The sequence below is a fragment of the Ictalurus furcatus genome, chromosome 23 (genome assembly GCF_023375685.1).
Source record: "Ictalurus furcatus strain D&B chromosome 23, Billie_1.0, whole genome shotgun sequence".
Taxonomy (NCBI): Eukaryota; Metazoa; Chordata; class Actinopteri; order Siluriformes; family Ictaluridae; genus Ictalurus; species Ictalurus furcatus.
The window spans coordinates 10,726,465-10,870,643 of NC_071277.1; the positions used below are offsets into that span (position 1 = coordinate 10,726,465).

The 144,179-nt window shown below is 39.3% G+C and overlaps 4 protein-coding genes across 14 annotated transcripts in view; 3 read left to right on the plus strand and 1 right to left on the minus strand.

Moving 5' to 3' along the window:
• Window positions 1-751: 751 nt before the first annotated feature.
• elovl2 (ELOVL fatty acid elongase 2) lies at window positions 752-54,730 on the plus strand. 3 transcript variants are annotated; one of them, XM_053610966.1, is made up of 8 exons: window positions 753-892; window positions 4,737-4,800; window positions 6,154-6,341; window positions 6,991-7,068; window positions 8,262-8,433; window positions 8,729-8,853; window positions 52,319-52,453; window positions 52,637-54,730. In XM_053610966.1, exons 1-8 carry the CDS (start codon window positions 875-877, stop codon window positions 52,742-52,744), a joined length of 888 nt encoding a protein of 295 aa, XP_053466941.1. In that variant the 5' UTR covers window positions 753-874; the 3' UTR covers window positions 52,745-54,730. The 3 variants fall into 3 exon arrangements, with proteins under 3 accessions (XP_053466940.1, XP_053466941.1, XP_053466942.1); XM_053610965.1 differs by lacking the exons at window positions 52,319-52,453; window positions 52,637-54,730 and adding an exon at window positions 23,595-24,708 and having other exon boundaries at window positions 752-892; XM_053610967.1 differs by lacking the exons at window positions 52,319-52,453; window positions 52,637-54,730 and adding an exon at window positions 38,278-40,925.
• An 805-nt stretch (window positions 54,731-55,535) lies between these two features.
• sycp2l (synaptonemal complex protein 2-like) lies at window positions 55,536-101,885 on the minus strand. Its single transcript, XM_053610962.1, has 32 exons — window positions 101,828-101,885; window positions 101,488-101,607; window positions 98,990-99,508; window positions 98,808-98,832; window positions 98,642-98,727; window positions 98,427-98,512; window positions 98,062-98,096; window positions 97,782-97,924; window positions 97,606-97,658; window positions 97,450-97,495; window positions 97,212-97,304; window positions 96,831-96,891; window positions 96,492-96,661; window positions 93,945-93,972; window positions 93,801-93,843; window positions 93,117-93,150; window positions 92,996-93,042; window positions 92,853-92,910; window positions 80,556-80,605; window positions 80,320-80,395; window positions 80,109-80,235; window positions 79,924-79,970; window positions 79,556-79,661; window positions 71,612-71,679; window positions 71,187-71,247; window positions 70,979-71,080; window positions 70,565-70,674; window positions 70,374-70,468; window positions 68,185-68,284; window positions 56,075-56,133; window positions 55,907-55,988; window positions 55,536-55,613 (listed from the first exon to the last, which is right to left on the minus strand). The coding sequence occupies exons 3-32, from the start codon at window positions 99,089-99,091 to the stop codon at window positions 55,566-55,568; spliced, it is 2,241 nt and encodes a 746-aa protein (XP_053466937.1). The 5' UTR covers window positions 99,092-99,508; window positions 101,488-101,607; window positions 101,828-101,885; the 3' UTR covers window positions 55,536-55,565.
• A 525-nt stretch (window positions 101,886-102,410) lies between these two features.
• On the plus strand, window positions 102,411-107,720 carry gcm2 (glial cells missing transcription factor 2). 2 transcript variants are annotated; one of them, XM_053610964.1, is made up of 6 exons: window positions 102,411-102,798; window positions 103,263-103,401; window positions 103,839-104,091; window positions 104,719-104,831; window positions 105,310-105,435; window positions 106,592-107,720. In XM_053610964.1, the coding sequence occupies exons 2-6, from the start codon at window positions 103,306-103,308 to the stop codon at window positions 107,492-107,494; spliced, it is 1,491 nt and encodes a 496-aa protein (XP_053466939.1). In that variant the 5' UTR covers window positions 102,411-102,798; window positions 103,263-103,305; the 3' UTR covers window positions 107,495-107,720. The 2 variants fall into 2 exon arrangements, with proteins under 2 accessions (XP_053466939.1, XP_053466938.1); XM_053610963.1 differs by having other exon boundaries at window positions 102,412-103,401.
• Window positions 107,721-137,362: 29,642 nt separating this feature from the next.
• Window positions 137,363-144,179, plus strand: part of mak (male germ cell-associated kinase) — a 33,659-nt gene continuing 26,842 nt past the window's right edge. For all 8 annotated transcript variants that reach the window (XM_053611413.1, XM_053611410.1, XM_053611414.1 and 5 more), the window contains exon 1: window positions 137,363-137,961. The gene's annotated coding sequence lies outside the window, so the exon portion shown is untranslated. The remainder of the gene's footprint in view (window positions 137,962-144,179) is intronic.

Here is a 144,179-nt window from a genome sequence, read left to right on the forward strand (position 1 = left end):
GCGCCGCGTTGGACCTATGCCAATAAGCGCGACCTTGCTTGTGCGCATGCACGCGCTGGAGGCCCCCTTCAAACTGAACCGGGCACGCGCTTTGATACTGGTATATAGTAATTTAGTTAGTTGAGAACTTAATAGCCTATTTTGATTAAATGTTCTCTTAGTTATCGTTAACGAATAAAGTACTTATTTCCCTTGCTGACTGATAAATACACCGTGCAGTGTTTTTGCCCTTAATTATTCTTACAATAAAAAGAGAGATATTAAACCCAAGTCTATGATTAAAAAATGTCAACTTAGCTCAGGCTTGTAATCTTCATGATTACATTAATCATAACAGCAGAATGTGTGGCCAGTGTGATTGTATTGGCCAGTTTAACATTTGAGCCTCTTATATTCTTAGAATAAAGAGTTCTTCAAAGGTTTTCTAAGGATTCATTGGACAATTAAGGGATAACGTCCAAAAAAGGTTCTACTCGTAACCTTTTCTGGGAAATACTCTGTTGTAGTGTTCCACAGAACCTTTGAATGTTCCCATTGAGAAGAATTCTCAAGGAATGCTGCATTGTACACAGGAGTTTTCTGCACCAAAATAAAAACGAACTATAGAGATCGATGAAGCATGGGTGCCTGTTTCGCATCCAATATTTCCATGAACCTGTCAGGACGCAAAATGTGTCAGTACCCAGTATCGCGCAGACGTTTGGCTCAGTCGCCCCGCCCACCACATCTAATACCCCGCAGAGCAAGTCACAACCGTGGAGACGAGTTAGGCGCGGCGTCTGGAACGACGTGTAATCACAGACAGCACAAGGTCTGTTCATTCACCAAGCGGCATCATTCCGTAGTCTAAAAAACGACAGAAAGAAGCCTAGCCATGGATTTCCTTGGAAAGGTAAGAAACAATGTGTGATGTATGCTGTTTAAGGTCTGTCCAGTGGGCGTGGTGGATCGACGTTGCTGCTTCTACAGTTATCCATTCTGATTATCTTGAGCCTGGGGCGATGCTTTTTGTCTAGAAAGTGGATTATTAAGATTTATTTACTTCTTGCAGCATAATAATATATTAGGTGTGGTATTATTCAGGCACGACTCTAGGACTGAATAAAGATACATATTTAATGATTTACTTGAGGGGTTTCCTAACCTAATGGTCTGCTCATATGGGACAGTTTTAAATATTTCAATTTTAAAATATTTAAACTTAATTTGAAAGCCCACCTTTATGCAGACAGGAATATCAGTCAACCTAAAATTAATAATCTTGATACATTAAAGTGTCTCATTTACATGGCTAAGCTTTGGTACCAGATAAAAGCAAATATGAAGATTTACAGTTGTGCCTATAGAACCAGAGATTTCACTTAATCTACAAGTTTGCTTCTGCCTTCAAAATGAGTCATTAGAAACCACAACCCGAAGAGAAAAAAAAGTGCGCAAACTATTTAATTAGTAAAAGCTAGTGGTTGGCTTAGTTATAAACCCTCCATAAGTCCATATTTTCATCTAAACATTATTGATCATGAAGACTTATTGAACGTGTCATGTCTAATCACTGGCTGTGTGTGATATTATATTTAATACTTAGTGTCTGTAATATAAGCTTAATCGTTTATGGTACACTTGAAAAACCTTTGATTTGTGGGTAGGATCATGTGCTTTGATACTTTGATACAGTTTTAATTTCATCAGCATAGTGCTATAAAAACAAATGTATGTACTGATGGCTCACTTGTCCAAGATACAGTCCCCTCTGAAACTACTGGCATGGTCAATTCATATTTTTTTGCTGTAGACTGAAGACATTTGGTTTTGAGATCAAAACATGAATATGGGAAGATAGTTTAGTATTTCAGCTTTTATTTCCTGGTATTTATATGTAGATGTGTTAAACAACATAGATCATAGCACATTCTGTATCAACCCAATTTGTAGGCGAGGAAAAATATGGGTACATGTGACTGACAAGTGTTTCTTGTTACCCAGGTGTGTCCTGTTAGATTGACTGTTTAAACAATAAATAGCACTGAACAGCTACTCTAGATTTTGGCCTGCAGTTTCACCTGTGAAGCATTGCTGCCTCCAGAGTCAGCATTTCACATGGCCTCTCTGTGTCCATGTATGTTTTGTTGGTTTCCTCCCCCCTCCCAAAAACATGACCTTAGGAGTGTAGCTACTTGAAATTGCCACTTAGTGTGAATGAGTGTGTACATAGTGTCCTATGACGGACTGGTGTCCCATCCAGTGTGTATTCCTGACTTGTGCCCGTGATCCTGGGATAAGCTCTTGATCCATGTGACCCCGACCAAGATAAAGCAGTTGCTGAAGATGAAAGAATGAATGAAGGAATGAATGAATGAGGGTTTAAATGTTTTCTTTTTTCCATTCTTTCTTTACAGTCGATAAAAAGTGTACACACCCCTGTTAAAATGGCAGGTTTTTGTGATGTAAAAAAATTAAACCAAGATAAAATGTCAGAACATTTTCCACCCTCAATGTGAAATTATATTATATAAAAATTAAGTGAAAAACATTCATAAACATTTTAGGGAAAATTAAAAAAGTTACAATAACCTGGCTGCATAAGTGGTCACACCCCTAAACTAATACTTTGTTGAAGCACCTTTTGATTTTATTACACGACTCACTCATTTTGGGTAAGAGTCTATCTTCTCCAATCTTGACTTGGCAATATTGACTTTACTATTTCTTGCAAAAACATTCTAGATCCATCAAATTATAAGGGCATCTCCTGTGCACAGCCCACTTCAGGTCACCCACAGATTTTTAGTTGGATTCAGGTCTGGGTTCTGGCTAGATCATTCAAAAACATTGAGTTTCTTTTGGTTAATCAATTTCTTTGTTGATTTGCATGTATGCTTTGGGTCATTGTCATGCTGATAGGTGGAATTCCTCTTCTGCTAACTAGCAGACATCTGAAGGTTTTGCACTAAAGTTGACTGGTATTTGTAGCTATTCATGATTCCTTCCAACTTGATAAACACCCCAGTTCTGGCTGAAGAAAAGCAGCTCTAAAGCATGATGCTGCCACCACCATGCTTCATCATGGGTATGGTGTTCTTTTGCTGATGTGCTTTTTTTTTTTGCACCAAACATACCTTTTGGAATTATGGAATTATTATACCTTTTGGAATTGGTCTCATCAGACCATAACACATTTTGCCACATGGTTTGCGGTGAGTTAGTTGGGCTTGGATGTTTTTTGTAAGAAAGGGCTTCCCTCTAGCCACCCTACCCCACAGCCCAGACATGTGAGCTCCTTTAATGTTGCCATAGGTTTTTTGGCAGCATCCCTGGTAAGTTTTTGTCTTGTACTTTTAGAAATTTTGGAGGGACATCCTGCTCTTGGTGATGTCACTGTGGTGCCCCATTTTCTCTATTTGTTGATGATGGTCTTCAGTGTTCCGTGGTACATGTAATATTTTGGAAATTCTTTTATGCCTCTCTGCTGCTTGATTATATTCAACAAGTGAGATACCATGCATACTTTGTAAACTCTTTGCAGACCATGGCTTCAGCAGTCATTTGAAACCAAGAAGATGTGAAGTCAAATCTACAGAAACAGCTGGTCTTTATTTGGGGTTAATCAGAATAATTTCATTGATGATTACTTTTGAACATGAGATTGAAAGGTTAATTCTGAACACAGCCATGTCCTTAATTATAAAAGCTTTATTTTAACTTAGTTATTGTAACTTTTTTATTTTTCCTATTTTTCCCTAAATGTTTCTAATTGTTTTTTCACTTAATTTTTATATTATAATTTTACATTGAGGGTGGAAAAAGTTGACATGATTTATTTTGGCTTCTTTCTTTCTTTTCTTTTCTTTCTTTTTTTTTTTTTACATCACAAAAACCTGCCATTTTAACAGGGGTGTGTAGGCTTTTTATATCCATTTATATGTATATATTTTTCCATGCATCAGATAATAAGACAAATTGGAGCATATATATACATACACAAAACAGTTTAAAAAAATTCTGAAATATACAAAAAAAAAAATAATTGCAAATATTCCAAGGGTTCTGGAATTTGTCAGCTCTCCCCTTGGACAGTGGGATTTACTACCACCTCCTTTCTGTCTGATCCAACCAGGTCACTCTACCCTCTTTTTGTCACCAAATACCTTGTATTGTGCTCAATCAATGAACTGTAAGGTTCTTAGGAGGACAATGTGGCACTGTTTTAAAATGGCCACTCACAGGAAAATTGAGTCTCTCTCTCTCTCTCTCTCTCTCTCTCTCTCTCTCTCTCTATCTCACACACACACACACACAGAGAAAGAGACAGAAAGAAGCAGGCAGTGACCTGTAAAATGAGAAAGGACTTATCATTTTCTTTTTTGCTGATTAAGTGTGAACATAATAAATTTAGGAAGTTCATTAGAAATAATAGATTGAACAGAAAAAGAAACTTTGAGCCTTAAAAGTGGTCATGACAACAGTAGTTCTGCCGTACTATTCGAGTACTTCATTGGGCAATTTTACATCCAATTTGTTTTATTTTCCTCATCTAAACATTTGCAACTGAAAACCACCCTATACATCACTGACACTGAATTATATTGACTTAAAGATCAGTGTTGCTTATACACAACAGATCTTCAATTAAGTCTGTGAGTTTTTCTGGAAAATTTTTCAATTTGGAAGATCAGATAGATTCAAGACAGCTTACCAGCAATTCCCACATATTTCTTTTAACTTTTTGTGCATTTCAGAACCATTTCTATGCCATTGACACATGGTTAAACTCTGCAGTGGATAAACTATTTGGAGAGAGAGGTTTGTGATTTTTTTTTTTTAAATCTCTTTTCATTAGCCTCTACATTCATAGTTATTAAAATACCTTTTACCCCTGACTTCTAGTGACTGTTTCTTACCTTTTCTCATTTTTACATCCTTAAATGGTTATATGAACTTTAACACACTTAGCTTTGGCTGGGCATTCCAAATAATAATACCATCTCTGATTTAGCAGAGCTTTTTTACTGCAGCCAAAATTGCATGAAAAATATCTACCTCTGTTTTGGATGTATAATGGTATTGCAGTGGATATTAATTTGTTGATATTAATTATATGATACAAATTAATATCCACTGCAATACCATTATACATGCAAAACAGAGGTAGATATTTTTCATGCAATTTTGGCAGCAGTAAAAAAGCTCTGCTAAATCAGAGATGGTACTATAATTTGGAATGCCCAGCCAAAGTTAAGTGTGTTAAAGTTCATATAACCATTTAAGTCATATTAATGATACAAATGCAGATGGAATGCCACTTCTGATTCTTGGGGAAAATTGAGTGCCAAGCTTATTGAATGGGTGCTAAAGTAATTTTCCATTTGAGTTCATGCTTGTAGAGTAATTAATATTCATACTCACTAAAAGTGTCCCCTTCCTTCTCAAGTGCTGACTAGGACAAGACCACAGAGGAATACAAATGTCTCAGATCAGTCTAGTGCTTTCAGTTAACCCCAGGATCTCTGGCCATTAATTAACATAGCCCCTGGAAATAAAAATGAGCTAATGAAAGACAGACAATGATGTATCCCTATATTATCATCCATATTACTACTACTGAGTAAAAGCTCTCCTCTGTGTTTCCCAAAAACCATGACTGCTTATGAAACATTATGAGTTGTGATTCTCAAGTATATATGATATTTATTGTTGCACAAAAGCATATGATATCAGTGTAAAGAACAGAGGATGGGACCACATACTTGGTCTGACCTTGCAAACTATCTGACTTCCTCCGGATATAGGCCTCTAAGGTCTTAGAGTACTGGAGAATTCTGTTAATTCATAGTATAAGACAAGAAGCTATTGTTTGCCAGTGTGAAAATACAACAGAACCGTAGGATCTTGGCAAATCCAAATGAGCTTATGTAAAGCAGAACAAACACTGTAATAATGAATAAAAAACTATTTTTTGTCTTACTTTCTCAGAAAAAAAGAATGTAAAATCTGTTATTTTATAATTCTGATTTAGTTATTGAATATGCATAATTCATTGTAGGCCTACATAGCATTGTGTTTATACATAACAATGGCTAGATGAATGTGTCTTGTTCTAATAATAATGGTGTAATTATTTGGACTATGATCTTATTAATATGTGTTTGATGGTAGATCCAAGAGTACGAGGTTGGCTGCTACTGGACTCCTGCACACCCACTCTGGTCCTCACCTTCATCTACCTCCTGATAGTCTACTTGGGACCAAAGTACATGAAAAACAAGACAGCTTACTCTCTGAAGAATGTATTGCTATTGTACAACTTCGGTGTCACTATGCTGTCCTTCTACATGCTAGTGGAGGTAAGAGCAAGGGATAGAGCAAAGAATTTAAAAGAAATAAAGAATGAGAATGCAACTAGCAGCAAGGGAAGTAATAAAAGAATAAATCCAGAAAGCAAGAGAGAGTGGAAAGGCTGACAATGAGAGTGAAAATGTGTGTTTTATATCTTGACCCCACAAGGATAGGAATATCTGACAGTTTTAAGATTTTGTGGACATTTTTTGCAGCTTCTATTTAAATAACTATAATAGCCAAAATGCTTTTTGGTTACAGAAGTTAAGGTTCTGGTTTGAATTAGGTGTAAGCACAGCATTAATTGGCTGCACTGATAATTATGCCAATGGAAGGTCCTCACACAAGGATAGTAAGACAAACATGTAATTATGTCTGAAAAGTGATTTTCTACTTAGAGGATAGAATGACGGCATCGCACGAAGTATACACAGATGAGCCAAAACATTATGCTACATAGCACATGTAAAGAAGAGAGGAGTGAGACACTGTATAACAGAAGAAAAACAAAGTGGGGCTTTCCCTCTTTCTCACATCCTTTTTTTTTTTACTCTGCACTTTCACATGTTCAATGGTTTTTATCATTTCCAGAGAAAGCTTCAATCTCTCTCTCTCTCTCTCTCTCTCTCTCTCTCTCTCTGTCTCTGAATTTGGTAGCTTATCTCAGCAACCTGGTCAGCAGACTACAAACTGAAATGTCAAGGGCTGTTTGATGCAGGGGAGGGTGACATCAGGGTAAGTTAGAAACACTACACCTCGCATCAGTTTCTAATGCAAATCAGCTAATCAATTGTTAATGTTTTTGGGCATCACTGTTTCATGACATTTCTTTAGGAGAAGGTCCTCTCATCAGAATAAATTATCTGATTTTGTAAACTTGTTCTTAAAGCTGCTCTACATATCTTTTGGGAATTTGGAGACCTCTCTGTCAGAAATATGATATTGCAAGCAACTTTAACAGAAAACTAACATTCAAGTACAGAATTAAGACTTGTTCAATACATGTTCTGAGAATGTAGACACCATCACAGAAGTGTTACAAACCTAAACAGTTTGTTATGCACGTAATTGTGACTATCACAGTTACGGATTACTAGGTGAAAGATTTAGTTTGACACCAGCTATAAGAAATGCAGAGTCAATTCAACAGCTGATGGTGTACATCGCCATCTGAGCAATTAGCTATGGGAAGATATAAGCATATAACTTCAGCAATTTAGAAAGAAGTAAGGACAATAGTTAAGTGGCTAGTTTTGGCTAGTAATCCAGCTTCGTACAGACAGGAGCTCGCAAAGGGAACCATTATTTTCAGAGCATGCGAAACAATATCTAAGTACTGTTTTGCATTGTACCAAAAACACAAAGCATTTTGGTTTCATGTTGTTCTTTACCATTATGCTTGTAAATCCATATTCAATAAATGTTTGAGTCACTCAATGGTGTTAAGGTAGAGGGATGGGGAAATGTGTACATTTTTATTGCTGAATTCCTATGCTAGTACAGTGCATCAGGATTCGGGGAAAAAACTAAAACAGCAAATAAACTCTTAATTTAAATGTGGCTTAATGTGATTCCCAGTAACATTTTAAATTAGACCCCACATGGGGTGGTGAGAAGACCTGAAACAAATCCTTATATGTACAATAATTCCTAGTTTGGTAGCCCCTGCTCTATAACTGTTCATAGCTGTTTTTGTATAATGCATCAGTGTAACAGCTAAAACATAGTCAGCCAAGCAGAACATTGATGTAAGAGTAGGATGTTCCATCATAGTAAATGTCTAATCTAATGTTTCATATATTAAATTGACAATGTACACAATAAAGGAATGTTTTATATTTTTTTTTTTATATTTTATTAAGGCCTCATGTAATTATATTTGAGCAATTCACTACTGTTGTTCCTCTTTCTCTTTCTTGTCTGGGCAGGTAGCGAAAGTGTTGTGGTGGTACTACTTTTCTAAGCTGATTGAGTTTCTTGACACCATCTTCTTTATACTAAGAAAGAAGAACAATCAGATCACCTTCTTGCATGTGTATCACCACGCCTCCATGTTTAACATCTGGTGGTGTGTTCTCAACTGGATCCCTTGTGGACAGAGTAAGTATACACAGTTATGTTCTAAGACAGACACGCGAGTTGCTGCCATATGTTTGGCTGATTGGATAATTGCAAGAATGACCAGGTAAGTCGTAAGCCAAGGAATCAGAGGAGAAAAGAGGTGGGGGTTGTAATCCCCTACAGACTCAATGTACATGCAGTTTAAAATGTGTTTCTCAAATACCAGACACAGTAGTGTACCATTTAGCTTTATCTAATTTATTATTTATAAGACCGAAGATATGTCTTCAAAATGGGATTGACTTGGCTGATGTGCGGCATGATTTGTGTGCAGGTTTCTTTGGACCCACACTGAACAGCTTCATCCATGTGCTGATGTATTCATACTACAGCTTGTCCACCATTCCCTCCATGCACAACTACTTGTGGTGGAAACGCTATCTCACACAGGCGCAGCTGGTCAGTACAATAATGCAAGCTAATGTTTTTTTTCACAAATACTTTATATACAATTAGTCTAATGAATATGAAAAATAATATTAATATAATGTCAGTCCATATTGCTCTGAGAGTAACAAGGCATTTTGAAATGTTCAGAAACAGGAATGTGAACCATAATGCAAAGTTTAATTTCCAAAATGACAAATCCAGGACACAAAAATAATGCCTTCCATTTACTGTATAAAGCACTTTTGTAACACTCTTTGTAACATCGCTTATTTGTCGCTGTACAAAAAAACACATCGGAAATCGAAGGGAAAAGTGTTGGCAGAAAGGGTACATTTTAAGTTGTCTCTTAAAATTAGATAAGGAAGTGCAGCCATCAAGGTCCTGGGGAGTGGCTGGCATGGTGACACCATGTATTATAAGTTGGAATTCATTCATGACTTTAGATCATTCAATTAATGAGCTAGGAGAAAGTGCTGTGCTGGACCATGTAGTATGGTATAGTGTGGATACTGTGTAGTATGGATTTATGTTATAAATTGGTATCTATCAGAAAGGTAAAATACAAACCAATCATGAGCCAGGCTGGAAATACAGATAGAGATTATGCGAGAGCAGAATGTCATGGTTAAAAGCTGTACTGAAATCTAACAGAGTAAGAAAGTTGATGGCACCAGCATCAGCAGAAATGAATAGATCATTTGTGACTCTAAGAAGGGTACTTGCAATACTATATAGAGTACAGAAACCTGATTGGAAAGTATTGATCATTGACCTTCACTCTTTGGTATTTGGACAGAAATCGAATATTAGAAATTGGTCTATAATTAGAATGCTCATTAGGGTCTGTATATTTGGGAACAAGTATTACAGAAGCAGTTTTGGGATTTGACAGAAAAAAATGTGTATCAAGACCTGTTAAAAAAGTAGGATATGTGGCAATAGATAGCATAGAAGACCAAACTTTAAGAATGGAAGATGAAGTGGGATCAAACTGACAAGTGGAGGGGTTGGATTTTGACATGAGTACAGCGACAAAGTCGGGGTAAAGTATTGGTAAAGTGGGTTCAGCTAAGAGTTGGGATGTGGTTCTGAGTTGAGTTGATAGTTAAGAAACATTAGGTAAATGTTGATAGTTTGTACCGATTTTATCCTTGAAAGAACTTCATATTGGACCGAAGAGCTAAGTGTGTCTAAAGAACTTCATATTGGACTGGAGAGATAGGTGTGTCTGCTTAGATGGCTTAAGGAATTTGTAAAAAAAAAAAAAAAAGATTCAGAAACATGTTGGGTCTTGACCTTTTGTGATTCAATGATTCACTCCAAATAACAAAATGTATCACCTAGTGCAGAGCCTTATATGTTGAAAAAAGAAAAGTTGATGGAACACACGGACAAGAGAGATGGGATACTAAGAACATGTATATTCAGAGATAAGCCCATATATATATATATATATATATATATATATATATATATATATATATATATATATATATATATATATATATATATATACATAATATGTGTATATGTATCTCACAAAAGTGAGTACACCCCTCACATTTTTGTAAATATTTAATTATAACATTTAATGTGACAACACTGAAGAAATGACACTTTGCTACAATGTAAAGTATTGAGTGTACAGCTTGTGTAACAGTGTAAATTTGCTGTCCCCTCAAAATAACTCAACACACAGCCATTAATGTCTAAACCGCTGGCAACAAAAGTGAGTACACCCCTAAGTGAAAATGTCCAAATTGGGCGCAAATTGTCAATATTTTGTGTGGCCACCATTATTTTCCAGCACTGCCTTAACCCTCTTGGGCATGGAGTTCACCAGAGCTTCATAGGTTGCCACTGGAATCCTCTTCCACTCCTCCATGATGACATCACGGAGCTGGTGGATGTTAGAGACCTTGTGCTCCTCCACCTTCCGTTTGAGGATGCCCCACAGATGGTCAATAGGGTTTAGGTCTGGAGACATGCTTGGCTAGTCCTTTAGCAAGCCAGTGGTCGTCTTGGAGGTGTGTTTGGGGTAGTTATCATGCTGGAATACTGCCCAGCGGCCCGGTCTCCAAAGAGAGGGGATCATGCTCTGCTTCAGTATGTCACAGTACATGTTGGCATTAATGGTTCCCTCAATGAACTGTAGCTCCCCAGTGCCAGCAGCACTCATGCAGCCCCAGACCATGACACTCCCACCACTATGCTTGACTGTAGGAAAGACACACTTGTTTTTGTACTCCTCACCTGGTTGCCGCCACACACACTTGACACCATCTGAACCAAATAAGTTTATCTTGGTCTCATCAGACTACAGGGAATGGTTCTAGTAATCCATGTCCTTAGTCTGTTTGTCTTCAGCAAACTGTTTGCGGGCTTTCTTGTGCATCATCTTTAGAAGAGGCTTCCTTCTGGGACGATAGCCATGCAGACCAATTTGATGCAGTGTGCGGCATATGGTCTGAGCACTGACAGGCTGACCCCCCACCCCTTCAACCTCTGCAGCAATGCTGGCAGCACACATACTAAATACTGAACTAGGGAGCTGGTTGAAACATACCCTGGCTGTTGTCATTTTTGACATTTTATCTGCCTTTCCTGCTTTAGTCTGTTTGCCTGATCGTTTGATCATTGCCTGTCTTCATTGTTGATTTTGCCTTGCCCTTTGGCTTATATTCTCTTAAATAAAAACTCTTAACTGCACTTCCATCTGTCCTAAAGCTCATTACATGACAGATTACTATACCTACACCATGGATGCAGCAGGAGAGCAAGGAGAGCATCATGCCTGCTTAACAAGGAATGTCTGACCAGCATTTAACTCAGTCCAGTTTCCCCAGTGGACTGCCATAGACCTCCTGAATCCATATGATGGATTTTTAGACTAGCTGAAGCTGTTCCTGTGCCACTGCCAATTATATTTTTCGAGCTGGCAAACCCAAGCTTGCCAAGAGGCAGTGGCTCAGGTTCACCCTAACCCTAACCCATCAGTGGGCGGAGCATCTGGCCAGTACAGGGTCCAGTGGACTCAACAATATCACTCAGTTTGTGGAACTATTTATAAAGGAGTTTGGGAATCCAGGGCAGAACCATAACCTGCATGAGCTTTTGAAGGGGATCAGCATGATGAGAAAGCCTGATCCTCTGTTCCACACTTTTTATGAGTGGATTGACAGGGCAGCCTCAACAGCTCAGCTCCAGCCCCAGGCAGACAGGGCTGCAGTGGGGGTGCCACAGGCGTGCAAGACCGAGGGCTGCCATAAAGAAGCCGAACTACAGTGTCCAACGTGTATTAAACTCAGGATACATGGATCATATTTCTGCTCACAAGAATGTTTCAAAGGCAGCTGGCATGCCCACAAACAGTTCCACAAGACAGCAAGAGCAGTGCTCCAGCCAGAGGTCAATGTGGCGACCTCGGCTCCAGAGCTCCAGCCTGAGACCTACAAGGTTATCTCCCCTGCCGAGCTCCAGTCGGAGGTCAATGTGGTGATCTCATCTCCAGAGCTCCAGCATGAGACCCATGAGGTCTCCTCTGCAGAGCTCCAGCCAGAGGTCAGCATGGTAACCTCAACTCCAAAGCTCAAGCCAGAGACCCATGAGGTGGTCTCATCTGCAAAGCTCCTGCCAGAGGTCAATGTGGCGACCTTGTACTCCAGAGCTCCAGCCAGCAACCCATGAGGTGGTCTCATCTGCAAAGCTCCTACTGGATGTCAACGTGGTGACCTCCTCTCCAAAGCTCCAGCCTGAGACCCATGAGGAGGTCTCACCTGCTGAGCTCCAGATGGAGGTCAATGTGGCAACCTCAGCTCCAGAGCTCCTGTCTGAGATCCACAAGGTAGTCTCCTGCTTAGCTCCAGTTGGAGATCAACGTAGTAACCGCCTCCCCAAGGAGGAGATCAATGCCCCTGAGATCAATGAGGTAGTCTCACCTGACACGCTTCAGCCAGAGGTCAACGTGGTGACCTCAACTCCAGTGCTCCTACCTGAAATCCACAAACGGGTCTCATCTGCCGAGCCCCAGCATGAGGTCAATGAGGTAACATTCCATGCCAAGTTCCAATCAGAGGTTGATGAGACGGCCTCCCAAGTCATGTTCCAGCAGAAAGCCAACAAGGCAAGCTCCCATGCCAAGTTCCAGTCTGAGGTCGATGAGACGGCCTCCCAAGTGATGTTCCTGCTAGAGGTCGATGAGACGGCCTCCCAAACCCTGTTCCTGTCTGAGGGCGATGAAACGAAACCTAAACCTCATTACATGACACAAATTATTGAACTATTATTTGTTATGATCTGACCCCAGATAAATGTTATTTAAGCAAATTAGACACATACTGCAATTATAAACTAATGCCAAGGTCTCTGGAAAGAGGTTTGGTAAGCTTAAATTTAGGTTCCAGTCAGGGGATCAGTGCGGTGGCAAAGACGTCTTCCACTGGTGAAGTGGATTGCGTGCAGTCACGTTCCAGTAAGGATTCCAAAAAGCTTACCCTTAATCATACTGTTGCCTCTCTTCTTGTCAGGTCAGAGATTCAGGACGGTTGTTTCTGTTAATGTCTTCTACCTCACAGGCCAAAGACTCAAAACATGGTGTTTCTGTTAATGTCTTTCTTTGTAAGGTTAGAACCTCAGCATGAGGAGGTGCCGATCGGGGAGGTACCTTTATCCCTTTCTGATAAGGAGGAGATTGTAATCTGGTGCCTTTCCATTCAGGCAATGTGATTAGCTATTGATGCCAGATGTGTCCACAGTGTAGCCCACCCTAGTGTGGAACTCATTTGCATAGTTTAAAGTACACAGTTGGAGAAGTGTCTATAAGTTTGCCTATACATTATTTCTTTTCAAAATCTCTTTCAAAATATTATAGGCATTGTGCTGGACACAGAGTCCAAAACATGGAAACAAGAAATGGTTGAACTATCACCCATGCATTCATTTATGCATTAATAAGTCAGCTCATATAAACTGTTGTGTCGACAATCATTATCCATTAACATAAACTGATCTTTACATGAATGTGAAGTGGATGTGTCACACTTTGTCAAATTTAAGGATTCAAAACATATGTATGAATGGATTGCATTGATCTTTGTGGCCTTTCTTTGTTTCATCCACTGCTGCTGCATCCAGATACCCTAAGGAATTTTTATGGCAGTGTTGGCCTAAACCTTAGGAATGAGTTTGGTGGTTAGGGTCAACTTGTGGTCCAATGAGAAGTTCTTCTTCATGCGGATGTGGGTGATGGGGGGGGGGTTTGAAAACATCAGGGTTTTCAAACATCAGGGGCTGAGCCCAAAACGTCAGGGGCATATATGTGTATATTAAAATCAGGCTGTATTAAATCTGTTTAATATACATACAACAGTCTATGATAAACTAAATCTTCTGAAAAGAGTGTTTGTTGATCCTGTTGTATGCTGCATCTGTCAATTCACTCATGTGGTAACTTGCAGATCTTGACCGTTCAATATGGCAAATGGCGATGAATCGTGGTTATTAAGAAAACATTGCCAATGAGGCATCTACGTATATACAATGGTGCTTGAAAGTTTGTGAACCCTTTAGAGTTTTCTATATATCTGCTTAAATATGACCTAAAACACAGACTTCACATAAGTCCGAAAAGTAGACAAAGAAAACCCAATTAAACAAATCAGACAAAAATATTATACTTGCTCATTTATTTCTTGAGGAAAATGATCCACTATTGCATATCTGTGAGTGGCAAAAGTATGTGAAACTCTAGGATTAGCAGGTAATTTGAAAGTGAAATTAGATCAGTGGGATAATGATCAGGTGTGAGTGAGCACACTGTTTTATTTAAAAAACGGGGATCTATCAAAGTCTTATCTTCACAACACATGTTTGTGGAAGTGTATCATGGCACAAAGATAAGGGATTGCTGCCTCTCTGCAGTTTGCTAAAGATCAGGTAGACTAGCCAGAAGGCTATTGGAAAAATGTTTTGTGGACGGATGAGACCAAAATAGAATTTTTCCTTTAAATGAGAAGCGTTATGTTTGAAGAAAGGAAAACACTGAATTCAGCATAAGAACCTTATCCAATCTGTGAAACATAGTGATGGTAGTTTCATGGTTTGGGCCTATTTTGCTGTATCTGAGCTGGAAAGACTTGCCATCATTGATGAAACAATGAATTCTCAATTATACCTGCGAATTCTAAAGGAAAATGTCTGGACAACTGTTCATGAATTGAATCCAAAGAGAAAGTGAGTCATGAAGCAAGACAATGACCCTAAGCACACAAGTCGTTCTAGAATGGTTAAAGAAGAATAAAGTTAATGTTTTGGAATGGCCAAATCAAAGTCCTAACCTTAATCCAATATAACTGTTGTGAAAGGACCTGAAGCAAGCAATTCATGTGAGGAAACCCACCAACATCCCAGAGTTGAAGCTGTTCTGTACTGAGGAATGGACAAAATTCCCCAAAGTCGATGTGCAGGACTGAACAGGACTATTACCGGAAACATTACATTTGCAGTTATTGCTGCACAACGGGGTCACACCAGATACTGAAAGCAAAGGTTCACATATTTTTGCCACTCACAGATATGTAATATTGGATCATTTGCTCAATCAATAAATGACCAAGTATAATATTTTTGTCTCATTTGTTTAATTGGGTTCTTTTTTATCTACTTTTAGGACTTTTGTGAAAATCTGATATTTTAAGTCATATTTATGCAGAAATGTAGAAAATTCTAAAGGGTTCACAAACTTTCAAGCACCTCTGTGTGTGTGTGTGTGTGTGTGTGTGTGTGTGTTCTCGCTCACTGTAATCATGGTGAGAGAGACTTTAGAAGTCAGCATCCCATACTGTAATCAGAGACAGTGCTGTACTAAGTTTAAACAAATAACGTTTACTTAATTCCTATCACATTTCCACTAAACTCCTGGGCAGTGCCAGGCAAAAAAAAAATAATTCAGGGCTAGACTAAAATCATTACTCATCATTAGTAATCATCAATGTTTATCCCTAGCGAGGACCTGATGCCAGGCAGTTGTTTGTTCATTCACTAAGATCCAATCACAATGTGGCAAACCTTTCTCCATCCTGGTTGTTAGAGAGGGGCCCTGTTATAAACTGGGCCCTGGAATGCCATCTTAACAGCTGTTCACTACATCTACCCCTTGCTCAGACTAACCGAGGACCTGAAGTTGTTGATCTGAGCAATGTACTGAAAAATGAACAGCAGACATAAAACACAAACCTCATCCTTTGACCATTTCCATTTCAGTAAACTTATAATTCAATTGTATATCAGCAATACTAAACAAGTTACATAGGAACTTGCATGTAAACAGAAAGGAAATCATGGATAGTCTAAAGGGGAAAATTATGAAGACTATTCCGTAATGTATATAGAATAAAGCAATGTATCCTTCTAATGATGTCTAATCATCGTTGCTTGTTATTACAAGCAACGATGATTAGACATCAGTAGCAGGACACATTGCTTTATCCTGCTATTGTAGGGGAAAGCTCAGGAAGTGATCTGCATGTGGAAGATTTGAGCTCAAGGGCTTCAGTGGGTCTTACACTGTCCTGCCCTGACAGGCTATCCTGCAGTTTGTGTATTTGCCAGTACAGTACCCATCCCAGGAGGCCCATGGTAATCCAACCACTTAGGAATATGCTGTCACTGATATCCCATCCCCAGGTTAATGACAACTTCTTAAGTATTGGCTCAACAGGTATAACCTGGCAGCTACCTGACTGGTCCCCTGAAAGATAATTTGATTCAGGAGTGATTTATCCACTTCAAGAGTGTGTTTCTTAAAGGCATCAATCATTTCAATCTCCATATCATGCCTGTCAATGTCAAGATGGTATAGAGCTAAATGTTCAATGTGAAGAATTGCGCCTACTGGGCCCTGATTTAGCATAGATTCATTAGGGAGGTGTATTGGAGTAGTTGTATCATGGTAGTCATAAGTGATCACAGGTGTATTAACCAGCCACTTGTTTACTATTTCAATTTGGGTGATGGTGACCTCCTCCCTGTTTCTCACAACAGCATTGCATTTATCATTTGTGGTTAATTTTCTGTGCAGTCCCTTATAAAAGGTTTACTGGGGCACAACCAGTTAATGCCTGACAACTGTACATGTCTGCTGATTGGGTGTCAGAGACATGTTAAGATTTTCATCCTGGTAAGCTATTACATTGAGGATTGTGCCCTTAAGTGTTCTGCCCAACTTCTGCAGCTGTTTCTTTTGAGCAAAGTGAGAGACAAAGCTGTGTCTGGCATAGATTGACTCAGAACAGATTATGAAGTCACTGATACTATACTTTGTTGCAAGATTGTGAGTGCAGCAGCGATTTCTGCATAATGGCTAGATTTAGAACCTAAACAGAACTGCTGAGCATTACAGGGGGTGTCACCCTGCCAGACTAATCCTACTCCAGCCTGTATGTGTTCATGGTGGTAAGAGCACTTGTCATTGTAGTCCTTAGGAAGACCTTCACAAATGTTTTCATTATAATAATGATGGCTAGATGTCAGGGAGGTTGTGGTGGTTGCTGTGCTAGCATCTGGAGCATACTCTCCCTCATATTATTATTCTGGGCATACCATACCTCCACCTCATAGCCTTGTAGGGCCATCATCCATGCAGCAATGCGACTATTTGAAACTCTACCTTTCCTGAGTTCTTGGCTGTTTAGGAACTGTACAAGTTGATGACATGTCTCGATTATGACTTTTGTCCACCAACATAGCTACAAAAGTGTTCAAAAAGTGCGCTCTACTAGCATAGGCAACAACATACTTGTCTTGGTAATACTTTGGGGATAGTGCTACATTGAGGTAATGTTCAGAAATAACAGCCTCAAGCAAAACTCTTTGTCTTTGTCAGGGTAGGTGAGGCATGGGGCAGTACACAACCTTTCCTTCAATTATTTCATGGCCTGTGTCTGTCTTCCCTCCAGCTAAATTATCTACCTTTCTGGAGTAGGTCATGCAGCAGTCTAGCTACTGTATGTATGCATAATCTTCTTTGAACTGATGGGAGTAGTTGCTTACACTCTACACTCTAAATGTGGTTCCCCGCTACTGTCGGGGAACCACACGTTGGTGCAATGACAGTATCCTTCTTATGGGAGGCTTCTTGTGACATGTTACAGTCTTTCCTTTATGTGATATATTAACAGGGGCGCACGGTGGCTTAGTGGTTAGCATGTTCGCCTCACGCCTCCAGGGTCCGGGGTTCGAGTCCCGCCGGGGCCATGTGTGCGCGGAGTTTGCATGTTCTCCCCCGTGCTGTGGGGTTTCCTCCGGGTACTCTGGTTTCCCCCCAAGACATGCATGGTAGGCTGATTTGCATGTCTAAAGTGTCCATAGTGTATGAACGGGTGTGTGAGTGTGTATGTGATTGTACCCTGTCCAGGGTGTAACCCGCCTTGTGCCTGATGCCTGAGGTTTCCCCGTGACCCTGCGATAGAAGATCGCGATAGAAGATGGATGGATAGAAGCGATAGAAGATGGATGGATATATTAACATTTGATTTTTGAATTATGAACGATTCTAAGAGATATTAGAATTCCATTCTCTATCATTAAATTTGTCTTGACATTTGATTACCCTATTAAACCCTTTACTTAGATAGTGCTCATTGATTCAGATTCCAATGTCACTTTGAGTCTCATGGTTACAAACTCACCAGTCTTGGTCATTAGACAGAGGTAATTGACTAATACTATCATGTCATGGCTTCCCATGTACACTTAACTAGAATAATATTACAGTAATCATAGGTTAAGTCTCACCCTTTTTAGATTGGTCAATCAACACTATCTTGTTCTAAACAGAAATTCCTTTTAGACTTTACAGTCTACGTACACTTACCTAAAGCCAAGTTGTTAGCCTGGACTCTAAAATCTCAGTTGGCGTGCCCCACTGCTCCACCTAAACCTGGATTTTAGCCTGTACTAACCTGGCTGCAGATTTGCGGTACCATGGACTTAACATAATCTACTAGAGCCAATAATTTCAGGGTAGGTCAGAATAAATTCAAACATAACAATTTATTAACCAAGTAATTCCAATAATAATTCTTACTCCAATTTAAAAAATAAAACAGTGATAAATAATATAAAAATATCAGATAAAACACAAACGAATATTAGAGATGTTTACCTGGCAATGAAACTATGTCTGTTGAAGATGTACCTTATTTACATACAGGAGGTGATTTGTGTGAGGGATCTGAGGAGATTTGTCTCCACCTGTGCTTGGGAAAGGTGGTATTCTGTGTGTAGGATGATTCTCTGTGCCAAGTTCATCATGTTGACCAGGGCCTTGTTCATAGAATGCGTCATCCCACCATGGTGAAACTTCTGTGTCCAGTGGCATCCTTCCAAAGATGTTGATCTGACCCATTTAAAAGTCCTCTGTTACCTACAAATAAAGGAGTGATTAGCAGGGCAGATCAGTCCTCCATGTGTGAAGGAATTAATTTCACTGATAACACACCATTGTGTGTGAAACAATTGAACAGCATCTGAATGGTCATGTAGCGACTGAACATTTATGAGCTTACTGTTATTGGGAGAAAAAGGTTGTTGAGTGTTACAGGTACAAACAACATAATTATTCATAGTTTCATATAACATAGTTTCGTGACCTTTTGTGAGATCTTGCTAAATCTAGATCTTGCTAGATCTTGGTAAACAAGATCTCAGTACCCTTTAAGGTCATGTATCCAGTAAAGTGGTCCCATTTGATTACCTGATCCTTCACTACCATGCTGATAGACCAAATAGTAATTAGTGCTACTGTAGGGCCTCCCCTAGCCAAGTTTTCAGTGGACTCTGGTCAGCGAGCTGTCACAGGGCAACAAAAATCTGATGCTTTCCCTAAAATTGAATGTGGAAAAATTAACGTCACTAAAAGACCATCTGACCGCATGGAAACTACTGCCAAATGTGTCTCCATGGGTTCTGCCTACCATAGAAAAGGGTTACCGGGTCCAGTTCAGAGTTCTATCCCCCCACCCCCGGTTCAGAGGTGTGCTCACCACAGTAGTCAGCACAGACCAGAGCCTGACGTTGGCGCAGGAAGTAAGATCCCTCTTGGACAGAGGGGCCATAGAACATGTACCCTGTTCCCTGAGGGAGTGAGGTTTTTACAGCCATTGTTTTCTGGTCTGCAAAAAATAGAGGAGTATGTGGCCAATTTTAGATCTGCGTCATCTGAACTGTACTCTTCGGACATGCAGGTTCAAGATGCTGACGCCCAAACTTATCGTTCCAAAGATTCAGTTTAAGGACTGGTTTGTGATGATAGACCTAAAAGGTGCATATTTCCACATAGAAATATCACCCAGTCACAGGAAGTTCCTGGGGTTTGCGTTGGAGGCAACACATACCAATATCGGGTTCTTCCTTTTAGGCTAGCTTTATCCCCTCGCACCTTCACAAAGTGCATGGATTTCATTCTGGCTCCATTGTGACTCCAGGGCCTTTGTGTACTAAACTACCTGGATGACTAGTTAATTCTAGCACAATCCAGGGAACTGGCGGTTCAACATCGATGTTGTTTTCGCCCACATGAAGAGCTTGGGGCTCAGGTTGAACCTCAGAAAAGTATGCTTTCTCCAGTGCAGTGGATAACTTTTCTAGGGGTTATAAGGATTCTACTACAATGAGGGCATTTCTATCCCCAACATACGTAGGGTCAATCCTATCAACATTGTGTAAGATTAAGCTGGATCTTGGCATCCCCTCCAGTCTCTATGAGAGACTGTTGGAGCTTATGGTAACAGCAACCAACATCATACCGTTGGGCCTATTGCACAGGAGACCATTTCAGTGGTGGCTGAGAAGTTGGGGGTTTCCTCCGCGGACGAAACCTCTTAGAGTAATCAGTGTCACGTGGCGATGCCTACGTGCTCTGAGAATTTGGAAGTGGAAATTCCTTTTAGCATTTACAGTCTAAGTACACTTCACTAAAGCCAAGTTGTTAGCCTGGACTCTAAAATCTCAGTTCCCCAATGCTCCACGTAAACCTGGATTTTAATCTGCTCACAGATTTGGGGTAACATGGATTTATCTACTAGATAATAGCCAATAATTTCAGATTAGGTCAGAATAAATTCACACCTAACAATTTATTAACCAGGTAATTCCAACAATAATTCTTAATCCAATTCAAAACATAACAAGCAGTGATCAATAATATAAGAACATCACATAAAATGCAAATAAGAAAATTATAGATTTTTACCTGACAATGAATCTAAACACAATAATTGTGCGGGAGATTTGTCTACAGATTCCCCAAATCTTTGGCCAGCTCTCCCTAAATATCCAGTTCCCTTCCAAATGGAACTTAACTTTGTGTGAGCTTCACGCTGTGGGAAACGCCCTTGTGCATGACCAGTATCTGCAGTCTGTATAAAATCACGCTTATTTATAGGCCTGCCGTGGTCAGGTGATGTGGCATTTCATGCGTTATGTGACTATAAAGGTTAGAGAGGTATTGAGGTTGTAGAGACCGTGTAGAATTCTAGAACGCCATTCACAATGAAATTGTATGCGCTCAAGGGGCAACTTTTTGTCTCCTGGTGTGAGAAACACCAGTGAGACCAAGTAAACTGCGCAATAGCTACAGTCCTGGAGTTCATACAGGAACGTTTCTCAGCAGGGTTGGCTCCTCCTACAGTCACGGTCTATGTGGCTACTATTTTGGCCAGCCATGCCCCTATTGATGGAGCCTCTGTGGGGCAACATCCTCTAACGTAGAGGTTTATGCATGGTGTCAGACCACACATACACATCTGCAGACCACACATACATTCCTGGGACCTTCTTTGGTCCAGGAGGGTCTGTAAGGTGCCCCATTTGAGCTCTTAGAGTCAGCTTCAGAGAAGCTTCTGACTGTAATTTTTTTTGACTGGCCCTGACATCTCTGTTGCCCCTTCCTGCCTTGACTTTGTCCTGGATTAGCAAAGGCCTCCCAATATCCTAGGCCGGATTATTCCTAAGTGCTTTTGTCTGCTGCCCAGCTGATAGTGTTGCAGGCTTTCTCTCCTCCTCTGTTCCTTGCACCAGAATGAGGAAGATTGCACCTACTGTGTCCAGTGAGGGCTCTTTGTAGTTATATCCACCACGCCGACCAGTGGCATAAGTCGGAGCAGTTGCTGGTCTGCTTGGCAGTGACAGTAGAGGTGATGCTGCGTCAAAGCAGAACATATCTATTTGAATAGTGGAAGGAATCTCTATTGCTTATGAGGTGTGTGGTCTCACTACACCTCTGGGCATAGGGGCTCATTCCACTAGGGGGGGTTACCTCCTCAAAGGCTTTATCTAAGTGGTACCCCTACAGGATGTGTGTGCTGCAGCGAGGTGGTCTACACCGCACACATCCAGTCGGTATTATAGTTTGGCATTATTGGTCAGCTCGTATGTGGTTCTTGGAGATATCTCTCTGCTGGATGGCATTGCCTGGGAGAACACATCAGAACCAATGTATACTGGATATGTCAGGTCAGGTACCACAAGCATGTAGTGTGTGAACTGTTTACAGCCAAGCCTAAGGGAGACAGAGCAAACACTCTTAACTGTTGTCCAGGGGTGACTGGCTAGCCACAATCTCTGTTTCTTCTCTACCATTTCTCAAGCAGCAGTCGATACAGTTCTTGACTGATTGCTGACTTCTTTGACCAAAGTACAACCATAGCATCTCTGACAGGTAGTTCATTAGCTTGTATGCCACCTACTATGTGTGGATAATACACTTCGGTGCTAAAAGGTTCCAGAGCACACAGAAACGCATCTCTCCTCTCTAACAGTTGTATGTTAGGCCTGTTTTCCTGGGACACATCTGCTAACTGCAGTCTCAAAAGTTGCATTTCCATCACATCAGGGCCCTCCTCAGTGAGGTGGGAAGCTTTCATTACTGGCTGTCTAGTGTCACGTGTCCTTTCTATTTCCAGTGCCTTACATAGCTTCTGACTTGAGCTAATCTCTTTGATGGGGTGTGGGGTTCTGACCTGTGCTCACAACTGACAGCTGTAATAGTTAATCAAAGCCTATTTAGCAAATCCTGACCAATGAGGAGCTACTCTGTATCAAACCGAACAACATAAAGGGAGTGGACTATTTTAATCTCACAAAAGGTTAATTCCACCCACACCTGCTGGTTAACAGGAGCTTGGTCCCGTGTGTAGCTGTTTACCTTGATCAGACAACTCTCTATCTTGAGCCATTTCCCTAGCAAGTTGGTCATTTTGTTGAGTTCTTTAAGCAACCCAGCTGACAGCAAAGAAATTTCTGACCCAGTGTCTAGCAGAGCATCACATGTCAATACACCATTGATTGAGACAGTGCTGTAAATCCTTCTTGCCATACCCTTCTTTGTCAAGTCACCAAGGAACTGGCAGAAGCTGGGTTTAGGTATGTTGACATCTGATTGGGTGGACCTTCTGTTGATGGGGTTCTCCTCCCCTTGGCTCTTCCCCCCTACCTTATGAAGTACACACTAGGTGGGGGAGGAGATGGGTCCCAGCCTAATCATGCCTTACAAGATGGGTTATTATCCTTCTTGTATGTGTGCTCATCTGACTTAATGTCTTTGAGAGCTCTAGAGGGTATTTGCTTTTACTTAATCTGGCACTTACACCTCTACTCTGCACACTTTGCTTTTCTAGAACTCAATTAAAAAATCTTGTTTGGTAGCACTACTTGTATTGTCCATCCATCTTCTACCGCTTACTTCTTCTCAGGGTCACGGGGAACCTGGAGCCTATCCCAGGGAGCATCGGGCACAAGGCGGGGTGCCAGTCCATCGCAGGGCACAATCATACACATTCACACACTACAGACACTTTGGACATGCCAATCAGCCTACCATGCATACCATGCATGCATGTCTTTGGACTGGGGGAGGAAACCCCCGCAGCACAGGGAGAACCTGCAAACTCCGCGCACACACAGAGGGACTCAAACCCCAGACCCTGGGGGTGTGTGGTGAACGTGCTAACCACTAAGCCACCGTGCGCCCTACTTGTATTGTCCGCTTGATATATCGCTTTGCTTGTATTTCCTCATTTGTAAGTCACTTTGGATAAAAGCGTCTGCTAAATTAATAAATGTAAATGTAAATTTGCTAGATTTGATGGATTGTGAAGTTCACACGATCCTTTACTTCACTCCCTTTGGCCTTCTTTTTTCTTCAGACCAGTCTATGATTGTCCTTAGATCTATCTCTAACCCTTGTATGCCTTTCCTACCTGTATGTATGCTTGTCAATCTCGTATTCTCTATCACCCAAGGGCTTAGCACCCTGGGGGTTATGTGGGACCTCACAAGGCTTTGACTGGTAGGAGATATTTATGCGGGCAGGTCCATTTTGGGGAATCTCTGACCCTTCTAGTATAAGGGGAGGCTCACGGTCATGTCTGTGGTGGAAATTTAGACAAACACCAGTAGACTTGTCCTCTTGGATGCAAAAGTTTTATTACAGAGAGATGAATACAGGATAGAAGATGAGAGCGCTCTGAAGCACTCGTCTCTCACATGCACTATATAAGATTAAGATAAGGAGTGCTGGACATCTGCGAGTCTCGAAAAAGGGAGTTCTAGGTGGTTTCAAGGTCTTAGCCGATGTGCAGACACTCAAAGACAAAAACATGTTTGTCTTCCACAGAGGAGAGATGAGAAACCTTCTGTGCAAATCTACATGGCATGACCTTACATAGTATCTATCTGCTACTGCAAGTACACATAAAACAAAAGAAGGAATAACATTCTCTCACATTTCCCTTCTTTTATAATATTTAAATTATGACAAAATAAGGAAAGTAATTATCATGCTGCATAAACATCAGAAGTTCAGAATCCTTTTATGGTTCAACTGAAATCATAATACACATAATAGAAAAAGCTAAGGCTCTTTATTGGGTTTAAAGTACCCTGGGTCTGAGAAAACGATTCAAGGGTGAAAAGTAGTTGACATAGTCAAAAAATACAAAAATATTTACAACAGTCGCGAAATAGATGTCAGTGGGTCGTCATCGTCAGTGTGTGGATCTGGAACCCAGTCAGGTTGGTCACCATAGGGGTCATAGTCATGACTGATGGACGTTTTAACAAGCATCAGCATTTGGTCATCAGTCACTGCTCTTACCAATTGGGCAAGACAGTGTCGGAGCAGAAAAAGAACACATGGGAAACACATGAACAGAAGTAATAAGACTACTATCACCACCATGGTCACGTACGGGGCCAGCTACCCAAACAGGTTATATAGTGGGCCCCATGACCGTCTTCCAAGCTCATCGGTGTATAGCGGATGGGTAACCTGTTTCATTTGGTCTAGAGCCGTAGAGATATTACCAAAAGCATCATCAATCGCGGGCATTTGGGTGCAACACTGATCTCCTACCATAGCGCAAACACCTCCTTATTTAGCTAGAAGTATATCTAGAGCCATACGGTTCTGTACAGTGGTAAGATGAATGGCTGTTAGTTCTTGCTTGATGCCGCTGATAGCCAATGTAGTGGCATTCCAAAGTTGAGTGATGCCATATTGAGGAAAGAACGCATCCCAGAACTTAGCCCTTTTGTCTTTTAGCTGATGTTCTGGGGGTGGGAAACTTTCCTCAGATTTCAATGAGCACCTGCTTCGCATCACCTGTGTGGCATGCACCAAGGTGAGGGGATTGCGTAACTGAACAAAAGTGCAAATGCCACTCCAATTAGAAGGAAGGTAGAAATAGGCCTGTGACCCACATATCCAATAACAGTCGGGCATAAATAATGTCCCCAGCCTTCTGGGGTGGAGGAGGGAGCAGGGTGGTGAATAGCATGAGGGGTTACGGTTATATTCATTAAATATGGTTTGGCACGATGAGTAAGGCAGAGCTCCCAAGAATGTTATCCTTGTGCAGTTGAGACAGATTGGGAAAGGTTTTTGTGGCTTGCTTACTGTAATATAGGCTAAAGGGGGTCCAAAGTAATGGGAACGCAATTCTACGGTATCATTAGTATATTCCAGTGACATGAAGAAGAACAATGAGTAGTCAGCTGGCTGATAAGCCACAGTTATTTTCAAAATGCCCTGGTCTCCACCTATTGAGGTTGACATGTGCCAACATGAGACATGTGTTGACAAAGCTCTTCGCCTTCTGGGACATCATAAACCATTCCCTCTCAAAATCAAAGTCTCCTCCTTCATGCACATGTACCGTGCAATGGAGGTCAGAGAATAGCATAAAATCAGCAGTTGTATTCATCATTTTATCCTGAGCTGATGTTAACAACTATAGACAGATACTAGCTTCATTACACATGCACCATTGGTAAGCACAGAATTCTTCATTCTTAAGAAACTGAGTTCCCACTAATGATTCATCACTCACTATCACACCTTGGGGAGAGGAGAACAAACTTAGGTGTAAGGCATACATTAAGTCTCGGCCCAGTAGATTGACTGGGCACAAAGACGAGTTTAAAATTGATGGTCTACATTTTTTCCATATTCACTTTCGCAAGCTAGCAGCTCAGAGAACCACTCTAGTACTGAATGCCCCATTACACCCATGGAGCGCAGTGACTGTGAACTAATTTTTGGGGATTCTTTTAGTTCACCGTGCTTTATTACTGAATATGTTGCCCCCGAGTCCACCAAAAACGTGATACTCTGCCCATTAATTACAAGAGGTATGCATGGTAACTGTCCAAAGGGAGAGGCATTGTATTTAAAAAGGTTAAGGGCTATAACTAGTTTAGGCATTTGGGAATTATTAGTCTGACCAGTGTTGGATGTACATGTATGTGTATATGCCTGCTCTTTATGAGCTAACTCACAGTTTGGGTGTCTGATGTCCCCTCTTCTGTTCCCAGGTGCCTCACCCTTCCTTTCCTTCTCCCCTCAGTTGGCCTCCTCTTGGTTCTGCTCTGGACAGTCTCTTGCAAAATGTCCAACTTTTCCACAGATAAAACATGCAAAGTTGTATCTCTGGGGGTTGCCACCTAGCCTTCCTCATTCTTTTGGTTTTCCTCTCTACCCTAGGCCTCTTCCTCTGCCTTCCATTTGCTGTGGTTGTGTGCTGATGGCTTGCATCATGGTGAGAGAGGCTGTGTGAAGGTCTCTTCCTCTCTTCTCCATCTTTCTTTCCTTTGCATCTCGTAGGAGCTTCTCCACATAGATTGTATATCGTTCTACCTGAGTCAGTTTTCCAGTGTCCCAGGTGATGTGTTGACGTTTTACGAGAGCAGCAATCTCTGGTTTCATACCATTCATGAAGCTGTTTCTGAGATGTGCTTCCCATGCCATGACTTCAGCTGCTTGTCCATCTGCCAGTGCTACTGGCCTTTCCAATTCCCAATTTTCATCATGGACTTAAGTGAGATGAGATACATACTGGGACACAGTCTCTGAATCTTGCTGCTTGCACATATTTTTCATGTCCATTCGCACAGGAAAGGCTTCAATTAGTAATTGTTGGAGAGCTGCAATCGCTCCTGACCCATCCTGGGTCCAGTCTGGCATTGCGCTGTCAGGCCCTGCCACCTCCACCATAGGGGCTGTTATTGCCTCATGTACAGATCCCTGTGCGTTTGGGGAGGTGTGGGCATGTGCTTCAGACAGTTGTTTTGTCCCCCTGAACTTGGGTCCTGATCTTGTGCCCAGTGGTGAGAAGTCCTGCGTTTCATTTTCTGAGTAATCAGGTGGAGCTTCCAGTGCAGTGAGGGCTGGATAGAAATGTGGACCTGATGATGGTGCTGAGGGACCCGCTTCTGCTGCTGGTTGTGTTCGCTATGGAGGGGTGGAGTCCAGGTCAGGATCAGCTTTCTGTAACTTAGCACACTGAGAAACATATGAGGGCCCTGCTTGACATTTTTTGTCTCTTTTATGTACCTCACACTGACATTCACCAAATGCCTTCCAGTCCAGCAGTGTGGATCTTTTTTACTTTTAGGAACATCTCTCTCCTTTGCTTCCAAATTGACTTTTAACTGTTCTAACTGCAAAAGACTAAACCTCCCTTTTTCTGGGAGTGCACATTCTTTTACCCAAACATCATATTGATTCAAGCATCCCTCTCCATAATTTACATGCATAAACATGATATTATGTCCAACATATGTGGGTCCACCATATCATGCACCACAGGCCACTCTTTGCTACTTGCTTTACCCATTATTCAACTTTCACAATGACTTTAATCAGTACAATGTACTGTTGTAATTAAATGAATACGTGCTCTCATGCATACATTCCCTTTCATATTCAAAATGTTCAATTCCCCAAAAATGACTAACAGATTGATGACCATTAAAATAAAACTTTAAACGGCATATATATGTGTGTGTGTGTGTATATATATATATATATATATATTTTTCTTCCCCTGTCTGAATTGCTTGTCTTAACACTCGGGTTGTAAAAGGATAAAAACTCAGGCATACAAGGGCTGTCTGTAGTATATAACAACCTTATCTGATTAAACCCAAATGGTACAAGAGAATGAAAATCTCAGTAATGATGTCATGAAATTTACGGAATGGAGAATAGGATGGATACAATTGCAGATAAGAGCTTTTAATAAAGAGAGGCATGCAGACAAATCCAAATCATGAGACAATAGCATGGTCAAAAACAGGGAATGGGTCAGGCGATTGGCAAACAGGCATAAATTAGGCAAGGCAATACACTCAATACTTCGCAAAGTCATTGTCTTCAAACAGTCTCTTTATACTATGGTTGTGAGTGCTTTGAATTTGATGCAGGTGTGCATGATTAGAATGAATGTGAGTGTTCTGGGAATTGCAGTCCATGGTGGCAATGTTTGTAGGCCACAGTGCAGGTAGGGAATTGTAGTCAGTGGTCTGCTGTGGTATAACAGAATACCCCCCCCCAAACCCTCGCCCAACCGGGCACTTCTCCTGAAGCGCCAAAATACACTCCCTCCCACGGCGGTCCTGGCCCTCTGTGCAAAATGTCTTCACAGCCCCTCAGGTTCCAATGCAGAGGTTGTCCGACAAGTAACAGGTTCCTCGAGGAGCCGAGGAGCAGACATGAGGCTGGGGCTGGTTCGCCGGGGTCATTAGGCAAGACCCAGGCTTGGGAAGTTGGGTCATCAGCTTTAGACAGGTGCTTGACTTGGTGGGCTGTCTCGTCGGTCTTTCTTGAATGTGGAGTGACGTTCTCAGTGGAGCAGGAAGGCAGAGCAACGTCCTCAGCGGAGCAGGAAGGCAGAGCATCGTCTTCAGTGGGCAGAGCATCGTCCTCCTTCGACTCTGCAAGCTGAACTTGGTGGTCCATGTCAACAGACTCAGGCATGAGTATAATGTGGTTGGTTGTGTCAACAGACTCGGGCGTGAACAGAGCTTGGTTGTCAATGTCAGCAGACTCTGGCGTGATCAGAACTTGCTTGTCCATGTCAGCAGACTCGGGCGTGAGCAGATCTTGGTTGGTCATGACGTCGGCTTCAGGCGTGAGCAGAACCTGGTTGGTCGTGACATCGGCTTCAGGCATTAGGAGAACCTGGTTCGTCGTGACGTCGGCTTCAGGTGTGAGCAGAACCTGGTTGGTCGTGATGTCTGCTTCAGGCGTGAGCAGAACCTGGTTGGTTGTGATGTCGGCTTCAGGCATGAGCAGAACCTGGTTGGTCTTGACGTTGGTTACAGGCATGAGCAGAACCTAGTTGGTTGTGATGTCGGTTTCAGGCATGAGGAGAACTTGGTTGGTCATGTCAACAGACTCTGGCGTCAGGATAACTTTGTTGGTCGTAACGTCGGCTTCAGGCATGAGCAGATCCTGGTTGCTTGTGACGTTTGTTTCAGGCGTGAGCAGAACCTGGTTGGTCGTGACGTCAGTTTCAGGCATGAGCAGAACCTGGTTGGTCATGACGTTGGTTTCGGCGTGAGCATAACTTGGTTGTCCGTGTTAGTGACCTTGGACTGGAACTTGGCGTGGAAGGTCACTTCGTCAATCTCAGACTGGAACTTGGCGTGTAAGGTCACTTTGTCGATCTCAGACTGGAACTTGGCGTAGGAGGTCACCTCATTGATCACAGACTGGAAAGTGTCTTAGGAGGTGACCTCATTGACCTTTAGCTGGAACTTGGCTTGAGAGGCCGTCTCTTCGACCTCGGACGGGAACTTGGCTTGAGAGGTTGTCTCCTTGACCTCAGACAGGAACTTGACTTTATGCTGGAGCTCTGGAGATGAGACTACCTCATGGGTCTCAGATTGGAGCTCTGGAGATAAGGTCACTACGTTGACCTCCGGCTGGAGCTCGGCAGGTGAGATCACCTAGTGGGTCTCGGGTTAGAGCTCTGGGGAGTAGGTCATCCTGTTGACCTCCAACTGGTACTCTGGAGCTGAGGTCGCCACATTGACCTCAGATGAGTGTTCAGCTAGTGAGACCACCTCATAGGTTTCATGCTGGAACTCTTTGGAGGAGGCCACCTCCAGCTGGAGCTTGGCAGGCGAGACCACCTCTTGGTTGTCGAGTTGGAGCACTGGAGCCGAGGTCGCCAAGTTGAAATCCGGCTGGAGCTCAGCAGGTGAGACCACCTTATGGATCTCAGGCGGGAGCTCTGCTCTTGCTTTCTTGTGGAGCCATTTGTGGGCATGCCAGCTGCCCTTGAAACATTCCTGAGAGCAGAAATGTGAGCCAGGTATCCCAAGTTTACTACAGGTAGGACATTGTAGCTGGGCTTCTTTACAGAAGCCCTCGGTCTTGCAGGTCTGCCTCATCTCCACCACTGCCCTGTCGGCCAGGGGCTGAAGCTGAGCTATGGAGGCCGCCCTGTGGATCCACTCATAGTAAGTGTGGAAAGGCAGATCAGGCTGGCCCACTACACTTACTCCTCTCAAGAGTTCATCCAGGTTGCAGTTCTACCCTGGATTCCCAAACTCCTTTAAAAATAGTTCTTCTTAAACTAAGTTACTTGGGTGAGGGCACTGGACCCTGTACCCTGTACTGGCCAGATGCTGTGCCCCTTGGTAGGCCGGGCCAATCCATAATTCAGATCTGGGAGGTCACACAATCCATAATTCAGATCTGGGAGGTCTATGTCAGTCCAACTGGACTGACATGAAGGGTGGCCAGTCATCTCCATGTACTCTGGCATGACACTCCCCTTGCTCTCCTGCTGCGTCCATGTTGAGGTGAATTATTCTGTCACGAAATGGACGTAATGGAGGCTAGGATGGATAGAATTGCAGATAAGAGCTTTTAATAAAGAGAGGCAGGCAGACAAACCCAAATCATGAGACAATAGCATGGTCAAAAACAGGCAATGGGTCAGGCGATTGGCAAACAGGCATAAACTAGGCAAGGCAAGAATCAAGAATGAGAAACAAGAAACAATATCAAAAACCATGAAACACAACAAAGGCTTGGCACTGTGAATACACTCAATACTTCGCAAAGTCATTATGTTCAAACAGTCTGTTTATACTGTGGTGTGCAGGTGTGCGTGATTAGAATGAATGTGAGTGTTCTGGGAATTGCAGTCCATGGCGGCCATGTTCGTAGGCCGCAGTGCATGATGGGAAATGTAGTCACTGGTCTGCTGTGATATGACAAATGAGGTACAGAGAAATACGAAATATGTGTTAAATCTCCAGACATTCAGTTAATCATATGAAATATAGGCTAAATTCAAGAGACTAAATCTTAAGAATGTGAAAGGAATTTGCCTGTGAGGGCAAGTACACATACAGCAATTTGTTTACAGTTACTTACAGTTTCTCTTCCCTTTTTCAATTTATCTAGCAAAATTTACTTGTGCGTTGAATTTGCCAAATTTATCATGTTTGTGTGATGGAATGGGTCAGTGGGGCATGCCACTCTCTTTACTTATTGATTGCTTGAAAAGGACTTTTTCCAAATATATATATATATATATATATATATATATATATATATATATATATATATATATATATATAGATTACTTAAAATATATATATATATCCGGTATATATTTTAGTTTGCCATCACAGAGGGCGAAGTTCCTGGAACTTCTTATAAGAAATCGCTCCATGTAATACATGCATTTCTTATTTCATTAACTCACTTCCATACAGACTGCAATACACAATGATTTTATAAAATTCTAATTTACCTTTTGCCTCTTTTCTGATGATTCCTACCCGTAATGGTGAGGCTCAGTGGTCCCCCAGCTCTGAATAAGAAGACAAATCGGCCGTCAATCAACTAGGATTTCGGGATGAAAACAAATTCATGAGTGTCCTCTGGTTTGCCTTGATAATTCTGAAAATGCGAGGAGACACGTGAGCCCACCCAGGCATGCCAAATTGTGGTGGAAATTTAGACAAAAACCAGTAGACTCGTCCTCTCAGGTGCAAAAGTTTTATTACAGAGAGATGAATACAGGATAGAAGATGAGAGAGCTCTGAAGCACTCGTCTCTCACATGCACTATATAAGATTAAAATAAGGAGTGCTGAACGTCTGCGAGTCTCGAAAAAGGGAGTTCTAGGTGGTTTCAAGGTCTTAGCCGATGTGCAGACACTCAAAGACAAAAACATGTTTGTCTCCCAGAGAGGAGAAATGAGAAACATTCTGTGCTAATCTACATGGCATGACCTTACATAGTATCTATCTGCTACTGCAAGCACACATAAAACAAAAGAAAGAATAACAAATTCTGGCAGCAGTCAGCTGTCCCTAGATGGTGCTACTTTTTTCCCCATGCTGTGGAGTCAGGGTCTGGTCCATAACAATAGCTGGGGCTAGCAATGGTGGTTATGCCAACAGCAGCTACATCATCACTATGTGTTTGGTAGCACTGTCTCTGTGCTGGGCTATCTGATCGGGGATCCCTGTCTGCTGAGCTGAATGAACTGATGCATCTGCTTATTGGTTCAGGTTGCTAATGGGGGATGCCCTTGCCTATGTCCAATTCTTCCATCCTCATCCCTCTTTCCTGCAGCCTTTGCTCTGCAACAACGGCTTTATCGGCCCACTCCCGGGCTTTGGTGGCAAATCTGTCATGCCTGTTTTGTAGCTCCATTAACTGATCATCTGCTTTAGCCAAATCCTCTCTCAGTTGAATTTGGACCTGTTTTGATCTGTACAGCTGTCGCTTAAATATTTCTGACTGCTCACGGGCATCACAGGCTTTTGATCCATTTCTAGGTCCATTTTCAGTGTAGAGATTTCAAACAAGACTGACTTTAACTAAGCCTTGGCCTGTTTCTCACAAGTGCTCACTATACTTAACTGTATATCAGCACTGACAGTTCATTTTGAGCCTGAGCCAGCTCTGTTTGCAGATTACCACAGCTGAACTTAAGTGCTCATTCTCAAGCTTTTAAAGCTGTGTTTCTAGGCCTAGATTCTCATCTTTCAACCTTTTAATTTTTGCTGCCTGGTTGTCTGTAATGCATTGCAAGTCTTCTCTCTCTGCAGACAACCTACCAGGTTCACATTTTCATGATGCAGATCAGCCAGTTCACTCTTTAGGTCTTGGGTCCTCATATCATTATCCCTGATCTGTTCATTGGCCAGAGATATCCTGTCTATAACTTGGCTTAACTGAGCAACCCAATTTACTGCTAGGCTAGAGAGAAGTTTGACTTGCGGGGTACCCTGCTGCTTCAGCTATTAGCTGCTTCATCATAGTCTAAGCCCTTGATTGTTTCTATGTAGCCTGGATTAACAGCACTGGTTAGGTCTACAACCAGCTGTTCACGTACAGTTCAATCAGCCATCCTTTACAGATATTTTAGCAATTAATCTGTCTCTTATGTTTACCACAAAAAGATTGATATTTTGATGTTGTAGTTGTAGTTTGAAGATTGATAGTTTTGACTGGGACAACGGAGGTCACACACAGAGTAGTGGTGACAAGTTTCATACAGAAACTCTAAATCAATTTGATAGACTTCCAAGGTATAAAAGCCCTTCACTATACTTTGGTGGCAAGTAGTTATAATTAACAACTACAATGTCTGCTAATACTACAGTTTACTAAGACAGGAAACTTTACCAGACCTATGCCACTGTAAAATGGTCCAAAGCTTTTACCACAACACTATTTACCATAAACAAATAAACTGCAATAAATCCTGTTTACAAATAGTACCATAGAGCTAAACAAGAAATCTATGAATCAGGCCTGGAAGGAACCATCTGGTATGCAACTAGTACAGTGAGGGAAAAAAGTATTTGATCCCCTGCTGATTTTGTATGTTTACCAACTGACAAAGAAATGATCAGTCTATAACTTTAATGGTAGATTTATTTGAACAGTGAGAGACAGAATAACAACAAAAAAATCCAGAAAAACGCACATCAAAAATGTTATAAATTGATTTGCATTTTAATGAGGGAAATAAGTATTTGACCCCTCTGCAAAACATGACTTAGTACTTGGTTTAAAAACCCTTGTTGGCAATCACAGAGGTCAGACGTTTCTTGTAGTTGGCCACCAGGTTTGCACACATCTCAGGAGGGATTTTGTCCCACTCCTCTTTGCAGATCTTCTCCAAATCATTAAGGTTTCGAGGCTGACGTTTGGCAACTCGAACCTTCAGCTCTCTCCACAGATTTTCTATGGGATTAAGGTCTGGAGACTGGCTAGGTCACTCCAGGACCTTAATGTGCTTCTTCTTGAGCCACTCCTTTGTTGCCTTGGCCATGTGTTTTGGGTCATTGTCATGCTGGAATATCCATCCACGACCCATTTTCAATGCCCTGTCTGAGGGAAGGAGGTTTTCACCCAAGATTTGACGGTACATGGCCCCGTCCATCGTCCCTTTGATGCGGTGAAGTTGTCCTGTCCCCTTAGCAGAAAAAAAACCCCAAAGCATAATGTTTCCACCTCCATGTTTGACGGTGGGGATGGTGTTCCAGGGGTCATAGGCAGCATTCCTCCTCCTCCAAACACGGCGAGTGGAGTTGATGCCAAAGAGCTCAATTTTGGTCTCATCTGACCTCAACGCTTTCACCCAGTTGTCCTCAGAATCATTCAGATGTTCATTGGCAAACTTCAGACGGGCATGTATATGTGTTTTCTTGAGCAGCAGACCTTGCGCGCGCTGCAGGATTTCAGTCCTTCACGGCGTAGTGTGTTACCAATTGTTTTCTTGGTGACTATGGTCCCAGCTGCCTTGAGATCATTGACAAGATCCTCCCGTGTAGTTCTGGGCTGATTCCTCACTGTTCTCATGATCAATGCAACTCCACGAGGTGAGATCTTGCATGGAGCCCCAGGCCGAGGGAGATTGACAGTTCTTTTGTGCTTCTTCCATTTGCGAATAATCGCACCAACTGTTGTCCCCTTCTCACCAAGCTGCTTGGCAATGGTCTTGTAGCCCATTCCAGACTTGTGTAGGTCTACAGTCTTGTCCCTGACATCCTTGGAGAGCTCTTTGGTCTTGGCCATGGTGGAGAGTTTGGAATATGACTGATTGATTGCTTCTGTGGACAGGTGTCTTTTATACAGGTAACAAACTGATATTAGGAGCACTCCCTTTAAGAGTGTGCTCCTAATCTCAGCTCGTTACCTGTATAAAAGACACCTGGGAGCCAGAAATCTTTCTGATTGAGAGGGGGTCAAATACTTTTTTCCCTCATTAAAATGCAAATTAATTTATAAAATTTTTGACATGCGTTTTTCTGGATTTTTTTGTTGTTATTCTGTCTCTCACTGTTCAAATACAACTACCATTAAAATTATAGACTGATCATTTCTTTGTCAGTGGGCAAACGTACAAAATCAGCAGGGGATCAAATACTTTTTTCCCTCACTGTAACTGACCAAACTGAGATTTTTGGTTTCCTGCTAAAGCTATTATGCTTGCAATCTATTGGTGCATTCCTTTGTGTTGATAAACAGAAGGCTCATTTCAAGCTTAGTTAAGCCTCACCAATTATGTAGTGATTTTTACTCAAGGCACAGTGACGTACTGAGTTTTGGTCACACATCACTTAAGGTGGGTGTATAAGCTAATTTCACCTTAACAGTGAGAGAATACTCCAAACGGACTGTTCAATAAATTAGAATTTATGTGAATTAGAGGGTGGTTGCCAACTAACTTATCCGAAGGATTTGTGAGATTCTGGATAATTAGTAGAGCCTCTGACCATCAACACAAGGAAGACACAGTTGTAATAAAATTAATTTAATTAATTTTAACACTAGACATGCAAGAATAAATATCATAACTAATAAATGAATATGCACTGCTAATGAATAATAAACTAATGACTAAACAAAAGATGCCAAATTAACACATGAAAAATAATACATGAGGTGAACACAGAATGGATAAATGCAATGCTGTTGGGTTGAATGTAGTAATGGAAGAGATTTACAGTATATGGTAGCAAACATCTTAGGGGGAAACTACTTAAAGGCTCTGGCAAATGGCCGAAAAAAAAAAATGCTTATTTTTTAAATTCAATTATTTGTTATGGGCTGACCCCAGATAAATGTTATCTAAGTAAATTAGACAAACACATACTGCAATTATAAACAAATGCCAAGGTCTGGTAAGCTTATATTTACGTTCTAAACAGTCGGGTGATCAGTCTGGTGGAAGAGACGTCTTCCACAAGTGATGCAGATTGTGTGCAGTGGGAAAGGCACAGAATCACGTTCCAATAGTCCTTGCCATGCTGTGCTGGAGAATTCTGAACTCCTCTTGTGCCAGGAAGGTCCTTAAAGTCTGGACTATGCAGTTGAGTCAGATGAAGAATTCATCACAGGGTTTTTTTGAAGGCTGGGCTGCATCACTGAGGAGCCGTGTGGGTTAGGCAATATCTGCCAATGCGGGGATCCTTACAGTCTGGAACACGCAGCTGAAGGAGCCTTGAAGGGAAGGTTTCACTTGCAAAAGCTTAACGTTAATAATACCGGTGCCACTCTCCTTGTCAGGTCACAGATTCAGGACAGTTGTTTCTGTTAACCCTCTGGGCCCTGAGGGTGTTTTTGGGCTCTGGAGAAGTTTTGACATGCCTTGACATTTGTGGGTTTTTTTCAGTTGCTTATAAACATATTAATGGCTAAAGTCTAATTACACTGTATTCAACACAAACAAGGCTACAGTAATATGTGAGCAGCATGTATGTACGTACATATTTGTATTTTTGAGAAAATAACATTTATGCATGGATTTTGAAAAAACTAAAATTTTAAGTCACTGAAATAAGGACATATATCACATACTAAACATTTGTCCACAAGATTTTGATCTTTTAGCCTAGAACTGGATCTGTAGCCAAGAGTTTTTGCTACATGATGTGAAAACCATCCTGATCACTCATTCATACAAAACAATATAGTCATTTCACTTTTGTAAGTCACTTTTAATGACAGAAAGACTGCATGCAAGGTGGCATGAATCATCATGAATATTGATGTGATTCACACCTGAGGAGACAAAGACCCCTCCCCTGAGCCTATCAATGACGAATGTGAATGTGGGAACTAGAAGTGTGAATGTGAGGAGACTTTGTGATTGATGTATTGTTTGTAGCTTATTTCACAAAATCAAATTTAAGTTAAAAGAAGTTATCTCACTATACATTTTTTTAACATAAAGACTTTACTTAAAAAACTTTAGACCTAAACTACCTTTCAGAAGTTTTAGATCCGTAAGATTTTCAAATATTTTTAAAAGAAGTCTCTTCTGCTCACCAAGGCTGCATTTATTTGATCTAAAATACAGCAAAACAGTGATATTGTGAAATATGTTTACAATTTAAAATAACTGTTTTCTATTTGGATATATTGTAAAATGCAATTTATACTCTGTGATCAAAGTTAAAGTTTCAGCATCATTACTCCATTCTTCAGTGTCACATGATCCTTCAGAAATCATTCTAATATGCTGATTTGCTTCTCAAGAAACATTTATTTTTATTATTATTATTATCAATGTTGAAAACAATTGCCAAATGAAAGAAAAATAATTGAAGTGTCCAGTGCACATAGGGAGAGATGAACGTATTACAGAAAGTGGATGGTTTGTATGAGCCCACTCATCCACCTATGCGTAGCCTACTCGCTCAATACACTTGAAAAATGATGGAGTATTTTAAGTTTTTTCCGCTGTCATGAGGAAAAAATGCAGCAGAATGCACTGCAGCAACCAGTGAATAAATCTGATGATGAAACTTGATGCTTTTTAAGGCAGTGTTGGGGCATTTACCATTTTGCATAGATCGCCTAATCACATGACCATATGAATAGCGCGCTCTGCGCGTGGGTGTGATCGCATTAACGATAATTAGCTGAGCCAGGAGAAACTGTGCATCTCTTTAGTTTCATACAGATTACACTGCAGGACAATATTTGTTTTAAATGTGAATTGTTTTATTTAAAAGTAGACATTTCAGGTGTTCGTTATACATATGTTTCATGTTTGTGTGATAAATATTCGCTGAGTTTCAGTTAATTGTTGTGATGTGTTCCAGAAAGCTTCTTGCGGAGATAGAGACAGCTGAAAGCGCACCCTGTTTATTTTCTTTATTTTACAAAAGCACAAGGTTTTGTTGTTGTTGTGAGTGGACACAAATAAAAGTAGACACATTATAGTTTCTAATGATGTGTAACACTTATCTGTATGGCCAAAAATGATGGAGTATTTTAAGTTTTTTCCGCTGTCATGAGGAAAACATCCAGCAGTATGCACCGCAGCATTCGTCAGGAGCTAAGGGTTAAGGTCTTCTACCTCACAGGCCAAAGACTCAGAACGTGGTGTTTCTGTTAATGTTCTTTCCTTGTGAGGTAGAAACTCAGAATGATTAGGGAGCAACCTTTGTTCCCTTCTGATAAGGGGGAGATTGTAATCTGGTGCCTTTCCAGCAACGTGATTGGCTATTGATGTCAGAAGTGGCCACAGTATAGTCCACTTTGAGTGTTGCATAGTGTAAAGTACACAGTTGGAGAAGTGTCTTTAAAGTGCCTATGCATTATTTCTTTCAATACCTCTTTCAAATATGGTAGGCATTGTGCCGAACACACAGAGTCCAAAACATGATAAGAAGTGGTTGAACTATCACCCATGTTTTAATTTGTGTTAATTGTTCAGCTCATATAAACTGTCAACAATCATTATCCATTAACATAAACTGTTCTTTACATGAATGTGAAGTGGATGTGTCACACTATATCTCAAATTTAAGGATTCAAAACATATGTATGAATGGATTTGGATGAGTCTTTGTTGCCTTTCTTTGTTTCAGCCACTGCTGCTGCATCTGCTGCATATTTCTTTTCTAAATCTCTTTCAAAATATTATAGGTATTGCGCTGGACACAGAGTCCAAAACATGAACACAAGAAATGGTTGAACTATCACCCATGCATTCATTTATGCATTAATAAGTCAGCTCATATAAACTGTTGTGTCAACAATCATTATCCATTAACATAAACTGATCTTTACATGAATGTGAAGTGGATGTGTCACACTTTGTCAAATTTAAGGATTCAAAACATATGTATGAATGGATTGCATTGGTCTTTGTGGCCTTTCTTTGTTTCAGCCACTGCTGCTGCATCCAGATGTCCTAAGGAATTTTTATGGCAGTGCTGGCCTAAATCTTAAGAATGAGTTTAGTGGTTAGGGTCAATTTGTGGACCAATGAGAAGTCCTTCTTCATGTGGATGTGGGTGATGGGGGGTCTCCTTCCCTGCCCTGTAAGAGGTGTCTGGCAGTTGTTTTAGCAGCTTATCTGATGATGCCAGGCATTTGTTTACATTCATTCACTAAGATCCAATCACAATGTGGCAAACCTTTCTCCAGAACCAACTCTAAAGAGTTTGATCTCCACAAATCCACAGACAGACTGTGTACAAATTGAGGAAATTCAAGACCATTGTTACCCTCATCAGGAGTGGTAGACCAACAAAAATCACTCCAAGAGCAGGATGTGTAATAGTCCACGAGGTCACAAAGGAACCTAGGGTAATGTTTAAGCAACTAAAGGCCTCTCTCACATTGGCTAATGTTAATGTTCATGAGTCCACCATCAGGAGAACACTGAACAACAATGGTGTGAATGGCAGGGTTGCAAGGAATAAAATCATTGCTCAGAACATTGCCACCCTTCTGCAGTTTGCTAAAGATTACATGTACAATCCAGAAGGCTAGTAGGAAAATGTTTTGTGGATGGATGAGACCAAAGTGGAACTTTTTGGTTTAAATGAGAAGTGTTATGTTTGGAGAAAGGAAAACACTGAATTCCAGCATAAGAACCTTATCACATCTTTGAAACATGGTAGTGGTAGTATCATGGTTTGGGCCTGTTTTGTGGCATCTGGGCCTGGATGGAACAATGAATTCTGAATTATACCAGCAAATTCTAAATGAAAATGTCAAGAGAAATGACCCTAAGCACACAAGTTATTCTACTAAAGAATGGTTAAAGAAGAATAAAGTTAATGTTTTGGAATGGCCAAGTCAAAGTCCTGACATTAATTCAATAGCAATGTTGTGGAAGGACCTGAAGCAAGCAGTTCATGTGAGGAAATGCACAAATATCCCAGAGTTTAAGCTGTTCTGTACTGAGTAATGGGCTAAAATTCCTCCAAGCGGATGTGCAGGACTGATCAATAGTTAATAGAAACATTTAACACCAGTTATTGCTGCACTAGGGGGTCACACCTGATACAGAAAGCAAAGGTTCACATACTTTTGCCACTCACAGATATGTAATATTGGATTATTTTCCTCAATAAAAAATGACCAAGTATAATATTTTTGTCTTGTTTGTTTAATTGAGTTCTCTTTATCTACTTTTAGGATGTGTGAAACTCTGATTGTTTTAGATCATATTTCAATCAATCAAGCAATCAACATTTATTTCTATAGCACATTTAAAAACAACACAAGTTGACCAAAGTGCTTTACACTCCCAAAATTAGAAAACACCAATACACACATACAATAAAACACACAAAACTCCACTATTCAATCTCCATGCATCTAAGGACAATTATATGCAACAGAGTAGAGATGCATCTTCAACATAGATTTAAAACTTTCAATTAAGTCACAGGATCTAATATGCAGGGGGAGGCTATTCCAGAGGCATGGCGCTGCCACCAAGAAGGCACAATCTCCCTCAGTTTTCAATCGAGATTTTGTGACATTTAAAAAGACACTGTGAGACGATATTAGAGGTCTAGCAGCACAATGATGCTGTAACAGGCTGTAAATATATTCTGGAGCAAGTCTGTGTAAACCTTTAAAAACTATAAGCAAGACCTTGTATTGCACTGTAAAATCAACAGGAAGCCAGTGTAGAGAAGTCAGCAGTGGAGAGATACTGGAGCATTTCCTCATGCCAGTTAACAGTCTGGCCACTGCATTTTGCACCAACTGCATACGTGAAATCAACCCCAGATATAAAGAATTATAGTAATCAAGTCTGGATGAAATAAGCATGAATCACAGTTTCCATATCATTGAAAGACGAGATGCTTTTCAATTTGGCAATGCCCCTCAACTGAAAGAAACTACCTTTTACCACACCATTAATTTGTTTATCAAATTTCAGCTCAGAATCAAAAATAGCTAAATGGACAGAGGTGAGTCTTTCGATTTTACCTGTTTAAATGGAGCTATACAATCCAAACATTCAATCATTACACATGGTGTTAAAGGTGACCACCAACTCATCTAAACTGGATGGAGCACAATCAATGGCTAGTGCCTGCCAATGGGAATTATACACCTCTAAAAACCTAGCGGCCGACCAAACATTTATGGACAGAGTAAGCGCAGCAAGAGTCACATTAAACATAATTGAAAAATTATCTGAGCGCCCAATATTTTCTATAGCCAGCTCACACACTGGGACACCCCAGGACAGTACCAAATCACTACTTGTGCGCAGAGCCCACTACAAATTGAGTAAGGTTAAAAGAATCCAACAATGTTAAAAAAATCGTGTACCAGAGGCTTATCAGGACAGCAAATATGAATAATAAAATCACCCAATATGACAATGCTATCCCAACAAGGAATCATAAAAGATAAAAATTCAGGGAATTCCCCAGTGAACTCCTTGTTATAGTTAGGAGGTCTGTATATAAGTGCACAAGTAACCAGCCTAGTCAAGTCCACTTTAAATACTTGCACCTCAAAACTAACAAACTTAATAACCGATACAAGCCTACATTTAAAGCAGCTCTTAAAAATTGTAGCAACCCTCCACCACGAACCACAGTCCTTGGAGAGTTCAGAAAATTATAGTCACCAGGAGAGGCTTCATCAAGGGAGACCCAATCACATACACTAAGCCAAGTCTCGGTCATAAAAAGAAAATCCAGGTCATGTGAACAAATAAGATCATTAATTAAAATGTCTTATTAACCATAGACCTAATATTTTATAGGGCCATCTTCACAGTAATAAAAGTAAATGCCTCAGTCCATTTAGGTAAAGATGGCACATACTCCAGAGGATGAAGATTATCAGGGCTGACCCCCTCTTCTTAAAATGCCGTCACATTACTTTATAATCAGATGACACATCCCGGAGCTGGGGAACAACCGCAAGCAGGTAAGAGTACCTTACATCACAATGGCCCAGTGAGACACCCTGGAGAGATGGGCCAAAAACATCCACTGCAAAGCCCACATGCCGGCCTGACTGGCAGCAAAGGCACATGCTCTTCTCTGTTTCACTAACACACCACCTCACTTGCCCTGTCTCCTGTTATGTTTCCTTCAGACTGAATGCCAACTGGACACTACCACCACTACCGACTTTCGGAGACTTAAAAGGAAATCGTGTTCATGAGCACAAAGAGAACTGACTTGCTGAGCAAACAAAGATAAAAATGGGACAAAACAAATAAAACATAGAACACAAACAGCTGACAATAACATGCCAAATGACTCACAGGCGCCATCTTGTCCATACACATATATTTTATGCATAGATGTAGAAAATTCTAAATCCTGAATTTATATATTTGCTTTGGGACAATGTCCATTGTTAAAAGCACTATACAAATAAAACAGAATTGAATAAAGGTTAACAAACTTTCAAGCACCATGTAAATTTAGTACATACATTTTAAATGTATGAATCTATCCCTAATGATCAAGCCAGAGATGACAGTGGCAAAGAAAATCTCCATGAGACTACATGAGGAAGAAACCTTGAGAGGAACCCCACTCACATGAATGCAAAACTGTTCCTGGCAATTCCAGTCCTAAAGCTATCATAGCAATTGTAGTCCTAAGCCATCATAGCATAACTGATCATGAATATGAACATGAATTGTGGGCCAAAGCCATCTTCGTGGTTTGTAAGTGGTACCATCTTCAATAATCTCAATGATCTTCAGGCTGTCCATGTGGGGCCAACCTCAGCAGCAGTGAGTGATTTCCATCCAAACATCCCAGTTCAGCACAACACCCATGTGCCAATGAGCCCTCCAGATCTGCTCCTTTACCTAAGAAAAAACTATTCACAAAAGGCTTGACTAAACAAACATGTTTTCAACCTAGATTTAAACACTGTCCTGAACCTTAATTGGAAGCCTGTTCCATAAATCAGTGCGTTTACATGGACAAAAATAATCCAATATTAACCCGATTAAGACAATACTCTGATTAAGAAACTACCATGTAAACAGCAATTTTTAATTACCTTAATCCGATTAAGATCATACTCGAAGTAAACACAAATCGAATTAAGACATGTGGAGTACTCCTGTTTTAGTCGCATTATCGACGTTGTAGGGAAATAGCCCGAGAGGGGTGGAGCACAGACACACAGGAGGCCGTTTGTCAGGTGATAAGGGAAGTTTGCTTTTATTTTCTTTGTTTTTTTTTTGTTTTAGGGGTGAGGAGGTGTGTGTGTGTGGGTGTGTGTGGGTTTACGTGCGGCTGGCATTGCAGAGTTCGTCCGGGGGCCTGTCGGTGCTTCCCGGAAGCGTGAGGGCTTTCTCGTGTCATCAGGCAATGCCGTGTGTGTGTTCAGCGAGCAGCGGCCTCGTCTGGGTTCGAGTCGTCTGTAAGAGTGAACACACACACATGCACAGAGAGAGAGAGAGACAGAGAGAGAGAGAGAGAGAGATTAGAAAATGCCAAGAGTCGAACAAATGACGGGTATTGGGGAGAAACGACGCGCACATGTCATACAAGATACTTCTCTCTGGGCGAGTGGGAGAGTGGCCTCATACTCTTCCCTCGTCTGCTGGATGGTGGATTTTTTCCGGTCGGCGTAACAATCACTGGCTGGAGGTGTGTCGGCGGCTCCGCACTACCGTCACGTGTTTTCTGGTCGCCGTTGGTTTTGACGTGGGGCTGTCCCTTCCGTGCCTGCGTGGTAGTTGGGGAAGAAGCGATTTTAATACCTTGCGCGCCGGCTGTCGGTCCGTGACAATGTGTATTACAGACATGTAAGCACCTTAATCACATTATTAACGTCGGTCACACACGGCAGTGATCAACCATTTTACAGCAAATAAGAGAGCACGGCTACGTCCCAAACCTCGTACTTGCCTACTATAGGCCGGTAGTAGACGTGTATCTCAGCTACTATATAGTAGGTAAGTACGCGATTTGGGACGTAGCCCACGGTTTCAAGCAGTCGTCTATTTGCATGTACAGCATGACAAATAATTAACCGCACTTGAAGCGTTCGTAAAATTTTTTAATAAAAACACCAAAACTGTATACGCTACCATAACGAAGACATACTGTGTGTTGATATGTGAAATTCTGGAGGGACGTCGGACGGTGTGGCGCAGTGACGTAATGACGTGTGCTATTAATCGAACTATGTTCTATAACATGTAAAACAGGTACATGAAAGGAGTATTCTAAAAGCGACTCATGTAAACATCTTAATCACAATATTGTCTTACTCAGGGTAAGTTCAATAATTAGATTACTGCAGGGTGGAGAAATATATTGATGTTACATCCCACGTAACAAATAAGTTGTTATGTCCCGTGTAAATCTAGGGGAATAGGCGGACGCAAAAAAATCTAAAAAGGTTTAAAGAGCATTGGTCTGAGCCCTGCCACAGCACCACAAGCAAATAAATTTTTACGATTTTTATTTCCAGCTCATGGAACAAAGATAAGGTATTGAAAAAAAAAAACATTAAAGGGATGCAATGAGTTCAGGAGAGGGCAAAGCCAAAATAACAAAAACAAAACAATCTTAATGGGGAATTTAAACCTCTAACTAAACTACCAAAGAAAAGAAGAATAACAGAATTGTACCCAGCTCCCTTAGTGGACCCAAAACAGGAGAAAGGGTTAAACATAAATGTTTAACCCACCTCCCTACGACTTCCAAATAAACAATTAAAGTAATTAATAAGCTTGGTATTAACATCTGCAGCAATAAAACAAACAACAAAAAATAGAAAGGACTAATAAAGGTAAATTATAACGTTAACCTCCACACTTAAACTACAAGTTTTAAATGTTGGAGACACTCACAACAATCACTAAAAATTACTACAATACCACAGAGAAGAAAGTTAAGCAGTTATCATGTTTAACAACAAGCAGTTACCATGTTCAACAACATGTTCAAACTTCTCTGGCAGTTTCTTCTCTGCTTTTATGCTGGCTCACTCTTGACTGGTAAGCAGGTAGAGCTGGGGGCAATCAGCTACCCGCCAGACACATTGAGTAGGAGGAGCCAAAGAGGAAACAGAGAGAGAAACAGAAAAAACCCCACAAAAACACCATTAAAGCAAACGTCTGGGTTACGCATGTAACCCTGTTCACTGAGAAGGGAACGAGACGTTGCGTTTAGCATAACACTATGGGAGCGCCCCTCGCGTGCGACTGGCATCTGAAGCTTCTGTAAAATCATGCCTATTTATAGGCCTGCCATGATCAGGTGACTTGGCAATTAAGCGCGCCGCGTGATATGTATACGGCTTCTGTGAACCGCGCCGTCAGCCTCTATTATCTGAAGTGAAGACGCAATTAACAGGCTTACCCCGGTATGACAAAGCTACACAAGGTCTCGTTCCCTTCTCAGGGAACAGGGTTACATGTGTAACCCCAACGTTCCCTTTCAAAGGGAACTTCATGTTGTGTTTAGTATAACACTATGGGAATGAGAATACCCACTCCGTCATACCGAGGGTACGGCCTGTTCAAAAAGACCCTAGCCCGAGGGTCACTGCAAGACACTCGAGCCTGGGATGGATTGCATATCCAGGCTGTAATATCGAATGAATGTGTGTGGCGTAGACCACCCTGCAGCAGCACACACATCCTGTAAGGATACCCCGTTGGACAAAGCCTTCGAGGAGGCGACCCCCCTAGTGGAATGAGTCCTTATGCCCAGAGGCGAGACCGCATGCCTCATAAGCGATAGAGATTGCTTCCACTATCCAATTAGAGATGCGCTGCTTTGACACAGCATCACCTTTACTGTCGCCGCCAAGCAGACCAGCAGCTGCTCTTGACTTACGCCACTGGTCAGAGCGGTGGACGTAAGTACAGAGAACCCTTACTGGACACAACAGGTGCATTCTCTCTTGTTTCGGTGTGAGAAACAGAAGAGGGCAGAAAGCCTGCAACACCACAGGCTGTTCAGCAGATGTAGGCACCTTAAGAATATAATCCGGCCTAGGATACAGGAAGGCCTTGGCTAATCTAGGGGTAAAGGCAAGGCAGGAAGGGGCAACTGAGAGAGCTTGTAGATATACTACTCGCTTGAGAGATGTCAGGGCCAGCAGAAGAGCTACCTTTAGAGTCAGAAGCTTCTCAGAGGCTGAGGCTCAGGGCTCAAATGGGGCACCTGAGAGACCTTCCAGGACCACAGAAGGTCCCAGGAAAGTATGCGTGGCCTGCAGATGGGCCTCAGCCACCTGACACCACGCATAAACCACGAAGTTAGAGGATGTTGCACCATAGAGGCACCATCAACAGGGGTGTGGCTGCCCGAAATGGCAGCCACGTAAGCCCTGATTGTAGAAGGAGCCCACCCCACTGAGAAATGTTCTTGTAAGAACTCCAGGACTGTAGCTATTGCACAGTTCACTTGGTCCACAGTGGATCCTGTGAATGGGAATCTCCCAAGGAGTGCCATCTAGCAGGGATATTATCTCTGAGAACCATATTCGAGCTGGCCAATAAGGTGCTACTAGTGGCAGACATAGACTGTCTTGGCGAACTCTCGCTAGAACTTGTGGGAGCAGAGCGATAGGGGGAAAAGCGTACAGATGTGACCTCTGCCACATGTGCACCATAGTGTCCAGCCCTAATTGTGCTGGAGGAGTGAGGGCGAACCACCATGTATTGTCTTCTTGGAGGCCAAACCTCCGTCATATGGACTCCACCACTTGTGGATGGAGCCACCAATCCCTGGGCCTCAGCCCCTGCCTCAACAGGATGTCTGCCCCCACATTCCAGTTGCCCAGAATGTACATTGCACTCACTGACAACTTTCCCTCTGCCCAGAGAAGAATTAGTTGCACCTGCCTGAACAGGGGGCGTGGACATAATCCTCCCTGTTGGTCAATATATGAGACCGCCGCTGTGTTTTCTGTAAACACATGGTGACCTCTCAATTGAGGAAGAAGGAATTTCAGTGCTAGAAAATGGCCCACATTTCTAGGCAATTTATATGCCACTCCAGATGAGGGCCACTCCAGAGACCGTGAGCTAGACAGCTGTTTAAGACTGCGCTAAAGCCCGTGAGGGAGGTATCTGTCATTGCCGCATTGCGCTTTGCGCCTTGCATAAGGAGACACCCCTAGAGTGTAACCCAAGGCTAGAAACTGGGGACGCTCAAATTCTCAGAGCACGTAGGCATTGCCACGTGACACTGATTACTCTGAGGTTTCGTCCTTGGACATCCTTGGACGAAACCCCCAACTTCTCAGCCACCACTGAAACAGTCTCCTGTGCAATAGGCCCAATGGTATGATGTTGGCTGCCCATAAGCTCCAATAGTCTCCCATAGAGACTGGAGGGGATGCCAAGATCCAGCTTTATCTTGCTCAATGATGATAGGATTGACCCTACGTATGTTGGGGATAGAAACGTCCTCATCATAGTAGAATCCTTATAACCCCTAGAAAAGTTGTCCACTGCACTGGAGAAAGCATACTTTTCTGAGGTTCAACCTGAGCCCCAAGCTCTTCACGTGGGCGAGAACAACATCTCGATGTTGAACCGCCAGTTCCCTGGATCGTGCTAGAATTAACCAGTCGTCCAGGTAGTTTAGTACACGGATGCCCTGGAGTCACAATGGAGCCATAATGACATCCATGCACTTTGTGAAGGTGCGAGGGGATAAAGCTAGCGATATTTCTATGCGGAAATATGCCCCTTTTCTATCTAAAACCAGTCCTCAAACTGAATCTGTGGAACAATAAGTTTGGGTGTCAACATCTTGAACCTGCATGTCCGAAGAGTACAGTTCAGATGACGCAGATCTAAAATTGGCCTCATACTCCTATTTTTTGCGGAGAAGGAAATAATTACTGTAAAACCCTCCCTCCCTCAGGGAATGGGGTACATGTTCTATGGCCACTTTGTTCAAGAGGGATCTTACTTCCTGCACTAATGTTGGGCTCTGGTCTGTGCTGACTACTGTGGTGAGCACACCTCTGAACCGGGGGGGTTGAGCTATAAACTGGACCCGGTAACCCTTTTCTACTGTAGACAGAACCCATGGAGACACATTTGGCAGTAGTTTCCACGTAGCCAGATGGTCTTTTAGTGACGTTAACTATTCCACATTCTATTGGAGGGAAAGCATCACATTTTTGTTGCCCTGTGACAGCTATTATTTTTGTGTGTGTCCCCCCGCCTTGGCTTTCCATAGCGGAAGGAGGAGTTGTGACACGAGCTCCAAAATCCAGCAGAGAGCTGGACCCAGAGGACAGAGCACGAGATAGAGCAGCTCTTGTCTCCGGCTCCTCTTCCGGATCCATAAGAGATCCCCTGGACCTGAGACGGCTAGCTGCCTCAACAGCGGCCAGCCCAGATACATGAGGCTCTGAAACCCAACTCGCTTTGGTTTCCGAGAAGAGAGCGAGTCGCGAGCGGAGCTGCCTGATGTAGGCATTACAATGCGCAGCCTGTCGAGGCTGCCATCACATGCTCAAACCCTAGACACTTCACACAGAAAGTGTGCCCTACTCCCTGTGATGAAACAGGAGCACGTAACCCACTTCCTGAATTCTCTCACTCATATTTTTCTCGCTCGCTCATTCCTTTTTTTTCTTCTCTTTTTTTAAAGGGATAGAAAAGTTCTGAGATTTTGAGAAAAGATAGAGAGGAAATGAAGAGTATTTTTGTTTCTTTACACAAACAACCAACATGCAGTCTTGCTGAAGATAATAAGGCTGACGGTGCGGTTCACAGGTGCCATATATATATCACACGATGCGCTTAATTGCCACGTCACCTGATCATGGCAGGCCTATAAATAGGCGTTATTTTACACAAGCTTCAGATGCCGGTCGCACGTGAGGGGCGCTCCCATAGTGTTATGCTAAACGCAATGTGAAGTTCCCTTTGAAAGGGAACACAATTGTTCTGATGGACCAATCGAATAACAATTGATCTAGCAGCACTAAGAGATTTTCTATAGTCCAGGAGGTTCTCCTTCCATGTTGTTTGAAATACTGCAATTTAGTTTTATGCCATTTATGCTATAATTTTCAAGTGGTCTGTTTTAAGGTGTGCGTGTGTTCGTGCATTAGACGTGGTAGTGTGGCAAGGTGCATATTTTATGATTAAGAGACATTTTAAATGAGATGAGATAATGATCTGATATAGCTTCAGACTGCAGAAATGTTACTATATTTTCTATATTTAATCCTAATTATGAGTATGCCTATTACATTCTGATTGACCCCTACTGAATTTAGAATGAACACAACTGCTGTTCTCAGAGTGTCTTCCATTTTAAAAAAATGAATATTAAGTATTCACAAAAATTAAGAAACAACCAGGTCAAAAATTAAATCTGCAAATTCACAAATTTGTGGCCCTGGGGATCTATAAATAATAATTAGTGGAATTGACTATGTAGACTTATTTTTTGTGGCTAAATATGTTATTTTAGTATGTAGGACTTCAAACATGTTGAATTTATGAATAGGTTTTTGTGTGACATCTAGATTATCATTATAAATGAGTGCTACACCTCCTCTGCCAGTTAGATGGGGCTGATGTATATAACTGTATCCAGGAGGACAAGCTTCATTTAATGCTACATACTCATTTGGTTTAATCCACGTTTCTGTTAAACGTGTAAATTAAACTGAGTAATGATCAGTAATGGTTTCAATAACAATAAGCGCTTTCGACGTAATAGATCTAATATTTAACAGTTCTAGCTTCAGATCAAAGGTGCTGGCTGTACATTCAGTATGATCAAATTTTAGGTTACTAAAACAAACTTTCTGAGTATTTCTTAATTTCTGTTTAGCTCGGGAAATAGTCTTGATATTTTGGAAGTGACGACTCAGTGCAGCTAGCAGCTTGTCAGTTTAGCCTGCTTGTCTGATCCCTGACCTTGGCTCTGGATTGCCACCTATTAACTAGGCCTGTTCTGAGACTATGTGCTAGGCTGCAAGAAATGAGAGCAACACCTTCCCGAGTGGGATCCCACCCTAATAGGCCAGTCTTGCCTCAAAACAACTCCTATTAACTATAAAGCCCACATTGTTTTCACAGCATCACCCGGACATCCAGCAGTTAAGTGACCATAACCTGCTGTAATCTACATTGCTATGCCACCTTGGGATGGGGCCAAAGCATATTACTGCATCAGAATTAGGGACCAATGAACCCTAAAGGGCAGCAGCAGGCATGTACTGGGGTGAAAAGGATGAATGGTGATCCCCAGCTGATATCCCTTGAACTTACTAAAATTACTGTTAGGGGTGCTACACGCAGAAAATGCCCAGCAGGTTCAACACCTACCTGTTCACTACACTCCTGATAACATACAGTGATGCTTGAAAGTTTGTGAACCCTTTAAAATTTTCTATATATCTGCAAAAATATTACCTAAAACATTATCAAATTTTCACACAAATCATAAAAGCAGACAACAATCCTTGTTCTTAAAATAAATAGATCCTTGCTCTTGAAATAAATGAGGGTGCTCACTCACACCTGATCATTATTGCATTGATTGAAAACACCTGACCCTAATTTCACCTTCAAATGCACTGTTAATCCTAGAGGGTCACATACTTTTTACCAATCACAGATATGTAATATTTGATCATTTTCCTCAATAAATAAATGACCAAGTGTAATATATTTTATCTCATTTGTTTAAATGGGTTCTCTTTATCTACTTTTAGGATTGTGTGAAAATTTAATGATGTCATTATGCAGATATATAGAACAATCTACAGGGTTCACAAACTTTCAAGTGCCACTGTAAGCTATCAAATACCTTTTAATATTATGTGGGTGGTATGTACTGAAAGTTCACCTATGAAGGCTCTGTACATGGATGCCATAAAGGAATTTGACAGGGCTGAGTGTCAGTACTTGTTTCTTACATTGGAGGGATTACGAGTGAGGCTGTGGGTCTGGTCTGATGGCCTAGTCTGTCTGAGTATAGCTGTAAACAACTCCTTCATCTGATGGAATATTTAAAGGATGGATTTTTTTCCCAGCGCATAACTGGCTTGTAAATCGGTTTTATTTGCCAAGGCATCTCCTTTTATTGCTGTGTACCACTTCCAGCATGTCAGCTGAGACACTTAAACTATTTTAAAATAGCAGTTTCCCTTTGTAACATGCTTGGGATAAATAATCACCTGGGTACAGTGTAGATCTTTTTTTTCTTCTCTATTTTCAAGGCACACCATTTTCTTTTCATCTCACTTAATTTGCACCTAATTAACCTTTTCTGTAATTTCTCTCTAGAGTTTAACCTTTTCAGGTGCTGTTATGCTGCTAAATATTTTTTTAGTGGCATAGGAGTCAAAATAACTTCCACTTTGCCTTTCTGCCTATTCTTTTATCGTTTACCAGTCATTCCATGTTTCCAACCCCCTGTGCACTTGAGCTTTTATGGAATTTTGTGGGCATCACTAAATGCAAATGAGCTGTCTTGGGAATACGCTTTGCACTTTATGGGTCATCAATATATAAAGGCGAGTATGGATAAAATCAGCGTTTCAGAATCATTTACTTTGGTTTATGGAAACATTTACACAGAACTTTAAAATGATTGATAAATGAGAACCAATATCAATATTTTTCCACCACAAATGTTAATATATTATTCATATGTTGATATTGTTTGGACTGCTGGTTTATATAGATTTTAGCCATTTTTAGTCAGAAGAAAAAATAGTGTGTTTTAAGTGTGTTGCATTTTTTTGTAGCTGATGGTCTATGGGAGTTAAACAATTCAAGTTTTACTTCCTCTCTTCTTCTTTTTCATTTAATTCTATAGCTCATAGAAAACAGTTAAATATTACTGAATATACGATCTAAATATTCCTTGTTGTTTCTCCTGGTTTTCATTTCAGATTCAGTTTATATTAACTATAACACACACATTAAGTGCAGTGGTTTTCCCCTGTGGTTTTCCTCTGGGCTGCCTGTTCTTTCAGTCCAGCTACATGGTTACACTTGTTATCTTGTTCATCAACTTTTACATGCAGGTAAGAAACAACAACAATTAATAAAATAAGTACTATTTCTATAATAAAAGCTGCTATAACTCCATTGGTTTCTAATAATTGCATTATTTATTGCTTTCACCATTTATCTGTCAAAACTGTACAAAATACAAATAAAGGATGGAAAATAATTCCATTCAAACATTCCATTTCAATTCATTGCAGACATACAGAAAAAAGACAGCCAGAGATGACAAAGCAAGAGAAATGATGAGAAACCACAAAAACGGCATCCCATCCTGTGTTAATGGAGCCAAACATAAGCTGCAGTGATGATGAATCATTACTCTTCAAAATTAAACGTTTATGTTGATTAATCTAATAGCAGGGATAATCCACTTTAATTGTAATACTGTACTTGTACTTTTTATATAGAGTACTGTTTTTAACTTTTTGCATTATGTTTTTGTTTGTTCCTCTCAAGACTTGACAATGTTAATGATTTTAGTGCTGTACTGTACCGCTGTATATTAGTGATACACTCAATATCTTGGGCATTTGGAAATAATCTCAGTGATATTTTGAGTCAGGGGAATTCCTTAATCCACACTTTCACATTTCATCACATTATCAATTGCCACTCAAAAGTCCAGTCCAGACTGCTTTCATTCATGCTTTGTCCCTCTTTGATGATCATATACACAGACCAATTTACAGACACACTGGCATCATAAGACCTGATTGATCACCGCAATAATACGGCGAATTCAATCAGTGGACAAAAGTCCTATCCGGATGGGATTAAATTTACATGGGGTCCTGGGTTTGCAGGGTTTCTGGTTTGCAGGTGCTCCTCTGTGACTTTACCACCATCCAGATTGGCCATGTTGAGATTTTGTATATCTTTGTCTTACTCTGAGAAAATTACAGGCCTAATTACGTACTGTTTTTCACCAAACTCAGCAGTTTTCGGATAATTTTAGTCTCATCAGGATGCACGTCCATGATTTTCTATGTAGATGTTGCCTGTCGTTGGAAAAATATGTTTGACTGCTGCTACTTGCTATATTTAGTCTCATAGTGCATGTATCAGTGACCCTCTCCCACATTTTAAACACTTAATGGGTCATGGAACGAAAATTGTATGCTTATCATATACTTTGTGGTTGTTTTATTATATTTTCAAATTGTTGCTGGAACTTAGTGGTTCGTCCCAAAGTGATACAAGAGCCAGCATCTTTTCTCTACTCCAGTGCCTCTACAACTGCTTGGAAGTCACTTTGTGAATGGAGTATGATCATATGACCATGAGGCGCAAACATACGGGTTCATAAAAAACACAACTCCCTAGAAATCTACTGCTACTGTGGTAATTTTATTGCTGTCTGGATGCGAGATCATCACTGAGGAGACTGATTGAAAAATTGATTACTGACATCTCCCTAAACTAATTCAATCTGAATAGAGCTAAAGAGTTCTTCTGGACTACTGCAACATGAATGGTTGAATGTATGGCCATGCTGACTTCAGAGTGTTTCAAAAACACAGTGCCTTGCAGAAGTAATCAAAATGTCTGATATGGATTTTAATTAATTTGCTCCCAGCATAATCCTACATATTCAAAACTCATTTATGAAACAATTACATTAAATCACAACTTTATTTATTTTGCCTTTTTGTAAAGCAAGCCCAGAGTATGTACAGCTACCTTTATTTTGCCTGAACATTGCCCTGATTGACCCATGTCCTGGTGAAATGTTTTTTTGTTTGTTTGTTTTAACTCCGATATAATTATTCATTGTCTTTCAGGAACTGAAGCAAGGTTTCATGTTGTACATACACAGTTATACCTACATAACTTACTTCCATTTTAGTACTTTGCAAACAGAACTGATTATTAGCAGCTGTTAGAGGACATTAAATGACAATTATTTAATTATTTGTAGAATACTGAGAATATAAAAGTTATAAGATTTCAATAACACGGTAGAACACAATATGAATATATCATCACACCCCTAATGTCAATGTTTTTAAAACATACATTATCTAGTGTGCTCCCTTCATACAGACCTGAGCTCTCCTACTTGTATTTAGGGCAAACAGTGTACTGTCTATAAAAATATATATAAAATTGCCCTAAAATGCATCATCTTACACATAATTATTGGGCACTACTTTTCATAAAGAATGCTGGACTAATTCTGTGTTGTAGCAAATTTTATTTTCTCTTGATCTTTAGATTTAATAAATTCTATTCAAATCTGAGATTCTCTAATCTATTCTCAAAAAATAAACTAGTATTTGTCAAATCAATAATTTCTTGTATTTTTTAATGGGTAAAGTGCAGTCCTTCAGGATTTTGGGTTCACGCCTAATACAAATTCTTCTAAAAGAATTCTTCATATTTCACCACAGGACAGGCTCTGAGACAAGAGCAGTACCATACCAGATCTGAAGCAAAGTCACAAATCACAAATCAGTGTTCTCTTTGGGTTTAAGTTTGTTTTCTTCAAAGCTTATTGTGCTACGATGTTTGGAGAGTTTATAGACTTTTCTCCATTCAGAAGAAAAACATAGTTGTGATGTTTTAAATAGTGGTATTTATGATGGATATATTCTGTGGTAGAAATATTTTAATGAGGCATTTCTGTCCTGCAATCACTCAAACAAATTTTAAGTTGGTAAAGCAAAATAAAAAGAACAAACAAATGCAATGCACAAATGTATATCCCTATTTCTATCTTAACTGCTTGCATAATCCTCAATTCAATTTTGTTAGATGACCCTCTGGAGGCTTGTGGAATCAAGACATCACTATATATCAGAAGTTGAACTTTCTCAGATTATGTTCACATATACTGTTGTTCCTTTTTTAGTAGAAGAAATTATATAGTCAGCACTATTTACAAATGTACAGGAGCAATGAATAATGAAAATGGTGCATGATTGTCTTTAGCTTTTTGCATACATTCTGTAATTGTAATAATTCTGTAAAGATTTAAACAAATTGTATTTGCATAAACAGATAAAGAAACAATACACTTGAAAAGAAGTCATACGATTCACAAATATTCACTTATGCAATGCTCATAATGGATTTAATATTCTTGTGCAATTTCTAGCAGGAATCTGTGGTTGCTGGATAAAATTTTCACTTTCTTAGGCTGTCTTCAGTCTCTGCAACTGGAACGACTGTGGACTGAAATAAGTGCATTTCAAGAACCAGGTGTTATTTTCACTATTAATATGTTTATACTATTTTATTCATTATTAAGGTCTATAATTTAATTCATGGATAAGCATTAGTTAGGTAGCTAGTACATTGATGTATGCACTTAGATGAAATGAAATATTCCATACATAGACAAATAAATTGCTTCCATGTTCTTCCTATAATGGGCATGTTGGTTATGTGCTCAACATGATATGCACATCTTAGAAATGCAGGAGCAAAACCTTGTGTGACAGTTGTAGACTGTAGGTGATGCCTACCACACTAGGCATTGCTTCTGTTCCCTCTGCTTGCCTATGGTGGACTTGGACCCCCTCTCTGAGTAACTCTAGAGAATCCAATCTAGAAGGAATAGAAACAAACCAAAACAAATATGAAAATATTTAGGCTTAAGATTTTGCTCACATGCATGCAATATTTTATACTACCTCTTTTGCTGTTTATTACAGAATGCTCTCACTTTATCAGACACCGACTGCCAAAAACCCTGGAAGGAGGACAAGGACAGCAAAACTGAAACTTAATTGTCATACTATTTGCATCCCACATGTGTAAATCAATGACTTACTTTGTTAAATGATTCCTAAAAAATTGTCAGCTACTTAAGACACCAAGGAACACAGTATATGTTGTAAGATGTCCTCTATTAATTGTTTTAAAAGTGAAGAAATTGCCAAGTTCAAATCTTTATGAAAATTATTCATATAATTTATTATACACTGAAATGTACAGAAATATATTAACATCTCTCATTTATTAAGGTAATTTATAAAGAAAGTTCTCTGTGCTATGGTCCATCAGCAACTACTATAACCACCAGTCCAAGAGCATGATCCTTGCGCTTTCAAATTATACAGACATAATGCACAAGATGTACTGTATGGTGCAGCCTAATATAATGTATAGGTACTAGACTTGTGCAATATGATGATATTATTTCCACAATATCAAGGGACATTTGTAGCAACTACTTGCACTAGCTGGTAATATAACTTGCACTACTACTCCTGGCCTAGAGTCAGTACAGAGAAGTTAAGCAGGTCTTTTGTTGTGAAGGACGACAATGAAGAAGAATCACAACAACACGAAAAACAATGCTTGGACAATCTCTTGCCACGATTAGCACCCATCTACAAGTCTTTATACTCTTTAAGGCTAGAATTATACAAATGTGGGTACTTTCTAACCTGCACTCGTTTCCGTCTCTTAAATTTTTTCTTCAACTACCTTGACAATCAATGGCCCTGGGTCACTGCCACCTTGTGGAACAACTAAATAATTGAATGCAAAATAATTAAATACGCATGTGCGACCTGTAAGCCTGGTTAGAAAAATCGAGGGACATTTAGTGAGGACTATATTACCAGCTAGTACACATATTGCATAGGAGCTCCATAAAAACATTAGAATACACTAGTAAGAGTCACTCAAAAACACCAAAAGAGCAGTCTTTTTCTCTCCAGTATAATGAGAGATTAGCCATGTAATTCTAGAATGATCTGAGCAGGTGCCTGAATTTTCCAATATTAAGAGAAACTTTCTGGACACCCTGCCCCCTTTCCCCTCATATCACATGCTCTCAATTCATGTGGAAATACTTGGGCTCCCTCACTTTCTGTCAAGATAAATGGAGAATGTTTTTTGGCTCATTAATGTGAAATAACATCTATTAGTGTATATTTGACTTAGCTAACAAATTTTGTTAAACTTGTTAACTTGTTAGCTTGACTTAGCTAACAAATTTGTTGACTTAGCTAACATATATTAAATAGTTGCATCACTATATTTCTTATGAATGCCACCAAAAAAACGGGGGAAAAAGGACAATGATTTTAACACCAAAAAAGTAAGTAGGCCTACAATGTGTCAACTCCAACACTACAAATAATGTAATATTAAGTATAATTAGAAAGTGATTAAATATGCCGTTTTGTTTTTCTTTTTGACCAACTCTCTCCTGCACGCTCTTGTAATATGTAGGCCATGTGAACAATGGACCGATTTGTAAAAGGATTTAAAAAAAAAAAAAACCATAACAGCACATTTCAATATAAACATTTTACTTAATATTACTGTAAGAACCAGTGTAGCTGCAGTTTTTTTCAAGGGCTGGACCAGGGGACAAGTTAGGGGTTAGTTAAGTGTTCACAGAAGAGTCTTTAACCGTTTTTTGGAGGATAGTGACGGATTCTGCTGTCTGGTTTGAGGTTGGAAGCTCATTCCACCACTGACGGACAGTCAGTTTGAAGGTGGGTGGCAGCAACAGTCTGACTATAATTGGGATAAAGTGCAGATATGTGCAATATAATGCTGTGCAAAATTAAGCTGAGGTAGTTGTATCATATACAGTGCTGTGAAAAAATTACTGATCTCTTCTGTTTTTGTGTTTGTCATACTAAATTGTTTCAGAAATTAAAACAAATCTAAGATAAAACAAAGGCTGCCTGATGGAGTATTTGTAAATACAACAGACAGTTTTTAAATGATATTTATTGAAGCAAAAAAATTATCCGGTACCAACTGGGCCTGTGTGAAATGTATTTGCCCCAGTAGTTACTAATTCCCCAAATATATGAAACTGCATTCAAAATGGGGTTCAGCTGGACTAGATGCAACCAGGCCTGATTACTGCAAACCCTGTTCAATTAAATCAACACTTAAATATAACTTTTCAGCAGCATGAAGTTGGTTAAATGGTTTTAGACCCAGTAACACAATATGCCAAAATTGAAAGGCATAGCCTTTCAAAGTATACACCATTTGACATGTATGCGTGCACAGGCAGTTGATGCACGCGCATTACGATAACTTGCACTACCCCTCCTGGCCTAGAGTCAGTACAGAGCAGTAAAGCGGGTCTTTTGTTGTGAAGGACAACAACTAAGAAGAATCACAACATGAAAAACAATGCTTGGGCAATCTCGCCACGATTAGCACCCATATACAAATCATTATACTCTAAGGTTAGAATTATACAAATGTGGGTACTTTCAACACTGCACTCATTTTGGTCTCTTCCGTTTATTAAATTTTTTCTTCAACTACCTTGACAATCAACTGTATGCCCTACAGTTGACAATCAACTGTATGTGTAGTGCACATACAGTACGAGGGTACTGATAATGAAATTTGTGTCATGCGTACTGTTCCTAGCGTACGTGTAAAAAGTGAAGCATACTTTCTACTTACTTCTAATTTTTGCCAAAACACACCTTGATGATCCTCAAACCTTTTGGGAGAATGTTCTGTGGATTGATAAGGCAGGGGTCCTGCTACATCTGATGTAAACCAAACACAGAATACCACAAAAAGAACATCATACCTATAGTCAGGCATGGTGATGGAAGTGTGATGGTATGGGGATGCTTTGCTTCTTCAGGGCCTGGGCAAATTGCAATAATAGAGGGAAACATGAATTCTGCTGTCTACTGAAAATCCTAAAGGAGAATGTCCGGTCTTAAGTCCGTGAATTGAAACTCAAGTGCAACTGGATTATGCAGCAAGACAATGATACAAAGCATAGGAGTAAGTCCTAGAAGTAAGTGAAAAACTAATCTCCAGTTATCAGTAGCATTTGGTTGCAGTTATTGCTGCTAAAGGTGGCACAAACAGATTTTAAGTTGAAGGGGGCAATTCATTTTTCACATTGGTGATAGGTGTTGGATAACTTTTTGATTCTGTTGTGTCTTTGTGTTAGACTACAACTTAGAAAAACAAAGGAGACACTCGGAGGCAAAGCTAACTCGTGTATTAACCAGCAAGAGCAAAACATCATATCAATGCGCATGGCTAATTACCAATCAGAAGTCAATGCTAAGGGGAGTGATTCCACTTAAAGAAATAGGTCCACTCTATACACTACAGCTTCAATAAAAAAATAATAAATAGAAATATTGTGTATTTACTCAGGCTGTCTTTATGTTGCATTTCGTGTTAAAATCTAAAACTATTTATTATGAGACATACACAAAAACAGAAGAAATCAGATACTTTTTCACAGCACTGTATGATAAACATCTATAAATAAAGGGTAATACAAGATAAAGTGAATATAAACTGAAGATGAATGAATAGATGATGTATTAAAGGAATGTAGTTGGTGTGGGTGTTGTGTAAGGATGTCCAAGCTGTTATTCGTGGTGTTTGCCTGGTTGGAGGCCTGAATGGACTATGGGAAGAAGCTCTTCCTCATTCTCTCTGTGTTAACCTTCAGAAAGAAGTTGCTGATCACACCACCTCTGCTGTGATGCTGGTCATCAGAATGCCCTTGATGGTGCACCTGTAAAAATTCTTTAGTACCTTAGAGGGCAGTTTAAAGTCTCTTAAACATCTATGGTGGTAAAGATGCTGCTGGGCCTTATTCGCCAGGGTGTTGATGTGACAGAACCATGACAGGTCCTGGGTGATGTGAACACCAAGGTACTGAAAACTGTGCACCGTCTCCACTGGAGTCCAGTTGATTTTAAGAGGATGGTAGCTCCTCTCCTGCTTTGTGCTGAAGTCCACCATCAACCCCTTTGTCTTGCTTATGTTCAGGAGAAGGTTGTTATCCTGTCACCAGCTCTCCAGGCTTTTAATCTCCTCAAGGTAAGTGTTCTCATCATTATCAGAGATCAGGCCCACCACTATAGTGTCATCAGCAAACTTGACAATGGTGGTAGTGAGTGAGGGTGAAACATGTCTGCCCACCCATACTGCTTGTGGTCTGTCTCTAAGGAAGTTTGAGATCCACTGACACAAGGACAGGCTAACTTCCAGGTCCTTCAATGTGGTGGTGAGTTTGGAGGGAATTATAGTGTTAAATGCTGAACTGTTGACAAACAACATTAACATTTCCCTTCCTTTGTTCAGGGTTGCGTGTAGGAGGTCTGAGATGGCATCCTCAGTAGAGTGATTCGGACGGTATGCAAACTAATTGGGTCCAGGGTTTCAGGTAATGAAGAGGCGATTAATTCTTCGACCAGCCTTTCAAAGCACTTCATCACATCTGGGGTCAGGGCTACTAGTTGATAGTCGTTGAGGCAGGCAGGCTGGGGTTTCTTTGGGACAGGAACAATAATGGACTGTTTTGAAGCATGTAGGGTTTTCCAACTGTGCCAGGGAGAGGTTGAATATTTCTGTGAACACTGGTGCTAGCTGGTCAGCAAATGCTCTAAGGACCCAACGTGAGATGCCGTCTGATCCTGCTGCCTTCTTGGTGTTCACTCTCCTGATAGATTTCCTCACATTATGCTCAGAGGTGATGACAGCATTTACTGCACTGATACTCTCTGCATACATGCTGCCATTAGTGCTTTTAGTGATGTTAGGAAACTTTCTGATGATGGTTATGTGGATTGTATCATCTGCTAGTTTCCCGATAAATCCCCCCAAAACTTCTGTAAACATGTGGATTTCATCAGAGCTACACCTGAACATGTCCCAGTCTGCGCCATCTAGAGCATCCTGCAAAGCGGCCAGCATCTGACCTCCCTCTGAAGCGGAGCTCTCCGTTTCAGCTTTTGTTTATATCTAGGCATGAGAAAGATGGTGGCATGGTCTGATTTTCCAAATGGTGGTTGAGACTGTGCCTTGTAGCTGTCTTTGAATGAAGTTTAGCAATGGTCCAGGATCATTTCGCCCCTGGTGGGGCAGTTGTTGTGTTGGTGGAAGTTTGGCACTGCGTGTTTGAGCTTGGCACTTTTAAAGTATCCCACCACAATCAACGTGGCATCCTGGGGATGAGTCTGATGTTGAATGAGAGCCTCATCTAGTTCACATAAGGCAGTGTCCATGTCCGCCTGAGGTGGAATATAACTGGTACTGAGTATGACTGAGGTAAATTCAGTAAGGTAAAAAGGGCAACATTTAATGGTCAGTAGCTCCTGGTTTGGTGTACAGAAACTTCTGAGAGGAACAATGCTTGCACTGTAGCACCAGCTGCTGTTTACTATTAGACACATTCCACTTCGCCTTGACTTCCCTGACTACATTGTTCTGGCCATGCGATAAACAGAAGAACTCAGCTGGCTGGATGGCGTGGTTGGTACCACTGGGGTCAGCCAAGTCTTGGTGAAGCACAGGAGGTTGCAGTCCCGAATGTCCCTCTGGAACTTAACCCTGGCCCTGAGGTCATCGTTCTCCAGAGACTGGATATTGGTTAATAGGATGCTAGGCAGTGGAGCAGGGTGTGAGCCACTGGTCTATTCTTGATGCCAGCTCGTTTCTCTCATGGCCTTTGTTTCTCCTCAGGATCTCACTTGACTAACATGGATCCGATGTTAAAAACAGTGGATTGCAAATAGAAATAAGAGTATTTCTGTTGTAACCAATAGTAGCTTTGGTGAGGAGAAAAAGAGGTTAAAGTAAGGGAAAGTACAAAAAAAAAAACCCCACGGCATTCCAACATAAGAACCACATCCAACCTTAAAGCATGGGGCTGGCAGTATCATGGCTTGGGGCTGCTTTGCTGCCTCAGGTCCAGGGCAGATTGCCATTATTTTTGGACCTTAAGTGGGTCATGCAGCAGAGACAAAGACCCTAAGCACACAAGTAAATCTACAGAGAAATAGAACATTTTGGAATTGCCAGAACAAAGGTCCAGACCATAACCAAGTAATGTTATGGAAAGACCTAACAAGAGCAGTTCATGCAAGGAAGCCCATCAATATCACTGAGATGAGACAGTTTTGTATGGAGGAATGGGCCAAAATTATAATTTTATTTTTTTGCAGGATTGAACACCAGTTACCAGAAATGTGTGGTAAAAGTTATTGCTGCTCAAGGGGGTCACAACAGTTACTGAAAGCAAAGGTTCACATACTTTTTCTGATCAAGATTTAAACATTGGATAATTTTGATAAACCTGAAAGCAGTCAGAACAACATTTACACAGAGAACAAAAAGCAAATGAACTGCACTGCTACCATCTCCGTTCCTACACCTCATGCCAAACACCTTTGCTAAAAGACAAATCAGAACTCTTTTGGAACAATATACTCTGATCAGATGAAAAATATAGAACTCTTTATAAATAATTCAGCTCGTCATGTTTGCAGAAAGAAGGGTTGCACGTATGAGCCCCAAAACACCACATCCACAGATGTGCAAAACGGTACTGGGGCATTACATGCCACTGAAACAAACATGAATAGAGTGGTTTATGGGTACATACTAGAGGAGAATGTAATCTCATTGGCCAAGATGACTTTAACTTTAGCCAATCTCCTGACTTGAATTGAGAGTCCAGAGAAGCCCTCAAACTTTGTGGAATTGAAGATGATTTGCCAAAAGGAATGGGACAACATTGAACCACAATTATGCAAAAAGTTAAATACTTGATGTCTTGAAGTTGTAATTGTCAACAACAGCTTTGCAACAAAGTACTAAAGTTGATCATCTTTGGGGTCCAAATACATTTCCCCCTATGAGATTTTTTTTTTATACATCTTTTTATCCTCATGAATACATGCTTTTTTGTTTCATATTTAGAAGTACAAAGTCAAAAGACATTGTGCATGTAAATTTGAACTGAATATACAATGTCCTTTTAAAGTATTGGAACAGCAAGGCCAATTGTATGGTTTTTGCTATAAGCTGAAGACATTTACGTTGGGGATCAAAAGATGAACATGAGATGATAGATCAGAATTTCACCTTTCATTTCTTTATATTTGCATCTAGATTTATTACACATGAAACATGACACCCATTTGTCAAGTGATCAAAAATATTGGAATGTGACTGACATATCTGTTATTGCCCTGATGTGCCCTGTTAGATTGTGTAAACAAAAAGATATTCAGAGCTTTTTATTGTCTTTTTAATGTCTATGCTATTGCAAGCAAAACATATGCAACCAAAGATTAAGTGTTATGTACTTTAACACTACGTGTTCCTATACATTTGCTCACCTAAAAATTGAGTGGTCTGCCACCAAAGGTACCATGTTCTACATGCCACTAAAGGTGCCACGTTTACATTTAGTTGTTCAACACATCTAGATTTAAATATCAGGAAATAAAAGCTGAAATTCTGATCAATCATTGCGTAATCATTTTTTGATCTCAAACCTAAAATGTCTTCAGTGTACAGCAAAAACGTCAGGGTTATGCATGTAACCCTGTTCCCTGAGAAGGGAATGAGACGTTGCATTTAGCATAACAGTATGGGAGCGCCTTTCGTGCGTGACCGGTATCTGAAGCTTGTGTAAAATCATGCCTCTACTTACAGGCCTGCCATGATCAGGTGACGTGGCAATTAAGCACGTCGCATGAGATATATATATATATATATATATATATATATATATATATATATATATATATATATATATATATATATATATAGCGCGCTATATAGCACCTGTGAACCACGCCACCTGCCTCTATTATTTGAAGAGGAGACGCAATTCACAGGCCTGCCCTGGTATGACAGTGCTATGCAACGTCTCGTTCCCTTCTCAGGGAAGGGGGTTACATGCGTAACCCCGACGTTCCCTTTCAAAGGGAACTACGACGTTGCATTTAGCATAACAATATGGGAACGGGAATACCCACTCCGTCATACCGAGGGTACGGCCTGTTCAAAAATACCCAAGCCCGAGGGTCACTGCAAGACACTCGAGCCCGGGGTGGAATGAATATCCAGGCTGTAATAATGAATGGATGTGTGTGGCATAGACCACCCTGCAGCCGCACACACATCCTGCAAGGATACCCCTTTGGAGAAAGCCTTTGAGGAGGCGACCACCCTAGTGGAATGAACTCTTATGCCCAGAGGCGTGGCGAGACCGCGCGCCTCGTAAGCCATAGAGATTGCTTCCACTATCCAATTCGAGATGCGCTGCTCTGACACAGCATCACCTTTACTGTCGCCACCAAAGCAGACCAGCAGCTGCTCCGACTTATGCCACTGGCCGGAGTGGTGGACGTAAGTACAGAGAACCCTTACTGGACACAGCAGGTGCATCCTCTCTTGTTCCAGTGTGAGGAACGGAGGAGGGCAGAAAGCCTGCAACACCACAGGGTGGGCAGCAGATGTAGGCACTTTAGGAATATAAGCCGGCCTAAGATACAGGAAGGCCTTGGCTAATCCAGGGGCAAAGTCAAGGCAGGAAGGGGCAACAGTGAGAGCTTGTAGATCACCCACTTGCTTGAGAGATGTCAGGGCCAGTAGGAGAACTACCTTTAGAGTCAGAAGCTTCTCAGAGGCTGACTCTAAGGGCTCAAATGGGGCACCTGACAGATCTTCCAGGAACACAGAAGGTCCCAGGAAGGTATGCGTGGCCTGCAGATGGGCCTCAGCTGCCGGACACCACGCATGAACCTCGAAGTTAGAGAATGTTGCCCCACAGAGGCTCCATCAACAGGGGTGTGGCTGGCCGAAATGGCGGCCACGTAAACCCTGTTTGTAGAAGGAGCCCACCCCGCTGAGAAATGTTCTTGTAAGAACTCCAGGACTGTAGCTATTGCGCAGTTCACTGGGTTGACAGTGGATCCCTGCAGATGGGAATCTCCCAAGGAGTGCCATCTTGCAGGGATATTATATCTCAGAACCATATTCGAGCTGGCCAATAAGGTGCTACTAGCAGCAGACATAGACTGTCTTGGTGAACTCTTGCTAGAACTTGTGGGAGCAGAGCGATGGGGGGAACAGCGTACAGATGTGACCTCGGCCACATGTGCACCATGGCGTATAGCCCTAATTGTGCGGGAGGAGTGAGAGCGAACCACAGCAGGCCATGTGTTGTCTCCTCGGAGGCGAACACATGCCATCCCTCTTGGCCAAACTTCGCTGTATGGACTCCACCACTCGTGGATGGAGCCACCCTGCTCCAAATGAAGGCCACACCAGAGACCACGAGCTGGAGAGCTGTCCAAGACTGTGCTCCAGCCCGTGAGAGAGGTGTCTCTCATTACCATCATGCGCTAAGCAGACACCCCTAGAGTGTGACCCAAGGCTAGAAACCGGGGACACTCAAATTCTCAGAGCACATAGGCATCACCGCGTGACACTGATTATTCTCAGAGATTTCATCCTTGGACGAAACCCCCAACTTCTCAGCCACCACTGAACGGTCTCCTGTGCAATAGGCCCATAAACGTCAATAGTCTCCCAAGATCCAGCTTTATCTTGCTCAGTGTTGATAGGATTGACCCTACGCATGTTGGGGATAGACACGCCCTCATCGTAGTAGAATCCTTATAACCCCTAGAAAAGTTGTCCACTGCACTGGGGAAAGCATACTTTTCTGAGATTCAACCTGAGCCCCAAGCTCTTCATGTGGGCAAGAACATCATCTCGATGTTGAACCACCAGTTCCCTGGATCGTCCTAGAATTAACCAGTCGTCCAGGTAGTTTAGTACACGGATGCCCTGGAGTCACAATCGAGCCAGGATGACATCCATGCACTTTGTGAAGGTGCGAAGGGATAAAGCTAGTGATATCTCTATGTGGAAATATGCACCTTTTAGATCTATCGCCACAAACCAGTCCTCGAACTGAATCTGTGGCACGATAAGTTTGAGCGTCAGCATCTTGAACCTGTATGTCCGAAGAGTACGGTTCAGATGATGCAGATCTAAAATTGGCCGCATACTCCCATCTTTTTTGTGGACCAGGAAATAATGGCTATAAAAACCTCCCTCCCTTAGGGAACGGGGTACATGTTCTATGGCCCCATTGTCCAGAAGGGAACTTTCTTCCTTCGCTAACGTCGGGCTCTGGTCTGTGCTGACTACTGTGGTGAGCACACCTCTGAACCGGGGGGGTCGAGTAGTTTCCACGCTGCCCGATGGTCTTTTAGTGACGTTAACTATTCCACATTCTATTGGAGGGAAAGCATCACATTTTCATTGCCCTGTGACAGCTCGCTGACCAGAGAACACTGAAAACTTGGGACTGCCTTGGCTAGGGGAGGCCCTACAGTAGCACTGGGGGCTACCTGCACTAACAACCTCATGTCCCCTGATACCTCCCTCCACAGCCCCTCAGGACCGCTCTTCTTTGCATGCTTGGCCTTTATGACCATTCTCAGATCAGGCCTAGTAGCAGACCGCGACTGTGGCTGCCCGGTTCCCCTGGCTGTCTGCGGGGGTTGGTTGGCTGCCATACTCGCCTTCTGTGTCTCCCTCGCACTAGTGCTGGCCCGGGCTCCACTCGTGGATGCAGGTCTGCTTGGTAGGCTTGCAACACTGTCATTGTCTGCAGTGACTCACAATCAAGACTACTACTGCATAGGCTTGCCCACCAATGCCACGGCGGCCTTATGCGGTGGTTTGGATGCAAAGCCGGCCCCCCTAATTACCTGCCGTCGATGGAGAGCGGTAGCTCGCAAGCGCCTCCTACACCTTCAGCATAGCTAAATAGCCATGCCGTTCATTCCCCACAATGGCTGAATAATCCAACATCGTGGGGTTATAAATATGGCTTATGCATGGTTTTCCCCCAGAAGCCTGATATTTTGTCATGCACTTCTGGAAGACAGGGGAGCTTCTGCAGTGTGAGGGATTTACTTTCACTGGGGAGAAAAAGGCTCATCCAGCCTTAGTAATCACTTCAAGCAGCTCTTTATATGCTGCTCTCAGTTTTTAGCACATCCTTCTGGCTCCTCGAAGTCAGAGATAATTATTACTATTATTTTTGTGTGTGTTTCCCCTTTTGGCTTTCCATAGCGGAAGGAGTCGCCGCAACGCAAGCTCCAAAATCCTGCGGAGAGCCGAACCCGGAAGACAGAGCAAGAGATAGAGCAGCGCTTGTCTCCGGCTCTTCTTCCGGATCCATAAGAGATCCCCCGAACCGGAGACAGCTAGCTGCCTCGGCAGCGGCCGGCCCAGATCCGCAAAGCTCTGAAACCCAACTCGCTTCGGTTTCCGGGAAGAGCGCGAGTCGCGAGCCGAGCTGCTTAATGTAGGCATTACCATGCGCAGCCTCTCGAGGCTGCCATCGCATGCTACACTCCTAAACACTTCACCCAGAAAGTGTGCAGTACTCCCGTGATGAAACGGGAGCAAGCCGTAACACACTTCCTGAATTCTTTCTTGCTCATTACTTCCCTCTCTTTTTCTCTAAAAAAGGGATAGAAAAGTTCAGAGATTTTGAGAAAATATTGAGTAGAAATGAAGCGTTTTTGTCACACAAACAACAGACATGCAGTCTCGCTGAAGATAATAAGGCTGGCGGCGTGGTTCACAAGTGCCATATCATGCGACGTGCTTAATTGCCACGTCACCTGATCATGGCAGGCCTATAAGTAGAGACATGATTTTACACAAGCTTCAGATACCGGTCATGCGCAAGGCGTTCCCATACTGTTATGCTAAATGCAGCGTCGAAGTTCCCTTTGAAAGGGAACAAAAGAATTGGCCTTGCTGTTCCAATACTTTCACACAGGACTGTGTGCACTGTAAATATAATCAGTAACAAAAAACAAGTGTCTGAATACTCATTTCTCCTCACCTATCTTGATATTTCCCAATAATTTTGCTGTTGACTGTTATTCATATTGTGAAAGAAAACAACATTAGAAAGAAAGTGTGAGTGTTGGAGAAAACAGACCAGAGTTTCTCTCTCAATGTTCTTCAGGGAAAGACAGTTCTGCTCCAGCTGACCCAGCTGCTGCACTACAGTATTCTGGAAGCATTCCAAATGAATAAGCCTTCATATAGAAAAATAGAGCAATGAATGATTCACATGTTTGGTAAGGTAATACTTCACACATAATATTACTAAACCAAGTTCCATTAAGTTTATTAAATGTAAATGTGGGTGCAAAATAGCTGCAATAAATAATTTATAGGGAAATACAGAATTTATACAGTGGATATAAAAAGTCTACACACCCCTGTGTGAAACTAAAATGAAACTAAGATAAATCATGTCAGAACTTTTTCCACCCTTAACATGAAATTACAATGTATACAATTAAATGAAAAACATTTATAGGGGGAAAAAAAGAAAGAGAGAGAGAGAAAAAAAAAACAAACTGGTTGCATGTGCGTGCACACCCAGAAATCTGGCTAGATCATTCAAAAACTTATTTTCTTTTGGTTAAACCATTCCTTGTTGATTTGGATATATGCTTTGGGTCATTGTCATGCTGAAAGGTGAAATTCCTTTTCATCTTCAGCTTACTAGTAGACACCCGAAGGTTTTGCACGGTGGCTCAGGTGGTAGAGCGGATTGCCCACTAATTATAGTGTTGGCGGGTCGATTCCTGGCCCACATGACTCCACATGCTGAAATGACCTTGGGCAAAACACTGAACCCCAAGTTGCTCCCAATGGCAAGCTAATGCCTTGCATGGCAGCTCTGCTACCATTGGGGGTGTGTGTGTGTGTGTGTGTGTGTGTGTGAGAGAGAGAGAGAGAGAGAGAATGGGTAAATGAGAAACAGTGTAAAGTGCTTTGTAGAACCTCTAAGGTTGTAAAAAAAAAAAAAAGAAAAAAAAAGAAGAAGTGCTATAAAAGTGCAGACCATTTACAGTAACCAGTTAAAATCAACTAGTCTTTGTAGCTATTTATGATTTATTATTATACCTTTTTTGAATTGGTCTAATCAGTCAAGAACACATTTTGCCAGATGGTTTAGGGTGATTTAGTTGGGCTTGAATGTTTTTTGTGAGAAAGGGCTTCCATCTAGCCACCCTACCCCATAGCCCAGACATGTAAAGAATATCAGAGATTGTTGCACATGCATAGAATAATGAGTACTTGTCAGATATTCCTGCAGCTCCTTTAATGTTGCCATTGGTCTCATGACAACCTCCCTGTTAAGTTTTTGTCTTGTCCTTTTGTAAATTTTGGAGGGACAGCCTGTTCTTGATGATGTCACTGTGGCGCTCCATTTTCTTTATTTGTTGATGTTGGCCTTTACAGTGTTCCGTTGTACATCTAATGTTTTGGAATTGTTTTGTACCTCTCTCCTGATTGATACGTTTCAACAGTGAGACCTTGTACAGGTTTTGTAAGCTCTTTGCTGACCATGGCTTCAGCAGTCAGATGAAACCAAGAAGATCTGAAGAAAATCCTACAGAAAGAGCTGATCTTTATTAGGGGTTAATCAGAATAATTTATTTGATGACAGCTGTATGATAATTACTTTTGAACATGAGATTCAATGTGATTTTCATATCCCCAGTTATATTTAAAAAAAAAAAAAAAGGGTGCACACACTTATGCAACCAGGTTGTTGTAAGTTTATTATTCCCATTTTCCCCTAAAATTTTTGATTGTTTTTCACTTAATTTTTATGTTGTAATTTCATATTGAGGGTGGAAAAAGTTCTGACATGATTTATATTAGTTTCGTTTTTTTTCCATCACAAAAACTTGCCATTTTAACAGGGGTGTGTAGACTTCTTATATCCACTGTGTACACTCCATCTGAAAGTATTGGAACAACAAGGCCAATTTTTTTTGGTTTTTGAAATACGCTTAAGAAATTTGGGTTTGTGATCAAAATATAAATATGATAGAATCAGAATTTCAGCTTTCATTTCCTGATATTTACATCTTATAATATGGCACCTTTGGCAGACTACCCAATTTATTGGTGCTCAAAGGTGTTGGAACAGATGGTCTTAAAGTTAATAACACTTAGTCTTAAGTAAATAAATTCTGATCTATCGTCTCATTCGTCTATTGATCTCAAAGCCAAATGTCTTCAGTGTATAGCAAAAAACAGAAGAATTGGCATTGCCAATCCAATATTTTTGGAGGGGACTGTATGATGTCAATGGGCTTTTACCTTTGATCATGCACTGTTTTTAGCAAAGAGGATACAGTTTTCTGGCAGTCAGTCAAAGATCTCAGTGACTTTGTTTCAGTCTTCTTATACCTGGACTGTAAATGGAAGTGGACCCATTTCTACTTTAATAATGTCTACTGACTTCTCTCAATTTCTGTATATGCATACATGTTCCTAGACTCATTACTTACAGAGAAGTGTTCTCTTAGTTGACCTTTAAAAGAATCAAAGGCAGCCATGACTCCAGAACTCAACTCTGCCTCAGATTGTTCATCTTCCATCAATGCTTGGGTTATTGCTTCTACACACACACACACACACACACACACACAAAATCCCTTTCAAGATCCCTAAAGTTTGTTTCTATTTCTTACTGCAATAAAACTATTAAGTTCCTCAAACTATTAACAATGGTCTAATTTTATGATATAGACCTATCCTGCCACTCCTGCAGAAATAATCCACTGGAATTTTACAGCCATTGCATTTTAACAATCAGAAACATTATATATAATGCTTTTATTTGGTATCCACTAATGACTTTATTCAAACAGACAGGCTGCCGCTTTAATTGGGTTTAAAAAGGGACAACTAAGAGTTCCTACCTTTAGCATTCTCCAGTGAGGGAGAGATGAACAGTTTTCTGGGTTTGAGTGTAGAGAATGAGAGCTGCTCCTCACTTCCATCGTCACAACACATATTCAATTCTGTTTGATAAGTATTGAAGTCAATTGTTAAAAAAAAAACCAACTAAACAATAGTTGTTTGGTTTGTCTGAAGGTATGGAGTATGAAATAATTGTATGCAAAATACCTGCCAATGGCAGTAGTCTTTTGTTTAGAGGCACAGATGGTTCTTTGTCTACAGTGTCTTCCTAAGTGAAAAAAAAAAAAAAAAATCTATTAAATACTATTCCATTATTCTCCACTTTTTAAAAATAAATAAATAAATAAATTATTTATTCATTTTCATATGATACATTTACATGTGATTCATTTACATGTGATTCATTTTCATACTCTCCACTTTTATAGACTATTTATAATGTGTCCATGTTAGAACATAGTAATCATTTGGAATAATAATTTTTTTCTCTTTACGTTGGCATGAAGTAATCAAAATTAGCACCAAAAAGTTTTTTTCCTTCAAGTCCATGCAGTTGTTCTTGAAGGGCAACATGTAGTACATGTAGATTTACCATGTAGAAAAATACTAAAGTAGAACGGAATGTAAAATACCTCAATAGATCCAACAGGTTCCTCCTCTGTGAAGACAGAATCGTCAAGAAATGTCTTGTCTTGGAACCCTGCAATGGGGAAGAAGAGAGGGGCTGCGTTTGAGAGATTAGCTTCAGGAAGATTTAAAATGAAAAAAAATATATTCAATTGTACTTGGTTCTCATTCCACTCCAGAGTAAGACAATACACATTTTCTCATTTCTGTGTATTTATTTTTTGAGAAAGAGAAGAGAATCTTGAATGTGCAGTAATCTCCTGTGACCGCAAGGCGCTCTAAAATGTAGTCGACTGTGAGTGAAGTCACTTCCAAATACAAACACACCCCATAGTTTACTCCCACCCCCAACACTGATTGGCAGGTCTCTGTACAAGGCATGGGGAAATGCAAATGCAAAAGGATTTGCCATTCCGTTTGAATACTGGCAGGCTCCATACGCCACACTGAGGAAATGAAATAACAAATGGGGCAATTGCTATTTTAATATGACAAGGTCATAACTTGTAACACATGTGAAATGCAATTGCAAATAAACTTTGTGTTTCCATTTGAAATTTGGCAGAGACGGTACGTTCACGTAAACTAAAATGCAAACCGTAATACACGATTTGCATTTTCATTTGAATTATATCAATTTATGCGTCCACAAATAGGAAATGTTTTTGTAATTATTTTGTGGACAATATTCAAAAGCAATTGCAAACTGTATTTGCAATTGCTTTTGAATATTGTCCACAAAATAATTACATAAAACATGGTATAGATACAACAATACATGATGGCACTACACAAACACAATTTCTATACTGGTGCTCATTGTGTATAAACATGGTGCAGGTGCTCGTGATCACTTGACTTAAAAATGTGGGGTGCAGTGGCTGATGGGTGCAAGTACAAAGTGAAATTCCTTAGTGCTACCCAAGATGCAGCCAACTGCATCAAATTGCATTTAATGAAAGGCAGCAATTATTGACCCTTGTTCAGTTATACTTGTATAATCACCAACCACCATCTCCAGCCATCCATCACATCCCTGTTTCCACCTCTTCAGTCTGCTGCTACAGGTGTATCCATGGCCACATTGCCAAACTAAGGAACAGCTTGCACCCCAAAGCCATCAATCTTCTGAACCAGGCAACGGGCATACTCTTGTAGGTCTATCAATACAAAACAGCCTCCTAACAATCACAACTGGACTGGACAGTTCCCACACATACATATTAACACACCTATTCTTGCTCAGTCAATAATACAAAAATACTCTATAACAGTGTTGCTCGATCCAACATACTGATCTGACTGAGACCATACCATGTTGCTAATATTGCACAAATTTCATTTGACTACCCTGATGCATATTGCACAACATATATTTGTACATTGTCACTGTATTGTATTCTTTTTTTTTTTTTTTTAATGATGTGCAGAAACTCTTTTTGCTTATACAATACAGTATATGTAACATAGTTGATAGCAAACTGCACAGTGAATCTCGCTGTACTTGTACAGTGACAACCTTTCTTTAACAGCAGAGCTACCTCATATACACACACGCACAAAAACATAAATGCTGGACAGTGATCTGCCATCTGGCAGCTGCTTCCACATAGCACTTAAAAGTCTTCACTAGACATTGGGCTAGCTCAAGGGGCACATTCTCCTCTGCAAGATCAGACAGATTGATAGGCTTTTTAATATTCAATTAAAATTACATTTATATAGCACTTTTCACAAAGCAGATTTAGAGAAATATACAACAGCAACAGTATTGTTGGCAGTAATGCTGGCTTTGGCCACAATGTGCCATGTGTGAGTATGTGCCAGTGATTCATATGGCCATAGTGATGGGCAGTACAACAGTTATACCAAGCACCACTGTGGAGACCACCTTTTGCATGGATGTAAGGGACATTCTACATCTTTACAAAAAATTTATCCCTGGGACAGTCAGCTTGTCACTGGTATGCAGGGGAGTTTAACCACTGAAACAACAGTGTCTTAGATGTACACTTTGGGAAGTGCAAATCTTTAGGGTATCCTGATGAGCTCATTCAACTTCTCTGTTGGACTGTGGGTTGATGCCTGACGTAAGGCTCACCATGACACCCAACTTCTCCATAAAGCTGACCCAGACTGTAGAAGTAAATTGGGTTAATTCACTTAGTATGTCCTCTGGGATCCCAAAATTGCTAAACACATGGTTGAATACTAATACCGCAGTTCTGAAGGAGGTCAGCAGGCTAGGCAGGGGAATCAGATGTAGAGAATTAGAAAATCTACAAATAATGAATAGAATAACTGTTTTGCCATCTGACTCAGAGCATGAGCTTGCTGACTGGCAGCATACATGGCACCTTAGCCTGGGCAGATGTGCTGCAGGAGGAGATGAATCTATGAATATCTGTGATCATCATGAACCATCAGTACCTTGCCTTTAACAGATGGTAGGTCTACTTATCAGACTATGTGGTATGAACATGCACACCCTGGGTAAGTGGCGGGGATTGGAACTGGTGAGTGAGAGATTTTTTTTTTTATCAACGTCCCAAGTGATAGCTCTAATGAACCAGGAGGAAGACTTGATGGGTCCGGGGCTTGGATCTTTGACAGTGGAGGGGTGCAGATGGGACCGCGAGTTAAGACTTAGTATTCTCGGCGCCAGGTGGATATGAAAGTATGAAATTAAGTTGGGCAGATAACAGAGCCCACCAGGCTTGGTATGAGTCCAGGCATTTGGCAGTTTTCAGGTATCCAAGATTTTTGTGGTATGTGAAGATCATGAATGGATTGACTGCTCCCGCCAAACAGTGACACCACTTCTCTAATGCAAGTTTCACAGCCAATAATTTCTGATTTCCAAGGCCATACTGGGGAAAGTTTCTTGGAGTAGGCCACTGGGTGGAGCTTTGCTTTGTCTCCAAACCATTGGGAAAGCACTGCTTCAATTCCAGACTCAGAGGCATCTACTTCCACGATGAAGGGCTCAGAAAGGTCAGGGTGCTCTTTTATTATAGTGGGAGTGGGCCAGTCTGTGACTGATGCCACCTTGGTTGGGTCCATGGACTCCCCTTCAAGAACAGGACTTGCTTGACGTGCTGAATGTGGGTTTCAAGGTATGAGGGGTACATCAAAAGGTCATCAATCTATAACCTAACCTCCCCAACATGTTAATGATGAGGCACTGGAATACCAAGGGAGTGCAAGAGAGCCCATATGGCATGACAATACTTTAAGTGACAAGAGGTGGTGATAAATGCTGTCTTCCATTCATCACCACCTCTGATCCAGCTGATGTTACACTCTGCATAAATCAGGTTTTGTAAATATCTTGGTTGACCAGAGCAGTTCAAGTGCAGAGGGGACCAGAGGGTGGCACTTGACAGTAATCTGAGACCCTGATAATCTATGCATGGATGAAGCCCCCCTCCTTTTACCTCCCAGAAAAAAAGATCCTGCAGAAGCTGGGGAAGTGGAGGGACGGGTGTAGCCTTGTTGCAGTGCCTCCTGAACATAATGCTCCTTAACTCACTGTTCTGTAAAGGAGAGGGGATAAATGCAACTGTTTGGTGGTGTTGTACCTGGTAACTGTGATTGTGCAGTAATAGGGTCTATGAAGAGGTAAACCACTCACCTTGGCTTTGCTGAAGACCTCTCTAATCTTGTGATACTCATTGGGGATGTTGACTATGGACAAAGTGTCAGGACTTTCCACCATGGTTGAAGCAAAGACGAGTTGGGGAAGTTGCAAGCAGTGATAATGGCAATGAGAGGACCACTTCATGATCTCCTTGTCACCCCATGAAATTTGAGGATTATGAACGTGCATCCTGAGGATAATAAGGTACTTGGTGGTGACACTGACCAGGAAGGAGGAGATATGTTTCTGATGTACGGCACTGACTTGAAGCAGAAGGGGTTTTGTATGTAATAGCACCATTCCATTTCCAATGGGATTCCCATCTATGGCATAACTCTTGACAGGTGTTGCAGAGTGTGAGTGGATACGTTAAGCTTCAGAACACTGTCATGGTCTGTGAAACTTCCCGCTGCTCAGTGGTCTGAGAGCTTGATCTTAGAGCATGAATGATTGCTGCGATAAGAACTTAGAGTTACCAAGGGGGTAACTGAGGTGGTGCGGGGTCCTCTCAGTTTGCTTGAGCTGGACCAGGGTCTGCACCCAGAGTGGGCATTGGGCCACCAAATGAGCAGACTCCCTGCAATAGAAACACAGCCTTTCTCTCCTTCACCATTCTTGTTCTGCAATGTTTAAATGGGTCTTTCTGATTTGCATGGGCTCAAAATGGTCGATCTCAGGTGCAGGATTCAGTGTACGCTTAGGAACTTTGCAACTGTGGAGGAAATTATCCAAATGAATGGGAAGGTTAATCAAGGAGTCCAGTGGCACGTTATCATGGCATGCCAGTTCTGTAAGCACTTCCTGGTTAAGCCCTTGTCAAAAAATGAAGGCCAGCTCATTTAATCTGCTGCCCGTCGCAATTGTGAAGAACTCAAGAGCAAACTCTGCTAACAGACATGCACCTTGGTTTATGGTCAGGAGCTGCTCACCAACGTCTTTGCCCTCAGGCAAGTGACCAAACATGTCAGAACAGCTCCGTGAATTGCTCATAGGAGGTGGTGTGCTTCCTCCTTTGTTCCCACACTGCCGTAGTCCACTTCAGCATCTTGCCAGTGAGAAGATTCATGAAGTACATGGTATTTTCCAGCCCCCATATCCCGTTGAAACTGACGGAATACAAATGAGCATTGTTGTAAGAAGCCCTTGCAGAAGGAGGTGTGACCTGAAAACTTGTCCAGTGTTGGCATCGGTCGGTGGAGTGCAGAGAGACATTGTGGAAGGGAGGGCTTGGGAAAAGGAGCTTCACTTTGGCATCAGGGCCCACGAGCTGCTGCCACTGCTCTCCCATCAGCTGCCCGTGAGCCATGAGCATGCCTCCCCAATCAGGCTCTCCTGCTGCATCCTTGATATTGGCAAAGTAATCAGTCCCACGACATAATCGGAAAGGGATGCAATTGTAATTAGAAAGTTTATTAAAACTGATGAACAAATTCATAATGTGAGGCAAACTTGTAATCAGGAGCAGGCAGAAAGTCAGGTGATCAGAAAACAGCAATAGAGACAAAATTCAAAACCCAGGAAGCTAAGCCGGATAAATAAAAATAAAAAAACAAAGTCTTGGTCAGTCAAGTAATGAAACAATGAGTGTTACTTCACAAAGAGGCATTGTGAAAGTTCATGTATTTATTGGGTGCAGGAGTGATTGGAAACAGGTGTGCATGATTAGTATTCTGGTGAGTGTGAGCATGCCAATGAGGAGAGGTGATTGGAATTGTAGTCCTCGGCAACCATGTTTGTATGCCCAGTGTGTTCTGGGAAATGGAGTACTCGGTGGATGCCAGCGTTGGCGTGACAGTTTATGAAACCCAATAGGATCTCTGTGCCCATTTCATTATGGGCATTATTCATTAAGGGCCACTGTGCAGTAGGAGTATAATGCAATGATATTTTCAGTATTTGTTTAACACTCCGAACATCCATATTTGTGTGTATGCATGCATGTATGTGTGTGTGTGTATTATATTTATATATATATATATATATATATATATATATATATATATATATATATATATATATATATATATATATATATATACACACACACACACACACACACACACACACACACACACACACACACACATATATTTAAACCTGATGTGGGAATGGCCTACTCTAGAATTTTTTATTTTAATTAAATATCTATAGAAATGCCAGCACTACCAGCATGGTCTGTCAGCATGATTAATAGTCCAATGCACACCTTCAGTCTCAACCAAATAATCTGTGAATCTTTCTTGGGAAAAAAAAACAAAAACAATACAATAGTGTCTGCTATGCGTCTGCATTGGTATCCATTTAGAACATGTTATCTATTTATTCCAAATAATGCATTCGTATTCATTCATACAGTTACATCCTTAGTACTACCAAAGATAGTTTATCAAAAGGAATAAAGGTAAACGAATCCAATTCGGAAGGCAAGATCGGAATCCACAAACAGGCAAAGTTCATATGATTTGAAAACGAAACAAGGGCAAAACCAAAACACAAAAACCAGGGCGACCTAGTCCTTTGTTGGTATCTGTAGTTCATGGCGACCATATTCGCAGGCCACGGTGTGTTTTGGGAAACTCTAAAGAATTAGAGTTCTCTATACTTCTAATATTATTATAGATTTCTGGCAAACCAGCATGTACAGTTGAGGTCATAAGTTTACATGCCCCTGGCAGAATCTGCAATTTTTTTTTTTGTTCGTTTTTTTTTTTTTTTTTTAAATAAGAGGGATAATAAAAATTGCATTTTTTTTTTAAACATAGTACTGTCCTGAGTAAGCTATTTCACATAACAAATGTTTACATATAGTCCACAAGTCATAGTAACAGAATTTACACAAATTAACCAGTTCAAAAGTTTACATACACTTGATTCAGAATACTGTGTGTTGTTACCTGGATGATCAACGACTTTTTTTTTGGTTTTGTGATAGTTTTTCATGAGTCCCTTGTTTGTCCTGAGCAGTTAAACTGCCTACTGTTCTTTGGAAAATCCTCCAGGTCCTGCACATTATTTGCTTTTCCAGCATGTCCTGCATATTTGACCCCTTTCCAACAGTGGCTATGATTTTAAGATCCAGCTTCACACTTAAGACAACTGAGGGATTCATACAAAACTATTACAAAAAAGGTGCAAACATTCACTGATGCTCAAGAAGGTAATCCACTAAATTAAGGAACAGGGGGGTGTAAACCTTTGAACAGGATGATCAGTGTAAATTTTGTTTTATTTTATTTTTATCTTATTTTTTTCATTTAGTACTGCCCTTCAGAAGCTACATAAAGTATTTACATGTTTCCCAGAAGACAAAAGAATTTATACTGATCAACCTGTTCAAATTTTACTCCCCTCTGATTCTTAATGTATTGTGTTGCCTTCTTGAGAATCAATGAATGTTTGCACCTTTTGTAATAGTTGTGCATGAGTTCCTCTGTTGTCTTATGTGTGAAAAGATGGATCTCAAAATCATATAGCCACTGTTGGAAAGGGGTCAGAAGATGCTGGAAAAAAACAAATAATGTGCAGAACCTGGAGCATTTTTTTGAAGAACACTGGGCAGTTTAACTACTCAGGACAAACAAGGGACTCATGAACAACTATCACAAAACAAACAGTCATTTATCATTTATCAACACAGTATGAAGAATCAAGCATATTTAAACTTTTAGCCTGGTTCATTTGTGTAAATTCAGTTATTTTTGTGTCTTGTGGACTAAATGGAAGCATCTGTTAAGCTTATTGAGGGTAGCACTAAATAAAAAAAAAAAAAAAAGCATTTTTTTCCCCTCATTGTTTTAATTAACCTTTTGCGGATTCTGCAAGGCATGTGTAAACTTAGGAGCTAAACTGTATATTTAAGTTTTATATTCAGCCTGTACACAGAGCAGATTTACAGACAAAATGGCACTAGCAAGGACACTGGTCTCTCTAAAGTGTCCAAACTTATCCACAACGGGCTGGTGTGGATGCAGGTTTTCATTCCAAACTAGCAGAAGGCACACTTGATTCCACCTGTTTAATCAGTACTTCTTGCCTTTCAATATACCATCACGTGTGGCTTCAGCTTGGTTGGAATAAAAACCATGCACAAACACTGGCCCGTTCTCAATAAGATTGGACACCCCTGCTCTGCAGACAGCATTGATCAAGGACTTCAGCATCTGCTGTGGCAACCTGGTCTGGAATGTGATAAAGTAGAACACCTTTAAGTGAACATGTTTTGTTAATAAACAAAAGGAGGAAGCAAAAATTGACAGTCTACTGATCAAAAGTAACATTTTTCAAAATTTAATGCAACTTAGTGACTTGCTTGAATCCAGAATGGGCTCCTTGGGTTGGTGGGAAAGATCCAGAGTCTGCTTCCCATCAATTCCTTCACACCTCTCTCCCTCCATTTTGTGTTTAGGGGTTGATTGCTTTGGACAATCAGTATTAAAATAAAAAAAGTAAATATACATAAGTAAACCATTAAATATATATTTACCACAAACACTGATGTTATTACTGCAAAATGTGTCTACAAATACTACAATGAACTGTTTGGTTTCCATGAGACAATATTTATGAAGAATATTCTTGAGTCCAGATTTATTGAAGTGAGATCAAAGGCTACAGTAATTGTTTAAATTGGCCATTAGGTTATAGTGTCTTAATATTAAAAGGAGAGGAGAACATTACCTTAAAGTATTTCTCTTCACTGCTACTTGGTGAGGAAAGTGGGAGAACTATGAGAAGAAGAGAGAGGGAAATTAAGTTGCTTGTACTATTTTCTGAGCTATTTATTGATTGAAGAATGGCTCTCAATTCTAGATATGGGAAAGTAATATCAGCTCATTAATGGATTGATTAGGTTTTACCAGTACCTTTGAGTTTACTCTTCAGCCGTGTTTTTTTCCTGGTGTAGTCACATTGAGGTTTGCATTTAAGCAAAGGTCTCTCACCAGGTGACACACAGCTGTCACTTTCAGAGTGAAACATCCTAATTTTCCTCTGTTAAAAAATAAAGCAGTTACAGTATTTCAGGATAATAAATTTGTAAAGTATTTATAAAAAAAAAAAAAAAAATCCTCTCACATCAAACCACAATAGAAGTGTAGTAACCTTTTGTGTAGATTTTGCAGATGGAAATGACTTAACAGAACTGACAGACCTAAGGGGGGGGGGGGGGATTGTTATTGAATATCATTAAACTCACCATTAATAAATAAATAAATAAATAAAATGGAACAATCAACGAGGAAAGCAAAGTATATTCAAGATCTACAATGAAAGTTTTTAAACTCAGTTGAGTGCAAGATGATCAGTCTTACCCATTAGAAGAGACAGACTGACTGAAGACAACAGCTTTAGCCAGTGCCACCTGAACAACAGAAATCTCACTCAATGTTTTAACTAAATGTAAATATGCCAAATTGTGCCAATTTTGGAAAAAGGTTGAGCATGTCAGTCACAGATGTTTTGAAGCAATTAATTAGAATTAAATCAAATAAATGTCTGCAAGCATATGCTATGGCAAATAAAGAGAAATTTAAATGCGGACAGTGTAAGCTAGTGTGTGTATAATGTATTAGTGGTAGATAAGCTGGCTGCCTGAATAGCTAGCACTACATGTGCTACCTCCTTTTACATTTTCGTACTTCAACATTTCTGTATGTCTACAATATCATAGAGACTAATTTCAGTATTTAACAGTTGTACTGATGAAATCATAGTCCCAAGTGATTCTGAATGAATCTTTGTAATATATCTTAAAACAGAAATGCTTCTTTAAATCATAGACAGACATTTGCATTTAAATTTCCCCTTTGCTTGTCACATAATATATTTGCAGAACTTAATTTAAGTCTGACTATTTGCTTTAAAAGAAGATCTTGGGTTTTAATCCAGCCCCCAAAAAAAGCCACCCATGGACTTTTTACATCCTCAACCTTAATCCAAAACTAGCACCATCTGGTGAAAAAATGGTGACACTAGCAACCCTGTGCACTCTGTAATGTTTTCCCCAATGACACACCTAGAGGCTGGAGAAATTAACATATGAACAAAACATTTATCTTCTACATTTAATATTTACATTTATATGCAGCATTTACATTTTCATTGATCTTTAACATTTACATTTCAAATTTATACTGAAATATAACAAACTTATAACTATTATTTGACAATCACTATCTAAATGCATTAGAATGGTCTCAAATGGTCGAAATATTTTTTTTCCCCAAAATTGCTCATTTTTACATTCGGCACCTAGAAAGTTTGATCATATCACCTGATCTTATCCCTATTTGGCACCCAGCAAAATTTTGCATTGATTATAAAACAGTACTACCAACCTAGAAAGCACTCAATGGTTTCACCCCACAGTACTCAAGCAAACGTTTGGTCTGTTGTGAGCCACCATGTCAGATTCAACCAAAAAGTGCAAGTTCTTTCTCAATACCTAAAATAATGACTAGAAAAGACTACAGTAGGGATCAGAGCTTCTTCCTGCAAAGTCCCCTCAGATATGAAACAGCTTTCCAATTAGTGTTCAAGACTGAGACATTTTCAATCTTTAAGTCTAGGCTTAAAATACCTCACCTGAGATCATCTCACTTCTTGATTAGCCCTTTTGAGGTGCAAATGATGTCAAGTCCTGTTTCCTAACTTCAGGCCATGTTACTAAATATAAATGACAAGTTTAATGTCAATATATACAAGCGTTGCTGAGAGATGCCCTCATTTAAAGTTTCCCAGTGCATCCTGTTTCCACCAATCATCCTTAAGATGTTTCTACAACTTGATTGGAGTCCACCTGTGGTAAATTCAGTTGATTGGACATGATTTAGAAAGGCACACACCTGTCTATATAAGGTCCCACAGTTAACAATGCTTGTCAGAGCACAAACCAAGCCATGAAGTCCAAGGAACTGTCTGTAGACCTCCGAGACAGGATTGTATTGAGGCACGGATCTGGGAAAGGGTACAGAAACATTTCTGCAGCATTGAAGGTCCCAGTGAACACAGTGGCCTCCATCTGTGAGTGGAAGAAGTTTGGAACCACCAGGACTCTTCCTAAAGCTGGCCGCCCGGCCAAACTGAGCGATCAGGGGAGAAGGGTCTTAGTCAGGGAGGTGACCAAAAACCCGATGGTCTCTCTAACAGAGCTCCAGCATGTCTCTGTGGAGAGAGGAGAACCTTCCAGAAGAACAACCATCTCTGCAGCACTCCACCAATCAGGCCTGTATGGTAGAGTGGCCAGATGGAAGCCACTCCTCAGTAAAAGGCACATGACAGCCCACCTGGAGTTTGCCAAAAGGACTCTCAGACCATGAGAAACAAAAAGATTGAACTCTTTGGCCTGAATGGCAAGCGTCATGTCTGGAGGAAACCAGGCACCACTCATCACCTGGCCAATACCATCCCTACAGTGAAGCATGGTGGTGGCAGCATCATGCTGTGGGGATATTTTTCAGCAGCAGGAACTGGGAGACTAGTCAGGATCGAGGGAAAGATGAATGCAGCAATGTACAGAGACATCCTTGATGAAATCCTGCTCCAGAGCGCTCTGGACCTCAGGGCGAAGGTTCATCTTCCAACAGGACAACGACCCTAAGCACACAGCCAAGATAACAAAGGAGTTGCTACAGGACAACTCTGTGAATGTCCTTGAGTGGCCCAGCCAGAGCCAAGACTTGAACCCGCTTGAACATCTCTGGAGAGATCTGAAAATGACTGTGCACCAATGCTCCCCATCCAACCTGATGGAGCTTGAGAGGTCCTGCAAAGAAGAATGGGAGAAACTACCCAAAAATAGGTGTGCCAAGCTTGTAGCATCATACTCAAAAAGACTTGAGGATGTAATTGGTGCCAAAGGTGCTTCAACAAAGTATTGAGCAAAGGCTGTGAATACTTATGTACATGTGCTTTTTTTGCTTTTTATTTTTAATAAATTTGCAAAGATTTCAAACAAACTTCTTTCACGTTGTCATTATGGGGTATTGTTTGTAGAATTTTGAGGAAATTCATGAATTTAATCCATTTTGGAATAAGGCTGTAACATAACAAAATGTGGAAAAAGTTAAGCGCTGTGAATACTTTCCAGATGCAATGCATACATACATACATATATAGTGCACATTGTTATCTGACAAATCTTGTGGTAGAAGTTTATTAAACATTTAAATGCCCACCTTCCTGCTCCTGAAATCACAAATTCCTTATAATCAGCAGCACTCACAACTCATTGAAATCAAGAGAAACAAGAATCTTGATTTTGAGTGATTCAAAAGTTATGTGCAGATATTTTTTTTAAATGACAAATTATCTCCACCTAGAGGTGAATTTAGTCAAAACTTCTTGAAAACCCATAGGATGAGGTCCTTCAGTTATATGTAAAGGATTGGTTAAAATAGGTTACAGTTGCTGAAGAAATGCCCTCACATGCTGTTTGGTGGCTTCACCATCAAATTCGTTTGCATATTATGGTTGAACCATTGCAGACATCAAAACTGTGATAAGCAACTTTTTTTTTTTCCATAATAGTCTCACTGTACTGTGATTGAAATTTGGTGATTGGACAAAGTCTCTAGGTGAAGGAGGAAAAAAACTCAAATTAAAAATGGTGGAAAATCCATGTCAGAAATTTCAGTCATGAGATCTGTTGAACTCAGCATAGCCCAAAGAATCAGAGAAAAGTTGAATAACATTTCTACAACAGTGCTTTGTAAAGTTATTATTGTACACGCATGTTACATTACAGCATTTGGCAGACACCCTTATCCAGAGCGACTTACAATTATCTTAGTTATACAACTGAGCAGTTGAAGGGTAAGAGCCCAACAGTGACAGCTTGGCAGTGCTTAGATTTGAACTCACAACCTTCCGATCAGAAGTTCAACATCTTAACCACTGAGCTACCACATCCCTGTGTTCAAGTTTTATGTATTGGTGGCACTAGAGGGCTTGAGTGGTGTACACCAAAATTGCTGTGAAGGTAGCCGAGACTGACTATCACTGTGCCAAATTTCATTAAAACAAACAAACAAACAAAAAAAAAAGCATAGAAAACCATTCTATGGGCTACAATACAAGAACAATAATAAATGTATCTGCAGGGTCCAAGCAGTCATAGCAATGACATTGTACTTGCCAATGTACATAGAACAATAGACCTCAACAATACATGACCATATATTTCCAAAATGGCAGGTCTTTTGGGGTGTTCCCTGTATGCCGTGGGTAGTACCTACCAAACGTGGTCCAAGGAAGGACAACTGGTGAACAAGAGACAGGGTCATGTGTGCCCAAGGCTCACTGATTCATTTGGGGAGCAAAGGCTAGCCTGTCTGGTCTGATCTCACAGAAGAGCTACTGGAACACAAATTGCTGAAAAAGTTCACGTTAGCTATGATAGAAAGGTGTCAGAACACAGTGCATCTCAGCTTGTGGCGCATGAGGCTGCATAGCTGCAGACTGGTCAGAGTGCCCATGCTGACCCCTGTTCACTGTGAAAATGTGCCTACAATGGGCACGTGAACATCAGAACTAGACCATGGATCAGTGGAAGAAGGTGGCCTGGTCTGATGAATGACATTTTCTTTAACATCATGTGGACATACAAAATGGCTATGTTTACATGCACAAATTCCAAATTCAAGGTCTATGTTCTGGTTGCAGCGATATTCTGAATATGATGTTTGTGTGTGCAGGCATTGGAATATTCCTGTATACAGTGGTGCTTGAAAGTTTCTGAACCCTTTAAAATTTCTCTCTGAATAAATATTACCTAAAAACATACAATTTTCACACAGTAGACAAAGAGAACCCAATTAAACAAACAAGATAAAATATTATACTTGGCAATTTATTTATTGAGGAAAATTATCCAATATTACATATTTGTGAGTGGCAAAAGTATGTGAACATCTAGGATTAGCAATTAATTTGAAGGTGAAATTAGAGTTAGGCGTTTTCAATCAGTGGGATGACAATCAGGTGTGAGTGACTACCCCCTTTTATTTCAATGAACAAGGATCTATCAAAGTCTAATCTTCACAACATGTTTGTGAAAGTGCATCATGGCAAGGAGATTTCTGAGGACCTCAGAAAAAGAGTTGTTGCTCATCAGGCTGGAAAATGTTACAAAACCAACTCTAAAGAGTTTATACTCCACCAATCCAGAATCAGATAGATTGTGTACAAATTGAGGAAACTTAAGACCACTGTTACCCTCCCCAGGAGTAGTCAACCAACAAAGATCACTCCAAGAGCAAGATGTGAAATAGTCTGTGAGGTCACAAAGGAGCCAGAGTAACTTCTAAGCAACTAAAGGCCTCTCTCACATAGACTCATGAACATTAGCCAATCATAAAGAGAACACTGAACAACGGTGTGAATGGCAAGGTTGCAAGGAGCAAACCACTGTTCTCTAAAAAGAACATTGCTGCCCATCTGCAGTTTCCTAAAGATTATGTAGACAAACCAAATTTTATGGATTGATGAGACCAAAATAATTTTTTTGGTTTAAATGAGAAGGGTTATATTTGGAGAAAAGAAAACACTGTATTCCAGCATAAGAACCTTATCCCATCTGTGAAACATGGTGGTGGTGGTTTGTGCCTGTTTTGCAATCATTTATGGACCAATGAATTCGGAATTATACCTGCAAATTCTAAAGGAAAATGTCAGGACATTGGTCCATGAACTGTATCTCAAAAGAAAGTGGGTCCATGCAGCAAGACAATGACCCTAAGCACTCAAGTTTTTCTACCAAAGAATGGTTAAAGAAGAATAAAATGAATGTTTTGGAATGGTCAAGTTAAAGAGACCTGAAGCAAGCAGTCCATGTGAGGAAGCCCAACAATATCCCAGAATTGAAGCTGTTCTGTACTGAGAAATTGGTTAAAATTCCTCCAAGCCAATGTGCAGGACTAATCAACAGTCAACAAATGTTTAGTTGCAATTATTGCTACACACCGGGGTCAAACCAGATACTGAAAGCAATAGTTCATATATGTGAATAGCAAAAATATATGTAATATTGGATCATTTTCCTCAATAAATAAATTACGAAGTAATATTTCTCTCTCATTTGTGTAATTGGGTTCGCTTTATCTACTTTTAGGACTTGTGTGAAAATTTTATGATGTTTTAGGTAATATCTCTGCAGGATATATAGAAAATTCTAAAGGGTTCACAAACTTTCAAGCGCCACTCTACATGATTGTTGTAAGTATGCCTGAGTTGCCATTCCTAAATACCTAGCCTACACCTAAGCATCTGTTAGCACCCACAATTCCTTTTGGACTGAGCATCCCCTTTCAGTCAATTTTCTGAAAATGGTGTTGATATGCAACAAATTTCTGATTAGAAAAGGCATATTCCAGGGGTGGGAATCAGCATATTGTCTTAATCTGAAACAGGAAATCAGACTGTGGATTTCAAAAGAGTCAGTACTAATTAGAATTGTGGCATCAGGGGCATGGTCAAGTGTCAGCTGTGAATGGAGAGCAGGTGGGTGGGACCCACCTCATAGTGAACTCACAGAGAACCCAAAGAAGTGTACAATTGGGCGAGTGGAAGTACAGTATCTGGGCTTCCACTTGGGTCATGAGCAGGTGCATCCCCAAATTGATAAGACAGCAGTGATTGCGCCCTACCTGAGACCCAAGACCAAAAAGTGGGTCAAGTAGTTCCTGGGGTTGGCTTGCTATTACAGAAAGTGTGTACCTAATTCTTCGGACATCACCAGCACACTGACTGACCTCACTAGAAATGGGGCGCCAGATCCAGTCCACTGGACGGAGCTGTGTGAGCGGGCTTTCTGAAGATTGACACATCGGACAGAGGGCCGGGGGCCATTTTGTCCCAGGTGGTGGAGGAGCACCCCATGCTGTACATCAGCTGGAAACTCTCCGTGAGGGAGTCCAAGTACAGCACAATTGAGGAGGAGTGTTTGGCCATCATGTGGGCGGTCCTCACTCTCAAATACTATCTACTGGGTTGCCCTTTCACCCAGTGTTAGAATCATGTCCTACTCCAATGTCTCCACCGCATGAAGGATGCCAACCTTCATCATTCGGTGGTATCCGGCACTTCAGCCATTCAAGTTCGAGGTGGTCCACAGGCCAGGGGCGCAGACGATGGGGGCAGATTAACTCTCCCAGCAGCAGAGAATAGTCAGCTGCAGGCCAGACAGCTCCCCGGCCTGAGTTGGGCGGTAGGGGTATGTGGTAGCGGGGGCGTGGTTGAGCAACGGCTATGAACAGAGAGCAGGCAGGTCGGACCAGCAGGGAACATGTAATGATTCTCACCTGTGTGTAATTAGGGAAAGTGATTTGTTTGTATCTCATTCTGCCTTCAGGAGAGACAGCCCCGGAGAAATGAGGGAGAGCGCAAACAAGTGAGAGAGAGAGAAAGCCAGCAAGCACCAAGCCATGCATGTGCGTGTATAAAGTAAAACTGCTGAAAATTGAAAGAATAAAGTGCCTTTTTGAGTTGTTTCGTGCCTGCCTCCAGCTTCCTCATTCCCTCCTCAAGGTTGGAATTTCTGAATATTGATGTGCATGTAAACATAGTCAATATTAGGCTGGTGGTTTTAATGTTATGGCTGAGCAGCATACTTGTAAATTTTGTGACAACAGCTCAGTGCTAGCTGTGTGAAGTGCCTGCTGAAATCTGATTGGCTGAAGGCGACCATGTTTTTGAAGCAATTCAGTGTTGATTAAAAATACAGTTGCAGATTAGTGCGTTAGTGCAGCACACTAAATTTCAGCACAATCAGACTTTCAGGTTCTGAGAAATAGCCATTTCAACTTAACTGTTCCCCTTTTCAATGGTTATGCTCCAAGCTTTACATATCACCTTAGAATCCTTTGCTATGCATGCAGTTCAAGTTGTGTGTAATTCTGTGCAGACATTAATGAAGTACATAAACCCCACGAGTTGATTGCCAGCCATATCTCTTAATTTTTAACATGTTTTTGATCATTTGAGTATTTTGACAAGAAATCTGACAAAAATCCTAGGACTAGTTCATAAAAAGTATATTTTCTGTATTATACAAATATTTCGCAATTGGAGTGGGAGGGGCTAAATGCCAAGGAATCAATACTAACAAGAACTTTCAAACTTGTCTCTTATTTTCCAAAAGATATGCTAATTCGTGTGAGCAAAAACATGAATAGAGCCGTCAGTGAATAATTTGAGTGGGATTGCATCAGATAGTAATGGGTCCATAATTGAACTTCCCATTCAAGTTTTTGGATGATGGCTCAGTATTAACCCTGTCAAATGCCTGCTAAAATTTGATTGACTGATGGTGGCCATGTTTTTTTTTTTTTTTAAGTAATTATCATCAAAATTACAATTACAGATAATTTACCATAATGATAATACATACCCAAGTTCAGCGGATAAGACTTATGGATCCTGAGAAACTTTATTTTGCAGATGACCTCAGAATCTTGTCCAGTCACCTTTTTATCTACTTAATTTGTCATGAAATAATGAAGAAATGGTCCAAAACTGGCTATGAAACTGCTTATCGGTTGACTGCCCAATTACTTTTGAAACTCTGAAAATGGAGGGACTTTGTAATAAATGGCTGTAATTCCTAAACAGTTAATATAATATTTTTGTTAAACCCACTGAATTAAAGCTGAAAGTCTACACTTCATTTCAAATCCACTGTGGCGGTGTACATATGGTTTGGTGCATGGCTCCCTGATTAATTCACATTTAAAACGATGAATGTCCTCAGAATCAGTAATATTGTTCAGTCAACCAATTTTACTTTATTTGTAAATAGTCCATAATTTAACTTGATTTGTTAGTGATGATATTTTAAAGAGTTTTAATTCATATTTGGTAGATGGACAAAAAAAAAAAAAAAAAATTAAGGCTGTAGTAATGTATAAAATGGTCACACTCGCAGATTACAATCCCAATACCTCTCCCCAAATACTGATGAGAAACACCTGATCCCAATCTCACACAAGCCCTATATAAAAACAGACTCTCACAAAGGAACTTTGTGGTTGGCAATGCTGGGATGTGACTGGAGCAGAGATGGGAGGTAGTGAAGTAGATTCCGGAATTGAGCAGGAGATGGAGGATGGATTGTTTGCAGGGAGTCTGAAAATTGACAAAGTAGCAATTGGATTTTAGTGGAAAGTTGGAAAAGGAAAAAAGATTTGGGACAGGCTTCAGGAATGGACAGTGAAAGAGAAAGTTGACAGGTAAGGAGAAGAAAAGAATATAATAAAGTAATGATTAAATGTATCAGAATGAACATGCTAAATACAATAAGAGTAACCAAATCATTAAAGGAAGCTGTAGATAAGATTAAAACTGCTAGAATGATGCTAGAATGATGCAAGATTGCTATCCTTACAAAATATCAGCAAACAGAAAAAAAAAATAAAAATCAGTGCTAGGATTAAAATCCTTAATGGGAGTAAAAGTGTATAGTACTGAATTAGAAGGAAAGATTTCTTGGTTATAAATTATACTGTCCACCCACATATACCAATCTTTTTATTTCTTTTATAGAGGATTTATTTTCTGGGTAAGATGCTACTCCCAACAGAGCTGACCTTTGTTTAACACTGACTATGTTTACATGGACAGCAGTAATCTAATTATTGACCTTATTCTGAGTAAGACAATATTGTGATTAAGGCGTTTACACGAGTCGCTTTTAGAATACTCCTTTCATGTTCCCGTTCTACATGTTATAGAACATAGTTCGATTAATGGCACGTCATTACGTCACCGCCCCACGCCGTCTGACGTTCCCTCCAGAATTTCACGTACCAACATACAGGTAGTCTTCGTTATGGTACCTTATACAGTTTTGGGCGTTTTTATTTTAAATTGTTACGGATTATTTGTCATGCTGTACGTGCAAATAGACGACTGCTTGAAGGCGTCCCAAACCACGTACTTACCTACTTAATAGTAGCCGAGATACATGTATTTCGCTTACTATATAAATGGTAAGTACGCAGTTTCGGACACAGCCGTGCTCTCTTGTTTGCCGTAAAATGTTGAGCACTGCCATGTGTGATCGTGTCTGGTCACAAAATGCGGTGAAAACTCCCACATGACATCATTAGTGTGATTAATGTGTTTATGTGTCTGTAATGCACATCGATAATGCGACTAAAACAGGAGTACTCCACATGTATTAATTCGATTTGTGATTACTTCGAGTATGACTTTAATCGGATTAAGGTAATAAATTGCCGTTTACATGGTAGTTTCTTAATCAGAATATTATCTTATTCGGGTTAATATTGGATTATTGTTGTCCATGTAAACGTACTGACTGTGATCCTTGGTGCATCTTTGCAACTGCCAAGAGGCTGTTTTCAGTATTACCACAACTGACTAGTTGTCTTGACCATCTGTGTTCATGCCATCACCAAATCAGACTGTATTTGGACATCATATTATTATTATTATTATTATTATTATTATTATTATAGTATTTGGACATCATATTATTGTCCGTTCCTTTTTCCCATCTCACGTTGTATGGTTGTGCTTCTTATTGATTCTTGTTTCAATGTGTTAAATTCTTGATGCGTTACTTTGTGGGGTCCTTATCATATGGTTCTTTATTTTTTAAAAATTTTGAATACATGCGTGAAAGAAGACAGTTACTCTTGTATATTCATTACTTAGTTTTACCTGCAAACACTATCTTTTGGATATAAGCAAAGAACAAATCCACCTTACCTGTAACAACCTGGTTCTAAGTAGTTAAGGCTATGCTAGAGTGGTGTCTTGTATAGGCCTTTTGCAAGCCTGTAGTGTTTCAATATTTTGTATTTTTGAGTTGTTAGTTTGTTGTTTATTGTACTTTTTTGTTTTGTAAAGATGTCAGTCTCTTTCCCTGACGTCAGGAATGGGTTTGTGCTCATCCTGTACTTCACTGCTGGTTCTTTTACATCCAGATGAGACCCACCATCTTTGAGGGAGCTCATAATTACCTTCAGTGAATATGTTGACTCGGATGAAAACAGTGATTCAGATTCCCTTCTTGACCTAACTTTTCCTCCTCCACCTCCTCCTGTAGAGGAAGCTGCCATTAAATTCCATGATCCCACCCTAATGGATGAATTGGCAAAATGACTCAACTTTAGAGGAAGATCTCAAAGGGTGCACCCAGAATGTGAGTCAATGTTGTCTACACCGAGAGTTAACTGATAAATGCAGGACCCTGGAAGAGAAGTTAAGTTACAGGATTGAAAGAGTGTGAAAGTCAAATATTTTTGAGTTGAGTGTACATGAATTGGGTAGATCAATGATGGATTGTTTAAAACGAAGAGATGTTCAGTTCCAGGCCAAGTTACCGTTGTATGCTCGTCTTGTGTCTACTCCAGTTCCTCCTTCACTAAAGCACCTCTACTGGTTCAAAAGCTCCAACTAGACCCAATCATACTCAACCTCTTCAGCTATCCCCTAACTCATAATAATTTACATGGTTCTTCATATAACCCTCCTGTCAAAGTCGAGTTTCCCCAATTTGGCACAGACACAGAAAATGATCCAGTTTCATTTGTTGATCAGTGTGAAGACTATTTTGCCCTCAGACCCCTTTCTTATTTAGAAATCTTAGCTTCTCTCGCCTCAGATTTAAAGGGAACAGCTAAAGACTGGTGGTTAGCAGAGCAAAGATCAATTCACACCTGGAGCCAGTTTAAACAAGTTTTTCTACAATCTTTGTTGAATGACAACTATGAAGCCGAAGCAGCTAAGAGATTGCTGGAAAGAAAGCAAGGACCCAGGGAATCTATTGGTGACTTCGCCTATCATTATAGAGCTCCTTGTTTCCACTGTAAAAAAGGAGATGACAGAAGGAGATTGTACAGGCCATTCTAAGAAACTGCAATCCCCATCTTGCAAGCCTGTTGAGAGGAACCTTACAGGAGTCAACATAGGTACTCAAATTGAACGAGACCTCGAAGAGACAAAGAAATACTGGAGTCGGGTAAATGCAGACACACAAAAGCATAAGCCCCATACAGACTGTCATGCAATCTGTTCAATCCTTTAGCCCAATTGATTTGAAGATGGTAATCCTTCCATTGATACTACAAGGAAGATATTTTCAGGCATTGTTTGACACAGGAAGTTCACTGTCCCTCATACAGGAAACGTACTGGAGACAGTTGAGTCACAGAGGGCAGCTGATTCAGACTTTCAAATTAGCCAACGGACAAGTACTATCTGCCCTTGGTTTATGCGAAGAAGAGAGTCCAACTACCAAGTTGGTGACTTGGTTTGGGTTTGTACTCATCCTCTGTCCCATGCCAGTGATTGTTTCATGGCAAAGCTTGCTGCCAAATGAAAAGGTCCAGCCAAAATTCTTAAATGTCTTGGCCCTGTTAATTGTTCAGTGTCTTTTCTAGAGGACCCTAGTCAAAGAGATACTTTTCATGTTCAAAAGGTAAAGCCTTATGTTTAAGCTTTCATTGAGGGGGAAGTATGTAACAGTCAATTGCCTGCCTGAAACCTGAAAAATTCAATAATTGCTGAAAGTTTATATTTTAAATAACTTGGCTGTAATATTTATGTATGTTGTGATTAGCATGCATGAATGCACAGCTGCATACCTCTGTGTTGGAATCATTTATTAGAGAATATTTGTCTTCTGTAGGGAACGTCCTATACCTATACATAAAAAAGTATGATGTGGTGTTACTGTTTTAATCAAAGTATATAGAAAAGGAAAAAATCTGCAGACATTTAATCTCACTTATGTGATGGCCATTTCCCAGGACCACTTTGAAGAGCATAGAAACCCTGGGAAAAAGATAAAAGGTTGTGAAAAATGAAAAGTTCTCAAATCATATTGTACAGTTAAGATCAGTACTTACTTGAGCTTTTCTTGTAGTCTCTGTGATAGGAGGACTAAAACGAAAAATGAACATCAATTTAAATAAAATGTCTCAATTTGTCAACAAAGAATTAATACCGATTTCAAGAGTCTTAATGCATCCGTATAATATACTAATGGAAAAAAGAATGGCAGCACTCATTAGACTGGAACACAAACATGTGAATAATACAAAACAGGAAAACAGCTCAAAACCATTTGCAGGCCCCACTGCCTGGTATCCTGGTATATAATCAATGGATCTCTGAATGTATAATTATGGTATGTTGTACAAGATTAAGTTTCATAAATGCCAACAGCATGGAATTGGTGTTACACTGTATCACTGGCGAAGGAATGGTGTTACACTGTATCACTGGCGAAGGAATGGTGTCTGCCAACAGTTTTGACATTGCTTGGCAATGGTCCTGTATGCCTGTTAGAAATTCATAACTAATGACAGATTGACTTGTTGCACAACTGCTACATGACAAACCCACCTCCAGGATGTGGTGCCTCTGCTTTGCTTCATTATTGCGGCGTTTTATTCTAAAACCTGTTTTTCTGGCAATCAACTGAAAAATACACAAGCTATAACTATAATTATAGAAAATGCTGCACTTCTTTCTTCAATCAGTATGCAGAATGTAAAATCACTTTTCTAAATACTAGTTGAGATATATACCTGGTGAATGTCTGTTTAATTTCAGTTGGAGTAATTGGAATTCCTGAATAAGGAACAGTTTACTGTATTGTGAAATACATGTCATTCTTTAAAAAGTATGTTAGATATTATATATGTTGAGGCATATAATGACATTTCACAAACCTGAGTCTTCCTGACTAAATACAGCATGCTGCAAATACATTGCAGAAACAATTTATACAATTAGTATTTCATATGGTACCTAGATATGCACAGTACCTTTTTCTGGATAACTAAAGAGTTATGACAATAATTATGGAGCAGCTTTCAGTTAGTGTTTGGAACTCGGACACAGTCTCAATCTTTAAGTTTACGCTGAAAAACATTGCTTATTCAAACCCTTTGTCAATAGCTTTTGCTCTTATGTAATGGTGGAGATTTGGGGATTCGTGGGCATAGAGACTGGCAGACTGCTTTAGGTCCCAGGGTACAATCGTGTGTGTTATCTTCTGGCTAACCTTTTTAGTTATGCTGGCATAGCCATCTCTGTCTCTCTCATGTAACATGACAAGTTACATGGACATATAAGATTTTGAACATTCTTGTTTCTTAGACTTAGAACTTGCTCAAGATTCCTCACAGTTCCACTATTAGTGTCAATTTATAATGGAAAGGGTTAGATCATGATAGATCAGGGTTCTTGATGGTAGACCAATAAAACGGGCATCGCAATAAACAAGACAGGACGTGATAAGTGCATCTTTAAGATTAAGAATGTGACTGAGGCAAGCTATATTACGGAGGTGATAAAAGGTGGTTTTAACAACAGAACTAATGTGTGGTTCGAATGAAAGGAAGGGACCAAAAGTAACACCAAGGTTCCTAACAGTTAATATCTACATGGAAATCAGATTTTCTCGAAATTAGCGTATGGAGGCCAATAAGCATTACTTTAGAAAATTGTAAGTCAACCATTGTTTTATGCCAGTAATACAGGTAGCTAAGAGCTGAGGTGAATGGGATGAGTGAGCGCTAGTGGTGATCTAGATGCGTGTGTCATCGGCATAGCAGTGATCATGAAGACCATGGCTGCATCCGAAATCGCGTACTACCCTACTACACAGTAGGCGAAAAGAAGTACGCTACAGGAGTATGTCCGAATTCTCAGTAGGCGAGAAATACCCAGATGGCATACCGCTTCCGGCGAGATTTTGCAGTATGCAACCGATGGACACTACGCTAGTCAAAAATCCCATAGAGCAACAGGACTGGTGTGGACGAGCTCAGAATAAAAAGAAAGAAAAACTCACGCAAGACAGTGGGTCGGCTCTTTTTAAGTATTAAACCTTGGTTAAACAGGACTTGTTTAGCAATACCTGAATAAATTGTTAACTTGTTGAAGGTTTAAACAATAAAACAGTTGCCACAGCATTTGAAAACTTTGTGATCTCCATGATGCCTTAGTCAGCCAAGCTAACGGCAAAGAATTTACCTCAGCCTGTAAACACTGCCCACATTAAATTGCTAACTCAGTCGACTTTCCCGATTGTGCATTTTGCCGTTGTGTGCGGTTGCTTTAAGCTGGTGGTCCCTTTAAGATTTTAGTGTTTATGATGACGTCAAATGTCGCATGACAATGACAAAATGGTGAATGTAGTATGTCTGGGATTGTATTCATACTACACATACTATGCGGGCCAAGGACTGAACCCTGAGGAACACCATGTGTAAGGGGGGAAGTGGAGGATTTGTGTGTGTGTAATATATTTTATATATAAAATATAATATTTTATATATATAATATAAAAATATATATTATATATAAATATAATATATTATGTAGTATATATAAATAATATATATTATAAAATATATTTATATACATTACATATAATATTTTTATATATATAATATAAATATAAAAATATATATTATATATAAATATAATATATATTATATATAGTATATATATAAATAATATATATTATAAAATATATTTATATACATTATATAATATATATTTTATATAATATATATAAAATATTTATATACATACTATTTATAATATATATTTTATATATAGTATATATATAAATATGTATCATATATATTATAAAATATATTTATATACATACTATATATAATATATATTATATAAATATATAATATTTATATAATTTATATATATATATAAATATAATATATAAATATATATAAATTATATATATATAAATAAATAATATAATATTTTATATATATAATATATAAATATAATATATATATTAAATATAGTATATATATAAATATTATAAAATATATTTATATACATTATATAATATAATATATATTATATAAATATATAATATGTATATATTATGTATATAAATATAATATATATATATATAAAAATGTATAGTCTGTGAGATAGATAAAATTCAAACCAGGTGAGAACAGTGCCAGAGATACCAAGGCTGAAAGCCTCGATAAGAGTATGGAGTGAGAAATGGTGTCAATAGCAGAACTAGGATCCAAAAGAGTGAGAATAGTAAGGGCCCCCGGGAGCAGTTTCAGTACTGTGGAAAGGGTGAAATCTGATTGAAATGGGTCATAGAGTTTATTGGCATAGCAAATCTCACAGCTGCATCTACCATTACTGAATTATACAGCCTCAAGTCAGGCAATCAAATACTGTTGACCGATCATATCCATATTTACAAAAAGCCAATAAACCTTTCCCGTCTCTAGCAGCTGTAATTCACCTCCTCCAGCATAGACTTTGTTCACAGCAGTTTGAATATCATGCTTAGAGTCAAAGGTAATCTGCACCATTTTTCCAGTGATCTGTCCATGACCCACAGGAAGCAACATGTGAATGTTCAAGATGTTCTGATCATCACATTCTAATGAGAGGAAGGAAAGTTTTACTCAAAAATTCATTGCATAGCAAAAAAAAAAAACAAAACCATGTATAAAACTTCACATACACAAACCTTAAAAAGCATAATCAAGTATAACTTTGTTTTTAATGCTAGCCTTGTTTTCAGGCCATAGATGATGCTTTTGACTCACCTTGTAAGTTGTATGAACTGACAGCTTCTTTAGGCAAATGAATAAGTTCCCACAGGGTTTCCTATAAATAGATGAAATTAGGTCATGAACCAGTTTTATTTATTAAAAAAAAAAAAAAAAAAAAAAAAAAAAAAAAAAGTGTATAACAATCAGAACATTTTTCACAAAAGAAGGTTGTTCAACCTCTCTTATGAGTTAAAGTTTATTTACTGAGGCATGTTATAAAGGTCATGTGAAGTTTACTGGATATAAACTAAACCCAACATTTACGACTGAAAAGTCATTCTTATGAACAAACTTGTAGGAATTGTCCAGAAATGACAAAGCTGATTTAATTGATGTCAAATTTAAGTCACGTACTAAGTTTGTATCAAAACTCACTTGTGGGTCATTTACATAGAAGCCAATGCAAGATGTCCCAATGTTGAAGTCTATCCAGAACTTCTGCAAAAGTTCATCCTCAGGTTTAAACAACTAAGTCAACCAAAAAACAAGCATTAAGGAGAATGTTTGAGCAGCCTAATCACACTTTGCTGTTTCCTTTCTCTATATGCAAAAGTTCAAATTTATTTTATTATACACACAAAGTAAGTGGTAAATAATGAAAGTAGTAAGTTACCTCAGTGGTGTCTAGAAATGCCCTTATGCATGGATATGAAAACACTCTGTGTGCGCACATATTAGAGAAAATAAGGGTGTCACATTCACAAATAGAACCAAATATTTCTGACTGCTGTATTACTTTGGAATACTAATACAAACATAAAGCACATACCTTCTTGAGCTCCCAAAATAGCTGTTGAGTTCATTCAGAAATATCCTACAGTCCTTTATACAAAGGCATTAATGATAACTGAGCAATACAGACATAGATATTATTGGCATTCTGGTATTCTGATGAATTGTTATCTACAGGGATGAGATTTAGGAGATTTTTACTGTATTACATACCGTTTCAAACTCTTTAACTCTTATTGTTGTGAAAGTTGAAGCAAAGCTTCTGTAGTTGAACCACTTGCCAACCAATTCCTCCCTTAATTTCTTTGGCGTCATCCGACAGAGTGCCTCGGAAATGGCCACCTGCATTTCATAATCTAACCAAAAAAATAGAAACTTTGAGGCATTTGAAAAGTTCATTTTTAACATGTTGAGCTGACACTTACAAAAACAGACAATGGCAAGTATGTTGAACTGAGAACTTAAAACAAATAGAAGAGAAAGGATGACCTACCACCAACATCAATTATCACTTTAGCAAACTCCTCTCTAAAAAAAAAAATGCATGAACAAAAGTATTCAAATTCTGCATAAATGTGTAGGCATTAAAATAAAATGTGTAAAAACATTGTATGACTCGTTGTAGTGAGCTGTATTGTAAACCCGAATGCCACTAGGAGGCAGTATTTGGTAAACATCAGTTTACATTACAACTATTAGTCCATCAGTAACAATCAGAATTTCTATGAAATATGCAAATGACATTACATTTACTTCTATATTTAGTAGTCAATGTTAATTGCTTTTATATAGTTCACACACACTATTTATACACATATAAACATCTGTTTTATACAAGTAATTTATACTGAAACTTACAGCAGAGAACTATGATCAGACTGACATATTTTTTTACGAGTGTCTTTTGAAGCACTGTCCAACATTGAATTTATTGTCTTAATGGCCTGTTTGGAGAGAGGGTGACAAATGAAATTTGTATACTGTACATATAGTTATTGTAGGCTATTATGAGCAACTTAGCCCACCTTAAATTATACAGTACATCATTTACAACATTCTGGCATTAAACCTACCTCTAGACGAAGATTGAAATGTACATCTTGGTCAATAACAACAGCTCCAAACCTCAGTAAAAGAATCTCCAAAATCTTAATGCTGCCTGCCACATACAAAGTCACGAAGAAGCTACATTAACACAGAAATTTAAAATAACAAAAAAACAAATGTCTGTGTGGCCACCTTCAGCATTGCTCTGGCAAAGTCTCTGAAAGAGAGAGAGAAAAAATAAGAATACACATAAAATCCCAGGTGAGAGGTGGCTGGAAATAGGCAAGTTTTCTTAAATGAACAGCTAAGAAAACTATTTGCTGAATCCAGAATGTATACTGGCTTGAGTAATTTTGGCCTATATATCTCATTACCATGGACACTTCACAGAACACTTCCATGAGCCGCATTGGAGCCTTGTTTGGTTTCTGCAGCACTTTTAGATGCTCACAAACCATCTCAAACCAATTTAGCATGTATGGTTTAAAAAGAAAGGAAAGACCTTAGGTTAGACTATTAGAACAACCACTGCCCCCGCAAGAGTACATTTTAACAAACATTGTAGGTACATTACTATTGTACATCATTTTTATATACAAATATATAATCAACTACAGATTGAAGGTCTTCAGCATAGTCCAAATAAATAAATCTATTCCATTCTGCCTCAAACCACCACCAACCGTGTGTGTATATATAAAATATGTCATTGTATCTGTGGGACTTGTTTAAATATCTTTTTCAAATCTGCAAGGCAAATAAAAGGGGACACTTATCTTGACCAATAACCCCTGACACACCAATTGATTGATGCAGTCTTCATCTTTGGAGATTACTTGCTCAAGCGCCCGTAATATCAGTGTAACATTTTTGAATTCATGTTTATGCAGATCCTGTGGAAGAAAAATGGACAAATTTGGACAGATGGACCAAAACAATTACATCCAGTCAATATTAACTCAAAAGAGCACGTGGAAAAATTAACTCTAATCCTTTTGCACACATAATAAGAGAAAACATAAAACCCCCTCAAATGCAATGTTTGATAAAGGACTGAAAGCCAAATGGATCTACAATGTACATCCATAGCACTACATTCTATGCATACAGTAATATTTACAAGACACACTCCAATGTAGCAAGCCTCTATGAATGTTACATTTCATCAGCTGCCAGAAGATATTTTCTTTTTATCGCCCCATCATCTTCAGGACACGAGCAATCTTTTTTTAATGCAGATTTAAATAAATAAATAAATAAAGAAAGAAAGAACAAAAAAAAAAAAAAGATTGTCCTAGCTATTGAGGCGTCGTACCAAGTGTTTCTGCCGCATGCACACTTCACTTTTGCACCCCCATATATTCATGCTTCTTTATATATTTTAAACCTGGAGGCATTTACTGATCATAAGAGAGCCTATAAAAATAAGCTACCTATAGTTTCATGCTCTAAGCAGTTTCTTAGAAAATGACGGTCATAAAGTAGACAAAATAGCAGAAAAATATTTGCGGTAGCCTATTGTTATAAGAACATCTATAAACGAACGCAGGACGCTATTTCTGCATTATAAATAAGCGCAGAATGTGCGCAGCAACGGGCTATAATTACCGTACAGGTTTGTTAAAAAAAGCGCAAAACGAAAATATTGTTCTTATCAAAAATTTGTCTATGCTTTTGAGGCTCAGATGGGAAGGGGGCTGTTCCGGTGAAATGTGCTTCATAGGCTTACTACGTAATTGTTGATGACAAATTTAACCGCAATTAAAAGCGAATATATTCAATATCGATTTTAGTATTTGACAAACAATTTCAAGAAAAGGGATAGCTCGGGCAAAACATCCCCAGAATTAGGCCTACTTTACCTTCAAATCACGCCAATTAAATGTCATTATTAAGGAGTTTTGCATACTTAATTTTATTTAACCACCTAGTTGATGCCAATCAAATTGCAACATATTAAATTAACAATAAACCTACGTCAGTGATTAATGTAACATATATAGGCCTAAGTCATTATGAGTAGCCTGCATGATAAGTTGTTTCTAAAGACATTTTTCTGTTTAAATAATAGTAGGTTTCCCCACGATCAGCCACTTCAGAAAAACATATATAGTTCATAAAATATTGCAATATTTTATTTGCTAGCATTTCCTCATTTGTAAATCGCTTTGGATAAAAGCGTCTGCTAAAATGAATAAATGTAAATGCAATATATGACTTGTTCAAATTACTTTAAATCTTCATTAACCACTTTATCCTGGTCAGGGTCTCCGTGGAAGACACCCTGCTTGGGACGCACCAGGTCACACCAACTTCGCAATTTATTATAGCAATAGTGAAATAAACGATTATTTTATTTTGTGATTATTATTAAAATAATAGGATGTGAGCGTTTTAACTCATCTTATTTATCCTATCTTTGTTTCTGTCAATTATACTTTAATGATTTTAATAGTTTCATTAAATTATTTTAATCGTAAGACATTGTTCTTTCTGGACTCAAATATATAATTTTTTAAATAACCATCATCATCAATTGAGGCGAAACGAACCCGATAAAACACGACTTGCCTTTGTTAGGCCTATATGAAAAGTAGTCTGCGCATATTCTTAAACGGTCAAAGGCTCTACCCAAAAGCTCATACAACCGTACTAAATAATACACAGACTCTCAGTCCTGGTCCTTGAGTGCCTACTATAATGCACATTACAGTATTTTCCCTGCTCTAACACACCAACTCAGGAAGAGCTGTTAATTAGCAGTCATGAATTAAATGTCATTATGAAGAATTTTTTTGTTATGAATGTCCAGTTCTTAACCCCTTTATATACATGCAAAATATAAAGAAAAAAGTGTCTTGAAATCAGATACCCTGCATGCAACGTCATCCAATTGATCGATCAGAGACACTGATGATTTCTCTCCAATAATAAATAGAAAAACTGCAGTGACATTGTTAGTGGCGAATGCAGCCTCCAGTCTGCTTGCAAGCTGCATAAACAGAAGGGGGAAATGCATTTAAATGAATCCTCATGAGTATGTTACAGGGTGACAAAGCCTCGGTTGTTAACCTAGATAGAAGCTCGGTTATATTGTACAAATTGTTTCGCAAAATATACACATCATTGTTAGATCATTTATCCGTGCCTCTTATGTAGGTATACTTTGCTTTTGAAATATGTAACCTAATTTGTTGTCAAAATAAACTTACACTCATCATTTCCGAACTGGCGACCTCGCAAGAGACAAATGGGCACAGGTGCGCTCCATTAGAATGGCGCCGTGCACGTGTTTTGAAACTTAAATGTGAGGTGATTTTTTTTTTCCGATGGCAGCTTCCTGCACAAATTTTAGGTCCTTCAGCAGAGGTTTGAGTGTGCAAAAATGAAACACAGCAAACAACTGCATTAAACTATCTGTGGTTAGGGGTTGAAAAGGGAAGACTGTAGCTACATTTAAAATAATAATAATAATAATAATAATAATAATAATAATAATAATAATAAAACACAAGATAAGAAAATTTTAGGTTCTCTGATGAAGCATACTTTTAATATAATATTAAACTCAGTCGGTCTTGCACTGACTATTACTTCCGCCCTCTACGCATGCATATGTGCATGATAAACACGCTCCCTTCTACGCGCACTTTGCGCAAAACAGCGATATTAAAAAAAGATCATTTGAAAACTAAAGTGTATTCTTTTGTTATATAATAATAATAATAATAATAATAATAATAATAATAACCAAATTAGGTGAAGCTGAGGTTAATGTTTTACATATTTCAGGACTGTACAAGTGCTATATAAAGACGCGCACGCCGGCTAAAACTGAAATTGCTCGTCTGTTTACTATATGCGCTGTTTTGTTTGACCGGTCCTTGTTGTGTTGTGTCAGCATTGCACAATGGCTTTTCGTTTACATATAACAAATAATGACCTCCATTATATGACATCTTGCCTGTGAATGACTCTAATTCTCGACTGCGTGTGTGGCTTTGCTGACACTTATAGTCAACTGTAACGTCTCTCTTTTTGTTTTTTTGTTTTTTTGTTTGTTTGTTTTGTTTGTTTGTTTTTTGTTTGTTTGTTTTTAACTTGCGATAACCACGTTTCCTTAAAAAGAAAAAAAACCCTGCAAACTTCAGGATTAGTTCTAGGATGATTTTGAAGATAATGGGTTTGTGTAGCCAGTCTCTACATTGTCTTTTAATTTAAAATCTAATTTCGTATAGATTTTGAGCGGTTGATCCGTGCACTGATTGAACGCTCTCGAATTAAAGCGCGTCATTTGTGTAGGTCAGTGGTACGGATAAGGTAAAACGAAAGTAGTCTACGCCGAGTGTGTCTTCAAGAGAGCTAAGCTGGAGCAGTGTTTCGGCCCTGCCTCCCTCTTTTACATAGGCTACACACAGCAGCAGTCATACCTGAGATCATTACCCACCTCCTGTGTCTCCTGAAGCGCACCTGTGAGGGAGCAGCGAGACCTGGATTTAAGCGATGCACTAAGAATATAGCAGATGGCTTAACTAATTCTGGAACTACCTGTGAATTTCATAGATCTCAGTAATATATTTATAAAGGTTTGCTAGCTTTAAGTTCAGAGTTGGTTCAGAGTTGATTCATCTCTGGCTGAATTCACAGAAGCAGACACGAGCTCGTTGACAACTTTTAGTGACTTCGCACCATGTCAAAATCGTCAGATCAGTTTGAAAACTCAGACTGCGTGTGCTCGTTCGGAATGAAGCTAACCTGGGATATCAACGACCCTAAACTTCCTCAGGTAAAATGTTTTACCTATATTGGCACAATAAACTCAACACACTCGTCAATTTAGCTCAGAGATTAGCAAAACTATTATTAATAGTCCATAAATATTAACGATTATAGACTAACAGATTATATTTGTTGTGTTATGGAAGGTAACAATAATTTGTTACAGGACATGCTTTATGTATGTTGTATCAAATAAGATGTTCCCCATTTTAGTACCCTTGGTACCCTTGGTACATTTTGGTACCCTTGCCAAAACTACCCGGTACATTTGAATTAAGTTTTTTGATGTTTCGATTGAACTGGTTGATTTGGTTGTTTGGCTGATAATTGGAATAACTCCTGGTCAGCGCTCTAGATTGTAATCATGGCTCGTCACGATTTGTGGGCATTTACATCTCTGTTGAGGGGACATATGAAAATATAAATTATTAATTATGTTCACAGGACACGAAGCAGTACGATGCGTTTCAGGAGTGGACAGATGGTTATGTTCGGTACATATACAGTGCCGAAGACAAAAACGCCCAGCGCCACTTGAGCGGTTGGGCCATGCGCAACACCAATAACCACAACTGTCAAATCCTGAAGAAATCGTGCTTGGGTGTCGTGGTTTGCTCCAGAAACTGCACACTGGCAGACGGCACCAAACTCCAACTGCGGCCTGCTATTTGTGATAAAGCCCGCCAGAAGCAGCAAAGTAAGTTTAATTACCTTGAACAAACCGTGTTCAAGGTGTTTGAACGTACCATCTCCAGCACCATTTGTACAAGTTGGCTCGTGCAAATTGCATAATAATAATAATAATAATTGGCGTGATTCACAGTGATGCATCGTTTAATTTTATTATTATTATTATTATTATTATTATTATTATTATTATTATTATTATTCTTTTGTCAAAACCCAGTGACCACAATCTGAAGTTGGTATCAAAAAGGCTACACCAGGTTTTACTTATAGATTCCTAAACAAATCTTATCCTCTCTTCACCTATAGTCGGAGACATGGTTTATGTTCCACTGTCCCCCTGTAGATTATGGTACATTGTAAAAAGAGGGCAAAAAGTATAAAAGGGCAAAGTGTTGTCATGCAGCGATTGTGATCATTGTTATTAATTTTTAGGCTTTGTTTACTTCCATGTTATCAAATGTTTTGCCATATTACCTACATATTTTATTTTCCAATTTGCTAGCATGCCCGAATATTTGATTGTTTATTTATTTAGCAGATTTATCATTGATTCAATGTTTTACATTTTGGTGAATCATGGTCTAGTTTAATACCGTGGCCCATATTAACTGTATCTTTTTTAAATTGTCTCTAGAAAAGCTTTGTCCAAACTGCAGCTCAGCTCTCGAGTTGGTTCCGTGTCGTGGCCATAGTGGTTATCCGGTCACCAATTTCTGGAGAGTGGACGGCAAGGCCATATTCTTCCAGGTGTGTGTTTGTGTGTTTGCAGTATTGTAACAATACTGAGTCTGTGTTTTAACAAGTCTATGCAAAACGCTCACGACTTTAGAAGCTTTCTTTTTTATATATTTGTGGACAAAACGTGGTAGGCTACGTATAAGCAGCTTAAGCATATTTTAAATACAGAAAAGTCAAGTTAGATAAATTGAATTAGTGACTCAGTGAAATTAATTTGTCAAAAGAATTTTAGGAACATTTTTAAATAATCATTTAATCTATGCCTTTTTTAAAAAGTAAATTTGTTTAGCATTAGTGATTTACTTGGTTATTTGTATTTTGGGTGAGCAGTTATAAAACTGGCAACATTACAAATACACTCTGTGATCAGATTTATATCGGCTTAGCTGCTCATCACGTTTATCATGTCTTGCTCGACATCTGTTGTGCTATAATTCTGAATTCTGGTCATAATTCTGAATCAGATGGATACTGGACATTTTTATAGGCTAAAGGCGTTCACGATCACCCGCGACCCGAGAGCAAGTCGGAAACGGAGGCGAGGAGAAGCGCAGTAAAGAGGAGGATGGCTTCCCCTCACTTCTCGCAGAAAAGGAGACTTGTAGAACCAGAGGTAACACACACACACACACACACACATATTATTATTATTATTATTATTATTATTATTATTATTATTAGTAGTAGTAGTAGTAGTAGTAGTAGTAGTATAAACCTTCGCAAATGTTTCTTTATATTGTGCACGATGTTAAACAATCTGTGATCTCTGCTATAAATGTTGTGTGATCTCTGCGATGAACATGTTTGGGTAAGATGATTAAAATTTAAATTGGACAGTATTACAGCTTGATTAAATCACCTGGTGTACTACACTTAACAAAATACATGGGCTTACTAACCTCTTTTTAAATCTCATATTTTACATTAAATAAACATGTTAGACACTCTAAATCTCAAGTGTCCATCCCTGTGCTGCAAAGATGACCATACCCTCCACATTTAGATCTAATACATGAATTAGTCACAAGTCAGAGCAAGCAGAATGAAACTTGAAAGTCTTGTCTGTTTCTGCAGTGTCACGCCAGAAGGCCAGCCACCATCAACAAGCTTCATTACACAAATATTTATAGTAAACACACACTTTAGATGCTGGCTGTGTAATGCCAAATTGGTTTACCTACGTGAGGGGAAAATTTCAATAAAGTCAGCACCATTTCAATATTTTTTAAGACAAACATTGTTTCAGCATGCAGCCATGATTATGCTGGGCCTGGAGCATAAAGCACAGAAACAAGCACCAAAAGGCTCATGGTTTTGTAATATTTATCTTTGTTTAATGTGTTTTTCATAATCTCTTAAAAGGTTTTTAAAATATTTAGGCAGGTCCATCTATAATTAATTAAATATAAATTAATGGTTAACTTAAAACACTTACCCATGATTTCTTATACTTATTGTACAAGAAACTAAACACACTGACCTTCTATTTACAATATTCATTTCCCAAAATGGAGGGACCATAAAAAATGTATGTAATTTGTAAATGGTTAATGCAATACTTTTGTTAAACCACATGAATTAAAGCTGAAAGTCTACACTCCAATGACATCTTAATTGTTTCATTTCAAATCCATTGTGGCAGTGTACAGAGACAAAAGTACAAAAAAAAAGTCACTGTCCAAATACTTATGGACCCAAATGTATCTGTATTAATATCTAATGTATGAAGAGACTTTGTGGCCTAATAAACACCATTCTTTTTCTCCCAGCCTGGCCGCTACCATGATATGCCCTTTCCCAACATCCACCAGCTCACCATGGAGACCCCAGATCGCTTCAGCATCATTGCTGAATCCAATTTCCCCATCCAGACACAGCACTACACGCCGTTCCAGAACACAGAGCCTTACAAGTTCCCCTATGACACACATGGCCCAACAGCCATGGCTGATGCTGCAAGCCCTCTGCAGAAGCCTTCTAACCACCGCCTGTACATGGCAAGACCCCCATGCGGATATGACTTTGCAGTGCCAGGCTACCTCAGCTCTGCACCCTACCCCACAGCACTGTATAAGGACCCTGCCAGCCCTCACAGTGAGGCTGACCTCAATAAAAGTTGCTCTGGCCTGAGTGGGATGCCTCACACAACCAGCTCACTACCAAACCATGAACGCTCTTATCCAGATGCCACCACCAAGCACCATAGCTGGAAGCAGATCCTGGGCAAAGGGCCATATGGAGAGAGAGGGGAATACCCACAGCTTTCTGCCAACGCCAACCACTATTACAACACAGAATACCCATGCAGGTACACAGGGCCCTCTCCAACTACTCCGACAGCCCTTCAGACCATTATAACCACCACCACTAAAGTGTCCTACCAGCCCTGTCCTAAACCATCTGTGGTAAAATATGGTGAGAGTATCTATGATATGAAGGGCCTGTCAAACTGTAACTCTCTTCTAGAGGAGAACTCCCCCAACTCCTACTCTGACTTGAAAATCCCAGAGGATTCAAGCGTCATAAAAACGGCTCTGTCCTACCAGGACACGGTCCCGACAAAAATTGAAAGAAGTGAGAACTTTGAAGGCTACCGTTACAGCAGCTACAGCTCCAGCAGCTGCCCTGAGAGACTGGCACATCCATACAGGTATGAAGGTGGAGAGTACTGATCTACTGCTTCAGTGCTAATTATTAGGAAATGAGATCAGAAGATGAGAAAAGAAGACTGTTTTGCTGATGATTTGAGTAAGCCAAAGAAAACCTGGGTAAAATGTCTATCATACTTTCCTTCAGTGTATATATTCATAGCTATTTATAAATATTATTCAAAATTTTAGATGAAAAGGTATTTGTGTAGTTACCTGATCCACATTTGATCAAATGTGCAACAGAAAACATTTCATTATATTGCTGATTTAGCCAGAGTTAAATGGATGATGGTAAATGTTGAATAAAAAATGCATTTAGTATGTTTGTAAATTATGAGGAGTGGTCTACTGGAATCAGAGATGTGTTTCTGATGATATAAAAAAAAAGCCTTCATTTTAACTCAAATTAATGTGACACCAAGTTGTTCAGAATGGATGCTCAGTATTTTCCCGTAATCTATAAATAAAAGCTAAAAGTGTAACTAATAGTGGTTGTCTGAATATAAATATTCATAATACTGGCTTATGTTTAATTGATAAGAAACTTCCATATCCCTACATGCCACAGTTGTAAACTGCACAAATAAAGGTTTAAAATGTTAACACCTTGAGCGTTTTTAGCTGAAAAACAAGAAAGTGTTCCTCTCAGAGATCTATGTGTTTATACAGCATAATCCCAGTGGGAAGTGGAGAACACAGCATCTACTAACATATAATAAAGGGCTTTGTGACCAAGCACTTTTAAAGCTTAAAAGAAAGAGAGTGACACATTTTACAGGCATGAACAATCAAGTCCTCTGTCAAAAGGGATCAAGGATAATCACAGACAATTAATCATCTGGTTTGTCAGTGCATAACTTTTAATCTTCATCTTGAGAAGAGCCTTGAGGCACAACCCTCTTGTGCTCTGCTGTGTGTTTGTGTGTGTGTGTGCGTGCGTGTGTGTGTGCGCGCGAATAGGAAATATTATTATAGAGAAAGAAAGAATGATAGAAAGGTCAAGAAAGGATGAAAAGATAAATGTGTGTGTGGAAGGTGAAAGAGAGAAGGAAAGAATGAGAGTGAAAGAAATTCCAGTAATACTTGTTGCTGACAAAATCTCTTTACACAACCTTTACACCAAGGACTAGGACAAGGCATCGCGGCATCATGGAGCCATACACATGCAAATTGTTTTCTGTGTTACCAAGACAAACAAAAAAAGTAGTAATAGTAGTTTAGATATGCTAAACTTTACTACTAAAATAGTAGCAGCTTAAATATGCTGCCTAGCTCAACAAATAATGGTTGTGACTAATTACATTTGGATAATTCTTGATATCCAGTACAGTCCCCTCTGAAAGTACTGGAATGGCAAGGCCAATTCTTTTGTTTTTGCTATTCATTAAAGACATTTGGGTTTGAAATCAAAAGATGAAAATAAGGCAATAGATCAGAAATTCAGCTTTGATTTTCTGATATTTATATGTACATGGTTTAAACAACTTAGAACATGGCACCATTTGTTTGAACCCAACCTTTTCATCAAAAGGAACATCAAAAAGCCACAAAAGTTCTCAAACAAAGATTAACTTCTACCAAAGTGATGGAAAGGCCAGAGTGCAGAGAAAGAAAGGATCTGCTCATGATCCAAAACATATGAGCTCAGAGTTCAAGCATAGTGGAGTTAGTGTCATCGCTTGGCCTTGCATGGCTGTTTCTGGAATGGGCTCACTAGTTTTTATTGTTGATGTAACTGATGATGGAACAGCAGAATGAATTCAGAAGTCTACAGAAACATTTTCTGCCAATTTTCAGAGAAATGCCTCAAATCTAACTGGGAGGAACTTCATCATGTAGCATGACAATGACAATACAACAAAGGACTTAATGGGGGGGGGGGGGGGGGGTGGTTTTAGACTGGTCAAGCTAATCACCAGACCTTAACCTCCTTGATCATGAATTTCACATCCTGAAAAGATGACTGAAGGGAGAAACCCCCCAAAACAAAGAAGACATGGTACAAGTCTGGAAAAGCACCACAAAAGAAGCATGCAACAGTTTGCTGATGTCAGTGGGTCACTAGCTTGATGCAGTTATTGCAAGCAAGGGATTTGCTGATGTCAGTGGGTCTCCAGCTTGATGCAGAAGCAAGGGATATGCAACCAAATAGTGTTATTTATTTTTATTTACCTTAAGACTGTTCCTATGAATCCATTTCTATATTTTTGCACACCTAATAATTGGGTGGTCTTCCACCAAATGTTCTAAATTCTATGTTCTAAGTTGTTTAAGATGTAAATATCAGGAAATGAAAGCTGAAATTCTGATCTATCATCTCATATTCATGTTTTGATCTCAAAACCAAATTTCTTCAGTCTATAGCAAAACAAAAAGAATTGGCCTTGCCATTTGTTGAAGTAGCATTGATTTATAATTAATTAACACACTAACACACGGTAACTAACTAACACACTGTATAGCTCATAGAGAGTGGCCTTTACTACATCAGATTTAAACATACAGATACAAAAAGAGCCTGAGAGACTTTGTGTACCTTCTGTCTTACAGAACAACACAAATGTCTCTGTGTCTGTGACTATGGTCCTCCATGTCAAGTGCCCCTATATTCCATTTATATTTTATATTCACTTATGATGAGCCCTTATTTGCAACTAGTAGGATGAGAGATAGATGCAGCTTGATGACAGGTGCTTGATAATCTCTGCAACGCCACACTTCAAAGTCAAAGTTTTGATGTATGTTTTCAAGATATGTGTGAAGAAAAAAAGGATGTGGTTTTTGGGATGTACATTAAAGTTAATTTATTTCAGCTCATTTGTTATATTAACAATTAAAACACATGACCATTAGTATTAATAAATCATTGGTAATGTTCAGCAAGAAATGAATACAGTACTTTTAATTAATATTTCTCAATAATGAACAAAGTAAGCCAAATAATAATAAATATTGGAATTAACCAATGTTTATTACAATTATGACCTAAAATATGTCCACAACAACCAATGCCTTAATGAATATGTTTGCAGTAGTTAATTGGCAATGGTGGGTTCCAACACTGACTGATTATTATCATGTTGTAATTCAATTAGTGCTCATGTTTGTTGTGGATGGTATAAACAATTAATCCAGCCATATTTATTCATGTATATTTAATTATCTAATACAGCATTTAATATATTAACATTAAATTTTACATATTTAATGAACAAACATTAATGAATATGTGTGTTAATTACTAAGTGCTGATATGTATGTTTTGCTAACATTATTCAGTGCAGGAAGTAATGTTAGTTAATTTAAACCGAATGTAAAGTTTTAACTTTTAAGTAGAGGAAAAATTATTTTATATGGTAAAACATATTTCCCATAGAGTTATATGTAGTGTATATAGCTCATGATTTTTCTTGCAACAATTTTACAGAAAGTTTTTTTCCAAAATCTAAATGAATAGCAAGGTGGCAATATTAATATACCAAAGATAATCACTTTAGTAAATTCCTCCACTTTGATTTTCAAGCTCTAATCACAACAGAGGATATTGCTCAAAATGTTCTATTTAATCCTTTAAATTCTAAAAGCAACCAAAATACATTGGATCTCTTTACCAAGCTGCATGTGGATATAACCTTACTTTCTGTGTTTATGGTACACAATTCATACTTTTAGTAGAACTCTAGTAGAGAATTGTTGCTTATGGTATATTTTATATTTCTCTCTCACACACTTACTCTCTCCCTTCTTTACTGTCTCTTTTGCCTCTTATTTTGTGCTTCTCTCTCTCTCTCTCTCTCTCTCTCTCTCTCTCTCTCTCACACACACACACACACACACATACACACACACACACACACACACACACACACAACAGCATTAAGCAAGAGCAGAGCACAGGTGGTTTGAGCTCTAGCAGGCAAACTAATGATGCTCTTACTGCCTTCATCACTGCCATTAACTCAGACACACCAACCCAATTCTCTGACTGGACTGGAAGAAATGTTTTTATTCAGACATTGAGAGCAATCATTGATCGTTTCCCCCCTTTCAGTCATTTTACATTCTCTTTCTCTGGTCCTTCCCTCTTTTGCAGGCATACATACATCCTTTCTGGCAATCATCTCACCACTCTGTCTGAGCCTATCTGTGCTGTGGAGTTTGAATATCCTTAGCTTACCAAGTGCACATGCAGATGGTTCTTTAGACTGGATTGTAACAGGCACAACAAAGCCTTGTGAAAAATCTTTAGATCTGTTGAAGTACAATTTTTTACAGCACTGTGACTTTGAGAGATATGATATTCCTGTCAATGTCAATGCATATGTTGCTTTTTGAAACACTGAGGCTACAGAAAGTCTCAGAGTAAGCTGTTTCCCCTGACAAATGTTATTTTGTACCTTGCCATGAACTGTATCAAGAATCCCAGCAATGCAGGCACAAAACTGTCTTTAAAAGTAGCTTGTTAGCAAAGCATCTATTCCTTCTTCCCAGTGACCATGAAATGCAATTGCTGTGACGTAAAAGCAAAGTTTGATTATGTCTTCATGTCCAAGATGGTAAATGATAAATAAATTGAATGAACGCGAGACAAAGTGCCCATCTGAGTCCATAAAGAACACTGACTTCTCTCAATGGTTCATTTTGGTGGGCGGCTGTGGCTCAGGTGGTAGAGCGGGTCTACTCATAGAGTTGGCAGTTCGATTCCCGGCCCGAAGTGTACTAGGGCAAAACACTGAACCCCAAGTTGCTCCTGATGGCAGGCTAGCACCTTGGCTTAGTGGTTAGCATGTTCGCTTCACACCTCCAGGGTTGGGGGTTTGATTCTTGCCACAGCCCTGTGTGTGTGGAGTTTGCATGTTCTCCCCATGCTGTGGGGTTTCCTCTAGGTACTCCGGATTCCTCCCCAATCCAAAGACATGCATGGTAGGCTGATTGGCATGTCCAAAGTGTCCATAGTGTATGAATGGGTGTGTGAATGTATATGTGATTATGCCCTGCAATGGATAGGCACCCTGTCCAGGGTGTATCCCGCCTTGTGCCCCATGCTTCCTGGCATAGGCTCCAGGTTCCCTGTGACTCTGTAGGATAAGAGGTAAAGAAAATGGATGGATGTCTGTCTGATGAAAGATATTAATTGAACAACAATAGCTGATGAAAGTTAATGAGTTTGTTAATTGAATAACAGTAAAAACAGATCCTTCTTTATAAGGATTTATTTTTATTGTTATTCAATATTCACTCTCACATGCATGCACACACGCTCACACACACACACACACACACACACACACACACACACACACACACACACACACTCAAACTCCCTAAACCACACACACAATCTCCTCCTCTTTTACTGTTCATAAATAGGATTAGCACCTGCGCCCCATCTGTGTTCCACTGTGCACAGCTCAGAAGAACAAGACAATATGTAGGAAACCTATATACACATGGAGGTACATATGAAATTCTGCACAGACAATTAACTAGACATTAACCAGGATCAGGATTGGTGTCTTTACTTTGGCAGCAGCTATTTGTGGGGATGCTGATTGCTCTTGAGTGTAATTGAAATGAAGTTCTTATGCATTTTATCTTAAAATATTTATTGCTGCTCTAATAAAGACATTTAAGAGACAGTTACATGATATCCATGTCTCATGGTCCCTCTTTGAGAAGTCAAACCTGTGTCCTTTAGGCATTCCCTTTGTATATTTGCCAGGGTAGCATAATCGGTTTCTCTTATTGTATTAATTTTCTATTTTGCCTTTCTTCTCAAATCATTACTTAGTGCCACAATACGGTTTACATGGATAAGTGCACTTAAATATATGGATTATACTGTCAAGTATAAATTGTTTAGTTTTATTATGTTTACAACACTTAGCAGATGCCCTCATCCAGAGCAATTTATAGAAACACTTTGTAGTCATGATCAAAAACACATACTCATGCTAGTTCACTAGGTCAGGTACTAAGAATTCCATCAAGAATTTTTTTTTTAAACCATTGCTTTTATATTATTGCTATTAATTAAACAATATGAAAAATTAAGAAAACAAGTCAACACAAACCAATAAATTAACACAAATAAAACTAATCATTCAATTATAATAAAAGAAATGGCTCCATATAAACAGAGGATGGGCTTGTCTGTTTGTGCATGGCCATTAGCCATAATGCGCCAGCCAATTATGCTTTTTTCAGCCTTTCCAAAATGTGTTTGTAAATCTGGCAGAACATTTTTGTTCAGTTTGGCTTACACAAACCTTTACACAAAACTTTACTAAAAGATTGACAAATGAGGCCCATTATTGTGGGAAATAGCTGTCTTGCTTAAAATCCTCAGTCTTAATAATGTATACATACAGTATGTATATCTTTAACTTTTATTTAATTAAAACAAAGTTCAATCAGGGATATCATTTGCAATTCTGCACCTAAAAAACAAGGTTTCTGAGAGCGCTGAACACATTTCCAAATAAATAGCAGATTGCTCATTTTATTTATAATTTAAGCCTGTATTATAGATAGGTATCCATAGGTTGCCATACTTATTTTGTGTTTATATTCATTTGCCAGGTGTACATCAGCACAATATTATAATGAAGCACATTATAACACTGACACATTCAGTATGTGAACTATACATCACTAGAAAATAATCCCTGGTAAACAGCTACAGCTATTCAAGTCCTACTTAACAAATTTTTAGGTTTATGTTCCTAATATCATTTTATGTTCACGCCACACACAAGCTGCATTCACCCTGCCAAGGCCCCACAAGAAAAATACTTCCCTGGGACCCACACGCCACTTGAGATGACTGTAGCTGCGCTGCTGAGCTGCTATTATTAAACTCTAGCAAATAGAATATTAGTAAGTAAGTTATTCATATTGTCTTCCTGTCATGTGGTACAGATCCACTTGACTTACTTCATGTTTTCCACAGTCAAGTTCTACTGTATCCAAGCATCATTGTGCAATCAGGCTGTGGTCTACTGCAGGGCTACTTCTCTTATTTCAATAAATATTGCCATCAATATATGTTGTCAGAAATAAGCCTTATTTTTAATCCCCATCAAATCATGTGCTATACAAATAAGCACATGGTATATATTGTTTATTTCTGGTATATAATTTTTAACCCATTTATAACTTCAAATATAAAGGAGGCAGACATTTTAATATAGTATATCTACCATGGTCCTGACCAGGATAAAGCAGTTACTGAAAATGAATTAACAATTTAAGTCTTAGGGCAGTTTCAGTTTTTACAAACTTTATGACTTCATGTGGGCGCACGGTGGCTTAGTTCGCCTCACACTGGCAGTGTCCGGGGTTCGATTCCCGCCAGGGCCATGTGTGTGCAGAGTTTGCATGTTCTCCCCATGCTGCGGGGGTTTCCTCCGGGTACTCCGGTTTCCTCCCCAAGTCCAAAGACATGCATGGTAGGCTGATTGGCATGTCTAAAGTGCCCGTAGTGTATGAATGGGTGTGTGAGTGTGTATGAGATTGTGCCCTGCGATGGACTGGCACCCTGTCCAGGGTGTACCCTGCATTGTGCTCGGTGCTCCCTGGGATAGGCTCCAGGTTACCCCGCGTCCCTGAAGAAGGAGTAAGCGGTAGAAGATGGATGGATGACTTCATGCAGTGGTTCAGCAGACTAAGCATTAGGGCTTATTCAAACTGTTAGAATAGGTGTTTACAGGTAGTAGTGGTGCAGTGGTAATAGAGTTCACATAATTGTGAGTTCAGCTCCTGCTAATCCCATAGCCATATTGGGTCAGGAACCCAGGAAACTTTCTGGATGAAAGAATGGTATTCTTCCTCCCTCCCCTATGGATCAGAATGATTCACTCTCCAGCTGTCCCAAGACATTGTATGAACAGCAGCTGAACAAGTTGTAGTAGCTGGCTTAATGGCTTAATGTGTCTCAGAGGAAGGACATGTTAGCCTGTGGCAATTGATAGTTGTAGTGTATTAGGGGAAAATTAGTTAGTGGGTGGAAAAAAGGGTCAAAAAGTCAGGATGTGATCATATTTCAGTGTGACAAATAATTTGAATGAGATAATATGAAATTATTACACACTTCTCTGATTTTAATGTTTTGTTAACAACTGTGTGTGTGTGTGTGTGTGTGTGTGTGTGTGTGTGTGTAAAAACAAGAAAAAACAATAATCAAAAATAAAATGTGTATGTATCTGCGTGGGAATTTAGTTGAATGCCCTTCAGGTCTGGCATGTACCTGATATTATCAGGCCATCAGGTACATCCTGTCTGCTTCATTTCACATGAGCACAGCAAGTATCTGGCCTGTTGGTCCAAAGATGATTATCAGCTGTTTCAGTATGATCCACAAATTACACTGAAAGCAGTGTGGAAATGGATTACATACCTATACATTTGGTAATATATATTTCAGGCCATTTAAAACACCAAGCCAAAAGAGCTTGAACAAGTTGTGACAACTAAAAATGTCTTACAAATTTTCAGAAAGAGTAAATTTTGTACACACCCACATAATAGTCTATCACTGAACCATGACCACTCTATCTACAACTGTGAACCGATTCTGTAAAATAATAATAATAATAATAATAAAAATAATAAAAAACACTCAGTGAGTGGCTGTGTTGCTTAACACATAAGTCTCATAATTTTCCAGGTAAGTGTGCTACTCATGTCTTAAGAAAATAAGACAACTGAAGAGAAAAGTCCTAGTCCTATCTTAACAGTTTCTCATTTAATGTCTAATGTATGGTAATTTAGCTTTTATAATGCTAGAAGCTTTCACATGAATGTTTTAACAGATTACTTTTCATTAACATATATGGTCAGTCTAATCCTGAGGCTATTGGAAAAAAGACCCAGAAATAATTATTGAAATAAAATGTTCACGTTAGAGGTCAGTTCAAAACACAATACATAGATACAGTGCATCTGGAAAGTATTCACAGCGCTTCACTTTTTCCACATTTTGTTATGTTACAGCCTTATTCCAAAATGGATTAAATTCGTTATTTTCCTCAAAATTCTACAAACAATACCCCATAATGACAATGTGAAAGAAGTTTGCTTGAAAACTTTGCAAATTAATAAAAAATAAAAAACAAAAAAAGCATATGTACATAAGTATTCACAGCCTTTGCTCAATACTTTGTTGAAGCACCTTTGGCACCAATTACAGCCTCAAGTCTTTTTGAGTATGATTCTCCAAGCTTGGCACACCAATTTTTGGGCAGTTTCTCCAATTCTTCTTTGCAGGACCTCTCAAGCTCCATCAGGTTGGATGGGGAACATCGGTGTACAGCCATTTTCAGATCTCTGAAGAGATGTTCAAGCGGGTTCAAGTCTGGGCTCTGGCTGGGCCACTCAAGGACATTCACAGAGTTGTCCTGTAGCCACCCCTTTGTTATCTTGGCTGTGTGCTTAGGGTCGTTGTCCTGTTGGAAGATGAACCGTCGCCCCAGTCTGAGGTCCAGAGCGCTCTGGTGCAGGTTTTCATCAAGGAAGTCTCTGTACATTGCTGCATTCATCTTTCCCTCGATCCTGACTAGTCTCCCAGTTCTTGCCGCTGAAAAACATCCCCACAACATGATGCTGCCACCATCATGCTTTATTGTAGGGATGGTATTGGCCAAGTGATGACTGGTGCCTGGTTTCCTCCAGACATGATGCTTGCCATTCAGGCCAAACAGTTCAATCTTTGTTCAATCTTTGGTCTGAGAGTCCTTCAGGTGCCTTTTGGCAAACTCCAGGTGGGCTGTCATGTGCCTTTTACTGAGGAGTGGCTTCCGTCTGGCCACTCTACCATACAGGCCTGATTGGTGGAGTGCTGCAGAAATGGTTGTTCTTCTGGAATGTTCTCCCCTCTCCACAGAGACACGCTGGAGCTCTGTCAGAGTGACCATCGGGTTTTTGGTCACCTCCCTGACTAAGGCCCTTCTCCCCCGATCGCTCAGTTTGGCTGGGCATTCAGCTCTAGGAAGAGTCCTGGTGGTTCCAAACTTCTTCCATTTATGGATGATGGAGGCCACTGTGCTCATTGGGACCTTCAATGCTGCAGAAATGTTTCTGTACCCTTCCCCAGATCCGTGCCTCGATACAATCCTGTCTCGGAGGTCTACAGACAATTCCTTGGACTTCATGGCTTGGTTTGTGCTCTGATATGCATTGTTAACTGTGGGACCTTATATAGACAGGTGTGTGCCTTTCCAAATCATGTCCAATCAACTGAATTTACCACAGGTGGACTCCAATCAAGTTGTAGAAATATCTCAAGGATGATTGGTGGAAACAGGATGCACCTGAGCTCAATTTTGAGTGTCATGGCAAAGGCTGTGAATACTTATGTACATGTGCTTTTTTTGTTTTTTATTTTTAATAAATTTGCATTGTATTGCAAAGAAGAATGGGAGAAACTGCCCAAAAATAGGTGTGCCAAGCTTGTAGAATCATAATCAAAAAGACTTGAGGCTGTAATTGGTGCCAAAGGGCTTCAACAAAGTATTGAGCAAAGGCTGTGAATACTTATGTACATATGCTTTCTTGTTTTTTATTTTTAATAAATTTGCAAAGATTTCAAGCAAACTTCTTTCACGTTGTCATTATGAGGTATTGTTTGTAGAATTTTGAGGAAAATAATGAATTTAATCCATTTTGGAATAAGGCTGTAACATAACAAAATGTGGAAAAAGTGAAGCGCTTTGAATACTTTCCGGATGCACTGTACACATTACTATCAAAATCAGTGAGCCAAAAGCTCTACCAGCACAGCTACCATGAATAAATGAATCAAGCCCCGAGAATGACGTGCTAATCAAGGTCACTGAGTCATTCCTTTAATATCGTATAAAGGTATTTGATGTTTTACCTAATCAACTGCAGAGTTTTTTTTTTTTTGAAGATAAACATTTATATTGAAATTGATGCATGCAACACATTCCAAAATAGTTGGGACAGGGGCAATTTAGGCCTAATAGCGATGTGACAAGTTGAAATATGAAAGTGAAATAAGAAACAGGTGAGGCAATTGTCTAATCATAGTATATAAGGAGACTTCAAAAAGGCCTAGTCCTACAAGAGCAAAGATGGGTCGAAGCCTGCCAATCTGCCAATAGATGCTTCAGCAGCGAATAATTCAACACTTTGAGAACAACATTCCCCAAAGACAAATCTGTAGGATTTGGGGCATTTCACCTTCTACAGTGCACAATATAATTAAAAGTTTCAAGGAATCCTTTCAAACCTTGGTGCGTAAAGGGCCAAGCCAAAAACCATTTCTGAATGCACGTGATCTCCGATCTCTCAGATGTCACTGTCTTAAAAACCGTCATGAGTCTGTAATGGATATCCTGGCATGGGCTTGGGAATACTTTGGTAAACCCTTGTCAGTCAACACCATTCACCGCTGCATCCACAGATGCAAGTTAAGGCTTTACTATGCAGAAGCCATACATCAACACTGTCCAGAAGCACTACCGACTTCTCTGGTCTCTGTCTCATCTGAGATGGACAGTAGCACAGTGGAATTGTGTTTTGTGGTCTGATGAGTCAACATTTCAAAAAACAGCCATTGTGTTCTCCGGGCCAAAGAGGAAAAGGACCATCCAAGCTGTTATCAGCGTCAGGTCCAAAAGCCAGCATCTGTCCTGGTATGGGGCTGTGTCAGTGCCAATGGCATGGGTAACTTGCACATCTGTGAGGGCACCATTAATGCAGAAAGATATGTACACATTTTGGAGCAACATATGCTGCCATCCAGAGCAGGACAACGCCAAACCACATTCTGCCCAGATTACAATGCATGGTTTTGTAAGCAGAGAGTGCGGGTGCTAGCATGGCCTGCCTGCAGTCCTGACCTGTCTCCGATTGAGAATGTGTGGCGCATTATGAAGTGCAAAATGAGGCAACAAAGGCCCCGTACAATTGCGCAGCTGAAGAAATGCATAATGGATGAATGGGGGAAACTTCCGCTTGCTAAACTTAACTAACTGATGTCTTCTGTGCCCAAACTCTAAAAAGTGTTATTAAAAGAAAAGGTGATGTTCCACAGTGGTAAACAGTCAACTGTCCCAACCTTTTTGGAGTGTGTTGCAGTCATCAGATTCACAAAGTAAAACATCAAATAATGTGTCAATAATGTGTTGTCAGTATAGTACAGGGTGAATTGAATTTTCAAATGACCCTTTTTGTTAGTTTTTTTTTTTGACTTTTCCATACTGTCCCAACTTTTTTGGAATTTGGGTTGTAACTGACAATTCTGTTAATAGCTTACATCAAGTAGCTTCACATCACACACAGTCCAAACAAATACAGTCAAAACAAAATTATCAACTTTACAAAACAGTATAATATTACTAACACATTTAATAGGTGTCTGTTGACACTTGCCCACAATCTCTTTTTCCCATTTTCCCCTATTTTCCTCCATAAGTCACCTTGTGTCTGCAAATCACTGTAACTGGATCAGGTGATGATTCTTATATAACCTTTATGGGAAATGAACCTTAGAAAGACATTACCTGGGTAAAATGAGAAGCGTTCCAGGTGTATGTGTGCGTTTGTAGTATGTGTGTGCTTGTCATATTTACTCTTAAAGTTCAATCATCTTTAAGAGCTCACCTACACACACACACACACACACACACACACACACACACACACACACACAGAGCGCTCCCAACACTTCTACAAGTCTTTCTAATAGGAGCTTCCTGGTTCAGGGAGAGACCAGGGCATGTTAGTCATGTTTTGTCTGTGTGCTAATACAAAGTGTGAATTGATCTATGCTAATCGCTGACCCGTACTTTTCATTCTTTTGCTTAATCCTGAGTGAGGAATCCATGTTTGAAGTGTCTCTGTTGAATATATGAGTTCTTGGGTATGATGGTTTCCTTCCTGCATCCTTCAACAACAGAGGAATGTAGTACAATAGCTGAGATGATGGCAAAATGTCTTCTTGCATATATGTAGTTGATTATTGTTTACGGGGGCCCTTTCCCCCCCCCAAAATCACAATTTTTTAACAAACTTTTAAACAAACACAGTGTGGTTAGAAAGAACAATAAAATGCAGATTTTTTTTTTTTTTTTACTATAAATTGCATTCTAATTTGGACAAATGTGACACTTTCCCTTTCATCCTTAGAAAGATCACTTCTTCTACTGCCAGAATGACATGCTAATGCATAAACAATAACACATTTTTAAAAATCAGCATCATATTTTTTTGGAATTAACAAAAACAACAACAACAAAAAGAAAAACTTTTCAGTGACAGAATTCTACCCCTCGGCCTGAGAGCATGTACACACAAGACTGTCTAAAAAGCATCCGGTTAATCTTCTAGTGGTGATGAAAGGCAGTGTGTGTGCATGTGTGTTTAAGAAAGACAGTAAGAGAGCGGGAGTATGTTTGAGAGTATGTATTCTGTCCACCAACTTGTTTAAATATGAGATTATACTTGATGAATTGGAAGGAGCGTGCTAGCGCCAGTGGATACATCTTCTGAGTGAGACGCCACACTAGTGAGGGCTTGTGTAAATAATCCTAACATCAGCAGCAGCTATGAGCTCATAACACTCATCACCCCCAAACGCTCTCATGGCTGTGGCCCAACACTAATACATAGACAAGAGCCATTAGAAAGCTAGTAATAGGTTGCAAGGTTTCTTTCATTCACCAAGCATTTCCTGTTCTTTCATACATCATGTGACCATTCACAGTTGCGCAATTATAAGCAAGTATTTGCAATGAAAATTGTTTAGTGTCGTAGTCTGGAGTTGCAAAGCAACCTGAGTGTCTCAGTACTGGGCAAGCTAAATATATTGTTTATAATATTTTATGGTTGCTCTCTCTGTCCCTCTCTCTCTCTCTCTCTCTCTCTCTCACTATATATCTATCTATCTATCTATCTATATCTATATATATATATATATATATATATATATATATATATATATATATATATACATACATACATACACACACACACACACACACACACACACACACACACATTCTCCCTACTACCACTTCACTTCTTTGTAATTCCCATTTGTAAAGACCACTTGTGTGACTAAGTGAGCAAAGCAATGACTAAAAGCAATAGTTTTATTTATTTTATTGTTTTGCTTGTTTTTACTAGCCTTAATTATGTACAAACAGGGCTACAGGTCATCTATATCAGTTTATTGATTTCCTGAAATAGACAAACAAAAACATCATTGCATGAGATCAGAATGCTTTATCAATTTGTGTGGGTATTCAATTTTAATAACAGCCTCTTTTAAAAATCTGTGGACAAATTCCAAGAGTGAGTACAGGGATAATACTCAGAGGTGGATATTCACCAGTCATGACACAAAAGACTTCAGGTATGTAAACTTAAAAGAAGTTCAGACAAATTGAAAGAAAGGGCTTCTCTCTCTCTCTCTCTCTCTCTCTCTCTCTCTCTCTCTCTCTCTCACACACACACACACACACACACACACACACACTGTATTGCTCAATGCACATACTGACATTCTGAGTTGTCTCAGATTTCCATTTTATCACTGATGTACAGAAAAACTGAACATATAACATCCTGATATTTTTACCAAAATATCTCACTGGCTTTTGTGTAACCGAAACTTGAAGGAGCTGAAATAATAAAATAATGCTTGGAAATTACGTTCTGTAGCAATATTATGTTCTCCAGTTTATGTATCAGAACTTTCTATACAGCAGCATTCTTTGCAATCTCCAGACATCACTGGTGCTTGTTTGTTTAGATGATCAGTTGAAGCTGATACATTATCAAAGTTACCTGCATGAACAAGATTTTTTTGGTTTCACATTGGCAAAAAGCCCTGGTCTGCAAAAGGCACGTACGTGCAGATCATACCTGTACCAAGTGAACGAGCAGTGGGGTAGGTTAAAGCTGAAGAGATAAAAGGCATTTCAATGGGTTTAACCTGAATAGTTTGGCATCAGTGGCTGCCATGTTCAAAATAAACATTCATGACCATATCGCTTCATGCACATTCTCTTCAGTGTGAGTAACAGGCTCAGTAGCAAATGGCAAAGGAGAGTTTTGATAACAAGGTTCACGCTTCACAGAGAACTGGGAGGTGATGTGGAGGTTGTTAACACATCACTCCAACAATCTGTATATTATTCATTGCAGAGGCTTCTATAAACCAGCCTTTGTTAACTTGTAATATAGTGAGATACACTAAATCATGGAGTGCTATCACAAGTTTTGCTTTGCACAGATTTCTTATAGTGGATATGATCCGTAAATGTTGGATTATCATAAGAGATTGGAATAATGTACACTTTTAGGAATGGGTTATTTGGTTGTCCCTCTAGGAGAACTTTTAAATGGTCTATGTAGAATCTTTTGCACATATAAAATATATATCAAATATATTTAAAAAAAAAAAAAGAAAAAAAAGAAATGTCAGCAAACATTGCCTGTCAATTCCCTATCAAACTGTCATGCAATCATTTAAAGCTTAAGAAAAGCTTTATTATGCACAAATCTGAACAACAGTTATTTAGTCATTATTAATTAGAATGATTAAAAAAAAAGAAAATATTTAAAACTCACAAAAACAAATCTTTACATTATCATTACATTGTGGCAAAAAGACTGATGAAAAGGCTTTAATTTCATACCAAAACCTGAAATATTAATTAAGGAAGAATAATTAATAACATAATTGGGGCCTCTCATTCTGGTGACCACACAGTTTTGTACAGAATATTGCTAATGAAAACTAAAACAAGTGCAAATGGAATGCATCAAACAACACTTGTGTGAATAAATTTTGTACTTTGGTGAACAACTGACTTGGTATCATTAAAGACTGTTCATACTGCAGCACAGAAGAACCAAAACTGAGGAAACTAAAATGTACTAGCATGACATTTTATATACTTCTCTTCCAACTATAAATGATTCGATACAGAAAGGCAGCATGGTACTCAGTGAGTCAGGATGGGGGGTCTTGTGTTTTTTGTGTTTATTGTAGTTAGCTTGCCAGCAATCAACTCAAGAAAGGTTGACATACAATAAACTCCTGATGTACAAACTATGTGTATAAAATTGGGAAGACTTTATTTAATACCCATGACTAAATTTAGTTAAGTTGAATAGCATTTACAAAGCTTGCAAAATAAACCACAGCTAAAATGCTAGATACTTAACATTAACTATCTTCACCAACCTAGCCTAATTTAACTACGTAATTTTGTCACTGCTTATGTTCCATAGCCCTTCGCTAACCTAAAACAGGTAACATTATACATTCATCTTCTGATATAAGGGTTCCCTTTTCATGTCCTGATAGCAAAACCATATTTTCATGTTATCTCCTCCATACTAATTTTTAACTCACTCTCTAATGAATGCACTCAAAAGAAACATTGCACTCAGTGCAACATGTCAGAGGAGTCCTCAGAATGTCAGTAATATATCAGAGGAGTTTTTTTTTTATTATTTTTTTTTTACAGTATGCTGCATTATGGACAGTAGGTAACAAAGTGCATTATTTTTAGTAAACCATTGCTGGACAAATCAGTTGAGGTTTTCATTGAGCCCACTCTTAACAATGCCTGGCACTAGCAGATACTTCTGCGTGATTAGTTTAGGCTGTATGAGTGTTTTTAATTCTGAACATGCCTGATACTCCTGTGAGATAAACTTAAGGAGGACACCTTTCCGTGAGAATGCTTATCTGAGTAGGAAGCGAGAGCCAAAAATGTACTGTCATGAGTCTTCTGGCCAAAGCATTGCCTCTCTGATAGCCATCTTATTGTCAAGATATTGTGCATCACTTCTGATAAGCAATCTTCCACCTGCCTTTGCTTCACTCTAGATTCCAAGGGTCTCTCTTTCTCTCTCTTCTGTCTGTATTTTGATCATCACCAAGTGGCATTACAAGCAAAACAGCCATTAGCTGGAAGCCACATCTGAGACACAAGAAAGAGGTGGGGGATAGGAAGGGGTTGTAGGATTGGCAGGAATTTTCTCTTCATTTCTTAGCTTATTTTGGAGCATAGAGGCACTGGTGATGGTTATAGAATACTGGGAGGATTTAAACAGTGCTGACGTTACACTGATATTTATATGCAAGGAGCAATTCAATTCAATTCAATTCAATTCAATTTTATTTGTATAGCGCTTTTTACAATAGACATTGTCTCAAAGCAGCTTTACAGAAATATCAACATGGTATACAGATATTAAAGGTGCGAATTTATCCCATTTAGCAATGTCATTTGCGTGTAGAGAGCAGGAGAGATGCACTGATTAAGCGGTGACATCTTTCATCAGCACAATAAGGGAGAGCAATTGTTGTGTAATAGATCCATCCCAACTGCTCTGGAGCATAGAGCAGCTCTGAGATGAGAGAAGAGTATGGATGAGATGACAGACACTCATCTGGTCACACTTTAAGTCTCTAACCCATGAGGGCTATTAGGATCTTGAGAGATAAGTGAATGCATCCTACTGCACAAAACATGGATGAAGTAAGAATGGACCAAACATTTTGCAAATAAAAAAAAGATTAGAATTCAACAGAGTCAAGACAAAATTCTTAATCCAATTTCTGCTGTTTAAATGCACCATCTAATTATAATATCTGATGAAAAGTAAACATTTCACTATAGGCACATACTGTAGAACCTACAATATACCAACTCAAGTGTTGGGTTATTTGGCTTTTTACTCTTATAGTTATAAACTTTATTTCAGTCAATTTATTTGCTGTTATTGTTACAAATAATTGTTACTTATTTAACTGTAAGAAATTATTGTAATTTCGTTAAAAATATCTTTAGGTTAAATATAAATGTCATATATATATATTGTTTGCTGTAATATTTATGCTTTATGGCAGTGCAGCCATTACACTGAATGCCATTTTTCAGCAGTACAGTAAATGTATTATTATTTATTTATCTTCAGTAACTGCTTTATCCCGGTCAGGGTCATGGTGTATCCCAGGAACAATGTCCATCAGGGCATAACACTATATTTGCTAGTTTTCATTATAGAGAATTCATTATATCCTTATCTATCAATCTATCTACTGAACAAAACTACATAAATAAAATTACATTAGTACTATAAGAAGTTTTCTTTGCTACAGATACAGCCATAGATACCATTTATAAGGGTAACATTCCTTCATGTATAATCATGCATTATTATCCAATTTTTTTCTTATTATCCTATTGAGATCATTGCTACCTTGTCCATCTCCTCACTAGCTTTACTTTCCTAGTGAATGAGTTTGCTGTCTGTGCCAAAATGTTGTAATGTTGTACAGTGGTGCTTGAAAATTTGTGAACCCTTTAGAATTTTCTACATTTCTGTATAAATATGACCTAAAACATCATCAGATTTTCACACAAGGCCTAAACGTTTAATTAAAACCCAGTTAAACAAATGAGACAAAAATATTATACTTGGTCATTTATTTATTGCAGAAAAGTATCCATTATTACATATCTGTGAGTGACAAAAGTATGTGAACCTTTGCTTTCAGTATCTGATTTGACCCCCTTGTGCAGCAATAACTGCAACTAAACATTTCTTGTAACTGCTGATTAGTCCTGCACATTGGCTTGGAGAAATTTTAGCCTGTTCCTCAGTACAGAACAGCTTCAACTCTGGGATGTTGGTGAACTGTTCACATGAACTGTTCACATGAACTGCTTACTCCAGGTCCTTCCACAACGTTTTAATTGAATTAAGGTCCTGACCTTGACTTTGACAGGACATGGCCATTCCAAAACATTAACTTTATTCTTCTTTAACCATTATTTGGTAGAACAACTTGTGTGCTTAGGGTCATTGTCTTGCTGCATGACCCACTTTCTCTTGGGATTCAGTTCATGGACAGATGTCCCGACATTTTCCTTTAGAATTCGCTGGTATAATTCAGAATTCATTCTTCCATCAATACTGGCAAGCTGTCCAGGCCCAGATGTGGCTCAAACCATGATACTACCACCACCTTGTTTCACAGATGGCATAAGGTTCTTATGCTGAAATGCAGTGTTTTCCTTTCTCCAAACATTACACTTGTTACAAACATAACAATAATCACAACTCATTTAAATCAAAAAGTAAAATTTTGGTCTCATCTGTCCACAAAATATATTTCCATTATCCTTCTGGCTTGTCCACATGATCTTTAGCAAACTGCAGATGGGCAGCAATTTTTTTGGGAGAACAGTGACTTTCTCCTTGCAATCCTGACATGCAAACCATTGTTGTTCAGTGTTCTCCTGATAGTGGACTCATTAGGGATACACTTCTAAATTTAAATGTATAATTTATTTATATATATTATGATATATTTCTGTGAAGCTGCGTTTGTGACATGGTGCATTTGTCAGCATGCTGTTCTGCATGCGTGAGTGTTCCTTCAGTTTTTACACATACGCGGCAAATACAGGTACCTTAAATAAAAAGGAGAAAACCAAATTCAGGTAAATAATATAATTTTATCTCTAAATAATTTTGAATGTGCAACAAACCTTTAGAGTCATTTACAGAGGGGGTCTAAATCTGAAATGGGATGCTCGAAAAGCTCATATGGGTGTGATGGTCAGTTGCCCACAAACTTTTAGCTATATATTTTATATCAGAGCAAATGCCTGCCTAATAGAAATAAGCCATTAACCACTGGAGTGGTTTATCTGCCCCCAAGTGCCCAACTATGGGGTTATAATGAGCCATGTGTAAAAGCATTCCCTTGCAGCTCTTTTTGATACCAGTAACTGAGTTACTGTTTAAACTGTTTTGGTATATATTATATTGGCAAAGTTTGGGAAAGATTACATAATAGTGGTTCATATTCTCCCCATCAGTTGTTGTCAACTGATTAAAGGTGTGCTTCGAGATGTCATAGTGTAATTACTCCAGAAGTAAATCTGGAAAGGGAAGGACGGGAAGGGAAAGGGGATGAAGAAGGGAAAGGATTTGAAAACATAGATAAATTACATAAAATACAGACCACATCATGATTAATTTTGGGTGAAGTGTTCTGAGATGAGATTCTGGGTCTTGATCTCAGCAGTTACTAGTTCTTCACATTGTTGGCCTCATATCAGCTGTGTGTCTTGTGGCTAGCATGTATGTTGATTTGGTTTTATTCTTCCCATTCTGCTGTCCTTAGGGTTTTGACCTTATGGTTCTCATGTGATTTGAGCATCCCCGGTTATTGTTAATTGGTCCAAATAGTATTGTATTGTGTCATTTGATACAATCCTCTTGATTCGATATATCAGCATATCAAACAATACATTCAACACTGTATAATAAAGTAGTCTATTAATCATAAAATGCTGCTTATATTACCTTATACATTTAAACTTAATCAAACCCACACTCCATCCTCTGAAAAATGAACTTCCTCTGAATTAAGAGAGGCTACATAGATATAAAAACATACTTTGATTAAGCTCTGCATTTTCCATGAGCAAATATGTTAGCCTACTAGCATACTAGATCCCACATTCAGCAGCAAGCAGGAGCTGGAATATTCCCCCCAAATTGTTAAGTTCTGGTTATAATGCTGACAGCCAGTGAGTTTTGGACAGAAATGTTACAGTGTGCGAGATCCACCAAATATGTGTAAAATACACCAGTTCTAATACAATGACATGTGACTATACAGCACACACACATGCACAGCCTTTCCTTGCTGATTCAAACCTGGCTAGGGAAAACACTGGGCGATTGGGAAGTTATTAGTGGAGAATAAAGAATTCAAAATAGATTCAAAAACTTTGCTTAGAGAGCAAAGTGACTCTGACAGCACAGCTAACTAAAAGCTGAAAAGAAAAAGCCTCATCCTTTAGACATACAACCTTGCGTCACACCAGTGAAAGTTTGGCCATGTTTAATTTTGTTACATTTTAATTCATACTGTAGATTTTGTTTTGTTATATACTGCTAAGAGCCTGAATGGGTCACACAAACACAGTGTTATTATTAGGTTTCAATTATTTGTTAATAAACAATTAAATATGGAAATCAAAGACATATTCGGGCTTATTTTTGCGGTATCAGAAATGTATAAACTTCACAAAACCTTAATCACAGGCTGCACCAATAAAGTGTCCAGCTCAAAATGCTCTATTTGTCTGGCTGGGGATTTACACAGTTAACATTCTGCTGTTGTGCTGTGAGATAGCTTATTGCCACAGATGAGGGCCCTCCAGGCCTTTGATGAGTCCGCTGTGATTTTATGCCTGACTGTATGATAAGCATTTCACATGATAATTCTTGCTTTCTGCACTGATGAAAGTGGACTGTAAATTTGGCCCACAGAGAGACATCAAATGTAGAGCCAGTTCACTGTGTATGGCATGATCCTAAAAAGACAAAAAAAAAAAAAAAATAGTCAGAGCTTTTCATTGGATTCTTATCCAGTGAATCTGTATTGTTGTGGACAAGAATTTTAACTCATTTCTAATTTACCAATACTATAGTAAAAGGTCGTGCTGGTTGCTTATGCTTTGCCTTGTGGTATCCATGTGTGATTGGACCCATATAATTACATAGGAAATGCATAACCAGATAGATAGACAGACAGATAGATAGATAGATAGATAGATAGATAGATAGATGGATGGATGGATGGATGGATGGATAGACAGACAGACAGACAGACAGACAGACAGACAGACAGACAGATAGATAGACAGATAGATAGATAGATAGGCAGATTTTATCAAAGCAGGGGTTGATCTAGAGTCTGAGGTCTGAAAACTGGTCCAGTGTGGGAAGGCCGAACAGGTCATGGGCTGAACCTGTTAAAAATACCAAATGTTGAGTTTCCTCCCTTGAGGTGCTTTGCCAGTCCTTTACTGGAGCTGCAGTTGCTGCTTGTTTGTGGGTGTTTCTGCCTTCAGTTTTGTCTTCAATAAGTGAAAACCATGTTCAATTGGGTTGAGATCATCGGACATTAAGGACGTTTAATTTCTTTGCCTTAAGAAGCCCTTGGGTTGCTTTTGAAGTATGTTTTGGGTCATTATCCATCTATAGTGTGAAGCACCACCCTATCAGTTTTGCAGCATTTCTTTCCTTCTCCATACCCTTCCTTTCCTTATCCATACTCTTCTCTTAGTATGATCCTGGTACAAATTAATCTTGCATCAAAACTGGTCAGGCTCTTTTAGAGGATTTTATATTTTAATTTATTTATTCATTTTCATATTATACATTCTCATGTGGTTCATTTTCATGTGATTCATTTTCATGTGATTCATATTCATGTGATTCATTTACATGTGATTCATTTTCATGTGATTTATTTACATGTGATTCATATTCATGTGATTCATTTACATGTGATTCATTTACTGATTTGCTTCTCTTTAAATACAGTTTAGACTGTGATATTACAAAGATATTTCCAGATTATTACTTGCCACACTGTATGAGATAACCCCAGTAAAATTGCCTGAATTCTATAATATAATTTGTTCACCATGTTAGGTTTAAATCCTCTAGAAACAGATTTGCAATTGAATAACATTACTCTGTTCCAGTTCACATCCTTCAAAGCATTGGCATGTTTTGTTTACTCTCACAATCCCCCAAACACACACACACACACCCAAAGTCTCCATAAAAAAAATGACACAGCAGCGTTTCCCTCAATAACCAAAAGTTGTCCACAATGTGAAAACAACTCGGAGAGTAAGCTGAACTAACCAACAAAATTACCAAGACAAAAAGTTCCAGTAAGAGAAAAAGCCCCTACTGACTTCAAGTCTGATAAACAGTCTGCACACAATAACAAATGTATGTCCTTAACTTTTAAAGACTTGTAACAAATAATATAACAGTGTAGCACGTAAAGCCGAGGAAATAACACTAATAAAATTAAATAAACAGAAACTCTAACCCAGTCAGAGCCTCAAAACAGAGAACCACATTAATACAGAAGTAGATTTATTTTAGAGGATTTTAAGCAAAGTCTAACCCGGCCTTTCTGTTCTTGAGAGTTACCAGTGGTTTGCATCTCGAGGTAAACTGTCTGTATTTACATTCATACATTCATGAAGGATTGATTGTAGACTTTGACAAAGATACTCCTACCTCCTCCAGAGTGTTCTTGACTTTTTGAGGGACATTTTGAGGGACTCATGAACTTCTCTCCAGTGACCTACAGCAGGTTTCACTGTTTTTAGGCTACTGTGACCCCAAAGCAGGCTGGTGCTGAGTGTTTGAAGTGGAGTAATGAAGGAGAAAGACTGACAACAAACACAAGCTGCCCAACACAAACACACAGGAGAAAGTATTTAATGCAGACTGCAGTGTTGAGTTGAGGCAACGGCACCTATTTTTGACCTCTGTAATCTGATGCGCACTATAAACACGCACACATGCACAGGATGGACAATAAAAACTCTACGCACAGGCACACCTGGCTGTCAGGTGTTTCAGTAAAAGCACGATGTTGTGAATGGGTTTTTCTTCTACAAGGAAAGAATTTTGCATTCCTCCACTTTAGTTGTGCCTTGTCTTTCAGGCCTTTTGGTGATGCTGAGCTCACCAGTGCATTCCTTCTTTTTAAGAATGTACTAAATTATCAATTTGGCCAGTGCTAAAGTTTCTGCTCTCTCTCTCTGATAGGTCCGTTTTGGTTTTTCAGCCTAATGATGCCCTCCTTCATTTGCATCGACACCTCTCTGGACCGCATATTGATAGTTCCCATGAACAGCTACCAAATGCAATTTCAATCCTTGGAATCAACGCCAGACCTTTTATCTCCTTAATTTGTCTGGAAATAATGAGGAAACAGGCCCCGCCTGGCCATGAAACTGCTTATAAGTCAGTTATTGAATTACTTTTGGGCCTGTGAGAAAGTAGGGGCTCTGTAAAAAATTGTTGTAATTCCTAAACAGTTAATGAAATATTTTTGTTAAACCCTTTGAATTAAGGCTGAAAGTGTACATCATATCTTTGACTGCTTCAGTTCAAATCCATTGTGGTGGTGCACAGTGACAAAATTATGAAAATTGAGTCCAGTGACTTACAGCAGCTTTCACTGTTTTTAGGCTGCTGTGACCCCAAGGCACTTCAGTGTCTGAAGTGGAGTAATGAGGGGGAAAGACTGACAACAAGCACAAGCTGCCCAACACAAACACACAGGAGAAAGTAATTAATGCAGACTGCACAGTGTTGCGGAGTTGAGGTAACGGCACCTAATTTTGACCTTTGTAATCTGATGCGCACTATAAACAGACGCACATGCACAGAATGGACAGTAAAAACTCTATGCACAGTCACACCTGGCTGTCAGGTGTGTTTCAGTAAAAGCATGATCACTGGAGTTTGATTAATGACAGCGACAGTCTAAAGCTGACAAAAATGTAATGGGGATGGATTGTTTTTGCAGTTATACTGAAGAAATTATTTTATATATATATATATATATATATATATATATATAAAATGTGAATTTGCATATCATGTATAAAATCACACAGACAATTTAAAAATTACTTATGTGAAAATTTAAGCCCAGTATTACAAGCAAAATGACTTTTGGAATTAAGGTTCCATCTGACAAATCTGATTTTATTGAGCCATAAAGTTGGCTTATTGTCAATAAAGTTGACATAAAGTTGGCTTATTATTATCATCTTTTTTTAAATACTTAATACATTTTTAATACTTTTACGCAATGTTTTGGTATGAAAATTTTCCACAAACATTTATAAAATTCATGAATTTCTGTGAAAAATAAGATAGAGAGAATATTGTAATTCCATGGTCATGATTAAAGATTACATTTTATCAGCACCCTGATATCATGCTTTTTTTTCATAAACATATCTCTGGAATTGTTTCAAGTGGTCCAAATGTCTTGTCTGATTCACGGGGTGCTGACTAGGAGTGTTGAGGTCAACTCATTGTTCTTTGCAAGGTCAGCTCTCTCTCGCCAGTTTTACAGATGCAAAGAGCCAAAGTGTTTATGGTGCCTTGGTAATGAGAGGATGCTTTCTGTGCTAGAGTTCTAGATCCCAGATAAGCATCAGGTGGGGCCATTGGGTGTTACTGGTGTGTGTTATCAGACACAACTCAATGTCTTTAAGAGCTGGATGGTGTGAAGTAGTTGCCATTGAGCCCTGAAAGGGAAGCCCTTTGGTAATAAAGCAAAGATCAGGTGTTGACTTCTCACTGAATTAAGCAGCACTCAATCTACCCACAACTAGCATTACACCCTCAAAACACTCACCCTTCACCCCCATGTTTCCTTCCACTACTCCATTTGTTGTCCCAGTTTAAGGTCAGTGTGTCATTAGAGTGGCATCCCAAGTATAAACCAACACTTGAAGCCTTTTCAACTTGCCAAAATTAAACAAAATGTGATGTGAGCTTGGTTTATAAACAGTGCCATCACTAATGCTTATTTGTGGATTGTGTAACATCACAAATGAAGGATTGGTCTGGATAGACAGGTGGCTGATCCTGAGGAACCCACATGGCTTATGATTTTCTTTTGTCATGGTGAAAGTTTGTTCATTATATGTGTGCATAGTTTAATTAATCTCTGGAGATGAATAGGCAGATCCAGAGGGAGTTTTGGTTTTTAATAATATTTGGAGACTTTAATGCTTTTAGAAAGCCTTTTGTTTTTTTCTTAAATACAAATGTATAAAATGAAAGGTGTCAGTGGAAATAAAATACATCACACGGAGATGTAAAGTTAAGAGGAATTTGTATGTTGTGTCCGCACAGTAAAACAGCAAACTCAGCCCACTGCTCTGTTTAGGCAACAAACACTCCAAGCTTAAAGATTGACTTATTTTGAGCTCAACCTCAATGCTGTTTGCTGTGCTGGAAGTATTTCTGCACCAGTGCCTGAATGTCATGCAGGTCAACAACCGTCTTTTCCTGGTTGACGTGAAGGAGCATTTGGTTTCTTATGAAAACAGTTCATCAAACTGGTCAAATGGAGAGTCAACATATTTGCAGTATTCGCACCTGATCTACACTTAGCTTACATTCACATTTCATACAACAATTTATAATGAATCTGAACTTTCAGATCAGTCATTATTCACATGCCTAGAATAGCACAAACTGACCTTTTAACACAATAATTAAAAACTTTTTTAATAAGTTAAACCTTTTTTTTTTGTTGCTAGATTCAATGGTTTTAATATGTGTGGAAAACAGATTGACACTGAATTTAAAGTTAGACTAAGTTAGACTAATTTAAGCCATCACATTGAGATGATTAAAAAAAAACACTGTGAGTGTCATCTTCGGGTCACATTGTGTGTGTGGCCTCTTATGTCGAAATGTAAAATGGACGTGAGAGAATGAAAAGCGCCCGTATGAAACCAAATCCGGCCAGCTGCAGGATGTTCCCCCTTCTCGCTGATGCTTAATGAATTCCAATGCAAACTAAATCACGCTTAACTTCTCTACGATTGATGCCTTGCCCTCAGTTCAAGTCAAAACAGTGTAATTGTGCTCTTTTTTCTGTTTTTGCTTCACTCTTTCTGAGTTTCTTGTTTAGGTAGGAGGATCCTCCCAGGTGCCAGGTGAATATATAATAGACAAACCTATTTTTAAAGTTATATTCAACTCACTCAGATGATGTCTTCTTTATAAAATATTATATATGAATGCCATTTTATATAAGCATATGCCATATACTACTTCAACATTTATTCACATATAATGAACAAAACAGCAACCTCTCTGTATGGGGCCGTGTGTGTGTGTGTGTGTGTGTGTGTGTGTGTGTGTGTGTCTGGTAACAATGGTGCTTGACTTCTTCTATGTGCACCTGTGCACCCTCTTTTAGGCCTATGTATGCTTTTTCCCGGTCACATTTTTACCACTGACAATACAAGAGCACTAAAGTGCTACTAGAGGATTTGAAAACCAGAATCCATTTGTGTTTGTTGACTGGTTGTATTGACTTAAAGTGCTCCGAGTTGTGTTTGAAGTTTGTGCTACCAAATCTTGAAAGCCTCTTTGAGGTTGCTGATGATACTTCTACAAGAATGCTTTCAAACTCATTTGTTGCATATAAGCTATAATTTTTTCCATTTCATTGAAAAATGTTATTCTAATGAGGGAGATTCAGAAATATGAACTAGGCCTGATTATCTAACCTAACCTAATTAAAACCAATATACTGTATACACAGATCAGCCTATCACCTGCCTATTGTGTAGGTCCCCCTTGTGCTGCCAAAACAGCTTTGACCCATCGAGGCATGGACTCCACAAGACATCTGAAGGTGTGCTGTGGTATCTGGCACCAAGACACTAGCAGTAGATCCTTTAAGTCATGTAAGTTGCAAGGTGGGACCTCCATGGATAGGACTTGTTTCTCCAGCACATCCCACAGATGCTCGATCAGATTGAGAGATGGGGAATTTGGAGGCCAAGTCAAAACCATGAACCCATTGTCATGTTCCTCAAACCATTCCTGAACAAGTTTTGCAGTGTGGCAGGGCACATTATCCTGCTGAAAGAGGCCACTGCCATTCGGGAATATCGTTGCCATGAAGGGATGTACTTGGTCTGCAAAAATGTTTAAGCAGGTGTCAAAAGTAACATCCACATGAATGTCAGGACACAAGGTTTCTCAGCAGAACATTGCCCAGAGCATCACACTGCCTCTGCCAGCTTGCCTTTTTCCCTTAGTGCATCTTGGTGCCATTTCTTCCACAGGTAAGCGACACACACACACTCGGCCATACACATGATGTAAAAGAAAATATGATTCATCAGACGAGGCCACCTTCTTCCATTGCTCCTTGATCCAGTTGTGATACTCATATGCTCATTGTAGGCACGTTCAGCACTGGACAGGGGTCAGCTTGGCCACTGTAACTGGTCTGGCTCTACGCAAGCCCTTACGCAGTAAGCTGCAATGCACTGTTTGTTCTGACACCTTTCTATCATAACCAGCATTAACTTTTCCAGCAGTTTGTGCTACAGTAGCTCTTCTGTGGGATCGGACCAGTTGGGCCAGCCTTCTCTCCCAGCGCGTATCAGTGAGCCTTGGACACCCATGCTCCTGTCGCCAGCTCACCGGCTGCCTTTCCTTGGACCATGTTTGGTAGATTCCAAACACTGCATACCAGGAACACCTGATAAGACCTGCCGTTTTGGAGATGCTCTGACCCATTCGTCTAGTCATCACAATTTGGCCCTTGTCAAAGTTGCTCAGATCCTTATGCTTGCTCATTTTTCCTGCTTACAACACATCAACTTCAGGAAGTGACTGTTCACTTGCTGCTTAATAGCCCACCCCTTGACAGGTGCCACTGTAACATCAAAATCAATGTTATTCACTTCACCTGTAAGTTGGTTTAATGTTATGGCTGATTGGTGTATATCCTTCTAAGCAAAGAAATGCAGGATATGCCAATGGACCAAGAAATAAGTGATTACTGGCTCATTTGACTCATTTCTAATTAATATGGGATCTACTTGATATAATATGCCGTGTAAACATTTATTTAAGCATGCATGTGTTTCTATAGCCAATTCAAGCAAATTTATCTGGTTTATCAATTTTATAATGGAACACATTATTTCTTCCTGAATATATCAATGAAAGGGGGTGTTTAATCTTCATAAAATTGTATTTTCCTATCACAGCCTCTCAATGAAAGAAAAAACTACTTCATTCAGAATGCAGTGAATTTTCCATACTCCAATTATACAAATATTTTGGAAATAAAATCTAAAAGCCTGCTTTATAGTGAATTAATTATTTTCTACAGAAAAATACTATTTATAATTCTATGAAAAGCTTTCCACATAATTTTTTTAACTACTCTGTTTGTCCATAGTTTCCAACTTTTATACATTGTAAGTTTTAACATATATTATTATTAACACAGTAGTTTTGTACAAGAACATGTTGGCAATTATTTTTTTAATAATAATTAGAAATAATGACATTTAAAATATTATAATATAACTGGTTTACAACAACAGTGTTGCAACAAACTACAGAAGAAGATGATGAAAATAGTAACAGTAAATAATGAAAATGTTTTAGTGAGGGTTATATAATTGAGTTGAAACACAGTAGCCATTTGCAACATAAATGTACTGAATACATGTATATGTTTTTCTATACACATTGCATAAACATTATAATGTTTATACTATATACTTTAATTCACATGGACATTCTTATTTTTAAAAAATGCACTACTAACAGTGGAGCGGGGGGGGGGGGGGTACATGGGCAGTATTAATAAACATTTGTTTTAAATCCTTATGAAATATAACATTACATTAAAAATGTAATGTTATATCAATATAAATTAACCAAACAGTAATCTATCAAAAGTGTTACGTTATTGAATGATTTTACATTTGCAACAGAATTTCAATAGCAGTGCAGAAAGACATACCAAAATAATTATTTTATAAATAACAGTATGTTGTGTGGAGCTTTGGTTCTAAAAAGCTAGTCATTCCCTTCAATTTGAGCTAAACTTAAAACAATTAGTGCGATTAGCAAGCTAGCAAGCTTATCACCTCTGTGTGACAAACGCAGCTCAATACCAAATCTCTGTATAAACCAAAACAACCCATATATTTGAAAAGTAAAAAAATAAAATAAAAAATAAAAATAAAAATAAAATTTTCACCATGATCAAAAATGTTCTTATACTATAAATGAAGTGTAGCTATGAGGATGACTAGGCCTAACTTAATTCACTGCTGCAAAATATATTACCAATATATTATTGATATATCAAAACCTAATGTTTATTTTATTAATTAACTATAGGCCTATTTACAATTTTTTCTACATGTATACATTTTTAGGTGTTAGTTAACTACATATTTTATTATAACCAGTAGACCTAGATCTTGTATTTGTATGCATACTAAGGCGTATACTTACTTATTTAAACTACTGATGACTTATACGAACTGAAGACAAAAATATCCTTCCGGCTGTAACTGGTCAAAACCAGCCCAGTGACACAGGGACACGACCAGCAGCGGGCATTAGGCTCAGAGACGAATGAAATGTTTGCTAGGTTGTGTACAGCGGTGCCTCCACCTACCGGTGATCATGAGATTTTTTTTAAGGTGCTAACAAAACCCGAATACTGAAATGTTCGGAATGTTTCTCGTTTTAAACAGGCAACCTGACATATGTGATCTATAGACTAGATTATTGAATCGAATAGTGGCTTACATAAGGAGGAATCATGTTAATCCGAAAGCAGAAAAAGAGTTTACACACCAACGTTATACACAAATCTCCGGAAACGTCTTGGCGCTGGCAAACAACATATACCACAAGCCCCTGCCTGTCCACGTGACACAGCGTGGTCGTCGCGCTAGAGTCCTCGTTGCCATGGAGAGGATGGTACACGCCTTATCTGGACAGACGACTTAATTTAACGTTATCTTACACACAACTTCACTATCTTCAGTCCCAGACAACGGAAAAGGGCGGTGAGTTTCAAAAAAGGGGAAAAGCTTTAGATCAGTTCAAATATAGGCTGGTTTAAACAACTGAATTACCAAGTTAGCTGTTAAAGCTATAACATTCTAGCTGTCTCACACAATCCTAATGTAATTATCCAGTTATGGTTAGTTTAGCTTGGTGTCATGGTTTAATATTTTAAATTAATGTTCAAACAACGAAAAAAAACGAACGTTGCCATGTAACGTTAGTATTACTTAATGGTTGTTCAGATTAGCCATATGCCGCACTTTAAGAGCCAGGTTATAGTGTCATGGATTGGTGGTTTAACTTTCGTGTAATATCGCTTTGCTTCATGTGATCACACTTATTACATTTAATGGTAGAAAACTCAACTTCAAACTTCTCGTGTAAACTGATTTTCTCACAGTACATTGTTTATTATATTTTTAATATTATGATTTAGCCTACACTATAGAGAACGTGTTAGATTACATCATTCATCGACCTTGAGAACACTGCCTAAGGCCTCCTAAACCCTTTTCTAACTGATTACTTGGCAAGCTCAGTCAGTGGAGTCTAGCAAACCAATACAGATAGGTTAAGGCTACCTTAAATCCACTGCTTTTAAAATAGATAAGTTTATAATTTTAGGAAAATGCATTTGTATCGCAGAGGGTGAAAACTTTGGTTATATTGTAATTTCTCACTTTGTACTTAGATGTGTTTTAGTATTGAGATTTGCATTTTTTAAAAATGTTTTTTTACACAAATACATTTGAAGTTGTAATAGTATCACCTAGATTAATTAGCTCAGCACTTCTAATCAATAAATATAATTTAATTTGCTATGATTTTTATTTATTTATTTATTTATTTATTTATTTATTTATTTTACTGGCAGTGCATTAGTAAATGTTATTTAAAGTACAAAGGTGTATGATGGTGTTTTAGTAATTCTGTGAAATAGTTCATGATTTGAGTCAGGTATAAAATGTAAAATAGGCACTGCAGCAAGTACAGTATTTAAAAAATAGCTTCAAATCTGTTTAAAATCCAATTAGCAGGCAGGCTAATCAGGAACTGACAGCATTATACTGACGCAAGATCTTACTTACACTCTCCATCTGTGTCAATTCACCTACCTTAATCATTAACCTTAGGACATGGTTCTGTACCTGTAAAACACAGGTAAGGTTGATGATGTCAAGGTGAAAATAATGTGTTACATAAAAGCTTTGTTTTCTAGATTTGTGTCGACTTTTACGGACTTCCTCTCTGTTTTACTAGCATGCCTGTAGGCCACTGCATAGGAGAGACTGAATCCTGCCACATTTGTAATCCTCTTAGATTTGCTCTCTTGGTTCCTTCCACCACAGAACAAAAAACTTTTGGGAGACCTGTTTATATTACTTTGACATTATTTTGTGATCATTTGATTGGTATAAATTGGATTGCACTGATTTTATGAAATATGCTTTCATAGGGTCCAATTAAACAAGGCATAGTGTAGTGCAAGAGTTTGTGTATCAATAGGACAATTAAGACAAAAAAAATATTTTATAACGAGGCATTGTGTTAGGTTTCAACAATATCCCTGCCTGGATTTTGTTCTTCATCACAAGTAACAAAACTGGTCAAATAGTGAAAATCTAAGTGGTGTCAGTGTCTTTTTCTTTCTGAATGTGTCATAAATCTTATTGAACATTGTACTGTATATACCCATCATTTGCCTTTATAACTGCCTCTTTTCCTAGCTTGTGTATCCTTTTTAGTTGTAAAATTTGGCCTCTATTTTTCCTGACTTATCTACATTTACATGTATTCATTTAGCAGACGCTTTTATCCAAAGCGACTTACAAATGAGAAAATACAAGCAAAGCGATATATCAAGCAGAGAACAATACAACTAGTGCTACCATACAAGATCCATTAATTGAGTTCCAGAAGAAGCAACATGCGCAGAGTAGAGGTGTAAAATCTCTAGGTGTGTAAGTGGCAGAGTAATATTTATTTATTTATTTATTTTTTATTATTTTTTAAAAAAAATTTTTATGGGTTGGTGGGGCGCACGGTGGCTTAGTGGTTAGCATGTTCGCCTCACACCTCCAGGGTCCGGGATTCAAGTCCCGCTGGGGCCATGTGTGTGCGGAGTTTCATGTTCTCCCTGTGCTGTGGGGGTTTCCTCCGGGTACTCCGGTTTCCTCCCCCCAGTCCAAAGACATGCATGGTAGGCTGATTGGTGTGTCTAAAGTGTCCGTAGTGTATGAATGGGTGTGTGAGTGTGTATGTGATTATAGTCCCTGCGATGGACTGGCACCCTGTCCAGGGTGTACCCCTCCTTGTGCCCGATGCTGCCTGGGATAGGCTCCAGGTTCCCCGTGACCCTGAAAAGGAGTAAGCGGTAGAAGATGGATGGATGGATAGGTTGGTTAGGTGCTCACAGAAGAGGTGGGTCTTTAGCTGTTTTTTGAAGATGGTGAGAGATTCTGCGGTCCAGATTGAGGTTGGAAGTTCATTCCACCACTGAGGAACAGTTAGTTTGAAGTTAGTTATATCTATTCTATATAACTTTTATATACAGTTGCAATCAAAATTATTCAACCCCCATTGCAAATCAGGTTTATTGTCAACATTTACAGACTTTCAGCTGTTTGCAATTAACAAATCAAACAAAAGTAATTGAAATAGTTCAGCACAATGAATGTTTTAAGTGGTTTCCCCAAATTCAACTGAAAATGCAACTTATAATGACTTCTCCAGTTTCAAAATTATTCAACCCTCTGAATAGAATCCCTCACAACAGCACAAATATGCAAAACAGGTGAAGTTGCACCAGGTGAAAATACTTGAAATACCTGGACGGGGCAGAAAAAGGAAGCTATCCATGGCTGCAACCAGATTTCTGAGAAGGCAGGTTGTGAAAAACCCTCGAGTGACTGCAAAAGACCTGCAGCAAGACTTGGTGGCATCAGGCACTGAGGTTTCAGTTAGCACAGTAAGGCATGTACTAAATGCAGAAGGTTTCCATGCCAGAACACCAAGATGTACACCACTACTGACCCAAAAGCACAAGAAAAGTGGGCTCAAAATCATATAAATAAGCCACAGAAGTTTTGGGATTCTGTTCTGTGGAGCGATGAAACAAAATTTTTTGGCATGATGGATCAGCAGTGATTCTGGAGGAAGAAGAATGAACAAAGAACACTCCACAGTCAAGCATGGTGGTGGCTTGGTGATGCTCTGGGGATGCTTTGCATCCTCTTTCACTGGAAACCTGCATCATGTGGAAGGCAAGATGGATTCATTGAAGTATCAGGAAATCCTAGGAGAAAATGTCATGCTGTCTGTGAGGAAGCTGAAGTTTGGGCATTATTGGAACTTCCAACAGGACAATGATCCCAAGCATACCTCAAATTCCACCGAGGCTTGGTTGCAGAAGAAGTCCTGGAAGAATCTACAGGGCCATCACAGTCATCTGACTTGAACCCCATCGAAAATCTCAGGTGGGATTTGAAGAAGGTGGTTGCAGCATGCAAACCCAAGAATATTACTGAACTGGAGGCCATTGCTTATGAGGAATGGGCTAAGATTCCTCAGGAACACTGCCAGAAGCTATGTATCTCATTTGCAGCAGGTCATAACAGCAAAAAGGTGCTCTACTAAGTACTAAAGATGCGTGCCATGAAGGTGTTGAATAATTTTGAAACTGGATAAATCAAAAGGGCCAGAGCACTACTCGCGCAAGGCCCTGTTGGATCTGCTCCATTTATTATTATTATTAGGGCCCAAGCACCACTGGTGCGAAGCCCTATTGGATCTGCTCAGTTTCTTCTTCTTCTTCTCCTTCTTCTTCTTCTTCTTCTTCTTCTTCTTCTTCTTCCGTTCTCAAACGAATCACATGTTTGAGGCCTAAACATGTTAGAAAACTCATGCAACTTTGGACGCACCTCAAAAGTGGCAAACAATTACATTTGATAAGGTTTTAGAATTGAGTGTGGCAAAATGGCTTGATAGTGCCACCTACAAAATTTCACAGATGTGCGCCTCGCACTACGTTTCACCGACATGTACAAAATTCGTTACACATATGTAATCTGCCAATACGTAAGAAAAGTCTCTTGAAGCCATGCCCTAAACTCAACAGGAAGTCAGCCATTTTTATTTTTCTCTTAAATTTTTGCTGCATTTTTTGCCATTTCCAGGCCTCGTACTTTAACGAACTCCTCCTAGAGATTTCATCAGATCTGCATCATATTCGGTCAGTCTCATCTAAAGGCATTGACGATGCTAAATTGTGAAGCTTTTAAGTTTTCACTGCACAATGTTGACGTGGCGGTCTCACAAATTTCGATGGTTCACCATGAAACTGGAAGTTGTTATAACTCAAACATACAATGTTCAATCTGCTCCAAGCTTCACATGTTTGATAGATGTCTGGGCCTGAATTCACATACCAGGGCTCTACAGTACGACCATTTCACTCGCATATGCAACTGAAATCTACTTTATGCGACTGTGAAAAAATATTTAGGCGCACCAGTGCGAGTGACATGTTCGGAGTTGTATAATACAATCGGAATAAAAACTACAGTCCAAAATGTGCAACAGTTACTTTCGCACTGCTTTTCATTGCCTCAGTCCTTCGAACAAGTGTGCAAATACTGCAAAGAGGCCATTATGATGACGAGTAACACTGTACATCATCTGCGTCTCTCATCCTGCCGATCTCACAAACCACCTTCTTTTATTGATCATGCAAAATGACCTGAACCTGTGACTGTGACATGCTCCTGTAACCACAGTGGCTTCGGGCACCAGTAATTTAATAATAATGCTAACGCTACAAGGTGGCGTTTCTCACCAATCATAATCAAGAGTAGTAACTGTTCAGTCTGCAAACATACAGTATGCTTCCGCTCTCTCTTCACTCTCTTCACCATCTCTAATAGACAGCTCATTCACTTCATTTAAGCTCACAGTTGCCAGATATCACTAGAAAAGTCAACTTCAGTTTTCATGTTTTGATTTAATCCCCCCAAAAAACACAATATTAACAGCAGACATGGCAACAATGTACTGGGGGAACCGATATAAAACTGATGAACAAACAAACAAAAAAACTAATAAAATGTAAAGATAGAAAATGTGCTTAGTTATAAATAAATCATTTAATGTAAAAAATAGACTGTAATAAATTCATAAAATATAAATAAAATGAGAAATGAAATAATGTTTAATTACTATGGGTTGCGTTTAATATCAATTTGAATATCTTAGTAGGCTATTTCTTTAGAAGGCTATTAGCCTTCTTTTACCTAATATGGATAATTTTTATATTAGCCTACTTTTAATTAGGATTCTTTATTGTTTAAGATTTTTCAAAATAAATATTTTATGCTTGTTTATTTATCAATTAACCAGCAGTATTTGCCATTGCTGTTATTTTAATTTAATTTAAAGCGTCCATGAACAGAGAGCTTACATTTAACTGTTTATGATAAACCTCCTGATTAAAGCTTAAACAAAAAAAGATTGGTATCTGGATCGGTTTCGGTCGAACAAGATGACAAGAAATCGTATCAGCTGTAAAAATCCTGATCGGCGGGTAAATGAATTCACCCAATTACATCCTATATGAGATTATTCAGATATATACACAGTATACGCAGAGGGGTTTGAGAATTGGCTTTGGAGAATTTGGAAAATGGCTAATAGTGTATCTTTAAATATAGTTAAGAGGAGCAGACTTCAAAGACTGAACATTGAGTCAGACTAATCTAAAGGCCTAGGCGATGTGATATTGCGAAGCTTTTGAGTTTTCATTGAAGGGCGTGTCCGTGGTGTCCTGACAAATTTCAGTATGAAATGAATCACATTTTTGAGGCCTAAACATGCTCAAAAACTCATGCAACTTTGGAGAAACCTGAAAAGTGGTGAACAGTTACATCTGATACAGGTTTTAGAATGGAGTGTGGCAAAATGACTCGATAATAGCACCTACAAAATTTCAATGATGTGCACCTTGCGCTACGTTTCAGCTACAAGTACGAAATGCTGTAGACATGTGTAACATGCAAATACGTACGACAAAGTCTCTGGTGCCCATGCCCTAAACTCAACAGGAAGTCAGCCATTTTGATTTTTCTCTTAAATTTTTACACAGATTTTGCCATTTCCAGGCCTCATACTTTAACGAACTCCTCTTAGAGATTTCATCATATCGACATCATATTTGCTACATTTA

What these genes read in the sequence shown, in the direction of transcription:
- elovl2 (XM_053610965.1), top strand. An exon ending in TAAACTATTTGGAGAGAGAG is followed by an intron (nt 4,801 to 6,153) that starts GTTTGTGATTTT and finishes GTTTGATGGTAG; the next exon opens with ATCCAAGAGTACGAGGTTGG. An exon ending in ATCTCACACAGGCGCAGCTG is followed by an intron (nt 8,854 to 23,594) that starts GTCAGTACAATA and finishes ACTTCTTCTCAG; the next exon opens with GGTCACGGGGAACCTGGAGC.
- gcm2 (XM_053610964.1), top strand. Translation starts at nt 103,306, where the DNA reads ATGTCAAAATCGTCAGATCAGTTTGAAAACTCAGACTGCGTGTGCTCG. An exon ending in ACGACCCTAAACTTCCTCAG is followed by an intron (nt 103,402 to 103,838) that starts GTAAAATGTTTT and finishes TTATGTTCACAG; the next exon opens with GACACGAAGCAGTACGATGC. An exon ending in AGCCCGCCAGAAGCAGCAAA is followed by an intron (nt 104,092 to 104,718) that starts GTAAGTTTAATT and finishes AATTGTCTCTAG; the next exon opens with AAAAGCTTTGTCCAAACTGC.
- sycp2l (XM_053610962.1), bottom strand. Translation starts at nt 99,091, where the DNA reads ATGCTAAATTGGTTTGAGATGGTTTGTGAGCATCTAAAAGTGCTGCAG. An exon ending in CAGTTCATACAACTTACAAG is followed by an intron (nt 96,662 to 96,830) that starts GTGAGTCAAAAG and finishes TCCTCTCATTAG; the next exon opens with AATGTGATGATCAGAACATC. An exon ending in CAGTCTGTCTCTTCTAATGG is followed by an intron (nt 80,396 to 80,555) that starts GTAAGACTGATC and finishes CCCCCCCCTTAG; the next exon opens with GTCTGTCAGTTCTGTTAAGT.